Here is a 106,036-nt window from a genome sequence, read left to right as displayed (position 1 = left end):
TAACTTATGTAATGACTCGTGTTCAGTTGTTACTACACTTCTTTGACTCCAAGAGAATGTATGCGAGGCTTCATGTTAAAGCACAGTGGAGGTAATTCTACAGACAGGAGTCTTTCCTCTTCTCTGTCCCCTTGAAGGAATGTCACAGAGGTCTCGGAAACCTTGGCTTTCACTGATTATGCACCTGCATTTATACTTGCCATTGTTACCCGAGGTGCGCCCAAATGTTGGTGTTCACTTGAAGTCCCGCACAGGCTGTGCACAGATGAACTTCATGAGTAGTCTTAGCCATTACCGTGTTTGCCGAAAATAAGACTGGATCTTATATTAAGTTTTGCTCCAAAAGACGCATTAGGGCTTATGTTCAGGGGATGTCCTCCTGAAAAATCATGATAGGGCTTATTTTCCAATTGGGTCTTATTTTGGGGGAAACACGGTAGATGATGTACTAGGCAGAATAATGGTTTTCTCCAAAAGTACACTCTAATCCGTGGAACTCATAATACACAGTCAGTCCTCTATCTGTGGGCTCCAGATCTGTGGCTTTAGCCAACTGTGGCTCAAAAATATTCAGGAAAATAAATGTTACATTGTTACTGACGTGTACTATATAGTTAAGTCTATGATGGTGGTGTCTGTACTGAACAGGTACGGACTTTTTTCTTATCATTATTCCCTAAGCAATACAGTATAACAACTGTTTACATTGTATTAGGTATTGTAAGTAATCTAGAGATGATTTAAAGTAAATGGGAGGATATCTGTATGTTCTATGCAAATACTATGCCATTTTATATAAGGAATTTGCGCATCTGCAGAGTTGGGTAGTAGGGAGGGTCCTGGAAAACAACCCCTTGTGGATCCCGAGGGATGACTGTATAAAGTTTCATGGCATAGGGGAATTAGGTTGCTAATCACCTGACCTTAAGATGGGAAGAATATCCTGAATATCTGGGTGGGCCCAGTATAATAACAGGTTCCTTAAAAGTGGGAGACAGGAGAAGATGTGACGATAGAAGCAAGGCAGGGCGATATGATTGTTGACTTCGAAGATGGAGGAGGGGCCACAAGCCAAGATAGGCCAGAGGCCTCCCAAGATTGAAAAAGGCAAGGACATGGATTCTTCCCCAGAGCCTCAAAAGGAGTGCAGTCCTGCAGACACTCCGATTTTAGGTCACAGAGATCCATTTCAGACTTCCAAACTGTGGAAATGTAAGTTAATAAATTGGTGTTGTAATCAAGCCACTAAATGTGTGAGGATTTGTTCTGGCAGCAGTAAGAAACTAATGTGAACTACAGTGCATTTTTGCTTCACGTGTCTTTAGACTCTAACCCTTCCTAAGATGTCACATCACTGCTCATCTCTTCTCTTCTCCAGAATGTGAACTTCTCAAAAGCACAGCCTTGCATTGCATCTCTCTGCCCACTGCAGTGCCTGGTTCAGAAAAAGTACTCAGATCATGTTTACCAACTGACTGATGCTTTGCAAACTTCCTTGAGCATGTTTTCTCTCTGAGCAATGACAACTTAGCCTCTTGCTTTATTTTAGATGTCCTGGTAGTGCCTAGTTCAGAGCCGAGCAGCCATACATGTTAAGCAGAGGTGAAGAAAAGGGAAGAGTGTGGCTTTTGTCTGGAGCCAGGTGCTTTCGGATCTGTGCTACAGGGGACAGTTTTCACGCCTGCCCGCTCGTGGTATGCCCTCTCAGATGACTCATATCCAATACTGGCATGCTTCCCTTTGAGAATGTCTTTCTAAAGACCCATAGCACTGGGATGGCAGAGAAACGAACTTTCAATAGGGCTGCTGGGCCTTAAATCATGCCCTTGATGGTGAAAAACCTCATATTTGGCTGGAAGCTGAAGCTTCAACTGCTCTTTCCAACCTGTGTATTTTTCCTGTGGTCCATGCCAATGGACGTCATCTACTGCTGAGTTTCTCAATGCTACAGGATGGGCAGGATGCTGCAACTATGACAGCTTCATCCAGTTGTTCTTTCAGTGCCAGCTGCCTGCTCCATCCCAGGGGTCCTCTCTGCACAACCCGGACCATTTCAGCCTTTGCACGAGACTGGTCTGTTTCCTAACTTGGCTACTGTCCATAATGTCTCTCAATAAGCCCAAATGCCTCTGAGTGATTTGGGGCCACATCTGCCACAAGCAGGCAGGCTCCTGCATCTGTGTCTAATGCTCTCAAGCCAACATTCTAAACAACTGCCACCCTGGAATTTGGTGCCAGAGCCCAGAGCAATACAGTGGGAGGTTAGATCCCTCCTCTTCAAATAACTATGGGAGGAATCAATTGAAATGTCCATCTCTTAGTGATGATTTGTTTAAGAAATTATGCCACATCTATGAAGGAGTACTACGTGGCTGTTTTGGATATATTTTTGAGTGAAAGAAGACTAGGACCATGTCATATACGTAAAAATAAAAGAATGTGCATATATATTCCTTTATAATTTAAATATTCCCTTAGCTTGGTATGTTTCTTTAAAAAATTTTGATGGAATACACCAGAAGTTGGCAAACTTTTCCTGTGAAGGGCCAGATAATAAATATTCTAGGCTTTGCAGCCCCTCAGCTGTGCTGTTGGCATGTGAAAGCATCACAGACAATCTGTAAGTGATGAGTGTGACTGTGTGCCAATAAAATGTTATTTACAAAAACAGGTGGTGGGTGGAATTTGTAATAAAAACACTGTTGAGGTTCTGAGAGGAAAATACCCAAGAAATAGCTAAGAAGTGACTCGGGATTGTAAACCATCAGCACTTGACAGGCAGAGAGAACTTACATCACTTGAAGCGAACGAAAATACCTCATCACCAGCCAGCCCAGGGACCAGGACCGTTTGAGTCCTCCCCTTTGACAGGGGTATCAATGTCATCCCAAGAGAAAGTGGCTTTGGCAGAGGAAGGTTGGAGTATCAATTAGGAAGTCTTGGGCTGCAGTAACTCAAGGCAGCCTGAACACTAAGGAACATTTATTGCAACAATTAGTATATAGCAAGAAGTCCCATGGCTGTTTAATCAGTGGCTCAGTCACATATCCAGGACCTGGGTTTCTCCATCCGTCTGTTCTACCTCCCTCTGTGGGTCAACTGCAGCAGTCTTCATCCAGTCTGTCATCACCGCAGTACAGTTGCTGCTGTTCTAGAGGGCATGCAGAGTTAAAAAGACTCAGCAGGAGAAAGAGCCATATCTTCCACACTTTTTTAAAGAGGAGGAAAACCTTTCCCAAAACCTCTGTGTAGATTTCCCTCTGTGTCTCTTTGGCTGGGATTTTGCCACATGGTTGTGTTAAATTAACCATGGGGAAAGGAATGGAATTACTATAACGGGTTCATTTGAGGCAGGATTTACTAATAAGCTGGGGCAGGATCCTAGTCACTGAATCTATAAGAATAGAGGAATGGCAATGGAGGCACACACAGCCGGGTCAGCTAGGGTTGGCAAAGAAATGGGGTGAGTTGACTCTTCTGTCTTGGTGATGCCCAGACAGAGCCAGGGTGAACAGCTGGAGCCATCTGGGTGGTGGGCTATCTTTAAGGAACACTTTAAGTGGGAAGGAGTAGGACCATCCCCCTAAAGATCCTCTGGTCTTTGCTCTTGGCTGACTGGCCATTCTTTTGTGGTCAAACTCCTGACATCTCCCTACTCTTAATTGTCTGTGACCTGGGCTCATGCAAGGCCTCCTGCCCATCTGCCTGTGTTTGCTCCCACCCTGCTCATCTACATGGGACTATGTTCTTAAAGGACATCCTTGTCTTAAGCTGTGCTGCTGAGGCATAAAGACCAACTCCTTGGTATGGCATCTGAGGTCCTCTCTGATTGGCCTCATCTCCTCTTCCATCCTCCTGCACTTCAACCACCCTGCAAATCGGACCACCGCCTGCCCTTTGTCTGCCTCATATGTCCTGGCCTCTGGGCCTTCCTCTCGATGATTTTCTGGCTGCTCATCTCCCCCATTCTGGTGACGCTCAACACTTCCTGTGCACAGGAGCCCCTTCTTCAAATGAAATTGACATTGAATTGCAATATGAAAAACAAAGTGAAAGTGATCTTTTATTAGTAAAATTTTATTTTATAAGTTCAAATTTAAAGCATTTCCTCATTATAAAGTCAATCAGTGAGAACAATGATGCTTTTTTGATGAACACAAACTGAACCAGGGGTGTTTGATAGCTGCAGTCTCTTGTCATCCTCAACATCCAAATCACTTCCCTCTTGTGTTCCATTGCTCAGTGTCAATCCTGAGTGTCAATCCTGTTTCACAAAGAGAAGAAATAGCAAACAGATTGCTCCGTGTGATATTGGGACAGTGATCAATTAAAGTGAAAAAAGGATGAATAGGAAAATGTTGTTTCAAAGCTGAATCTCTAACAATATCTAACAACAGGAGGGCAGAAGTACCTACTTTTGAATTACAAATATGAAAGTCAGACAAGAAGTACCCAAGACGAAAAATAAACACTAAAACAAACCTTTGTTTGTTCCAGCACACCAACTCAAGGAGCTAAGTGACCGGGTCTGGGAAATTAAGAACTATATCAAATCATACGCACATCTTGCCCTAGAATCCCAAGAGATTCCACTCAAGCACTGGGCTGTTCTGGGCACTATGCTTTGGGAAATGCTGAGGACGATGATGATGATGATGATGATGATGATGATGATGATGATGATTACTGTTTTAGTATCTTACAGTCACTTTGCTCAGCATTTTCTCACTCATTCCTCACACCAACTCTACGGAGTATTTTTCTTGCCATGCTATCATTATTTCCCAATCCCTTTCTCTGTCTCTTCTCCTTATGGGATTCCTATGGTGCCATTGTCATTACACCTGATGTTGTTTCAGAAGTCACCAAAACTATCCTCATTTTTAAAAAATTCTTTTTCCTTTTTGCTGTTCCAATTAGGTGTTTTATGCTACCTTGTTTTCCAAATTGCTAATTTGATCCTCTGCTTCATCTAATGTGCTATTTATTCCTTTTACTGCATTCTTCATTTTTGACTGTTTCTTTTTTATGGTTTCTACGTCTTTTTTTATGCTTACTGTCTCTTTGTTGAAGTTCTTACTAAGTTCCTTGAACATCCTTATAACCATTGCTTTGAACTCTGTATCTGGTAGGTTGCTTGCATCCATTTTGTTTAGTTCTTTTTCTGGAGTTTTCTCCTGTTATTTCATTTGGGACATGTTTCTTTGTCTCCTCATTTTGGTTGTGTCTCTGTTTCTATGTATTAGTTAGATCTGCTATGTCTCCCACTATTGGGAAGGTGGCCTTATGTAGTAGGTGTCCTGTGGGGCACAATCTCCCTGGTCACCTGATTCGGGTGTCCCTTGTGTGTATTGTGTGTGCCTTTTTGTTATATAGTTGAGCCTTGACTGCTGTTGGCACATCAGTGATTGGGATTGACCCTCAGGCTGACTGGCTGTGAGGACTGGCCACTACCACAGCAGACGATCTGTGTTGTGCAAGCATTGATCGCACATAGTAGGATTAACCCCAGGGGACTCTGGTGCCTGTCAAGACCACCTTTTCTATGTGCTGCTTGTGTGGCTAATCATGTGGTGCTCTCTTGCGTTCTGAGCTGGCCACCAGGTGTGTTGGTTCTGGGGCCTCTTGGGAGGGGCCACTCTCTGTGACCAGCCCAGGAGCTACAAAGTGATCCACAGTTTGTCACTGCCTGTGCTGGACCTGGAGGCCTGTGGGAGAGGCCATACTGCCATCCAACTGTGGCTGTGACCAGTACCAGGACTGGGGCAGCTTATCAAAAGGCCTAGGGCACCCTGAGGCATGCCACGACCTGCTGGATCCCCATAAGGCTCAGCCAATGAAAGAGTCTTGACTGTATGCAAGTTGGGTGAGGTGGGGTCTCAGAGAGTCACCAGGGTGGGGTGAGTGCTGTTCACCAGGTTAGTGCAGATTCAGATTTGGCATCGGTGCTGAGCCTGGCCACTCAGCAAAAGGCACAGAGCACATCGAGGCCTGCTTCTGTCTGCCGGGGGCCCACAGAACCCTGAGAGGTCTCCAAGAAAGACTGAAGCATGGGCCAAAGCTGGTTGCCTGTTGCCTAAAGAGCCTCCAGTGGTGTGTGAGTTGGGTGGGGCAGGGTCCCAGGGAGTCACCAGGGTGGAGTGAGAAGAATTCACCAAGCCAATGCAGATTTAGATTTGGTGGTGTGGTGGAGGGTTCAACACAGGAAAGATGGCATCCACCTTCCGGCTGCATAGGAGAAGGACTCAACACACGGATAATAGTGACTGTCCCTTCAGACCTCGCTCTGAAGCCACACAACTCAGTCTCTCCCTGTATGTCTCTGGCACCTCCCGAACTGCTGTCCCTCCACTGGAGCCCAGGGTGAGTGCCTGCGAGTGAGTGACTCTGTGTGCGGGCCCTTTAAGTGGATGCCTGGGTTTCTATTAGCCTTCCATCTCACCTGAACAGAGATGTAATCCCTGTTGATTTTTATAGTCAGATGTTGTGGGGGTTCCTCTTCCCAACACTGGTGCTCTGGGCTGGGAAGCCCGCTGTTGGCTGGGATCCCTCACTCCTCAGGGAGGATCTCTGCAGCTGCGATATCCCTCTTAATTCTCAACCACCACATGTGAGTGTGGGGCCAGCCTGTTTTGTATCTCTGCCCCTCCTACCAGTCTCAACATGGCTTCTTCTGTATATCCTTACTTATAGGACTTCTGTTCAGCTAATCTTCAGATGGTTCTCTAGGTTGATTGTTCTATAATTTTGTTGTAATTTTGATGTGGTCCTGGGAGGAAGTGATCATAGCATTTACCTACTCTGCCATTTTGACTGTGACCTCCCTTTATATTTTTTCTCTTTCCATTCTGCATATGAAGAAAATAAGGCTTTAGAAAGGTTATCTTGCCCAAGATCACAGAGCTAGCTAAATGGCAGAGCTGGGACTATAGCCTCGACCTGAAACCCAATGTACCTAGTAATGTGTCATGATATGCCAACAAGGCCTCCTTCATCCAGAGAAAAGTGGAAGCTTCTAGTATGTTCAAGTAGGTGGAGCAAGTGCTTCAAGTAGGTTCTGTTGAGAGGAGGTCAGGAAAACAGATCTGTGGTGGCTCTCCTCAACCACAGCTACTACAACAAGCACAGCCTGCTCAGAGGAACTGCTCTGCCTTTGCAGCAAGAAAAAGAATCCACAGATTAAGACTCTCAACCAGGGAGAAGAATTAACTCTTTTTAATTCAGGTCCCTGGACATGCTTAGAGACCAAGCCCTCAGATTGAGAAATGTTACTCTGTGCTGGCCACCCGAAGATCCATCCATGTGCTAGGTATTGTAGTGGGCATTTGGGTACAACAGCAATGAGATAGATGTTGTCCCTGCCTGGTTAGCCTACTAGGGGACAACCTTCCTTGGGTCTAACAGGACTTCCTTTCAGGGTGGCAGAAGCAGGTTTCCAACTGGCTTATTTCTATGGACCCATCTCTCCTGCTTGGGTTAGCAGTCATCACAGTCACACAAGTCTGCACCAAAGAAGAGCTGTCTCAATCTAGGATTGTCTCTCTTTGGTAAAGTTTTAGGGAATTTACTGACCACTCCTGCTTAAAAGAGAGCCTTGTATAATGTGAAACTCTTGGTAAGTTGTTGAAGAACAGCTATCAAAATGCATTCTTTCAATCCACTGTGCTTCCAGAAGTAGAAATGTTAAGGAAAATAGATGGATTTCCTCAGTGTTTAAATGTCATCCCTAAAATATATTTTGGGAGTGTATGTTTTCTGATAATGCTCAACTGTGTGCTGAAGCAGGGGCTCCATCCTTCCCCTCCAACCTTGGGGAAGATATTGCAAAGGCTGGTTCCAAGAGGGCAGCTGGCCGCCAAAGGGGTGTGCTTCCTGTCTCCTTTACTCCAGACCCTGGTCCTTACCAGGGTTGGGTGGTGCAGGCCATCTGCATTCAACCAGGGCCAGCCTGTAGAAGGCCATTTGTGTGTGGGAGCTGGTCAAGGTCATCTTGGGTAAGTCTAGTCCAGGAAACTCTATACCAGCCCCAAAATGACCACGGCTACAGAACCCTGCATCTCCTTTGCTGACACAGACCCAGTCCAGGGCAAAATTCCTTTGCTCACTGTGGTCGGGCTTGAGTGCCTGGGCTGTTATGAGCTTGTAATCCACAGCTAGCCCCGTTTTGGGCAATGTTGCTGCAGCAGATGAGTATTCTGAATGAGAACAAATAGACTTTATAACACTGAAGCCAGAGCAAAGCATAAAGATAAGTCTTCCTTTAGCACCATTATTTTGAAATAATTCCCCTTTTCAGAGAGTAGGTCCAAAGTCCTCATTTTCCAAGTGCACGTCATTTAGTTACAACCTACTTTTGTAGCCTCTATGGTAAGGCCAATGATGGCCCACCTCTGGTCTTCACTCAGCTGTTTCCATGATCTCACCATCAATTGTACCCATGGGACTGCTTCCTCCTCATTCTGCAAGGCCCTGATAGAAGGCTTGCCTCTTGGCAATGCTGTCCTTGAGTTCCCAGCAATGTGAGGTCCCTCTATCTCCTTCATTCCTGTGGCACTCACCCTGTACCCCCTTGTGCCATCACTACATTTGGCCTTGTTGCGTCTTGTCCACCTTAACTGAGTGGAGGTCCCTGAGGGTGGACTCTGCACATTACCTCTTGCAGCACCCAGCACACACTGCTTTGCACATGGGTAACATTACATATGTATGGGTGACTGACAGATGCCCATGGGGTCTCTTCATTCCTAATGCCTCCTTTACAGATACAGTGGGAGGTCCTACAGCAATGCTGACCTCAGTGCTCCTTGCCTTCTTCCACCAAATCTGAAGGTGGGGGGATGAGGTCTCGGGGATTCATCCTGGCCACTAGGCAGACATCATAGCTGTCATGCATGAGGACATCGATGGCTACAACACTCCACTGGTTTTCCCATGGGTCCAGTTCCAATATTTCTTTGGAGATAACTTCATGGCGATCTGAAAAACAGCAAAGTAGGAAGACAAAATATCATGGGGGTATTAAATTCAGAGGTCATAATCACTATATTAAACAACTTTCTCTAAAAAATATTATGTACCAAAAATTAATTAATGAATAATCACATAAAAATACTTTAAATGGAAGACACAGTGTTCCTGCCATTTAAGAAACTAAGAATGGCAGGTTAAAAGGAGTAAACTGCAGGTATCCTTAACTGTGCTGGCTTTGCTGTTCTCTGAGTGTTCCTGGGAATGGCAAATTCAAATTTTGATAGCAGTGAAAAGGATTACTTTGAGATTGCATTAAGGGAAGAAAGTGTGATTCTCACATTGGTTCCAGTTAGTGAGGAACCTAATGAAGAACATCAAATGGAACCAAGCATTTCTTCAATCTCAGAAGCCAAACTGAAGATTCCTAGGACAGATGATGAAGTTCATCTTTCTCAAACGAGTGAACAGTTCAAAGCTTGTCCAAAACCAATGCTCCCTTTGCCAACCATTTTGCCTTCAATTAATAAAGTGCGTTGGGACACTTTGCGGAACTGATGCCAACAATTTAATTTGAGTACTGATGGCAAGAAAACAGATGTTTATCTGAGGCTCAAGGAACATGCTTACTCTGAAGAAAAACAAAACATTCCTGAAATACTACAGGAGTCAGGTTCAAAGACATGCAAGCTGGTGACCAAGAAAGCAAGGAGTAAGAAAAGTTGTAAGATGAGTGAGAGAGAGCAAATGACCAATAGCGTTGAAGTGACAACTTCAGCTCAGGAAGCCATGTTGGCAGCATGGGCAAGACTTGCTGCAAGAGTCGTTCAACTTAAGGCTATGAATTCATGTCCCATTCCTGCTTCTGCTGAGAACTTTCTGCTGCAAATCTCTGGTGTCAGGTAGTGTGTGGTCCATGGCAGACCTCTCTTGGCAGACAGAGAGGGTTGGGTTCACCTGCAGTTCTATTCAGGTCAGGCGTGGGTGCCTGACCCTCCTAAGAAGATGATCTCTCTCTTCCTGTTACTGGCCTGCACTTTCCCATACCCAGACCTAGAAGATAATATGTTATGCCCTGATTGTGTTAAGAGGAATAAGAGGATGATGGAAAGATTAACTACAATGAAGAAGTAGAAGCAACCTTATTTGAACACAACCACATCATTCCTTTTGGATAGGCCATGTCTTAGTAAAGAATACATGGTAGATAGGTAGCTCACAGAGACATTGATTTGTATCCCAATGATTGCTGTGCTCTGTCCTGGCCATCCTCAGTGTTGCCTGACGCCTTGAGTACAGATGTGAATGTCTGGATTCTATACTTGAGGTGTGCCAAGAAGTGACTGCCACTGCTGCTTCAGGTATTTAGCTATAACATATAGAATGTAAGTTGGTTTTCTTTTAATTAATAGATTTTTTTAAAGCAGTTTTAGATTTTCAGAAAAAATTGAGCAGGAACTAGAGTTCCCAAATACTGTTCCCTGCACTCCCCCATTTTCCCTACTATCAACATCCTGCACCAGAGGGATACATTTATTGAACCTACATTGACACATCATTATCACCGAAAGCTCATAGTTTACATTAGGGTCCACTCTTTATGTTTTACATTCTATGGGTTTTGAGAAATGTATAATGACATATCCGCCATTATAGTGTCATACAAAATAGATTTACTGCCCTAAAAATTATGTGCTCCACCTATTTAACCCCTGACACATTTTCTGTATCCATAGCTTTGCCTTTTCCAGAATGTCATACAGTTGGAATTATACAGTTGCCTTTTCAGATTGACTTCTTTCAGAGCAATGTAAATTTAGGATTCCTTCATATCTTTTCATGGCTCGATAGCCCACTTGTTTTTTTGTTTTTGTTTTAAATTAAAGTTTGTTGGGGTGACAATTGTTGGTGGGGTTGCATGATTTTCAGGTGTATGATTCTGTAGTGCATAATCTATATATCATGTTGTGTGTTCGCCACCCAGGGTCGGTTCTCTTTCCATCACCATGTATTTGATCCCTTAGCCCATTTTTTTTTTTTTTTTAGCAGTGAATACTCCATTGTCTGGATGTACCATAATTTGTTTATCCATTCACATATTGAAGGCCATCTTGGTTGCTTCCAAGTTTTGGCAATTATGAATAAAGCTGCTATAAACAAACAACAAAAAAAGAAACTAAGAATGGCCATATTACAACTCACATTCAAAATTTATTCAAGACACACTGACAAGGCATACTATTGTCTAAAGTTGAAGGAGGTTCCATTGTTATGCTAATGATTTATTGATGATGTGGGCAAGAGATGAAATTGTCCTATTTCTATATCCATGAAAGGAGGTATAGGTGGAGTCACATGATGTGTGCAAGTCATTGACCTCCCTGAGCTTATGTTTTCTTAAATGCAGACAGGTATGCTAATACACAGCCAGGGTCCTTGCAGGAAATAAATGGCACACTCTAATTGGATAATTTGAAGAGAGGTTAGCAAAGGGACTGTTAGAAAAGTGTGGACAGTGTTTAAGAAGACCCACAATGAATGGCACAGCACTGCAGGCTTAAGAATAGCAAGGGCCATTACAACCTGAAAGGTAGCAGGGGAAAAATGCGTACTGGAATTTGGAGAAGGCAGCTGTCTGGAGAGTGCTGTCTGGCAGGAGCAGACTTAGGTAGGGGAAGATGTATGCAACAACCCCTGGTACCCTGCAGAGAGCGGGCAGGGAGAATAAATACACTGACTATACCTTCTTTTCACTGAACAATTTCTGCTCTTGTCTCCAACTGGCTGAACCCAACCAGAAGCCAGACAGAAAAGGAGTCATGAATGCAGCCCCTACAGGTTAGCTTCACAGGACACAGAGCATGATAGATGGGGACATGGTGAGTCTGAAAGGGCAAATGAAAGATTTCCAGCCCAGATATCTATTTCACAATTGTATTATGATTAGAGGAAATAATATATGTAAAAGTATCCAGTATTGGCATATAAAAGTCAATATTTGAAAATGGCCTATGTATGCTTATAAAGGATGTATTTGTCGTAGGTATTGGGTATAGTTTTCCATATATGCTAATTAGGTCATGTTATTCAACTGTTCTGCATATGCACTGATTTTTGTGGCCTGGTTCTGTGAGTTACTAAGAGAGCTGTGTTAAAACATCCCGCTAAGATTATGGATTTGTATTTTTCTCCTTTTGGTTCTGTCAATTTTTAGTGTACACTTTTGAGTCTGTTATTAAATAAATATAAATTTCATCATTTATGAATTTATTATTATGAGTGACCCTTTTCCTCTAGAATAAATTCCATCAAAGTTCTTTTGATTAATGTTATAAACAGTAAAAAGTATGATTTTTAAAAATCATTCTGATAGTTTTTTTCTTTTAACTGGAGAATTTAGTCCATTTAAATTTAACACAATTACCAATATATTTCGGTTTAAATCTACCACCTCATTTTTTTAAATTAAATTTATTGGGTGACAATTGTTAGTAAAATTACATAGATTTCAGGTGTACAATTCTGTATTACATCATCTATAAATCCCATTGTGTGTTCGTCACCCAGAGTCAGTTCTCCTTCCATCACCATATATTTGATCCCCCTTACCTTCATCTCCCACCCCCCACACCCCACTCCCCTTACCCTCTGGTAACCACTAAACTATTGTCTGTGTCTATGAGTTTCTGTTTCTCATTTGTTTGTCTTGTTCTTTTGTTGTTTTTGGTTTATATACCACATATCAGTGAAATCACATGGTTCTCTGCTTTTTCTGTCTGACTTATTTCGCTCAGCATTACACTCTCAAGATCCATCCATGTTGTCACAAATGTTCCTATATCATCTTTTCTTACCGCCGAATAGTATTCCATTGTGTATATATACCACAACATCTTTATCCATTCATCTATCGAAGGACATTTTGATTGTTTCCATGTCTTGGCCACCATAAACAAAGCTGCAATGAACATTGGAGCACACGTGTCTTTATCTATAAATGTTTTCAGATTTTTTGGGTAGATACCCAGGAGAAGGATTGCTGGGTCATATGGTAATTCTATTCGTAATTTTCTGAGGAACCTCCACACTGCCTTCCATAACGGATGCACCAGTCTGCATTCCCACCAACAGTGTATGAGGGTTCCTTTTTCTCCACAGCCTCTCCAACACTTGTTATTATTTGTCTTGTTGATGATAGCCATTCTGACTGGGGTGAGGTGATATCTCATTGTGGTTTTGATTTGCATTTCTCTGATGATTAGTGATGTTGAGCATTTTTTCATACGTCTATTTGCCATTTGTATGTCCTCTTTGGAGAAATGTCTCTTCAAGTCCTCTGCCCATTTTTCAATTGGGTTGTTTGTTTTTTGTTGTTGAGTTGCATGAGTTCCTTGTATATTCTGGATACTAGCCCCTTATCGGAGGCACTGTTTGCAAAAATCTTCTCCCATTCAGTTGGTGGCCTCTTTATTTTGTCAATGGTTTCTTTTGCTGTGCAGAAGCTTTTAAGTTTCATATAGTCCCATTCGTTTATTTTAGCTTTTACTTCCATTGCCTTTGGAGTCAAGTTCATAAAATGCTCTTTGAACCCAAGGTCCATAAGTTTAGTACCTATGTTTTCTTCTATGCAGTTTATTGTGTCAGGTCTTATGCTTAAGTCTTTGATCCATTTTGAATTAACTTTGGTACATGGTGACAAATAGCAGTCCAGTTTCATTCTTTTGCACGTGGCTATCCAATTCTCCCAGCACCATTTATTGAAGAGGCTGTCTTTGCTCCATTGTATGTTTTTAGCTTCTTTGTCAAAAATTATCTGTCCATATTTATGTGGTTTTATTTCTGGGTTCTCAATTCTATTCCATTGGTCTATGTGTCTGTTTTTCTGCCAATACCATGCTGTTTTGATTATTGTAGCCCTGTAGTACAAGCCAAAGTCAGGAAGTGTGATACCTCCATTATTGTCCTTTTTTCTTAAGATTGCTTTGGCTATTCGGGGTCTTTTGTGGTTCCAAAGATATCTGATGATTTTTTGTTCTATTTCTTTAAAATATGCCATTGGGATTTTGATGGGGATTGCATTGAATCTGTATATTGCTTTGGGTAATATGGCCATTTTAACTATGTTGATTCTTCCAATCCATGAGCACGGAATGTCTTTCCATTTCTTTGTGTCTTCTTCAATTTCTTTCAAAAATGTCTTATAGTTTTCAGCATATAGGTCTTTCACATCCTTGGTTAAGTTTATTCCTAGGTATTTTATTCTTTTTGCTGCAATTGCAAAAGGAATTGTTTTTTGTATTACTTTTTCTGAGATTTCATTGTTAGTATACAGGAAGGCAATGGACTTCTGTGCGTTGATTTTGTAGCCAGCAACTTTACTGTATTCGTTGATTGTTTCTAATAGCTTTTTGGTGGAGTCTTTAGGGTTTTCTATATATAGCATCATGTCATCTGCAAAGAGTGATAATTTAACTTCTTCATTCCCAATTTGGATGCCTTTTATTTCTTTCTCTTGCCTGATTGCTCTGGCAAGGACTTCCAACACTATGTTGAAAAGCAGAGGTGATAGGGGACATCCCTGTCGTGTTCCTGAACGTAGAGCAAAGGGGTTCAGTGTTTCTCCATTAATTATGAGATTAGCAGAGGGCTTGTCATATATGGCGTTTATTATGTTAAGGTATTTTCCTTCTATACCCATTTTATTAAGTGTTTTAATCATAAATGGATGTTGTATCTTGTCAAATGCTTGTTCTGCATCAATTGATATAATCATATGATTTTTGTCCTTTATTTTGTTTATGTGATGTATCACATTGATGGATTTGGATGTTGAACCATCCTTGTGCCCCGGGATGAACCCCACTTGGTCGTGATGAATAATCTTTTTAATGCATTGTTGTATTCGATTTGCTAGAATTTTATTTAGGATTTTTGCATCGGTATTCATCAGAGATATTGGTCTGTAGTTTTCTTTTTGTGCTGTCCTTACCAGGTTTTGGTATCAGGGTAATGTTGGCCTCATAAAATGAGTTAGGGAGTACTGTCTCTTCTTCAACTTTTTGGAAGAGTTTGTGCAGAATTGGTATTAGATCCTCTTTGAAGGTTTGGTAGAATTCACTAGTGAAGCCATCTGGTCCCGGACTTTTGCTTTTGGGAAGGTTTTGGATGACTGATTCAATTTCGTTACTGGTGATCGGTCTGTTTAGATTTTCCAGTTCTTCATGGTTCAGCCTTGGAAGGCTATATGTTTCTAAGAACTTGTCCATTTCTTCTAGGTTGTTGAATTTGGTGGCATATAGTCCTTCATAGTATTCTTGGATGATCTTTTGTATTTCTGTGGTGTCCGTGATAACTTCCCCTTTTACGTTTCTGATTTTGTTAATCAGTGTCTTCTCTCTTTTTATCTTAGTAAGTCTAGCCAACGGTTTGTCAATTTTAATCTTTTCAAAGAACCAGCTCTTTGTCACATTAATTTTTTCTATTGTCTTTTTGTTCTCTATTTCATTTAGTTCTGCTCTAATTTTTGTTATTTCCTTTCTTCTGCTGACCTTGGGTTTTACTAGTTCTTCTTTTTCTAGTTCTTTAAGGTGTAACATGAGGTTATTTATTTGGGATTTTTCTTTCTTGAGATTGGCCTGTAATGAGATAAATTTCCATGTTCACTAGAAAAGAATGTATAGTCTGATGTTTTAGGATGAAGTGCTCTATAAATGTCAATTATGTCCATTTCATCTAATGTGTCATTTAGGGCTACTATTTCGTTATTTATTTTCTGTTTGGATGATCTATCCATAGCTGTCAATGATGTATTTAAGTCCCCTAGTATAATTGTGTTTTGGTCAATTTCTCCCTTCAGTTCTGTTAGTAGTTGCTTGGTGTATTTCGGTGCTCCCTGATCGGGGGCATAAATATTGATGACTGTTATGTGTTCTTGTTGTACAGTCCCCTTCACCATTATGAAATGTCCATCTTTGTCTCTTGTTATCTTTTTCACCTTGAAGTCTGTTTCATCTGATATCATTATGGCTACACCTGATTTTCTCTGGGTACCATTTGCTTGGAGTGTCAATTTCCACCCTTTCACTTTCAGTCTATGCTTGTCCTTGTAGCTGAGATGTGTCTCTTGGAGACAGCATATGGTTGGGTTTAGTTTTTTGATCCAATGTGCTACTCTGTGCCTTTTTATTGGTGAGTTCAGTCCATTTCCATTTAGGGTGATTATTGATATGTGAGGATTTCCTGTCATTCTATCTTTAGTTTTCTGGTAAGGCTGTGTCTCCATTGTTTATTTCCCTTTTGTTGTTGTCTATTATTTCTGTGTGGTGGTATTCTATGATGTTTCCCTCTGTTTCTTCTTTTATTTCAGTATATATTTCAATTCTGGATTTATTTTGAGTGGTTACCCTTAAATTTTTGTAAAAGAAAGTTTGATATTTAGAGTATTCCATTTTGTTCAGCACGCTTACTTTCTCCATTCCCATATTCCGGTTCAGGCCTTTACTCTCCCCCTTTTTGAGTTGTGGTTGCCACAAATTGTCCCTGTTGATGGTGGTCGAATAGCCTCCTTTAGTATTTCTTGTAGTGCAGGTCGTGTATTAGAAAATTCCCTCAGCTTCTGTATGTCTGGAAAGGTCTTTATTCCTCCTTCATATCTAAAGGATATCTTTGCTGGATATATTATTCTTGGCTCATGGTTTCTCTCTTTCAATAGTTTGAATATTTGGTTCCACTCCCTCCTGGCTTGTAGAGTTTCTGCTGAAAAATCTGATGATAATCTAATGGGCTTTCCTTTGTAAGTTACCGTCTTCTTTTCCTGGCTGCCTTGAGGATTCTTTCTTTGTCGTTGATTTTAGACAGCTTCAATACAATGTGCCTTGGAGAAGGCCTGTTGGGATTGAGGTAACTAGGTGTTCTATTTGCTTCTTGGATTCGAGGGTCCAGTTCTGTCCACAAATTTGGGAAGTTCTCATCGACAATTTGTTTGAATATATTCTCTGTTCCCTTCTCCTTCTGGTATGCCCATTATTCTTATATTGCTCTTTCTGATGGAGTCAGAAAGTTCTTGTAGAGTTCTTTCATTTCTTTTAAGTCTCAAGTCTCTTTCTTCTTCTATCTGTGTCATTTCCAGGTTTCTATCTTCGATGTCACTGATTCTTTCCTCCATCTGGTCAACTCTACTACCTAAGCTGGTTATTTCATTCTTAATTTCTTCTATTGAGTTCTTAATCTCCAGAAATTCTATTTGGTTCTTTTTAAGATTTCAATCTCTTTCGTAAAATGCTCATGCTGTTCTTTGATTGAGTTTCTGAGTTCCTTTAACTGCCTATCTGTGTTTTCTTGTATCTCGTTGAGTTTTTCAGAACTGCAATCTTGAATTCTCTGTCATTTAAGTCACATATTTCTGTATCTTTAAGTGCCTTCTCTGGAGATTTTTCACTTTCTTTCTGAGCTATCTTGTTGCCTTGGTTATTCATGGCGATTACTGGTTTACTATTTCTCTTCCTAGACATCTACAGGAGTGACTTCTGCAACAGGTTGATAGAAAGCGGTCTTTCTTTTGTTTGCCAGTACTTGTTGGTAGAATGTTTTATTATTTCTCCAACTGCAACTTATTTTTCTTCTCCCACACGGTATTGCTATGTTTTCTCTGCACTATTCCAACTTCTCACACAATGGGGGGATTCCCTGGGAGACGGGCTTCTCCTCTGTTAATAGTTCGTCTAGGTCACAGGGTGCAGTGCCCCGGTGGTATGCGGAGAGCTTTTGATGTTCCAAAGCTCTTCCAGCTCCTGATTCAGAGCCCGTATATTTCAGCAGTTCTGTTTACTCCTGCAGGGATCCGTCCAAATAGGTGTTGTCAGGGGCGGGGTGAGTTGTTAGAGGTGGCCCAGAGCAATGGCGGCGACCACCACCACAGCCGGTTCTGCTTCCACTGCTCCCTCCCCTTTGCTGGAACTAGTTGGGCTGTGAATTTGTGTTTGCGGTCCACAGTTCTCAAAACAGCAAATTTTCTGTTGTTTTGATCTGACACTGCTACTGTTTCGCTTCTAGCACCGGGCAGGTGGGGGCGTGGCGAGCTCTGGGAGGGGAGGGAGGGGGCGGCTAGTCTCAGTGCCTAAGGCTCCGTTCTCTGCTCGGCAGTGAGGGCTTAAACCACCGTTTTCAGCCTTTTTCCCTCAGTCTTTTCTCCAAGGTCTCTGCCGTGAGTGTTGGGTTCAGCCGTGCCATATGCTGTCCCCTCAGCCCTGTGGAGCCCTGGCGCAGCCCTAGCAGTCCGAGTTCTTCCCTCTCCCGCAGCTGCGGTATTTCTGGGAAGCAGCGAGCTCGGCGCACTGAGCTAGGTCTGCGTCCTGCGCCCGCGCGGGTCCGACTCCGTTCACTTCTCCCTTTCCTCCTCCCTCCACTCGCGCGAATCTCCCACCTGTAGGTGATTTCAGTCGGTAGTGGGCCTCTTCGTCTTGCCTGTCTGCTGTGCAGGGAGTCCTTTGTGGAGTTTTTGTTGTTCGATTCTTTGTAAATTCCAGGGGAGCTTTACAGAGGCTCACCTCACGCTGCCATTTTTCCCTATATTAGTTTCAGGTGTACAGCACAGTGGTTAGACGTTTACGTGTATGTAATTTATGAAATGATCCTTCTGATCAGTCTAGTACCCTCTAGCACTATACACAGTTGTTGCAATACTATTGACTATATTCCCTATGCTGTACTTTACATCCCCATGACTATTTTGTAACTTCAAATTTGTACTTCTTAATCCCTTCCCCCTTTTTTATCTTGCCCCCAACCCCAAGCATCATTTTGTTCTCTGTATCTGAGTCTGTTTCTGTTTTGTTAGTTTGTTTATTTTGTACTTTAGATTCCACATATGAAATCATATGGTATTTGTCTTTCTGTATCTGACTTATTTCACTTAGCATGATACCTTCTAGGTCTGTCCGTGTCGTCTCAAGTGGCAAGATTTCATTTTTTTGTATGGCAGAGTAATATTCCACTATATATATATATATATATATATATATATATATATATATACCACCTCTTCTTTATCCAATTGTTTATTGATGGACACTTTTGTTGCTGCCATATCTCGGGTATTGTAAATAACGCTGCAATGAATATAGGGTGCATATATCTTTTTGAATTAGTGTTTTGGATTTCTTTGGCTAAATACCCAGAAGTGGAATTGCTGGGTCATAAAGTAATTATATTTTTAATTTTTTTGAGGAACCTCCATACTGTTTTCCATACTGGCTGCACCAATTTACAATACCACCCACAGAGCACAAGGGTGCCCAGTTTTCTTGTTCAGTATCCTACATTCTGAATGTACCTGTTTATTTCCTTATAGAGTCATTTAACTTGTTCCTCTCCCTTGCATTTGGAAGTCTAGAGGCTTGGTTAGATACAAGTTACTTACGCATTTTGACTGTGAGAGGGGCAAGAATCATTCATATTGTATTACACAGGAAGAAAATACTATAAAATGATCCCATTACTAATGATGATTATTTGGTTAAAATGGCGATCATCCAATTTTGCCATCCTAAAAGTATATGTATTTTCTCATTATAATTAGTGTTAATATTGTGACTAATATTGGGTGATACTTTGGTGCCCTGTGAACATCCTGTTCTTCATGATCTTTCAGCCAGTGCTTTTGGTACCCGTTGATGGTTTTGCCTGAACCAATGACTTTATTAAAGCTTGCAAAACAATTACATCTATCTTTCTATCACTCCTTCTACATCTATTAGCTGGCTTTATATTCAATGTGAGTTTTGGTATTTATAGTCAATTATGATTTTCGATATTTAAATTATTCCAAATTTGGCCAGTGACTGCCCTTTTAGTCTGGCTTTTCTGTCTTTTGTTATGACTCCTTTAAGTCTTTGAAAGCTCGCTTGCTTTCTGATATAACAAGATATCCTAAGCTCACCTTGCAGTTTCTGTTCTCCAAACCTAGAATCAGCTATTTGTCTAAGGAGCACAGCTACATTCTAAGCAGCTGACTAAGACCATTCGTGGGATAACACTAATGTAGCAACTTCCTACTGTGCCCTCACTTAGATCCTTCCGGGCTGGGACTGCATATGTTATATCTGAATCTCTGGGCTTTAACATAGGCTTATTACCTAGAAGGCATTTAATAATATTTGTTGAAGGAATGAACACCAGCAGATATCAGCCAGGGCAGTGGTTCTCAACTCCGACTGCATATTAGAGTAATCTAGAGAGCTTTTAAAAAATAATTATGCCCAGGTCCCATACCGAAATATTCTTATTTATTTTTTCTGACATGGAGAGACAGTTTAGCCTACTGGTTAAAAATATAGACTTTGGGGCCAAACTACCTGAGTTTGAATCCCAGATTCAACATTTACCCTCTGTGTGATCTCTTTAGGTGGCTTAAGTTTCTGCATCTATAAAATAAGGGTAATAATAGTATCTCACAGACTGTTGTGAAAATCAAATAAACGTATGGAAAGTGCTTAGAACAGCCACTAGCAGAGTGAACATGAGCTAACTATTAGCTGTCGATTTTATTCTACATTTGTTAGTGAGATAATTAATTTTTTGAAATATTTCCCAATGTATTTTCCCTTTTTGATAATGCAGGTTTGTTCTCTGCAGCCTTTCCACTGTTAGGACTAGAGCACAGGCTGGACTAGAGAAGACAGCAGGGTGGTTTGAGAGCAGTTCTTGCTGGACAGATAGGGGAGGCGGAGAGTTTCTCCAGTTCTGGATGAAGAAGGGACAGATTCCTAGGTTTCCTAGAAGTTAGCCAAGGAAGATGGTGAAAATTGTCTCATGGATTGAAGCGGACTAAAGCAGAAGGGACTTAGGACTTGACTCTAGGGGAAATCTCTCTGCCCAGAGCCCAGACCCACTTGGGCAGCCAATGTAGAGTTGAAATGGAGATACAGCAGGCGTAGGCCTCCCTGCTCCTCCAGCCTGCTCACGGAGTTCCTATGTTACTTTGGAAGGAAGGGAAGAGTAGCTATAGGTAAGTGTGTCTGCCAACTAGCTGCTGTAGGGGAAGGAGGTTAGGAGATCCTGCACCAGAGAGTTAGGGGGAAACAGACCAAAATCAGAGGCTGGAAAGAAGATGGAGCCGTCTCAAAGAGCCAGTAGCTGGAACCAGAGCCAAAGTGGGGACTTTGTTCTTTGGGAGCTGGCTGAGCCCACTGGAGCAATCCCTCTTGGTGGAATATACAAGAATCCTGGCACACCTGAGCTAGAAAACACAGGAGTCGGTCTTTAGTATTTAGTTCATCACTGTTATCAACAAGATGCCTGCTGTTCAAGCCTGCCTGGTCCCTTGAAAGGTAGGGTTTCTGTGTGCCAAGCATGGGCAAAAGCATCTTTGGTAAAGTTCTAAGGCCACAGTATTGTCGTCTTTTGCAGGCTTTTATGAGCAGGGAATATGTTCCTGCCACTAGGTGTCATCTGCCACCACTGTTTTCTTTGTCTCTGAAAACCTAAATTTCTATGCTGAAAGGTGCCATTTCTGCCTCTTCCACTCAAAGAATCCATCTCCATGCACTCTTCCTATGACAGTTCAGTTTAATTCTCCTCATTAGTGTCAAACACCAACCCTCACTACTTTACAAGGAGAAAGGGGCAGAGTTCTGACTTTTTTTCTTTAACAGAAGCTTATTTGAGATATAATCCACATACCATAAAATTAATCTTTTAAAAGTGTATAATTCAGTGGTTTTTAGTATATTCACAGAGTTGTACAACCATCATCACCATCTAATTTCAGAACATTTTCGTCTCCTAAAAAAACAAACCCTGTACCTATTAGCAGTCACTTCCTGTTCACACTCCCCTAACCTCTGGCAACCTCAAGTCTACTTTTTCTCTCAATGCATTTGCCTTTTCTGGACATTTTATATAAATGGAACCATATGGGGTCTTTTGTGACTGCATTCTTTTATGTATATTGTTTTCAAGGCTCATTTATGTTGTAGTATGTGTTAGTACTTCATTCCTTTTTTTGGCAAATAACATTCGTCTTTTACAAGATTGTTTTGGATATTCTGGGACTCTTGCATTTCCACATAATTTTAGGATCAGCTTGCCAAATTTTGTGTGCAATGTCTTACCATTTATTTAGGTTTTCAATTTCTTTTAATGATGGTTTGCGGTTTTCAGTGTACAAGTCCTGCACATTTTTTGTCAAGTTTATTCCAGCATATTTTATTCTTATTGATACTATTATAAATGGAATTGTTTTCTTAATTACAGTTTCAAATTGCTCATTGCAAGTGTACAAGGAGTGATAAAAAAATACAGTGAATGTTTAAATTAAAACATTTATTATAGTAAAAGACACATTGCCATTAATCCCTCTCAAAATACTCCCCCTGGCTTTGAACACACTTATACAAACATTCTTGCCATTTTCTGAAGCAGTTCTGGAAGTCCTCTTTCGTGAGTGTCTTCAATTGTGCTGTCATGGCTGTCTCGATGTCCTGAACTGATTCAAAACGTTTTCCTTTTATAGTCATTTTGACTTTGGGGAAGAGCCAGAAGTCACACGGTGCCAGATCTGGTGAATAAGGTGGATAAAGACACACCATAATGCTTCTATTTGACAGAATTTGCCACACCAGAAGCGATGTGTGTGACATGGAGCGTTGTCATGATGGAGGATGAAGGAAAGACACTCACGAAAGAGGACTTCCAGAACTGCTTCAGAATGTGGCAAGAACTATGGGATAAGAGTGTTCAAAGCAAGGGGGAGTATTTTGAGAGGGATTAATGGCAATGTGTCTTTTACTAAAATAAATTTTTAAAAATTTAAACATTCATTGTATCTTTTGATCACACCTCATATAGAAAAAAACCTGTTTTTTGTATATGGATCTTGTGTCTTGCAACCTTGCTGAACTCATTAGCTCTAATAGCTTTTTTGTGGATTCCTTAGGATTTTATAAATAAAAGATACCATATGCAATTACTTCTTCCTTTCTAATCTAGATGCCCTTTATTTTTTTTCTTTCTGAATTGTCTGATTAAAACTTCCAGTACAATGTTGAATAGAAGTGGCAAGAGTAGACATTCTTGTCTTGTTCATTATTTTAGGGGGAAAGGTTTTTGTATGACATTAGCTGTGGATTTTTCATACTGTGTTTCCCCGAAAATAAGTCCAGGTCTTATATTAAGTTTTGCTCCAAAAGACTCATTAGGGCTTATGTTCTTCTGAAACATATGCTTTTTCAGAAGGATGTCCTTCTGAAAAATCATGCTAGGGTTTATTTTCCGGTTAGGTCTTATTTTCAGGGAAACACGGTAGAGGCCTTCATCAGGTTAAGTTCTCTTCTATTTCTAGCTTATTGGGTACTTATATAATGGAAGGGTGTTGGATTTTGTCAGATCCTTTTTTTGTATCTATTGAGATAACCAACTTGTTTTTATTGTTTATTCTACTAATATGGTGTATTACATTGATTAATTTTCATATAGTGAACTAACGTTGCATTCCTAGGATAAATCCAGGTCATGTTGCATAATTCTTTTTGTATATTGCTGGATTCAGTTTGGCAGTATTTTGTTGAGATGTTTTGTGTCTATATTCATAAGGGATATTGGCCTGTAGATTTCTTGCAATGTCTTTGTCTAGTTTTGGTATTAGGGAAATACTGTCCACATAAAATGAGTTGGGAAATGTTCCCCCCTCTTCTATATTTTTTAAGTTTGTGAAGGATTGGTGTTATGATCTCTGACCTTTTTGAAACATAATGTTGGTGTCCTCACTCTGTTGGAGGTGGAGAAGACAGATTTTTTTTTTCCTGGTGAGTCCCAGGATTCTCTCAAGAACTATGAAGAGTCTGAGATTTTTACAAGTAAGCTTGCTATATTTCACAGATGACAAGAAACTCCTAGATCAGAGATGAAAGACAGTGTTACTCATTGCAAAAGTAGCAGCCAGTATATCAGCATTTTAAAAATGGCAGTTATTTGAGACTCAGTTCCCAAAGAGCAGCATGAAGAGTGCCAGGTGACACCTGCACAAATCAGTGGCTTGCTTTACAGGAGAGGATCCTTGAGCGTAGAGAACCTGAAGCTTTTATAATGACCAGTAAGCATGCATGCCCTTTGCTACGGAGGGAGATACTAGCTCTACATTTTAAGGCTGTATGCTACACAAACATGTTTAAATATATAGCCAGAACAAAGATAGACAGTGTCTCTGCTCAAAAGAGATGCAGAAATGCATGGGACCCATGAGGAATGATCTTCCAACAGACTTTCCTGTTAATATTTTCCTTAATACAGCCTTCACTATTCCTCTATTATATGTAATATACTTATACATTTAAAGTTTTTGTTTTACCTGTTATACATGCACATAATTTAAAGAGTTAAGCAGCTTTACAAAGCATAAAAACAGTTGTCTCCTACCCTACTCCCAATTTACTGCTTCTTTTACAACTCTGGCTATTCTTCTGGCATTGAGCCCTGTATCTATAAATAATATTTTAAAAATTTTTAACAGTTGACATGCAATATTATGTTAGTTTCAGGTGTACAACATAATGATGAGTCATTTATATAAATTATGCAATGATCACCCAAATAAATCTAGTACCCGTCTGACACCATACATAGTTATTACAATATTATTGACTATGTTCTCTATGGTGTGTACTTTACATCCCCATGACTGTTTTTAAGACTGTCAACTTGTACATTTTAATCCTTTTCACCTCCACCCTCCCTCCCATCTGGCAATCATCAGTTCATTTTCTGTATCTATGAGTTTGTTTATGTTTTGTTTGTTCATTTATTTTTTTATTTTTTTGTTTTTTTATTTTTTAGATTCCACATATAAGTAAAATTATATGGTATATGTCTTTCTCTGTCTGACTTATCTCACTGAGCATAATACCCTCTAGGTCCATCCATATTGTCACAAGAGGCAAGATTTCATTCTTTTTATGGCTGAGTAATATTCCATTATATATATATATATATATATATATATATATATATATATATATATATATACATACATACATACCACATTTTCATTATCCATTCATCTAAAAACTATGAACACTTAGGTGGCTTCCTTATCTTGGCTATTGTAAATAATGCTGCAATGAACACAGGGATACAAAGAGGTCTGACAATTAGGTTCACGAACTTGCCTCTGTGCACTTACATTGGCAGCACTGTACACACAGCTCACTAAGGTTTCATAACTTTGGTATATCATTGTCTCACAGCTGTGTTCGTGTTGACACGTGGTGGTGTCTTGCTGAGTGGTATTCATTATTGTTGTTGCGTGTTTTTTTGTGCCATCATGAGAATGTCTGAGCTTAAATTCGAGCAATGAATGAATATTAAATTTCTTGTTAAACTTGGCAAGAGTGGAAGTGAAATCAGGGACATGTTAGTCCAAGTTTATGGGGATAATGCCATGAAGAAAACGGCAGTGTACAAACGGATTAAATGTTTTTCTGAGGGGAGAGAATGCGTCACTGATGAAGAGAGTTCAGGGTGGCCAGTAACAAGCAGAACTGATGGAAACATTGCAAAAATTCATCGAATTGTGCATCAAAATCACCAGCTGACTGTGAGAAGCATAGCAGACCAAGCAAACATCAGGAGAGAAACAGTTAGGAAAATCTTAACTGAAAATCTTGGCATGAGAAAGGTGTGTGCAAAAACGGTCCTGAAGGAGCTCTTGCATCACGACAATGGACCAGCTCACACGGCACTGTCTGTGAGATAGTTTTTAGCCAGTAAACAAATAACTGTATTGGAACACCCTCCCCAGTCACCTGATCTGGCCTCCAATGACTTCTTTCTTTACCTAAAGATAAAGGAAATATTTGAAAGGAAGGCATTTTGATGACATTCAAGACATCAAGTGTAATACAATGACAGCTCTAATGGCCATTCCAGAAAAAGAGTTCTGAAATTGTTTTGAAGGGTGGAAAGTTCATAGCTTTCCAAGGGGGTACCTTGAAGGTGACCATAGTGATATTCAGCAATGAGGTATGTAGCACTTTTTCTAGGATAAGTTCACAAACTTAATTGTCAGACTTCTTATGGCTTTTTGAATTACTGTTTTGGATTTCTTTGAATAAATACCCAGAAGTGGAGTTGCTGGGTCCTATATATTGGTTTGTTTCTTTGTTTGTTTTTTGATGCTCAACAGGATCTCACGTTTATTCAGAAGTGATTAATGGTAAAAAGAAAGGCAATGCCCTTTCCTCCTTGCCTGAACAAGAAACTGAAGAAACATTCACCACACATTTTACAACATTTTTCTCTTCCAAAATGCATTTCTGTAAAAAAGTTTTTACCACTGTTCTTAGCTGTGAAATCAAATTAATCCTGACTTAATCAGTATAATGTACAAGAACAGAACACCAGCAAAAGCAGTTTTATGAGGGAAATTTATATCATTACAGGCCTATCCCAAGAAACAAGAAAAATCCCAAATAACCTCACATTACACTTAAAGAACTAGAAAAAGAAGAACAAATGAAACCCAAGGTCGGCAGAAGAAAGGAAATAACAAAAATCTGAGCTGAACTCAATGAAATAGAGAACAAAAAGACACTAGAAAAAACTACTGTGACAAAAGCCTGGTTCTTCGAAAAGATTAACAAAATTGACAAATCCTTGGCTAGATTCACTAAGATAAAAAGAGAAAAGACACTAATAAACAAAATCAGAAACAAAAGAGGGGAAGTTATCACGGACACCACAGAAATACAAAGGATCATCCAAGAATACTATGAAGGACTATATGCCACCAAACTCAATAACCTAGAAGAAGTGGACAATTTCTTAGAAACATATAGCCTTTCTAGGCTGAACCATGAAGAATTGTAAAATACAAACAGACCGATCACCAGTAACGAAATTGAATCAGTCATCCAAAACCTTCCCAAAAGCAAAAGTCCAGGACCAGATAGCTTCACTAGTGAATTCTACCAAACCTTCAGAGGATCTAACACCTGTCCTGCTCAAACACTTCCAAAAAATTGAAGAAGAGACAGTACTCCCTAACTCATTTTATGAGGCCAACATTACCCTGATACCAAAACCTGGTAAGGACAACACAAAAAAAGAAAACTGCAGACCAATATCTCTGATGAATACAGATGCAAAAATCCTAAACAAAATTCTAGCACATCTAATGCAACAATGCATTAAAAAGATTATTCATCGTGACCAAGTGGGGTTTATCCCAGGAGCACAAGGATGGCTCAACATCCGCAAATCCATTAATGTGATACATCTCATAAACAAAATAAAGGACAAAAATCATATGATTATATCAATTGATGCAGAAAAAGCATTTGACAAGATACAACATCCATTTATGATTAAAACACTTAATCAAATAGGTATAGAAGGAAAATACCTTAACATAATAAAGGCCATATATGACAAACCCTCAGCTAGTATCATAATTCACGGTGAAAAACTGAAGCCCTTTGCTCTACGTTCAGGAACATGACAGGGCTGTTCCCTATCACTTGGGCTTTTCAACATAGTGTTGGAAGTTCGCCAGAGCAATCAGGCAAGAGAAAGAAATAAAAGGCATCCAAATTGAGAATGAAGAATCCAAATTGTCCCTCTTGCAGGTGACATGATGCTATATATAGAAAACCCTAAAGACTCAACCAAAAAGCTATTAGAAACAATCAACGAATACAGTAAAGATGCCGGCTACAAAATCAATGTACGAAAGTCCATTGCATTCCTATATACTAACAATGAAATCTCAGAAAAAGAAATAAAAACAACAATTCCTTTTGCAAAATAATAAAATACCTAGGTATAAACTTAACAACGGATGTGATAGACCTATATGCTGAAAAGTGTAAGACATTTTTGAAAGAAATTGAAGAAGACACAAAGAAATGGAAAGACATTCCGCGCTCATGGATTGGAAGAATCAACATAGTTAAAATGGCCATATTACCCAAAGCAATATACAGATTTAATGCAATCCCCATCAATATCCCAATGGCACTTTTTAAAGAAATAGAATGAAAAAATCATCAGATTTGTTTAGAACCACAAAAGACCCCAAATAGCCAAACCAATCTTAACAAAAGAGAACAATGCTGGAGGTATCATACTCCCTGACTTTAGCTTGTACTACAGGGCTACAATAATCAAAACAGCATGGTATTGGCAGAAAAACAGACACATAGACCAATGGAATAGAATTGACAATCCAGAAATAAAACCACATAAATATGGACAGATAATTTTTGGCAAAGAAGCAAAAAACATACAATGGAGAAAAGGCAGCCTCTTCAAAAAATGATGAAGGCAGAATTGGAATGTCACGTTCAAACGAATGAAACTGGACTGCTCTCTGTTACCATGTACCAAAATTAAGTCAAAATGGATCAAAGACTTAAGCATGAGACCTGAAACAATAAACTGCATAGAAGAAAACATAGGTACGAAACTTATGGACCTTAAGTTCAAAGAGCATTTTATGAATTTGACTCCAAAGGCAAGGGAAATAAAAGGTAAAATAAATGAATGGGACTATATCAAACTTCAAAACTTCTGCACAGCAAAAGAAACCATCGAGAAAATAAAGAGGAAACCAACTGAATGGGAGAAGATTTTTGCAAACAGTGCCTCCGATAAGGGGCTCATGCAACTCAACAACAAAAACACAAACAACCCAATTGAAAAATGGTCAGAGGATCTGAAGAGACGTTTCTCCAAGGAGGACATACAAATGGCAAATAGACATATGAAAAATGCTCAACATCACTAATCATCAGAGAAATGCAAATCAAAACCACAATGAGATATCACCTCACCCCAGTCAGAATGGCTATCATCAACAAGACAAATAGTAACAAATGTTGGAGAGGCTGTGGAGAAAAAGGAACCCTCATACACTGTTGGTGGGAATGCAGACTGGTGCAGCTGTTATGGAAGGCCGTGTGGAGCTTCCTCAAAAAATTACGAATAGAATTACCATATGACCCAGCAATCCCTCTCCTGGGTATCTACCCCAAAAATCTGAAAACATTTATCCATAAAGACAAGTGTGCTCCAATGTTCATTGCAGCTTTATTTACGGAGGCCAAGACATGGAAACAACCAAAATGTCCTTCGATAGATGAATGGATAAAGAAGTTGTGGTATATATACACAATGGAATACTGTTCAGCGGTAAGAAAAGATGAAATAGGACCATTTGTGACAACATGGATGAATCTTGAGATTATAATACTAAGCGAAATAAGTCAGACAGAAAAAGCAGAGAACCATGTGATTTCACTGATATGTGGTATACAACCCCAAAACAACAAAAGAACAAGACAAACAAATGAGAAACAAAAACTCATAGACACAGACAATAGTCTAGTGGTCACCAGAGGGTAAGGGGAGGGGGGTGGGAGATGAGGGTAAAGGGGATCAAATATATGGTGATGGAAGGAGAACTGACTGTGGGTGGTGAACACTCAATGGGATTTATAGATGATGTAATACACAATTGTACACCTGAATCTATGTAATTTTACTAACAATTGTCACCCCAATAAACTTTAATAAAAAAATGTTTGTTGGAGTAGATTAAAGCAAATTATAGATAGCATATCATATTCATTGATAAATACTTCTAAACAATCTCTACTTGTTAAGAATGCTTCTCCTTTTCCGTTTTCCTTTATATAAAACTACAATGCCAATATTATTGTAACCTAACAAAATGAACAATTTCTTTATATCATCTAATACTCCAGTCCATATTCAAATTTCCTAGATTATCAGAAAAATATCTTATTACTGAAGGTTTGTTTGAATCGAGCCAAATAAGGCCCACTCATTGTATTTAGTCATATATTTTCTAAGTCTCTTATTTTTTACTTACATATTTTTTACATACATAAACTTTAATTTTTACTTACATACAATTGTGTGCTGTAAAAATGAAGGTAGGCTTATAAATGGCTTTGCTTTGCTGCAGTGTCACAGCTTTATTTTAATATGGTACATTTCCAAAATTTTAAGTGCTTAAGGCATGTTTTTCATGGACATGTATTGGCCTAGTGCTTCTATTTGTGAGGTTAGAATTAAACAGTTAGTAATTTTGAATATAACTTCATTCTGCATTATTTACTGATGCAACTAATCAAACTTTGGAGACAGTTGCTAATTACATTTGTGTATATTTTAAAATGTCCCTGTAACTTTAAAAATTATAAATCCATACTATAGATTTCAATGATGCTACAATTATGTATATGGAAACTAAGTTTGGTGTTAAGTATATGTGTTAGGTATTATTTTAGAAATGCTTTTAAGCAATTTATTTCAAGTGATAGTAGTGGAGTAGGAATAAGAGAATCTTCTGAGGGCAGGATATCTTGACCAATAGACAGTGATAAAACCCAACACTTCTGGTCATTCTTCTACTTCCACCTGTTCTTCATGTTTTTAAATTTATCCTTTGTCCTACAATCCCTCTCCCATTTATCTTCATATTCACATTATAAACTAGATCTCATTTCATTCTTACAATAGTCCTTATAGGTAGTAGCTCCATTTTGTAGATGTGGAAACTCAAGTTCAAAAGCTCAGTGAGACTTCCGGAAAAATGGCAGAGTGAGGTGAGCCTCTGTAAAGCTCCCCTGGAATTTACAAAGAATCGAACAACAAAAACTCCACAAAGGACTCCCTGCACAGCAGACAGGCAAGACGAAGAGGCCCACTACCGACTGAAATCACCTACAGGTGGGAGATTCGCGCGAGTGGAGGGAGGAGGAAAGGGAGAAGCGCGCGGAGACGGAGCTGCGCGGGCGCAGGACGCAGACCTGGCTCAGTGCGCCGAGCTCGCTGCTTCCCGGAACTACCGCAGCTGTGGGAGATCAGACTGCTAGGGCTCCGCCAGGGCTCCACAGGGCTGAGGGGACAGCATATGGCACGGCTGAACCCAACACTCACGGCAGAGACCTTGGAGAAAAGACTGAGGGAAAAAGGCTGAAAATGGTGGTTTAAGCCCGCACTGCCGAGCAGAGAACGGAGCCTTAGGCACTGAGACTAGCCGTCCCCTCCCTCCCCTCCCAGAGCTCGCCCCGCCCCCACCTGCCCGGTGCTAGAAGAGAAACAGTAGCAGTGTCAGATCAAAACAACAGAAAATTTGCTGTTTTGAGAATTGTGGACCGCAAACACAAATTCACAGCCCAACTAGTTCCAGCAAAGGGGAGAGAGCTGTGGAAGCAGGACCGGCTGTGGTGGTGGTCGCCGCCATTGCTCTGGGCCACCTCTCACAACTCACCCCGCCCCTGACCCCACCTATCTGGGCAAATCCCTGCAGGAGTAAACAGAACTGCTGAAATATACGGACTCTGAATCAGGAGCTGGAAGAGCTTTGGAACATCAAAGGCTCTCCGCATACCCACCGGGACACTGCACCCTGTGACCTAGACGAACTATTAACAGAGGAGAAGCCCATCTCCCAGGGAATCCCCCCATTGTGTGAGAAGTTGGAATAGTGCAGAGAAAACATAGCACTACTGTGTGGGAGAAGAAAAATAAGTTGCAGTTGGAGAAATAATAAAACATTCTACCAACAAGTACTGGCAAACAAAAGAAAGACCGCTTTCTATCAACCTGTTGCAGAAGTCACTCCTGTAGATGTCTAGGAAGAGAAATAGTAAACCAGTAATCGCCATGAATAACCAAGGCAACAAGATAGCTCAGAAAGAAAGTGAAAAATCTCCAGAGAAGGCACTTAAAGATACAGAAATATGTGACTTAAATGACAGAGAATTCAAGATTGCAGTTCTGAAAAAACTCAACGAGATACAAGAAAACACAGATAGGCAGTTAAAGGAACTCAGAAACTCAATCAAAGAACAGCATGAGCATTTTACGAAAGAGATTGAAATCTTAAAAAAGAACCAAATAGAATTTCTGGAGATTAAGAACTCAATAGAAGAAATTAAGAATGAAATAACCAGCTTAGGTAGTAGAGTTGACCAGATGGAGCAAAGAATCAGTGACATCGAAGATAGAAACCTGGAAATGACACAGATAGAAGAAGAAAGAGACTTGAGACTTAAAAGAAATGAAAGAACTCTACAAGAACTTTCTGACTCCATCAGAAAGAGCAATATAAGAATAATGGGCATACCAGAAGGAGAAGAAAGAGAGAAGGGACAGAGAATATATTCAAATAAATCGTCGATGAGAACTTCCCAAATTTATGGACAGAACTGGACCCTCGAATCCAAGAAGCAAATAGAACACCTAGTTACCTCAATCCCAACAGACCTTCTCCAAGGCACATTGTATTGAAGCTGTCTAAAATCAACGACAAAGAAAGAATCCTCAAGGCAGCCAGGGAAAAGAAGGCGGTAACTTACAAAGGAAAGCCCATTAGATTATCATCAGATTTTTCAGCAGAAACTCTACAAGCCAGGAGGAGTGGAACCAAATATTCAAACTATTGAAAGAGAGAAACCATGAGCCAAGAATAATATATCCAGCAAAGATATCCTTTAGATATGAAGGAGGAATAAAGACCTTTCCAGACATACAGAAGCTGAGGAATTTTCTAATACACGACCTGCACTACAAGAAATACTAAAGGAGGCTATTCGACCACCATCAACAGGGACAATTTGTGGCAACCAAAACTCAAAAAGGGGAGAGTAAAGGCCTGAACCGAATATGGGAATGGAGAAAGTAAGCGTGCTGAAGAAAATGGAATACTCTAAATATCAAACTTTCTTTTACATAAACTTAAGGGTAACCACTCAAAATAAATCCAGAATTGAAATATATACTGAAATAAAAGAAGAAACAGAGGAAACATCATAGAATACCACCACACAGAAATAATAGACAACAAAAAGGCAAAGAAACAATGGAGACACAGCCTTACCAGAAAACTAAAGATAGAATGACAGGAAATCCTCACATATCAATAATCACCCTAAATGTAAATGGACTGAACTCACCAATAAAAAGGCACAGAGTAGCAGCTTGGATCAAAAAACTAAATCCAACCATATGCTGTCTCCAAGAGACACATCTCAGCTACAAGGACAAGCATAGACTCAAAGTGAAAGGGTGGAAATTGACACTCCAAGCAAATGGTACCCAGAGAAAATCAGGTGTAGCCATAATGATATCAGATGAAACAGACTTCAAGGTGAAAAACATAACAAGAGACAAAGATGGACATTTCATAATGGTGAAGGGGACTGTACAACAAGAAGACATAACAGTCATCAATATTTATGCCCCCATCAGGGAGCACCGAAATACACCAAGCAACTACTAACAGAACTAAAGGGAGAAATTGACCAAAACACAATTATACTAGGGGACTTAAATACATCATTGACAGCTATGGATAGATCATCCAAACAGAAAATAAATAACGAAATAGTAGCCCTAAATGACACATTAGATGAAATGGACATAATTGACATTTATAGAGCACTTCATCCTAAAACATCAGACTATACATTCTTTTCTAGTGTACATGGAACATTCTCAAGGATAGACCATATATTGGGACATAAAATCAGTCTCAACAAATTTAAGAAGATTGAAATCATACCATGCATATTCTCTGATCACAAGGCTTTGAAATTGGATATCAACTGTAAAAAAAAAAGCGGGGAAAAACACAAATACATGGAGATTAAATAACATACTTTTAAAGAAGGACTGGGTCAAAGAAGAAATTAGAGGAGAGATCAAAAGATACATAGAAACAAATGACAATGAAAATACATCCTACCAAAATTTTTGGGATGCAGCGAAAGCAGTTTTAAGAGGGAAATTTATCTCATTACAGGCCTATCTCAAGAAACAAGAAAACTCCCAAATAAATAACCTCATGTTACACCTTAAAGAACTAGAAAAAGAAGAACAAGTAAAACCCAAGGTCAGCAGAAGAAAGGAAATAACAAAAATTAGAGCAGAACTAAATGAAATAGAGAACAAAAAGACAATAGAAAAAATTAATATGACAAAGAGCTGGTTCTTTGAAAAGATTAACAAAATTGACAAACCCTTGGCTAGACTTACTAAGATAAAAGAGAAGACACTGATTAACAAAATCAGAAACGTAAAAGGGGAAGTTATCACGGACACCACAGAAATACAAAGGATCATCCAAGAATACTATGAAGGACTATATGCCACCAAATTCAACAACCTAGAAGAAATGGACAAGTTCTTAGAAACATATAGCCTTCAAGGCTGAACCATGAAGAACTGGAAAATCTAAACAGACCGATCACCAGTAACGAAATTGAATCAGTCATCCAAAACCTTCCCAAAAGCAAAAGTCCGGGACCAGATGGCTTCACTAGTGAATTCTACCAAACCTTCAAAGAGGATCTAATACCAATTCTGCACAAACTCTTCCAAAAAATTGAAGAAGAGACAGTACTCCCTAACTCATTTTATGAGACCAACATTACCCTGATACCAAAACCTGGTAAGGACAGCACAAAAAAAGAAAACTACAGACCAATATCTCTGATGAATACCGATGCAAAAATCCTAAATAAAATTCTAGCAAATCGAATACAACAATGCATTAAAAAGATTATTCATCACGACCAAGTGGGGTTCATCCCGGGGCACAAGGATCGTTCAATATACGCAAATCCATCAATGTGATACATCACATAAACAAAATAAAGGACAAAAATCATATGATTATATCAATTGATGCAGAAAAAGCATTTGACAAGATACAACATCCATTTATGATTAAAACACTTAATAAAATGGGTATAGAAGGAAAATACCTTAACATAATAAAGGCCATATATGAGAAGCCCTCTGCTAATCTCATAATTAATGGAGAAAAACTGAAGCCCTTTGCTCTACGTTCAGGAACACGACAGGGATGTCCCCTATCACCTCTGCTTTTCAACATAGTGTTGGAAGTCCTTGCCAGAGCAATCAGGCAAGAGAAAGAAATAAAAGGCATCCAAATTGGGAATGAAGAAGTTAAATTATCACTCTTTGCAGATGACATGATGCTATATATAGAAAACCCTAAAGACTCCACCAAAAAGCTATTAGAAACAATCAACGAATACAGTAAAATTGCCGGCTACAAAATCAACGCACAAAAGTCCATTGCCTTCCTATATACTAACAATGAAATCTCAGAAAAAGAAATCCATAAAACAATTCCTTTTGCAATTGCAGCAAAAAGAATAAAATACCTAGGAATAAACTTAACCAAGGATGTGAAAGACCTATATGCTGAAAACTATAAGACATTTTTGAAAGAAATTGAAGAAGACACAAAGAAATGGAAAGACATTCCGTGCTCATGGATTGGAAGAATCAACATAGTTAAAATGGCCATATTACCCAAAGCAATATACAGATTCAATGCAATCCCCATCAAAATCCCAATGGCATATTTTAAAGAAATAGAACAAAAAATCATCAGATTTGTTTGGAACCACAAAAGACCCCGAATAGCCAAAGCAATCTTAAGAAAAAGAACAATAATGGAGGTATCACACTTCCTGACTTTGGCTTGTACTACAGGGCTACAATAATCAAAACAGCATGGTATTGGCAGAAAAACAGACACATAGACCAATGGAATAGAATTGAGAACCCAGAAATAAAACCACATAAATATGGACAGATAATTTTTGACAAAGAAGCTAAAAACATACAATGGAGCAAAGACAGCCTCTTCAATAAATGGTGCTGGGAGAATTGGATAGCCACGTGCAAAAGAATGAAACTGGACTGCTATTTGTCACCATGTACCAAAGTTAATTCAAAATGGATCAAAGACTTAAGCATAAGACCTGACACAATAAACTGCATAGAAGAAAACATAGGTACTAAACTTATGGACCTTGGGTTCAAAGAGCATTTTATGAACTTGACTCCAAAGGCAATGGAAGTAAAAGCTAAAATAAACGAATGGGACTATATGAAACTTAAAAGCTTCTGCACAGCAAAAGAAACCATTGACAAAATAAAGAGGCCACCAACTGAATGGGAGAAGATTTTTGCAAACAGTGCCTCCGATAAGGGGCTAGTATCCAGAATATACAAGGAACTCATGCAACTCAACAACAAAAAAACAAACAACCCAATTGAAAAATGGGCAGAGGACTTGAAGAGACATTTCTCCAAAGAGGACATACAAATGGCAAATAGACATATGAAAAAATGCTCAACATCACTAATCATCAGAGAAATGCAAATCAAAACCACAATGAGATATCACCTCACCCCAGTCAGAATGGTTATCATCAACAAGACAAATAGTAACAAGTGTTGGAGAGGCTTTGGAGAAAAAGGAACACGCATACACTGTTGGTGGGAATGCAGACTGGTGCAGCCGTTATGGAAGGCAGTGTGGAGGTTCCTCAAAGAATTACGAATAGAATTGCCATATGACCCAGCAATCCCTCTCCTGGGTATCTACCCAAAAAAATCTGAAAACATTTAGAGATAAAGACACGTGTGCTCCAATGTTCATTGCAGCTTTGTTTACGGTGGCCAAGACATGGAAACAACCAAAATGTCCTTCGATAGATGAATGGATAAAGAAGTTGTGGTATATATACACAATGGAATACTATTCGGCAGTAAGAAAAGATGATATAGGAACATTTGTGACAACATGGATGGATCTTGAGAGAGTAATGCTGAGCGAAACAAGTCAGACAGAAAAAGCAGAGAACCATGTGATTTCACTGATATGTGGTATATAAACCAAAAACAACAAAAGAACAAGACAAACAAATGAGAAACAGAAACTCATAGACACAGACAATAGTTTAGTGGTTGCCAGAGGGTAAGGGGGTGGGGGGTGGTGGGTGGGAGATGAGGGTAAGGGAGATCGAATATATGGTGATGGAAGGAGAACTGACTCTGGGTGATGAACACACAATGGGATTTATAGATGATGGAATACAGAATTGTACACCTGAAATCTATGTAATTTTACTAACAAGTGTCACCGCAATAAATTTAATTAAAAAAAAAAAAAAAAGCTCAGTCAGTGGCTCAAGATCGTTGAACTCTAAAAACCCATGCTTGGGCCGATGGGTGGCTCAGTTGGTTAGAGACGAGCTCTGGGCAACGGGGCTGCTGGTTCGATTCCAACATAGGCCAGCGAACTGCACCCTCCGCAACTAGAATGAAATCTGAGCTGCTGCTGAGCTCCTGGGTAGCCAGATGGCTCAGTTATTTGGAGCGCGGGCTCGGACCTGGAGTTGATCTGCGCCCTCCACAGCTAAGATGAAAGGACAACAACTTGACTTGGAAAAGCCCTGGAAGTACACAATGTTCCCCAATAAAGTCCTGTTCCCCTTCCCCAATAAAATATTTTTTTTTTAAAAAAAGAAATCCATGCTTTTGCCAGTGCTCACACTGCTCTCAGGATTATTCTTTGTTGACTGGATCAGTTAAGGGTCAGATCAACACCAAAGGAGGTTACCAAACATTTGAAACTGGATCAATACCTGCTCCACGGAATCCTCCGCAGACATATAGCTTCCCATCCACTGCTCCTGCACTGGTAGAATTGGTTCGAAGAGAGAGCAGGGGACTTGGCATAGGTGGGCCCTCTCTCCAAAAGTCCCCGTCAGGATTATAGATTTCCACCACATCAAGGCATTTTCGAACCTGGCCCTTGTCTCGACCCATGCAGCCAATTCCACCTGTAGAGAATGGTACACAGAATGATACACAGAGTGATACACAAATAACTGAAACTTCATTGTGGCTAGCACCCACTTCCTGCTATTGTTTGTGGGCCTTTGACTTTTCTTTTTCTGGCCTGGTGCTACTTCTAAGATAATTTCTAAGCAATAATGATCTACTACACACTCTAGAGCCAAATTTAATGTCATTTTTATTCATAGTGTTTCATCTGTTTGTTCTTATGCATGAAGCTGATCCCACTGCAGGCTTTATGTTCTACAACATCCAACACTGGTTGACACAATGAGCACCCCCTTTGGAATGAGAACTCCGGGTTTTAATGTGAGGGTAACTTGACTCAGACATCTGCCTTCTCAGTGATCGTTAGCAATGATCTCACTGACCTGGCGAGCTAGGGATGTGTCCTTTCCCTTCCTCATCACTGCAATCCTGTCCTTCCCTCTCTTCTTAAGTTGCATGAATTCCTTCCCCATTAATGAAGGGCCATTATTTGGTAAATTTCAGGTTTGGGGGTCAAAGGAAGGCCCCAAATACAAATGCCCAGTGCACTTCCACTTTTGGATGATACAGTTCATTCAACAGATATTCACTGACTGCCTAATGTATGCAAGGCAACGTGCTAAGCGATAAGGAGTTTTGAAAGATGAATAATGCACATTTCTTGCAATTAAAAAATTAATGGGGTGGAAAGAGCTGTGTATGTAAATAAATAGATAAAGGAGATCATGACAGGTACCTTAAAAGAGCTATAAATTAGACTTAGAAGTACAGAGAATGTAAGAAGTAACAGAGATATCATTTACATAATTATGATGTTAAGTATAAACCTCCATGGGAAAAGTAATTGTGTAAGAATTTGCAACACACTGTAATAAGAAACACAAGTTTATAGGTGACCTTTTTTATTCTCTCCTTTGAAGTCCCACAATGAAAGTTCTTAAACACCATGGCCATATTTCCTGACCTGAAGTCTCCTGAGACTGAAGTGAATTCCCTGAAAGGAGAGACACTCTTGTACTTGCAGACACTCCTCTCCTCAGAGATCGAATTCCATGCAGACCCAGTCTGATGACCCTGATCTGCATGACCATTCAAAAAGACTTTAAAGTGCTGGCCTCAGACTAAACCAGCTCTCTTACCTGTAGAAAGGGTCCTAGAAGAGTCATTGTATTTGTGGTGTATAGACTGGTGCTTGGCTATGTTGTTTATAGCAGTATTAAAACCAAAACTAAGAACAGCTCAGATCTCATGGCATTTGCTGAATGTATCACTTGCTGAGAAATCAGTCACATATCTTCTCATGGCATTTCTTCTTTCACTGTTACTTAACACCTTTTACCCATCATTGCACTAGTCAGATGGTATTTTCATTATCACCTGCTTTTCAATCTTTCTTCGGTAATGCATCCTCAGTACCTAGCACAGTGCCGACACATGTGCATCTGTAATGAATGAATGAGAAATTTAACTTTTCCTATGCTTTCCTGGTCTGTCCAAGTGGACGTACGGTAAAGCTCACTGAGGTGAAAGGCCACTTTTTACACATCTTAGATTTCACAGTGCCTGACACATAGTACTCAGTGAATCCAAGAAGTCTGATGGGAATAGCTTATTTTCACCATGGTTGGGACTTAGGCTAGGCATAAGATGTGATGAAAGAGGAATTTGGAAGAAGTCTTTTTTCTCTTTGCTGATGGAGCCTGGTCTGTTTCCTGTCTCAGCATGAATCAAGGGATGGAGGCTATAAACTCAGGAAGCTCTTAGTTGCTTTCTCTCTTATCCTGCTGGGTAAATAATTTAGCTCATTACAGTGCCAAATCTGAGCTGCAACATTTGTTTCCAAGGAGGGGACACACTGGCCTTGGTTAACTGCACAACTCTGTTATTCATGGGCCCTTTTTCAAAGTAGTACTGTGGTCGCTAGATGTTCCTTAGTCCAACAAAAAGTGGAATTTCCTATTTGTAGGGCAAGATGGCCTTAAAGAAGAAGATTTATCTGTAGCAGTTAAACCTGGCAACCACCTATCAGGTGAGAACAAGATGATTTAGTTACCTGTGCTACAAGACCCAAGAGAGATATTATTAGACTGGTTTATATTACAACCACTTCAGAAGTAGAAGCCAACAGGTTAAATGAAAGTTACTGGGAGTCAGGCAGGGGAACACAGAGCAATCAACATCCTGAATGCAATTCAGAAGTTTCATATAAAAAGCCCATTAGAAAAGCTTCCCCAACATAATGCACATAAAGAATGGGTATTTTTTTTTTTTTTCTATTTTTTTTTTTTTTTTTTAAGAATGGGTATTAATCTCTTGGTTTTGGAATAATTAGAATGCTTATCATTTTTATTTCTCTGTTACTAAGTATATTTAATTATAATATCAGCCCTTACTCTACAAAGCCAACCTTTTAAATGTGTTCTTTCTATTTGGTTGGCAGACGGTTCACATTCCCCACTCAAGGGCAACATGGGCTTATAGGGCACTCTGTCTTTGTTTCTGACCATTAACGCCTGAACACATTCTCTGTCTTACTTGGGTATAATTCCACAAGCAAGTACACTTTTATCAAGACGATTAACAGCATACTTAATAAGCTTAAACTGAAGGTGAACCCTGATTAGATAAATAATCAGATAAATAATCAAATAAAAGCATGATCCTTATTAATAAGTCAGCACCAGCACCACAAGAGAACTATTTTTTTTTCTGTTTTTTTTTTAATTTATTTTTTAAATTTATTGGGGTGACAATTGTTAGTAAAATTACATAGATTTCAGGTGTACAATTCTGTATTACATCATCTATAAATCCCATTGTGTAAGAGAACTCTTTTGATGAGATGAATCCTAGGGTAGGATCAGCACATCTTTAGAATTTCAATGAGATACTTCCATATCTTTAATTTACATGCTACCAGAACCTCTGAGCCTGATTTTCTTTATTCAAAACCAAACAAATGAAATTATCTTTTTGAGTCATATCCAAACGGACTTCAAAATGCAAAAGATATACCTTTGTGGTTTTTTTGGTGTGTGTGGGGAGGGATGATAGAAGAGAACAATGTTTCTCTCTCCTCGTTTTTATTTCTACATAGATGAAGACCTACTCTTCTTGTGTTTGGCTATTATAGATTGTTTCCTTTTAGTGGGTACAGGAGGAAACCTTTCCCTGTGCAAAGCCCGGTGGGAGCTGGATGAGGGCAGAGGAGGAATGGTACTTCTCTGACATTCTCCAAAGATTTGCCATCTACGGTGCCTTGAATACAATGGTGCTGGCTCCCATGCCCTTGTGCCTGCAGGGCTGCCTTCAGGTGGCAGATTTACTCTTACTCTATTCTCCCCTAGGCTGGATCCAAAAGAGGAGGATTCTGTAGTCTTTCTGACAAGCTGCCAAAGTTGCCTGCATTGCTAAACAAGCTTTAGCAAATATATTTACTCAGGTGTAGGCTCCCAGGTGTCACAGATAATGCACATAGGCCTTTGGAAAAAGACAGACTCTGATTCGTGTGCCTGTGTCACCACTTACTAGCTGGACAACTCTGGTCAATGTAATTTCTCTAAGTCTCAATGTTCTCATCTGTAAGTTAAGAAATAATAATAATATCAATGTCATAAATTGTTGCGAAGATTAAATTATTAGATAATTATATAAAGGTGGAGAAGGTTAAGGAGGAGCTCACATTTGCTGTATACCTATTCACAAGTATTGCTACAGGAATTTTCTTTTCTTTATTCTCATGTACTGCTTGTAAATAAAATGGCTAGCATGTAGTAGGTACTCAATAATGTTCATTCTTTCTCCTTCGTATTCTAGAATGTTGCATAAGTAAACCAGTGTTTACTGCAGTTGCTGAAATCCTACATTTGCTGAAATCCTACATTTGCTTACTCTCAATTTATTATTTTCTATGTTTTTGATTGATGACTTACTGACCATATGGTCAAATCGCTCTTAAAAGTTTCTTTCAAGGTTGAATAGAGACAATCAGAAGGTCAAAGGGCTGAAAAATAAGCTGAGCCTTCCTTTTAGCCTTCAGGTGGGGAGAAAAGCTCCCTGATGAGATTTAGAGGAACTCATCTGGTCATAAACATTTGAGAGAGGTAGGAACTGTCAGGTGACATCATACAAGCTAGAAAAGGATTTTGCATTCCATCAGCTGCCAGGAGTGAAGCTGGCCCACAAATCTGAGTGGCCGGGCTACTTTCTGACCTGCATGTCAAATACAATCTATTCACTGCTAACATAATGCTTGTGACAATTTCATTCTTACTCCAGTTGTCTGCTCTCTAGTTTTTGCAACTCTCATTTTACAGTTCTAGATTTGGAGCCTAAGACCCTAGAAGACACGAACCTAGTTTCTTGTCCTTTTTTTAGTTTAACAAAGGTGTCTCTGGTATTTTCAGAAAACAGTCCTTCAGGACAGGGTTGAAAGCAGACTTACTGCCTACTTTTTACAAAATTCTGGATTATACCAAGCAATGCTGATCATATATAGTGCGTTTTGGGCCTACAGAACATTGGTCCTTAGCCATCACTTCTATTGAGGCCATTCCCTTCACCTGTTAACCCGTGGCTGTCTTTTGCTAGTTTTTTCTTGCCAGGCTAAGAAAACTGTTGTATGTCTGCCTTTTGTTTGCTCCTCAAAACAGATTATCATGAAAATTAAATAAAAGAGCCGTAAAGGAAGACCAAGTTCCATTTGTTAGAGCTCGACTCTGCTTGATTTTGGAGGGAAAATCAAGTACTTAAAGTGTCTATATTTCCATTGGAATTGGAAATACATTTCAAGTGGAAATGTAGACAGTTGAATAAAAACTTCTGGTGGTAGGCCCTGGGTACCAAATAAGCTGCAATTACAAAATTGCTGCCCCATCTGGTTCTGAATAACCCCTGCACTTTACTTGTATGTCTTGACCCAGTACTGGGCCTCAGTGTGTTTCAATGTGCCAGTCAAGTCTGGGCCTTACCCTGTCAGGTCTTCCAGATCCTAGGCTCATCTTTTGTTTGTTTCTTCCCTATCCCTCTTCAACAGCTTGTCCTGCAGGTCCCAGCAGTTCTGAAGGCTGAGCCAGTAAGGAAGGGAGAGCCTGGGAATAGTGGGCAGGAGCAAGTTCACTAGATGACCTATAGATGTCATAACAGGTCAGAGGTGACAGGACTCAGCCTCAGATGAATACTACCACTATTCTCCTGGATTCAGCACCTCTGTATCTCATCATTCACCAAATTTTGTTGATTGTCCCTCGTCAATTCTCATATCTATCCCTTCTACAGGTATACCTTCTAAAGGTGTACAGAACTTTGGTAATCCAGCCACTGCCTAATTCTTCACACTCCTTGCTCTTCCTTTCTCCCTCTTGCGTTCCCCCTAACTGGAAGCTCAGGGCACACTCAGCCTCTTGCAGATCCCCAAACAGGTGAAATTATTTTTCTCTAGGCCTTTGCTTAGTCTGATCTCTGCCTAGAATGGACTCTCCTCCTCCTCCTCCTCAACATGACAAATTCCTACTCCTCTTTCAAGGCTCAGTTCAATAGTTACCTTCTCCAGAAATCTTTAATGTTTTTCTGTAAAGAATTAGCCATTCCTTCCTTTGGGCTTCCACTGTCCTCCAAACAGAAATCAAGGTTCCTATAAAGTACATTGCTCTCATTTATCTTTATGTATGTCTCCCCATCACATCAGATGGTAAGTCACTTGACGGCAGAATAATGTGTAATCATATTGTATCCCCAACACTTTTTACACAATACAGATAGTTAAGAAATAAAAATTTAACTGAATGCATGAATAGATTAGCTCCTCATCCTGATCTCTGGTGTCTTTTTCTTATACTTTTTATGTCAAAACAAAAATTGATGACTGGCTTTCCAGAATGTGGCAAGCCCTGAGTCCAAAGAGCTGAAAACTCACTTCCTATCAGATTATAAACATCATCTTAAAGATATAGGAATCTCAGCCCAGACATTGAGAGAAATTGTTGGTATGAGTCTGTCATTGGGCTCATCTTTTCTCCCAGGTCTGCCTGCTTAAAGTATCATTAACTTCTCTTAACTTGGGTTAGACCTAACCTAACAGAACATACCCCAAGTTTCTACTAATACTCCTCTGAAGTGGTCCTGTAAGAACTATTAGTCAAATGTATTCCACAGCTTATAAATGGAGACACACAAGATATAAGTCCTTGAAGGCAAGGTATGAGTCATTATATTCCTTGAGGTGCCAAGCATAGTGTCTGTCTTCTAAAATATCTTGACAATATTTGCTTAAATAACTATTAAATAAAAAGATCATATAAGTCTTTGGCATATTTATCTTGGGTGTAATTAAGGTGATTTGTTTAAAGTGATAATTTGTGCTCATTTTCATATTTACCCAAGAACTGGTGGAGAAAGAGAATGATTAAAAAGATGATCACATATATGAATTAAGATAAGCTAATTGAAGATAACGATACATTTTATTCAGAATGACAATTTTAAATTATTGATATTTTCCTCTTTAAAGCATCAACATTTTTGTTTCAACTATTTTATGATGTTTTAAACATATATTGTTCTCTGCCTTAGCGAACTGAAGATACCAAATATAATTTAACATTTTCTTAAGTATTCAGGAATAACAACATGATCTGTTTTCCTAATATACCATAGATATATAGATGGTTCTACACAGTAGGCTTCATGAAGACATGCTGAAGATTTGCTTTCTTGAACAAATGCTTACTGTTGGTGTGGCGTTTAGCAATTTACCTCTTTTTCATAAAAGCAAATATAGAATGTGTAGTTGCATAACCCTTTGGCTGTGTAACATTTTGCTTTTCTGCAAATATACACAACGAAATCAGAGGCTGAGACAACATTCTCCTAAAATATTCTCATCTATTCTCAGTAATATTATCATCACTGTTCATCAGGGGCTTTCACGTTGGAGAAACTTCCAAACATTGAATAAAAATCACTTAAACTTCTGGTTAATTTTAACTAATCTATATGTTGGATATCCACTCATGATTGTACTAGGTGTCAGAGAATAACAAATTTAAGAGTCTTTTTTTGTCCATAGACACAGTCTCTTGCAAATCAAAGGCAAATACAAAACTATATGTAATAAAACATTATAATTATAACTATACACTGATTGAAAAAAGTACAATTTCTAACTGTCGTGCAGGGAGTCCGGCGGGGTCTCTGCTCCCGCTCCCCACACAAGAACGCAGGACATGGTGAGGCCAAAAAGGAACACCCACGGAGCCATAGACGGGGGAGTCACACCACTATATTCCCGCTGGCGGCACTATAGTCTCACTGGAGGCTGAATCCACACTGTCCGCAACCCACCATCCTAACTCTAATCCGCGTTTGCCAGCCCAGCCGCCATCTTCTTGCTAGTCCCCATTTTATTGCTAGCGAGACCACAGCAGTTATATTAGTGGCCAGTGGCTCACTGGTTACAGCTGACGGCCAACTAGCCACAGCTGATGGCCATCCAATCACAGTTGATGGCCATTTACTACCTGAGCCAACACCTTTCTATGTGAGGCTGAGAGCCTGGAAACTGCTTTCTGGGGTTCTGTCCCCACACTAACTAATTGTCACAATTTCATTGCCAATTTTCTGTGAACTTTTAGGATATCAATGATAAAAATTACTATAGCTAAGTTGCAATTTGGGAGACATAGGTCTCCCAAACTTTGGTTTCTTAGAGTACTTATTTCTGGGTTCCTCGTTGAGGGTGACAGATAATCAAGGTTAAAATCCTTCACATGATTAACTAGAAATACATGTCATGGATACTTAAACAGCAAAAACATGGTGAGACATTCACTTAAGTTCAAAGCCACTTCAGCTGTTGACTCTCTAAATCCAAGTCTTTTCTCAGAGAAAGGAGGCACTCAGAGTACCGACTGACTTTTTTGGCCATTATAAAAGCATATTTCTTTCCTTGTTCACCATGAGCTTAAGAAATGTATACTTAAGCCCAGAACACTCCTGGAATTAGATCTGAACATACCTAGCAGTCTGCTGTGGAGCTTAGGAATGTCAGGATACTTTGATCAAATAACCATTCCCCTCTTCCTAGAATACTCAGATACACAATGCTGTCCAGGGGGAGAGACATGGTCTCATTCATCTCTGTGTCTCTTCTAAAAGCCATCCCAGGGCCTGGCTCATGTAACATATACTTAGTCAATATTTTGGGCATATGATAACATATTATCTCTTTGCATTCCTCATAGTATCAGTATTTCTCTAAGTGTGGTCCTATGATTATTCACACTGGAAATACCTGGATGCTTCCTACAATTCAGATTCCTAGGTCCCAATTCATACCAACAATCCACAATTTGCCAAGGGTGAGGGCCAAGAATCTGCCACTTTAATAAACATCCTAGGGGCCAGCCCGGTGGCTCAGGCGGTTGGAGCTCCGTGCTCCTAATGCCAAAGGCTGCCGGTACGATTCCCACATGGGCCAGTGGGCTTTCAACCACAAGGTTGCTGGTTCAACTCCCACAAGGGATGGTGGGCTCTGCCCCCTGCAACTAACAATGACAACTGGACCTGGAGCTGAACTGCACCCTCCACTACTACGATTGAAAGGACAACAAGTACACACTGTTCCCCCAATAAAGTCCTGTTCCCCTTCCCCCACCCCCAAAAAACAACCTCAGTAATTTGAGAAACACTTTGTGGGGGGCAGAGCCCCAGAAAGTAGTTTCCAGGCTCTCGACCTCACATAGACAGGTGCTGGCTCAGGTAGTAAATGGCCATCAATGTGATTGGATGGCCATCAGCTGTGGCTAGTTGGTCATCAGCTGTAACCAGTGAGCCACTGGTCACTAATATAACTGCTGTGGCTATGCTAGCAGAGAGAAGAGAGAAAGAATGGGGCTAGCAAGAAGATGGCGGCTGGGCTGGCAAGTGTGGATGGCGGTTTGCGGACAGTGTGGATCCAGCCTCCAGTGAGAGTATAGTGCCGCCAGAGAGAATATAGTGATATGACTCCCCTACCTATGGCTCCGTGGGTGTTCCTTTTTGGCCTCACCATATCCTGCGTTCTTGTATGGGGAGTGGGAGCAGAGACCTCGCAGGCCGCCCTGCAAGACACATGGTGCAGCGAGCAGGGTCCCTGGCACGACAAATGGCGCAGCGAGCAGGGTCTCCCGCACGACAAATGGCGCAGCGAGCAGGGTCTCCCGCATGACAAATGGCGCAGCGAGCAGGGTATGGTGCTGGCCAAAGCTCCCCGAAGGACGGTGGAGCAGTTTGTGTATATGAACACTCAGTCTCAGGAAGACCAGAAGGAGCAGCTGCCGGAGAGCTGGACCCCCGTGGAGGGGTGGGAGGATGTGGACGGTTCTCCCACCAGCACAGGAAAAGCCATGCAGCTGCTGCAGAGATGGAGCCCCGTGGAGAGGTGGAAAGATGTGGACGGTTCCCCAACCAGCACAGGCCAGAGAAAGCAAAGGTCGTTGCGGCCCTGTGGGCCGGGAGGTTCCTGCTCGGGCAGCCCAGATGCAGGACTTATAGTCCCAGGAGGTAACGCTTGCTGAGTCCTCCGTGGGAGATGAGGGTGAGGTCAAGGTCGTTCCTCACCCCCAGGACAGCCCTGGCGAATGACTATGGACTATGGGGAATTGCCTTCCATCCCTAATTTAATGGACCGCTTGACTATTTGTTTGGGAACTGTTGTTAGTGGAACTGGGGGATATTTGCTTTTGTCTCTTGACTGGCCGCCATTGAGAATATGTAAGCACCTTGATTGTGAGTTGCTGTTGTTCCAGCAGGGTACCCTGAGAGGCACAGAGAGAGTGGCAGTGCCCTGAGAGCCCTGGCTGAGTCCAGGAAGTCTGGCTGAGCCCTGAAGATACCCTGGCTGTGCCCAGGAAGTCGGGCTGTATCCCAGAGAGAGTGGCAGTGCCCTGAGAGCCCTGGCTGAGTCCAGGAAGTCTGGCTGCGCCCTGAAGATGCCCTGGCTGTGCCCAGGAAGTCGGGCTGTTCCCAGAGAGAGTGGCAGTGCCCTGAGAAATCCTAGCTGTGCCCGGGGAAACTAGTGGTACCCTAAGAAGTCCAGGAAGTCTGGCCGTGCCCAGAAGTACTGGTGGTGCCCTGAGAAACCCTGGCTGTGTCCGGGAAGACAGGTGGTACCCTAAGAAGTCCAGGAAGTCTGGCCGTGCCCAGAAGCACTGGTGGTGCCCTGAGAAACCCTGGCTGTGCCCAGAGAGCCTGGCTATGTCCAGGATATTGCATTCACCCCCAGGCTCCTCGCACAGGTCCCCTTGCGGAAGACGCTTGTCGCGTAGATTGTGAGGCGAGAGCCTGTAGGGGTGGAGTGTGGGGGGCAGAGCCCCAGAAAGTAGTTTCCAGGCTCTTGACCTCACATAGACAGGTGCTGGCTCAGGTAGTAAATGGCCATCAATGTGATTGGATGGCCATCAGCTGTGGCTAGTTGGTCGTCAGCTGTAACCAGTGAGCCATTGGCCACTAATATAACTGCTGTGGCTATGCTAGCAGAGAGAAGAGAGAAAGAATGGGGCTAGCAAGAAGATGGCGGCTGGGCTGGCAAGTGTGGATGGCGGTTTGCGGACAGTGTGGATCCAGCCTCCAGTGAGACTATAGTGCCGCCAGAGAGAATATAGTGGTATGACTCCCCTCTCTATGGCTCCGTGGGTGTTCCTTTTTGGCCTCACCATATCCTGCGTTCTTGTATGGGGAGCGGGAGCAGAGACCTCGCAGGCTGCCCTGCAAGACACATGGCGCAGCGAGCAGGGTCCCCCGCACGACAAATGGCGCAGCGAGCAGGGTCTCCCGCATGACACACTTACAGTTTTTAAAAAATTGCTTAGGATTTTATCAAAAGAAAGAAAAAGGCAAAATCTTAGCACAATGAAACTTGGTCCTCTCATCACATAAAATAATTCACTTTTAAAGTGATATTTGAAATGCATTTACTATAGTAAGTGGAACCTTCTGTGTAACTTTCCCTTCATCACTCTTAATGTCATTCCAGCTGAGAGTGAGACTTACAGAGTGCTACTGACTCAGTAGCACAAAGTGGTCTCCTGGAGAAAACAATGCCCATAGTTTGGGACATTAGCTGTATGGGAAATTTATTATTAGCAGATCCCCAGACAGGGAAATGAAAAGTCTCTACTTTAAGAAAACTCTCCACATGACCTATAACTTGGATTATTTTTGTGGCTTTTTACATGACAGAAGAATAGGACAGGCTATAAAGATGAGAAAAGTCAATTCAGTAAACCGATACTTACAAAGCATCTGTCACATAATCCAGGCCCTGGGCTGGCTTTTAGAAGAGACAGACATGAATAAAGCCAGGTCTCTTCCCCAAGACAGTCTAAATATAGTGTGACAAGGGCAATGACAGAGGTAGAGTGGCATGCTGCATAGAACCAATGCTATTAATTCTGACAAGGGGTCACATGAACCACCAAGAGGTGATGGCATTTTTGCCAGATCTTGAAGGATGTGTCGGAGCTAAACCGAGAAGGAGGCATTAACCACAGAGGGAGGACAGAAAACAAAGGCACAGAGGAAGGTATGTTCAGGAAATGATCCTCAGTTCCTGGGCTAGAGTTTGGGTTTTGCGGGGTTGGAAGGGAAGTGGCTGGAGGATATGAGGCTGTAAAGGCAGGCTGGGGCCAGTTTGTGAAAGGTCTAAATATTTCCAAAAATAAATTCTGGTGCTCACTTTCTATATTTGACTTTTCCTGACCCATCAAGCTGCAGCAACTTCTGAATACAATTTGATTTTAAAAAAACACTTGATGAATATACTCTGTCATTTCAGAAGCAAGCATAATTTATTCAAAAGAATAACTAATAATATGAGATCTAAAATGCTTGTCAGTTTATTTCACAAAAACTTTTTTCAAAGAGAGAACCCCTGGTACCATATTTAAATCAATATTTTATAATGTAGTCACTCAACAACAGCTAACGACTAGGGTTTTTTTTCTCCTTTTTTATTCTTAGTTTCAGGTGTACAAAATAATGTAATAGTCAGACATTTATACCCCTCACAAAGTGATAACCCCATTCCCCCAATCAATGACCCCTCTGACATCACACAGTCATTACATTTCCACTATCTCTATTCCTTATGCTGTACTCCACTTCCTGTGACTATATATACATACATACATATATATATGTATGTATGTATATATAACTATATAACTATAACTATAACTATAACTATAACTATAACTATAACTATAACTATAACTATAACTATATATATATATATATATATATATATATATATATATATATATATATAAACTTATAGTTGACATTCATTATTATTCAGCTTCAGCTTCAGGTGTACACTGCAGCGGTCAGGCACCTACACTATCCATGAAGTGGTCTCCCTAATAAGAGATAAGTGTCCATCGGATACCCTACAAATTCTTTACATTATTGATTATATTCCCCAAATTGACTTTCGTATCCCCATGGCAATCTTGTGGTTACCGATTGTGCTTTTTAATCCCTTCACCTTCTGCCTCATCCCCACCCCCCGCCCCCATCTAGCAACCCTCAGGTTTTTCTCTATATCTCTGAGACTGTTTCTGATTAGTTTGTTCATTTATTCTATTCTTTAGATTCCACATATAAGTGAGATCATATGGTATTTGTCTTTCTCTGTCTGACTTATTTCACTTAGCATAATGTTCTCTAGGTCCACCCATTTTGTTGCAAATGGTAAGATTTCATTCTTCCTTATGGCTGCGTAATACTCCGTTGTACAAATGTACCACAGTTTCTTAATCCAGTCATCTGTCGATGGGCATTTCGGTTGTTTCCATGTCTTGGCTATTGTGAATAGTGCTGCAATAGACATAGGGGTGCATAAATTTTTTTTCAAATTAGAGTTTTGCATTTCTCTGGATAGATAACTAGGAGTGGAATTGCTGGGTCATAAGGTAGTTCCATTTCCAGTTTTTGAGATATCTCCATACTGATTTCCATAGTGGCTGCACCAATCTGCATTCCCACCAGCAGTGCATGAGGGATCCATTTTCTCCACATCCTTGCTAGCACTTGTTGTCTGTTGATTTATTGATGATAGCCATTTTGACTGGGGTGAGGTGGTATCTCATTGTGGTTTTTATTTGCATTTCCCTAATGATTAGTGAAGTTGAGCATTTTTTCATATGTCTGTTTGCCATCTGTATGTCCTCTTTAAAAAAATATCTCTTCATATACTCTGCCCATTTTTTAATTGGGTTGTTTGTTTGTTTTTGGCATTGAGTTGAATGAATTTTATATAAATTTTGGATATTAACCCCTTATCAGACATATCATTGACAAATATCTTCTCCTATTCGGTAGGATGCCTTTTTGTTTTATTCATGGTTTCCTTTGCTGTGAAAACCCTTTTTAGTTTGACTTAATCCCGTACGTTTATTTTTTCTCTTACTTCCCTTGCCCGAGGGGATATATCAGTAAAAATATTACTAAGGCTAATGTCTGCAAACTTTCTTCCTATATTTTCTTCTAGGAGTTTTATGGTTTCAGATCTTACATTTAAGTCTTTAAGCCATTTTGAATTTATTTTTGTATATGGTATAAGGAGGTGGTCCAGCTTCATTTTTTTGCATGTGTCTGTCCAGGTTTCCCAGCACCACTTATTTAATAGACTGTCTTTACCCCACCATACATTTTTGCTTCCATCTTTTATAGATTAAATGACCATATAGGCATGGATTTATATCTGGCTCTCTATTCTGTTCCATTGAGCTATGTGTCTGTTTTTATGCCAGTACCATGCTGTTTTGATTACTATAGTCTTGTAATATGATTTGATGTCAGGTATCATGATACCTCTCACTTTGTTCTTATTACTCAAGATTGCTGAGGCTATCTGGGGTCTTTTATGGTTCCATATAAATTTTAGGATTGTATGTTTTATTTCTGTGAAAAATGTCCTTGGTATTTTGATAGGAATTGCATTGAATCTGTATATTGCCTTAGGCAGTATGGACATTTTAACGATATTAATTCTTCCTATCCATGAGCATGGTATGTTTTTCCATCTATTTGTATCTTCTTTAATTTCTCTCTTCAATGTCTTATAATTTTGTGAGTACAGGTCTTTTACTTCTCTGGTGAAATTTATTCCTACGTGTTTTATACTCTTTGAAGCAATTGTCAATGGGACTGTTTTCTTAATTTCTCCTTCTGATAGTTTGTTATTGGTATATACAAATGTGACTGATTTCTGAATATTAATTTTGTATCCTGCTACTTTACTAAATTCATTTATCAGTTCTAATAATTTTTTGGTGGAGTCTTTGGGCTTCTCTATATATAGTATCATGTCATCTGCATATAATGACAATTTTACTACCTCCTTAACAATTTGGATGACTTTTATTTTTTTCTCTTGTCTGATTGCTGTGGCTAGAAATACAGCACTATGTTGAATAGAAGTGGAGAAAGTGGGCAACCTTGCCGTGTTCCTGATCTTAAGGGGAATAGTTTTAACTTTTCCCCATCAAGTATGATGTTAGCTGTGGTTTATCGTATATGGCCTCTATTATGTTGAGATATGGTTCCTCTATTCCCACTTTCTTAAGAGTTTTTATCATAAATGGCTGCTGGATTTTGTCAAATGCTTTTTCTGCATCTATTGATATGCTCATATGATTTTTATTTTTCATTTTGTTAATGTGGTATATGATATTAATTGATTTGTGGATATTGAACCAACTTTGCATACCAGGAATGAATCCCAGTTGATCATGGTTAATGATCTTTTTAATGTATTGCTGAATTCTGTTTGCTAATATTTCATTGAGGATTTTTGCATCTATGTTCATTAGGGATATCAGCCTGTAATTTTCTTTTTTTTTGTAATGTCTTTGTCTGATTTTGGGATCAGGGTGATAGTGGCCTCATAAAAAGAGTTTGGGAGACTTCCCTCCTGGATTTTTTGGAATGGTTTGAGGAGAATAGGTGATATTTCTGTTTCGAATGTTTTGTAAAAGTCACCTGTAAAGCCATCTGGTCCATGGCTTTTTTTGTTGTTGTTAGGAGACTGTTGATTACTGATTCAATTTCCCTGGTGGTAATCAGTCTATTCAGGGTTTCTGTTTCTTCTTGAGTTAGTCTCGGAAGGTTGTATGCTTCTAGAAAATTATCCATTTCTTTCAGATTGTCTAATTTGTTGTCATATACTTTCTTATAATTGATTTTTAATTTCATAGCACTATGATCAGAGAGGACACTTGATATGATTTCAATTTTCTTAAATTTATTGAGACTTGATTTGTGGCCTAACATATGATCTATCTTGGAAAATGTTCCATGTGCACTAGAGAAGAATGTGTATTCTGCAGCTTTGGGGTGAGATGCTTTAAAAATATCGATTAAATCCAACTGGTCCAATGTGTCATGTAAGGCCACCGTTTCCATATTGATTTTCCATCTGAAGGACCTGTCCCTTGTTGTGTAATGTGTTGAAGTCCCCTACTATGATAGTGTTACTGTTGATCTTTGTCTTTACGTCAGTCAATATCAGTTTTATATATTTAGGTGCTACTATGTTGGGTGCATAGATGTTTACTAGGGTTATGTTCTCTTGTTGGATCGATCCCTTTATTATTATATAGTGCCCATCTTTGTCTTTTAAGATGTTCTTCATTTTAAAGTCTATTTTGTCAGAGATAAGTATTGCTACTTCAGGTTTTTTCTCATTTCCATTTGCATGAAATATCTTACTCCAACCCCTCACTGTCAGCCTGTGTGTGTCTTTTGATCTTAGTTGAGTCTCTTGTATACAGCATATACAAGGGTCTTGTTTTCTTATCCACTCAGCCACCCTATGTTTTGATTGGAGCATTTAAGCCATTTACATTTAAAGTGATTATTGATAGGTTCATAGTTATTGCCATTTTTTAATTTGTATTTCTGGTCCTCATCAGTTAGATTGCTTTCATCTTTCTTCTGCTTACAGAAGTCCTTTTAACATTTCCTGCGTTGCTGGCTTGGTGGTAATGAATTCCTTTAGCTTATTCTTTTCTGGGAAGCTCTTTATCTCTCCTTCAATTTTAAATGATAGCCTTGCTGGATAAAGCAATCTACTTTGTAGGCCTTTGTCTTTGAATACCTCCTGCCACTCCCTCATGGCCTGCAAAGTTTCTGTAGAAAAGTCATTTGATAGTCTTATAGGAGTTCCCTCGTATGTAATCTGCTGTCTTTCTCTTGCTGGTTTTAGGATTCTCTCTTTGTCTTTAACCTTTGCCATTTTAACTATAATGTGTCTTGGTGTGGAACTGTTTGGGTTTATCCTGGTTGGAACTCTCTGCACTTCCTGGGCTTGTATGTCAATTTCCTTCACCAGGTTAGGGAAGTTTTCAGTCATTATTACTTCAAATATGTTCTCAATCCCTTGTTCCCTCTCTTCACCTTCTGGTTTTCCTATGATGCGCATGTTGTTTTGCTTGATGTTATCCCAGAGGTCTCTTAAACCATTCTCATTGTTTATTCTTTTTGTTGTTCTGCTGGGTGATCTCTGCTAACTTGTCTTCTAAATTTCTGATTCAATCCTCTACCTCATCTAACCTGCTGGTAATTCCTTCAAGTGTGGTCTTTATTTCAGTTATTGTATTCTTTAGGTATAACTGGTAGTTCTTTATGATTTCTCTATCCTTCTTTATATCATCACTAAGCTCCTTAAACATTTTATCATCAGTGTTCTAAACTCTGTCTCTAATAGGTTTGTTACCTCTATTTCATTTAGTTCCAATTCTGGAGATTTCTTCTGTTCTTTTATTTGGGATGTTTCTTTGTTTCCCCCATTATGGCTGACTCTCTGTGTTTGCTTCAATGTATTAGGCAGATGCCCTAGTGTTCTCAGTCTTTGCTCAGTGGTCTTATGTAGTATGTGTCCTTTATATTTGAATTGCGCCGTTTCTGTTTTCTCCTGTGCGTGTGCTCCAGAGGTGACCCTGTGTTGTGTGTAATCTGTTAGAGTTGAGCTTTAATTGCTTTTTGCTTATCAGTAGGTGGGATTGACTCCTAGGCTGACTACCATGATTCCCTGAAAATAAGAGCTAGCTGGACAATCAGCTCCAATGCGTCTTTTGGAGCAAAAATTAATTTCAGACCTGGTCTTATTTTACTATAATATATAGTATAAGACCAGATCTTATACTATACTATAATATAAGACCAGGTCTTAAACTAATTTATGCTCCAAAAGACACATTGGAGCTGATTGTCCAGCTAGCTCTTATTTTCAGGGAAACACGGTAGTTGTGAGAATTGTCTATGCCTACATTGGATGAGCTGCTGTGTGAGGATTGACCCCTCAGATGAGGCTTGCCCCTTATGGGCTCTTGTCCTGTAGAGAATTCCCTCTGTGTGTGTCACTTGTAGGTTAAACCCAGTAATACTCTGGTTTGGTCTGGAATTGGCCTCTGGGTGTGTTGAATCTTGTGTCTCTTGGGCTGGGCCCTTCAAATAATTCTCGTGCGAGTCTCTTAGCTGTTTTGCGTGATGGGCAGAGAGTCCTTTGATGGGTTATAGATGTTCAATTTGTGGTAAAGTTCCAGAGGAGAACTCAAGAAGCCCACCTCACTGCCACCATTCCTATGACATCACTCATGACTAGTTTTTAATGAAGTTGTACCCAGAATGGTCTGTCTTTCTCAAAACCTTACTAATAGCAGTCTGTGTTTAATTCATTTTCTACTTTATTATTTATAAAAATAGGATTGAAAACCTTGAAAACAAGGAGTTAACATTTTTTTCATAGTAATAAGATATACTAACAATTATGTCTGTGAACTCATCCTAGAAAAAGTGCTACATACCTCATTGCTGAATATTACTATGGTCACCTTCAAAGTACTCCCCTTGGGAAGCTATGCACCAATGTCAGTGCCTAGTCTACCCTTCAAAGACAAACATTTCCACAAAAATTTAGCACAGATTTTAACTGAGGCCAATATTTTAAAATCTGTACAACGCATATCAAACCTCCAGGGTCAGAGTTAGCCATAATATCCAGTAGTTGTATGTTTTAATCTTTAGTTCCTATGGGAAAAATACATTCTGGACAGTATTTTCAAAGAGTCTCTCAAATGAAAATGTGTACCTGCTCTATACAGAGAAGCAGGCCGTGTGAATTTGCAGTATGTCATTGGTGCATATTTATAATGGGAGAAAATGAAAAAAGTAGAAAGAAACAGTCCTCTGACCCTTAAAGTATAAGGGCAGAATAAGCCCAGCACACAGATGGCTCCATAGTTGGGCCATGCTGCCAGTACAAAGATCTGTCGTGGAGAAGCTGGAATACTCCAGGCTACTAAAGTTAAGGAAAGGATTGAGATGAGCATTATTAGGGCACTTACAAAGCATAATTGGGCTCTTTGACACTTACTATAAATGACAATAATAATAATAATATCATTTATTGAGCACTTATATATATGCCAGATACAGTATTCATTATTTGGCGTAATACTCTTTCTTAAACTTCACAACTGCACGAGATGATAATGAAATTATTACCATCCTCATTTTATGACTGAAGAAAACAGACTCGGAGAAGTTAAGCAACTTACTCAAAATGACATGGTGTTAATAAGATGCAGACACAGGGTTTGTCTGCACAAGGACCTTTCTTTTATATGACTTATTGAGGTAAAGAAGATGCTTGGGAAATCTTTATACAAAGGGCACAAACTCAGAAGATTTATAAAAATATAATAAGATAAAGGCAAGGGCCAGTAATCAAATCAGCCAATTATCCCTCATGCCTACATCTCTCCCTATGGTAGTTAGATGCTTAGGGCTTTCAGGCCCCTGGGGCTCCATTATCCTGTTATAGTAACCCCTCATTTAACAGGATGCCAGACGTCAAGCCACTGCTCAGAACAAAAATGCAAACCCTGAACAAAGTAACAAAAAAAAGTGAGTAGCAGTGCTATGACAGAGACCTTGAATTTTATTCTAAAAAAACCGGAGACACTTTAATGGCCTGTAGTTATAATCTGCATATATGTACAGTTGTCTGCATGTACAGTGATCTTGTATGTACAATATGGCGATGACAATGAGAAGTAAAGAAATGGTAACTGAGATACTTCCGGAAAAATGGCGGAGTGAGGTGAGCCTCTGTAAAGCTCCCCTGGAATTTACAAAGAATCGAACAACAAAAACTCCACAAAGGACTCCCTGCACAGCAGACAGGCAAGACGAAGAGGCCCACTACCGACTGAAATCACCTACAGGTGGGAGATTCGCGCGAGTGGAGGGAGGAGGAAAGGGAGAAGAGCGCGGAGACGGACCCGCGCGGGCGCAGGACGCAGACCTGGCTCAGTGCGCCGAGCTCGCTGCTTCCCAGAACTACTGCAGCTGTGGGAGATCGGACTACTAGGGCTCCACCAGGGCCCCACAGGGCTGAGGGGACAGCATATAACACGGCTGAACCCAACGCTCACGGCAGAGACCTCAGAGAAAAGACTGAGGGAAAAAGGCTGAAAACGGTGGTTTAAGCCCGCACTGCCGAGCAGAGAACGGAGCCTTAGGCACTGAGACTAGCCGCCCCCTCCCTCCCCTCCCAGAGCTCGCCCCGCCCCCACCTGCCCGGTGCTAGAAGCGAAACAGTAGCAGTGTCAGATCAAAGCAACAGAAAATTTGCTATTTTGAGAACTGTGGACCGCAGACACAAATTCACAGCCCAACTAGTTCCGGCAAAGGGGAGAGAGCTGTGGAAGCAGGACTGGCTGTGGTGGTGGTCACTGCCATTGCTCTGGGCCACCTCTCACAACTCACCCTGCCCCTGACCCCACCTATCTGGGCGGATCCCTGCAGGAGTAAACAGAACTGCTGAAATATACGGGCTCTGAATCAGCAGCTGGAAGAGCTTTCAAACATCAAAAGCTCTCCGCATACCCACCGGGACACTGCGCCCTGTGACCTAGACGAACTATTAACAGAGGAGAAGCCCGTCTCCCAGGGAATCCCCCCATTGCGTGAGAAGTTGGAATAGTGCAGAGAAAACATAGCACTACTGTGTGGGAGAAGAAAAATAAGTTGCAGTTGGAGAAATAATAAAACATTCTACCAACAAGTACTGGCAAACAAAAGAAAGACCGCTTTCTATCAACCTGTTGCAGAAGTCACTCCTGTAGATGTCTAGGAAGAGAAATAGTAAACCAGTAATCGCCATGAATAACCAAGGCAACAAGATAGCTCAGAAAGAAAGTGAAAAATCTCCAGAGAAGGCACTTAAAGATACAGAAATATGTGACTTAAATGACAGAGAATTCAAGATTGCAGTTCTGAAAAAACTCAACGAGATACAAGAAAACACAGATAGGCAGTTAAAGGAACTCAGAAACTCAATCAAAGAACAGCATGAGCATTTTACGAAAGAGATTGAAATTTTAAAAAAGAACCAAATAGAATTTCTGGAGATTAAGAACTCAATAGAAGAAATTAAGAATGAAATAACCAGCTTAGGTAGTAGAGTTGACCAGATGGAGCAAAGAATCAGTGACATCGAAGATAGAAACCTGGAAATGACACAGATAGAAGAAGAAAGAGACTTGAGACTTAAAAGAAATGAAAGAACTCTACAAGAACTTTCTGACTCCATCAGAAAGAGCAATATAAGAATAATGGGCATACCAGAAGGAGAAGAAAGAGAGAAGGAACAGAGAATATATTCAAACAAATTGTCGATGAGAACTTCCCAAATTTGTGGACAGAACTGGACCCTCGAATCCAAGAAGCAAATAGAACACCTAGTTACCTCAATCCCAACAGGCCTTCTCCAAGGCACATTGTATTGAAGCTGTCTAAAATCAACGACAAAGAAAGAATCCTCAAGGCAGCCAGGGAAAAGAAGACGGTAACTTACAAAGGAAAGCCCATTAGATTATCATCAGATTTTTCAGCAGAAACTCTACAAGCCAGGAGGGAGTGGAACCAAATATTCAAACTATTGAAAGAGAGAAATCATGAGCCAAGAATAATATATCCAGCAAAGATATCCTTTAGATATGAAGGAGGAATAAAGACCTTTCCAGACATACAGAAGCTGAGGGAATTTTCTAATACACGACCTGCACTACAAGAAATACTAAAGGAGGCTATTCGACCACCATCAAAAGGGACAATTTGTGGCAACCACAACTCAAAAAGGGAAAGAGTAAAGGCCTGAACCGGAATATGGGAATGGAGAAAGTAAGCGTGCTGAAGAAAATGGAATACTCTAAACATCAAACTTACTTTTACACAAACTTAAGGGTAACCACTCAAAAAAAATCCAGAACTGAAATATATACTGAAATAAAAGAAGAAACAGAGGGAAACATCATAGAATACCACCACACAGAAATAATAGACAACAACAAAAAGGCAAAGAAACAATGGAGACACAGCCTTACCAGAAAACTAAAGATAGAATGACAGGAAATCCTCACATATCAATAATCACCCTAAATGTAAATGGACTGAACTCACCAATAAAAAGGCACAGAGTAGCAGATTGGATCAAAAACTAAACCCAACCATATGCTGTCTCCAAGAGACACATCTCAGCTACAAGGACAAGCATAGACTCAAAGTGAAAGGGTGGAAATTGACACTCCAAGCAAATGGTACCCAGAGAAAATCAGGTGTAGCCATAATGATATCAGATGAAACAGACTTCAAGGTGAAAAAGATAACAAGAGACAAAGATGGACATTTCATAATGGTGAAGGGACTGTACAACAAGAAGACATAACAGTCATCAATATTTATGCCCCCAATCAGGGAGCACCGAAATACACCAAGCAACTACTAACAGAACTAAAGGGAGAAATTGACCAAAACACAATTATACTAGGGGACTTAAATACATCATTGACAGCTATGGATAGATCATCCAAACAGAAAATAAATAACGAAATAGTAGCCCTAAATGACACATTAGATGAAATGGACATAATTGACATTTATAGAGCACTTCATCCTAAAACATCAGACTATACATTCTTTTCTAGTGTACATGGAACATTCTCAAGGATAGACCATATATTGGGACATAAAATCAGTCTCAACAAATTTAAGAAGATTGGAATCATACCATGCATATTCTCTGATCACAAGGCTTTGAAATTGGATATCAACTGTAAAAAGAAAGCGGGAAAAAACTCAAACACATGGAGATTAAACAACATACTTTTAAAGAAGGACTGGGTCCAAGAACAAATTAGAGGAGAGATCAAAAGATACATAGAAACAAATGATAATGAAAATACATCCTACCAAAATTTTTGGGATGCAGCGAAAGCAGTTTTAAGAGGGAAATTTATCTCATTACAGGCCTATCTCAAGAAACAAGAAAACTCCCAAATAGATAACCTCATGTTACACCTTAAAGAACTAGAAAAAGAAGAACAAGTAAAAACCAAGGTCAGCAGAAGAAAGGAAATAACAAAAATTAGAGCAGAACTAAATGAAATAGAGAACAAAAAAAATAGAAAAAATTAATGTGACAAAGAGCTGGTTCTTTGAAAAGATTAACAAAATTGACAAACCCTTGGCTAGACTTACTAAGATAAAAAGAGAGAAGACACTGATTAACAAAATCAGAAACGTAAAAGGGGAAGTTATCACGGACACCACAGAAATACAAAGGATCATCCAAGAATACTACGAAGGACTATATGCCACCAAATTCAACAACCTGCAAGAAATGGAAAAATTCTTAGAAACATATAGCCTTCCAAGGCTGAACCATGAAGAACTGGAAAATCTAAACAGACCGATCACCAGCAACGAAATTGAATCAGACATCCAAAACCTTCCCAAAAGCAAAAGTCCGGGACCAGATGGCTTCACTAGTGAATTCTACCAAACCTTCAAAGAGGATCTAATACCAATTCTGCACAAACTCTTCCAAAAATTGAAGAAGAGACAGTACTCCCTAACTCATTTTATGAGGCCAACATTACCCTGATACCAAAACCTGGTAAGGACAGCACAAAAAAAAAACTACAGACCAATATCTCTAATGAATACCGATGCAAAAATCCTAAATAAAATTCTAGCAAATCGAATACAACAATGCATTAAAAGATTATTCATCACGACCAAGTGGGGTTCATCCCGGGGCACAAGGATGGTTCAACATACAAATCCATCAATGTGATACATCACATAAACAAAATAAAGGACAAAAATCATATGATTATATCAATTGATGCAGAAAAAGCATTTGACAAGATACAACATCCATTTATGATTAAAACACTTAATAAAATGGGTATAGAAGGAAAATACCTTAACATAATAAAGGCCATATATGACAAGCCCTCTGCTAATCTCATAATTAATGGAGAAAAACTGAAGCCCTTTGCTCTACGTTCAGGAACACGACAGGGATGTCCCCTATCACCTCTGCTTTTCAACATAGTGTTGGAAGTCCTTGCCAGAGCAATCAGGCAAGAGAAAGAAATAAAAGGCATCCAAATTGGGAATGAAGAAGTTAAATTATCACTCTTTGCAGATGACATGATGCTATATATAGAAAACCCTAAAGACTCCACCAAAAAGCTATTAGAAACAATCAACGAATACAGTAAAGTTAGCGGCTACAAAATCAACGCACAAAAGTCCATTGCCTTCCTATATACTAACAATGAAATCTCAGAAAAAGAAATACAACAAACAATTCCTTTTGCAATTGCAGCTAAAAGAATAAAATACCTAGGAATAAACTTAACCAAGGATGTGAAAGACCTATATGCTGAAAACTATAAGACATTTTTGAAAGAAATTGAAGAAGACACAAAGAAATGGAAAGACATTCCGTGCTCATGGATTGGAAGAATCAACATAGTTAAAATGGCCATATTACCCAAAGCAATATACAGATTCAATGCAATCCCCATCAAAATCCCAATGGCATATTTTAAAGAAATAGAACAAAAAAATCATCAGATTTGTTTGGAACCACAAAAGATCCTGAATAGCCAAAGCAATCTTAAGGAAAAAGAACAATAATGGAGGTATCACACTTCCTGACTTTGGCTTGTACTACAGGGCTACAATAATCAAAACAGCATGGTATTGGCAGAAAAACAGACACATAGACCAATGGAATAGAATTGAGAACCCAGAAATAAAACCACATAAATATGGACAGATAATTTTTGACAAAGAAGCTAAAAACATACAATGGAGCAAAGACAGCCTCTTCAATAAATGGTGCTGGGTGAATTGGATAGCCACGTGCAAAAGAATGAAACTGGACTGCTATTTGTCACCATGTACCAAAGTTAATTCAAAATGGATCAAAGACTTAAGCATAAGACCTGACACAATAAACTGCATAGAAGAAAACATAGGTACTAAACTTATGGACCTTGGGTTCAAAGAGCATTTTATGAACTTGACTCCAAAGGCAATGGAAGTAAAAGCTAAAATAAATGAATGGGACTATATGAAACTTAAAAGCTTCTGCACAGCAAAAGAAACCATTGACAAAATAAAGAGGCCACCAACTGAATGGGAGAAGATTTTTGCAAACAGTGCCTCCGATAAGGGGCTAGTATCCAGAATATACAAGGAACTCATGCAACTCAACAACAAAAAAACAAACAACCCAATTGAAAAATGGGCAGAGGACTTGAAGAGACATTTCTCCAAAGAGGACATACAAATGGCAAATAGACATATGAAAAAATGCTCAACATCACTAATCATCAGAGAAATGCAAAGAAAAACCACAATGAGATATCACCTCACCCCAGTCAGAATGGCTATCATCAACAAGACAAATAGTAACAAATGTTGGAGAGGCTGTGGAGAAAAAGGAACCCTCATACACTGTTGGTGGGAATGCAGACTGGTGCAGCCGTTATGGAAGGCAGTGTGGAGGTTCCTCAAAAAATTACGAATAGAATTGCCATATGACCCAGCAATCCCTCTCCTGGGTATCTACCCAAAAAATCTGAAAACATTTAGAGATAAAGACATATGTGCTCCAATGTTCATTGCAGCTTTGTTTACGCTGGCCAACACATGGAAACAACCAAAATGCCCTTCGATAGATGAATGGATAAAGAAGTTGTAGTCTATATACACAATGGAATACTATTTGTTGGTAAGAAAAGATGATATAGGAACATTTGTGACAATGTGGATGGATCTTGAGAGTGTAATGCTGAGCGAAATAAATCAGACAGAAAAAGCAGAGAACCATGTGATTTCACTGATATGTGGTATATAAACCAAAAACAACAAAAGAACAAGACAAACAAATGAGAAACAGAAACTCATAGACACAGACAATAGTTTAGTGGTTGCCAGAGGGTAAGGAGGGGCGGGGTTTGGGGGGTGGGAGATGAGGGTAAGGGGGATCGATTATATGGTGATGGAAGGAGAACTGACTCTGGGTGATGAACACATAATGGGATTTATAGATGATGTAATACAGAATTGAACACCTGAAATCTATGTAATTTTACTAACAATTGTCACCCCAATAAATTTAATAAAATAAAATTAAAAAAAAAATAAACCATGAAAAAAGTAGAAAATAAAAAAAACACTAACCAAACAAACAAACAAACAAACAAAAAGAAAACCCAAGGTCAGCAGAAGAAAGGAAATAATAAAAATCAGAGCAAAACTAAATAAAATAGAGACAAAAAGACAATAAAGAAAATGTGACAAAGATGTGGTTCTTTGAAAAGATTAACAAAATTGACAAACCCTTGGCTAGACTCACTAAGATAAAGAGAAAAGACACTAATAAAATCATAAATGAAAGAGGGGAAGTTATCACAGATGCCACAGAAATACAAAGGATCATCTAAGAATAGTATAAAGGACTATATGCCACAAAACTCAATAACGTAGAAGAAATGGACAAATTCTTAGAAACATATAGCCTTCCTATGCTGAATCACAAAGTGGAAAATCTCAATAGACTGATCACCAGTAAGGAAATCGAATCAGTCATCCGAAACCTTCCCAAGCGCAAAAGTCCAGGACCAGATGGCTTCACTAGTGAATTCAACCAAACCTTCAAAGAGGATCTAATACCTGTCCTATTCAAACTCTTCCAAAAGAATTGAAGAAGAGACAATACTGCCTAACTCATTTTATGAGGCCAACAGTGCCCTGATAACAAAACCTGGTGAGGATAACACAAAAAAGAAATCTAAAGGGGCCGGCCCAGTGGCTCAGGTGATTAGAGCTCCATGCTCCTAACTCTGAAGGTTGCCTGTTCGAATTCCATATGGGCCAGTGGGCTCTCAACCACAAGGTTGCCAGTTCGATTCCTCGACTCCCGCAAGGGATGGTGGGCAGCGCCCCCTGCAACTAAAATTGAACATGGTACCTTGAGCTGAGCTCCCGCTGAGCTCTCAGATGGCTCAGTTGGTTGGAGCGTGTCCTCTCAACCACAAGGTTGCCAGTTCGACTCCCGCAAGGGATGGTGGGCTGCACCCCCTGCACCTAGCAATGGCAACTGGACCTGGAGCTGAGCTGCGCCCTCCACAACTAAGACTGAAAGGACAACTTGAAACTGAACGGCACCCTTTACAACTAAGATTGAAGGACAACAACTTGACTTGGAAAAAAGTCCTGGAAGTACACACCGTTCCCCAATAAAGTCCTGTTCCTCTTCCCCAATAAAATCTTAAAAAAAGGAAAAGAAAACTACAGACCAATATCTCTGATGAATAGAGATGCAAAAATCCTAAACAAAATTCTAGCAAATCGAATGCAACAATGCATTAAAAAGATTACTCGTCACGACCAATTGGGGTTCATCCCACGGGCACAAGGATGGTTCAACATATGCAAATCCATTAATGTGATACATCACATAAACAAAATAAAGGACAGAAATCATGATTTTATCAATTGATGCAGAAAAAGCATTTGGCGAGATACAACATCCATTATTAACGCACTTAATAAAATATTTATAGAAGAAAAATACTTTAACATAATAAAGGCCATATATGACAAACCCTGGCTAATCTCATAATTAACAGTGAAAAACTGAAGCCCTTTTCCTCTACGTTGAGGAACACAACAGGGCTGTCCTCTGTCACCTCTGCTTTTCAACATAGTGTTGGAAGTCCTCGCCAGAGCAATCAGGCAAAAGAAAGAAATATAAGGCATCCAAATTGGGAATGAAGAAGTCAAATGTCACTCTTTGCACATGACATGATGCTATTTATAGAAAACCCTAAAGACTCCACCAAAAAGCTATTAGAAACAGTCAAAGAATACAGTAAAGTTGCAAGCACAAAATCAACGTATAGAAGTCCATTACGTTCCTATATACTAACAATGAAATCTCAGAAAAAGAAATAAAAGAAACAATTCCTTTCACAATTTCAGCAAAAAGAATGAAACACCTAGGAATAAACTTAACCAAGGATGTGAAAGCCCTATATGCTGAAAACTATAAGGCATTTTAAAAAGAAACTGAAGAAGGCACAAAGAAATGGAAAGACATTCCGTGCTCATGGTTTGGAAGAATCAACGTAGTAAAAATGGCCATATTACCCAAGGCAATATACAGATTTAATGCAATTCCCATCAAAATCCCAATGGCATTTTTAACAAAATAGAACAAAAAAACATCAGATTTGTATGGAACCACAAAAGATCCTGAATAGCAAAAGCAATCCTAAGAAAAAAGAACAATGCTGGAGGTATCACACTCCCTGACTTTAGTTTGTACTACAGGGCAATAATATTCAAAACAGCATGGTTTTGTCAGAAAAACAGACAGACAGACCAATGGAATAGAATTGAGAACCCAGAAATAAACCCACATAAATATGGACAGATAATCTTTGACAAAGAAGCCCAAAACATTTATGATTAAAACACTTAATAAAATATGTATAGATGGAAAATAGGTATGCAATGGAGAAAAGACAGCCTCTTCAATAAATGGTGCTGGGAGAATTGGAAAGCCACGTGCAAAAGAATGAAACTGAACTGCTATCTGTCACCATGTACCAAAATTAATTCAAAATGGATCAAAGACTTAAGCATAAGACCCGAAACAATAAACTGCATAGAAGAAAACATAGGTAGTAAACTTATGGACCTTGGGTTCAAAGAGCATTTTATGAATTTGACTCCAAAGGCAAAGGAAATAAAAGCTAAAATAAATGAACGGGACTATATCGAAGCCAAAAACTTCTGCACAGCAAAAGAAACCATCGACAAAATAAAGAGGCCACCAGCAGAATGGGAGAAGAAATTTTGCAAACATCACCTCTGATAATGGGCTAATATCCAAAATATCCAAGGAATTCATACAACTCAACAACAAAAAACAAACAACCCAATTGAAAAATGGGCAGAGGACCTGAACAGACATTTCTCCAAAGAGGACATACAAATGGCAAATAGACTTATGAAAAAGTGCTCAACATTACTAATCATCAGAGAAATGCAAATCAAAACCACAATGAGATATCACCTCACCCCAGTTAGAATGGTTATCATCAACAAGACAAATAGTAACAAGTGTTGGAGAGGCTGTGGCGAAAAAGGAACCCTCATACACTGTTGGTGGGAATGCAGACTGGTGCAGCCTCTATGGAAGGCAGTATGGAGGTTCCTCAAAAATTAAGAACAGAATTACCATATGACCCAGCAATACCTCTCCTGAGTACATACTCAAAAAATCTGAAAACATTTATCCATAAAGACATGTGTGCTCCAATGTTCATAGCAGCTTTATTTACGGTAGCCAACACATGGAAACAACCAAAATGTCCTTCAATAGATGAATGGATAAAGAAGTTGTGGCATATATTCACAATGGAATACTCTTTGGTGGTAAGAAAAGATGAAATAGTACCATTTGTGATAACATGGATGGATCTTCATGTTATAATGTTAAGCAAAATAAATCGGACAGAAAAAGTAGAGAACCATATGATTTCACTGATATGTGGTATATAACACTGAAAACAACAAAAGTACAAGACAAACAAATGAAGGAACAAAATCTCATAGACACAGACAATAGTTAGAGGTTATCAGAAGGTTAGTGGGGAGAGGGGCTTAGAAGAGGGTAATAAACTTTAGTTTTAAAAAACTAAATAAAATTTAGTTTTAAACAAATCGAAGCCTTTTTTGATTAAAAAAATCAAATTTTCAATTAAAAAGTCTATTGAGACTTGTTTTATGGCCTGGCATATAATTTAGCTTGGCGGATGTTCCATGTGCACTTGAAAAAGAATGTATTTTGGTATTGTTATATATGCATAATATGATTGTAAGGTAGGTAAAGTTGGTTGAAAGTGCTGTCCAACTCTTCTATGACTTTGCTGATTTTCTGTGTGATTTTTCTATCAATCAATGATAATGGGCTAGAACTCTCCAATGGTGTCTATTTTTCATTTCAGTTTTTACCTCATGTATTTAGGGCTCTGTTGTTCGGTGTGATGGATTTATAATTGATACATATTCTTGATATATTGACCATTTTGTTATGAAATTTCTTTTTCTATAGTAACAGTACTTGTCTTAAAGTGTATTTTGTCTGAAAATGATATAGCACCTTCAACTCTCTTAAAGTTACTGTTTTCATGGCCTGTCTATTTCTATAAAATGATAGTAAAACTTTCAACCTATTTGTGTATTTGAATATAAAGCATGTCTCTTATAGACAGCATATACTTGCTCTTATTTTTTTATTCAATCTGAAAATCTCTGCTTTTTGATAGAAGTGTTTGGTTAATTCCCATTTAATGTGTATTTTTATATGGTTGAATTTACATCTGCCATGTTGGTATTTGTTTTCTGTGTCTCACGTTTTCTTTGTTCCTCTATTCCTCCTTTACTGTCCTTTTTTATTGTTTAATATTTTTAAGTGTACCATTTTAATTCTTTTGATTTTTAAACTACTTAGAAATTTTCTTGGGGCAGCCAGTTGGCTCAGTTGGTTAGAGAGCAGTGCTCCTAACTCCCGCTCCTAACTGCACCCTCCACAACTAGATTGAAAACAATGACTTGGGGGTGGCCAGACGGCTCAGTTGGCTAGAGTGTGAGCTCTTAGCAAGAGGATTGACAGTTCAATTCCCACATGGGATGGTGGGCTGCGCCCCCTGCAACTAGATTGAAAACGGTGACTGGACTTGGAGCTGAGGTGCGCCCTCCACAACAAGATTGAAGGACAACGACTTGACTTGGAGCTGAATGGGTCCTGGAAAAGCACACTTTTCCCCAAGATTCTCCAACAAAAATTTGAAAAAAATTTTTTTCTTAGCAATTGCTCTAGAAATTCCAATATGTATATTACTTTATTACAATCTACTTCATGTTAATACTGGCTTGATTTCATTAAAGTAAAGCCACTTCATTTCAATTTATCTCCATTTCCTCCCCCTCTAGTTTCTGATTATGTTATATATACTATGTAATTAACTCAACAATATAGTTCAATAATTATTGCTTTATATGCTGTTACATCATGTAAAGAAATTAAGAGAAGAAAAAAGAAAAACATATTTATATAGTCTTTTATATTTACCTACATGTTTACCACTTCCAGTGCTTCTTATTTCTTCCTGTGGATTCAAGTTACTGCCTGATATCATTTCCTTCAATTTGAAGGATTTTTGTATTTTTAGAATTCCTTTAGTATTTCTTGTAAGTCTGCTAGCCACAAATTTATCTGGGAATGTTTTGTTTTATCTTCAGTTTTGAAGGATAGTTTCACTGGACATAGAATTCTTGATTTTTTTTCTTGCTGCACTTTGAATATATCATTCCAGTGTCGCTTGCCTCCTTGTTTCTGATGCTAAGTCACCTGTTGAGTATATTGGTGTTGCCCTCTATACAATGTGTTATTTTTTTTCTTGTTGTTTTAAGAATTTTCTTTGAGTAGTTTGTCTATGATGTGTTTAGGCGAGGATCTCTGTGAATTTTTCTTACTTGGAGTTTGATGAGTTCCTCGGATCTGTAGATTAATGTTTTTCCATTAAGTTTGAGAAGTTCTGCCTGATATCATTTCCTTCAATTTGAAGGATTTTTGTATTTTTAGAATTCCTTTAGTATTTCTTGTAAGTCTGCAAGTAATTTCTTGTAAGTTTTGATCATTATTTAACTGAAAAAAATTTTCCTGCCACTTTCTCTCTTCTCTTTTTGGGATCCCCATTATACCTGTCTTGGTAGGCTAAATGTCATTCCATGTGTCCCTGAGGCTCTGCTAATTTTTCTTCAATTTATTTTCTCTTCTTCAGATTATATTATTTCTATTCCTTATTTCAAGTTCTTCTGTTATCTCATATCTGTTCTTGAGCCGATTTAGTATATTTTTCATCTGGGTTATTATACAAGTTTATAATTTCATTTGCTTGTTTTAGATAATTTATATTTCTTTATTGCCATTGTGGAGTCTCTATCATGTTTTCCTTTAATTCTTTAAAAATAGCTTTTGTTAATTCTTTGAACATATATTTGATAGCTACTTTGAAGTCTATGCCTGCTAAATTCAACATATGGGCCCACTCAGAGACAACTTTTATTGAATGCTCTGCTCTCTCCCTACACCCGAGTATGGGTTACACTTTCCTGATTCTTTTCTTTTTGCATGTGTTGTAAATTTGTGTTGATAACCAACCGGACATGTAAAATTATATGTTGTAGAAACTTTTGATTCTGATTTTCCACCTCAACTTTTTGTTTGTTTACTGCTGCTTTTTGTGTTGTTGCTATTTGTCTTTAAGTAATTTGACTGGATTTAATCTGCCTCCCCCATAGTTTGCTGCTGTCTCTGCTCCATTTTCTTTTAAATTCTCATTTTTATTTTTTAGCCTAGGGGTTACTCGTATTCTTCATAGCTTAGTGACATGTCATGGTAGTCTGTATGTGGGTTGGAGAGTGCATTCAAAGTTCAGGTAGTTTTCAAATTTACCATGACTTTTACTTTCCATCTGGCCTTCTCAGTTCTCCTCTGTACATGTACTCAGCCTCTCAGTCAGCCAGGAACGTGTGAAGAGCTTGAATTCTGTTGGGGGCTGCATGTTTGTGCAGCTTTCCTAGTCTCCAGGGATGTGTGGATAATTTATAAACCCCCTCTATGACTCTTATTTCCAACACTTCCCTGGAATACCCCTGTTAAATTTCTGGCTAGTTCTCTCGGCTGCTGCAGTCCCAACCAGGACTTAAAGCTCAAGCTAGGAGAGCTGCAGGTTTTTCCATTTGCCACTGTGAGTGTGAGTTTCCCATCTTCCACTCCCAAACATGTCAGCCCCTTCTGGCAAACAAAGCTGCTAGTTTTCATAGCTAGCTCCACTCTGCTAGAACTACCATACTGAAAGAACTGGGGTGTAGAATAAGGGCAGTCTCAGGCAAGAATGCCATAGACTGCCTAAAGATTTACTGCAAGTTCAGCAGTTTTGAGAAGATAAGATCTTCTCTATTTGTTGTCTTTGGTTGATTTCTAGAGATCTCAAATGATTGTTCTAGACAAATTTAGTTTTATAGCTGCCTTTTGGGAACAAGATGTGGATCTTTTCACTTCTCCATAGCTGGAAGTCTTCTGCTTTCACTTTAGCTTTTGGCCTGCAAAATTCTTACTGCCATAACAGATCTTAGAAGCTTTTCAGAAGATTTGAAAAATATATTTTAACCCAAATTTTGGGGGAGGTATTTTCAGTGGGAGGATCAGTCCAGATATCTAGTCAGCTCTACAGAAGACAGTTAATACTTTCTCAGTTTTTTTTTTTAATAACCATTAAATGAAATTCTTTAAGCAAAGAATTCAGCAAAGTGTCTGTAAAGGGAGTCAATAAACAGTAGTTATAACAACATCTGAACATTTATGGGAATTTTATATACATTATTTTATTTAATCTTAACTCTCAGAGGTAGGTATTCCAATTTTAATATTAGCTACAAAAAGATATACTAGACCAAGGACACACAAGTAGCAAATGGTGGAGCCAGGCTATCAAACCTACTCAACTCCAAAACTGGTACCTTCCTCACTTTGCCATACTGCTTCCATTGTGGAGGACATTTTAGTGGCTGCCCTTTTGGGGTAGCCTATACACTATCTAGGAGGTAGTAAGGAATTAAATCCATTATAGGTATTAGGGATAGGGCTTATTATAGTAATTGGCAACGACCCTAATCACAGTGGGGCATAGATTCCCAAAATCAGACAGGGCTTTTGCTAAGACAATTAACAAATGACTGCAAGGTACCTGTGTATCATTTAAACTGATAAGGTTTTAGGGTCCTATATGAAATTGGCCGAAATTCCAATTGCCCAAATTGTACATACAATGAACAATTAAATCTGAACTAAGACTACCACAAAAATATCTAAACAACCGAACTTCGTTCCATTTCAAAGCCTATAAATATATTTGGGAATTAAATAGCAAATATTGGGGGAAGTTGACTCTTGGATTGGTAAATTTTATTTGAGTGATTATGAATCTGGTCCTCATTTCTCTATATCCAGAAACTATAACCTAAGCTACTGCAAAAGGCTTTCTACATGGACCTCCACTTTCAGTTCCTCTCACCTTTTTTTCCCTTGATTAAAATACTGCCATTTACTAAGGCGCCAACTTCCACACTAGCAAACCAAATCTCTTCTTGACCAGTTACTACAGTTATAGTCACTAGAATTCTTCTCACCTTTGATCTGTTCTTTATATCCTCACATCACCAATCTTCCTAAGACATTTTTTAATCACATTGCTTCTGTGCAGTTTCTCATTGCTTAGTATTATCCTCTCAATTATTCATCCTTAAGCCTTTATAACCGGGTTCCCCACTTACTAGTACAACTCTCTGTCTCTCACAACTCCCTGCCCCTGGTGGGCTCATTTACTTACTTTTTTTTTTTTTTCATTCTTTACTCTTACCACCTTCATTCTCACCTCCAAAACTCTGCTTATGCCATTCTCCCTACTTATTCTTCCTTGCCTTTCGCCACTGCCTCCTTTCTTGGAGCATACTCTTTTCTCCATTTCATTTACCCAAAACTTACAGGTTCTTTAAAATCTACCTCCTTTCATTCATTCAGTGGACATTTGTTCATGCCATGGAGTGTAAGCTTCAAAGGGTGTTTTTCCTCAAATAATTTACCAAAAATGACATTATCATTTTTATTCCACATCTAGCCTAGTTGCGGTTCCACAGTAGGGGAAACTCTCACTTTAGTTCAATTGATATATCACTTTTATCCTACTTTTGACTCCCGCTAACTTTAATATAATTAGTAGATGAGTCTTGAGTTATACATCTATCCTTGGCAATCTGTCCTAGTTTGGATATTGTCTCTTCTGGGACTATGACACAGCATATGGTTATAACAATGTAACAAGTATATATCAAAGAAAAAATAATTATAAGTGAGTCTCATAACTGAGATAGTCATAATTATGTTGCACGATATTCTCATTCTTAAAATCACAAAACTATTAATATTTGAGTACATTAATTATTTTGCTTCATGCTGTGCAGGCAGCCAAGAGATAATAGCTTCCCTTCAGTAAAACAAACAAACAAAACTATTCAAATACTTGGTTTGTTTTTAACCCATATTTCATGTTTCTTCTTTGTCATCTTTTTGCTACCCATTCTCTTACTCATGTTTTAGCCAGTTAGCCATCGGTGCAGATAGAATGAAATAAAGAATTGGCATAGTTATTTTACCCGTCCAATCAGCCTACTTATCTCAGTCTAATTCTTTCCTATACTTATGGGGTGAGTGAGGGAAGGTGATACAAGATGATGTTAGGGAAATGAAATGTGTCCAAAAGAGCAAAGGACTTAATAATAAAAGAGGGAAAAAACTAGGATTGAAGAAGGATAGGGGAAATACATTGATGTTCTAGAATTGTTTTTACTCACTTTAGTGGAAATGAACAAGTCTGTCACCAACCCCTACTGGCTAGTATAAGACCACACATATTCAAGTGATTAAGAAAAAAATGCATTCAGATAAAAATTGTTTGATAATATCTTCCCAGAAATTACGTGGGTAAATTATGTGGGTGAGGCAAAATGAAGAGGATTGGCATGATCTATGTCTTATCTATGGCGGCTTTCTCTTCTGTTAGCACAGATCAGCACAGTTGGTTGCAAAAGCCCACATTTCATTGACTAAAGGTGGCCAAAGGCTTATTACCATTTCAAAATATTTTACTAGGTAGTACATATAAGGATATATCACTACTGTTCTTGCATTCCAAGATACTTTAAAATTCCATAAAAATAATTTTGCTTTCAAAAAGTCAATGGACTTTAATTTAATTTTATCTGCCTGTGCTCTAGAAAACAAGAAACAAAAGAAAATGTTGGGCTAGTTATGTATGTATTGGAACTGGAATGCAAGAGGAAGGGAGAATATTTCATTTTTACTTAGGCAAACTGCTGAAAAAAAACACACAGTTATACTCTTTTAGCAATCTGCTTCTTACCCAAAACATAAATTTCACTGTTGACTACAGCTGTACTGAATCGGTACTTAGAGTACTTCATGGGCGCCCGCTCTGTCCATTGATCTTGGCTGGGGTCATACTGCAACAGTTTGTTGCTTAAACGATCTGGTTCTTCATCAGGGAGCTCCATCTGTATGAAATATGACAGCCAATATAATAACATACCATTTAAAGATCTCTGTGAGTACATGAATGCAATTAATCAAAGCAGATGGCCAAGGAGATAGAGGTTAACTGTAGTGACTCAAACTCACAAACACACAAATCTCATGACTTGGGGTTACAAGTACACTGTCAATATCAGAAGCATTTACATTTTATAATAATGGGGCTAAAGTGTTGGGTTACAGCACACAATCTGTGAGCTTAGTAGTAAGACAATACAGCATTTTTTAAAAACTGAAGCAACTGCAAAGCCTTAAGAATGAAACCAAGCTTTCTATAACAGTATAATTTTATTTTGCCAAACTTCATAGTGGTGGATTTCAATATTTGTGAGAAACTACTTTAATAATGTATAAGGCATTTTTCTTTATATTTTTATAATCCAAATGGAACAAAATTACAAAAACATTTCAGTGTCCTGGTAATTATTTTTATGCCATAATTATGTCCTATATAAGAATGGTATGACAGCCTTACCAGAAAACTAAAGATAGAATGACAGGAAATCCTCACATATCAATAATCACCCTAAATGTAAAAGGACTGAACTCACCAATAAAAAGGCACAGAGTAGCAGATTGGATCCAAAAACTAAACCCAACCATATGCTGTCTCCAAGAACACATTTCAGCTACAAGGACAAGCATAGACTGAAAGTGAAAGGGTGGAAATTGACACTCCAAGCAAATGGTACCCAGAGAAAATCAGGTGTAGCCATAATGATATCAGATGAAACAGACTTCAAGGTGAAAAAGATAACAAGAGACAAAGATGGACATTTCATAATGGTGAAGGGACTGTACAACAAGAAGACATAACAGTCATCAATATTTATGCCCCCAATCAGGGAGCACCGAAATACACCAAGCAACTACTAACAGAACTAAAGGGAGAAATTGACCAAAACACAATTATACTAGGGGACTTAAATACATCATTGACAGCTATGGATAGATCATCCAAACAGAAAATAAATAACGAAATAGTAGCCCTAAATGACACATTAGATGAAATGGACATAATTGACATTTATAGAGCACTTCATCCTAAAACATCAGACTATACATTCTTTTCTAGTGTACATGGAACATTCTCAAGGATAGACCATATATTGGGACATAAAATCAGTCTCAACAAATTTAAGAAGATTGAAATCATACCATGCATATTCTCTGATCACAAGGCTTTGAAATTGGATATCAACTGCAAAAAGAAAGTGGAAAAAACACAAATACATGGAGATTAAACAACATACTTTTAAAGAAGGACTGGGTCAAAGAAGAAATTAGAGGAGAGATCAAAAGATACATAGAAACAAATGACAATGAAAATACATCCTACCAAAATTTTTGGGATGCAGCGAAAGCAGTTTTAAGAGGGAAATTTATCTCATTACAGGCCTATCTCAAGAAACAAGAAAACTCCCAAATAAATAACCTCATGTTACACCTTAAAGAACTAGAAAAAGAAGAACAAGTAAAACCCAAGGTCAGCAGAAGAAAGGAAATAACAAAAATTAGAGCAGAACTAAATGAAATAGAGAACAAAAAGACAATAGAAAAAATTAATGTGACAAAGAGCTGGTTCTTTGAAAAGATTAACAAAATTGACAAACCCTTGGCTAGACTCACTAAGATAAAAAGAGAGAAGACACTAATTAACAAAATCAGAAAGGAAAGAGGGGAAGTTATCACGGACACCACAGAAATACAAAGGATCATCCAAGAATACTATGAAGGACTATATGCCACCAAATTCAACAACCTAGAAGAAATGGACAAGTTCTTAGAAACATATAGCCTTCCAAGGCTGAACCATAAAGAACTGGAAAATCTAAACAGACCGATCACCAGTAACGAAATTGAATCAGTCATCCAAAACCTTCCCAAAAGCAAAAGTCCGGGACCAGATGGCTTCACTAGTGAATTCTACCAAATCTTCAAAGATGATCTAATACCGATCCTGCTCAAACTTTTCCAAAAAATTGAAGAAGAGACAGTACTCCCTAACTCATTTTATGAGACCAACATTAACCTGATACCAAAATCTGTTAAGGACAGCACAAAAAAAAAAAAAAAAAGGAAAGAAAACTACAGACCAATATCCCTGATGAATACGGAAGCAAAAATACTATATAAAATTCTAGCAAATCGAATACAACACTGCATTTAAAAGATCATTCATCACGACCAAGTGGGGTTCATCCCCGGGGCACAAGGATGGTTCTACAAACGCAAATCCATCAATGTGATACGTCACATAAACAAAATAAAGGACAAAAATCATATGATTATATCAATTGATTGAGAAAAAACATTTGACAAGATACAACATCCATTTATGATTAAAACACTTAATCAAATAGGTATAGAAGGAAAATACCTTAACATAATAAAGGCCATATATGACAAGCCCTCAGCTAGTATCATAATTCACGGTGAAAAACTGAAGCCCTTTGCTCTACGTTCAGGAACACGACAGGGATATCCCCTATCACCTCTGCTTTTCAACATAGTGTTGAAAGTCCTTGCCAGAGCAATCAGGCACGAGAAAGAAATAAAAGGCATCCAAATTGGGAATGAAGAAGTTAAATTATCACTCTTTGCAGGTGACATGATACTATATATAGAAAACCCTAAAGACTCCACCAAAAAGCTATTAGAAACAATCAACGAATACAGTAAACTTGCTCTCTACAAAATCAACGTACAAAAGTACATTGCTTTCCTATATACTAACAATGAAATCTCAGAAAAAGTAATACAAAAAACAATTCCTTTTGCAATTGCAGCAAAAAGAATAAAATACCTAGGAATAAACCTAACCAAGGATGTGAAAGACCTATATACTGAAAACTATAAGATATTTTTGAAAGAAATTGAAGAAGACACAAAGAAATGGAAAGACATTCCATACTCATGGATTGGAAGAATCAACATAGTTAAAATGGCCATACTACCCAAAGCAATATACAGATTCAATGCAATCCCCATCAAAATCCCAATGGCATATTTTAAAGAAATAGAACGAAAAATCATCAGATTTGTTTGGAACCACAAAAGACCCCGAATAGCCAAAGCAATCTTAAGAAAAAAGAACAATAATGGAGGTATCACACTTCCTGACTTTGGCTTGTACTACAGGGCTACAATAATCAAAACAGCATGGTATTGGCAGAAAAACAGACACATAGACCAATGGAATAGAATTGAGAACCCAGAAATAAAACCACATAAATATGGACAGATAATTTTTGACAAAGAAGCTAAAAACATACAATGGAGAAAAGACAGCCTCTTCAATAAATGGTGCTGGGAGAATTGGATAGCCACGTGCAAAAGAATGAAACTGGACTGCTATTTGTCACCATGTACCAAAGTTAATTCAAAATGGATCAAAGACTTAAGCATAAGACCTGACACAATAAACTGCATAGAAGAAAACATAGGTTCTAAACTTATGGACCTTGGGTTCTAAGAGCATTTTATGAATTTGACTCCAAAGGCAATGGAAGTAAAAGCTAAAATAAACGAATGGGACTATATGAAACTTAAAAGCTTCTGCACAGCAAAAGAAACCATTGACAAAATAAAGAGGCCACCAACTGAATGGGAGAAGATTTTTGCAAACAGTGCCTCCGATAAGGGGCTAATATCCAGAATATACAAGGAACTCATGCAACTCAACAACAAAAAAACAAACAACCCAATTGAAAAATGGGCAGAGGACTTGAAGAGACATTTCTCCAAAGAGGACATACAAATGGCAAATAGATATATGAAACAATGCTCAACATCACTAATCATCAGAGAAATGCAAATCAAAACCACAATGAGATATCACCTCACCCCAGTCAGAATGGCTATCATCAACAAGACAAATAGTAACAAATGTTGGAGAGGCTGTGGAGAAAAAGGAACCCTCATACACTGTTGGTGGGAATGCAGACTGGTGCAGCCGTTATGGAAGGCAGTGTGGAGGTTCCTCAAAAAATTACGAATAGAATTGCCATATGACCCAGCAATCCCTCTCCTGGGTATCTACCCAAGAAATCTGAAAACATTTATACATAAAGACACATGTGCTCCAATGTTCATTGCAGCTTTGTTTACGGTGGCCAAGACATGGAAACAACCAAAATGTCCTTTGATAGATGAATGGATAAAGAAGTTGTGGTATATATACACCATGGAATACTATTCGGTGGTAAGAAAAGATGATATAGGAACATTTGTGACAACATGGATGGATCTTGAGAGTGTAATGCTGAGCGAAATAAGTCAGACAGAAAAAGCAGAGAACCATGTGATTTCACTGATATGTGGTATATAAACCAAAAGCAACAAAAGAACAAGACAAACAAATGAGAAACAGAAACTCATAGACACAGACAATAGTTTAGTGGTTACCAGAGGGTAAGGAGTTTGGGGGTGGGAGATGAGGGTAAGGGGGATCAAATATATGGTGATGGAAGGAGAACTGACTCTGGGTGGTGAACACACAATGGGATTTATAGATGATGTAATACAGAATTGTACACCTGAAATCTATGTAATTTTACTAACAATTGTCACCCCAATAAATTTAAAAAATAAATAAAAAAAGAATTTTCAAGATATATGGATTAATATAAATTATTTGCAGTTATTTTATGTATTTATTTTATAAATAAAAAATATATATGTATATATATTTTAATGACTAGAAGCAGTGTAAATTGAATAACTGTTTATTCTCAAGGAGATGTATGTGGCTTCTCCTACTCATAAACTTCAGGTTAAGTAATTTTGCTTTCTACAATGTTTCAGGAACTGTTATGACTTTAGGCTAAGGATGATTAAGTGTCTTTTATTTATTTTTTGTTTTGGATGCAAGTGTTCCACACAGAAAGAATTGCCATACTTATGAAAATTGTGTGCAATTAATTTTAGTTAATTACTTTAAATGAATCAAGAATTATGATAGTTATGGTTGCAATGACAAGCCCATGTTACCTTGCAATTTAATGTATTATATTATGTACAGAGTAGCAAAAGCTTTTGTTAAGCAATAAATATTCACATGTCATCTGTTCAAAGACATTATAAACAAATACTGACTTTATTGTTTTAATTTTCCTTCTAAGGTTAATATTTCTTTCTAATGCAAGTATTTAATCTCCATTTTAGTGGAAGAAAAGTAAAAAGCTTCTAAGATGTCTTTGGAGCTTATTCATGAAAAATGAACTATGTAGTGGATAGTTCTGAAAAAGTTTAATTACAAATAATTTGTCAGATATCAGCTAACATCTGTGATTAAATCTGTACTTTTTGATACATAGCACAAAATTTTAAATGTATTAAAGGTAAAGTTTAAGTTTTTAAAACAGGTATAATATGCTATAACTGGCAAAGTCCAAGCTTATGAAATGAATACAAAAGCATCAGTTTTATCATGAAGCAAATATGAAGAAACAAGAAATGATATAGACAAAAATAAACTTACTTTATGTGAGTGAACAAGGAGCTAGTTACATTAATTTCTATTAAAAAACACTGGTTGGCCCGGGCAAAAGGCAGCTCAAGTGATACTACTGTGAGAGCTCAAGGCACTAGGAGGGACTCCCACGAGAAAGTACAGGACTTCTGTGCTCACACTCCACTGACTTTTCAGTTTTGGCTTGCCATCACTTTGCTGGGCTTCAATACAAACAGTATTCTGTTTCTCTATCTGCTGATGCCCAGCAAAGGCATAAAGTGTTTAAAATCACAATATACTTTTGTGGAAACAATTGTGCCAACACTGAATGAGTATTCTGGTTTTCTACTTAGAGTAAGAATATTAAATGTGGAAAAGACATTAAGAGTTACTTGTCTCATATCACACAGCTATTAACCAGACAGCACTGAGGTGAAGACCCAGCTTCTCCGCCTTCTCCTTAGGTGCTCCCTACAGATAATCTCTCAGCATAAGTATCTTTCATAATTAGGAAAATGGAAAGAATTATGAAGAACACAGCATGAATAGCAAACAAAGTGTGCTATGAATAACACACTTTAAAATGTATTCTCCTAAACTGATTTAACACTTTAAAATCTTAAGTTTAATGTTCTATAAAATAAAAAGTATTTTAGGGTGGCTGGATGGCTCTGTTGGTTAGAGTACGAGCTCTGAACAGGGTTGCCAGTTCGATTCCCACATGGGCCAGTGAGCTGTGCCCTCCACAACTAGATTGAAGACAACAAACTGCTGCTGAGCTGCCACTGAGCTGCCAGAGGGGTGGCCAGATGGCTCAGTTGGTTCTACTGAGCTGCCAGAGGGGTGGCCAGATGGCTCAGTTGATTAGAGCGCGAGCTCTTAACAACAAGTTTGCCGGTTCAATCCTGGCATGGGATGGTGGGGTGCGCCCCCTGCAACTAAGATTGAAAATGGTGACTGAACTTGGAGCTGAGCTGTGCCCTCCACAACCAGATTGAAGGACAACGACTTGGAGCTGATGGGCACTGAAGAAACACAATATTCCCCAGTTAAAAAAAAAAAAAAAGCACTTTACCAAAATGTAAGTTAGACTCTTTTAGTATTCAACAACAACAACATTTTTCAACATAGCAGCCAGACTCAGCATAACCATGCCAATTAGGTACATAGGAAATTTCTTAACCTGAGGGGTCCAGCCTCCAATCACATAAAGTTTATTATTCACTGTTACTACAGCATGACATGCCAATTGTAGTGGGAGGGGAGACACCCTTTTCCAATTGTCCCGTTCTACAGAATACTTATCAACACAGTTTGTAATAAGATACTGGTTTTTAATTTTCATCTGTCCTCCTATAACATAGAGGTCATTATGAACACTGCCCAGAGCATAGAGCTCTCGAAATTCAGTTGTGCATAACTTTTCCCAAGATTGGTTTCCTCTATCATGATACCTGTAAATTAACAGAGAGAGAACACAGGATTAGAGTTAACATGAAAACAACTTATCCAAGAAACACACTTAAATTTCTTTTCCAACTAAAAATGACATGATTTTGTTCTTCTAATTAGAGAGGAAAAAACATCAATATAAGACAGTGACACAGGTTTATGATTTTTTTTTGCAAGGACTGATGAGGAAAATATAATGTGCATAGAAACAATTAACCACACCTACCTGCAGAATTTTAGGAAAAATAATCAATTGAAAAAATATAGATTATCCATGACTAGCCTTCATTTCCTAATTCTTGGAAATAATATCAAGAACAAATAGGAAAGTCTTACAGCAAATCATTTGTAATTTTACCATAAGAGAATAAGTAAAAATAAAGAAGAAAAAGTCTCATTCTGTAGACTTAGAAGTTTCACTTTAATACTACATTGAAGAAATCAGTTTTAGAGCAGAAATTCTGAAAATATCTCAATTCAGAGACTTCTGATGGGATGATGTAGGATGTGTAGAATTTCAAGGATTATTCTTTGAGTTCTAACTGGCTTAGAACAGCATTAAGAGCACCTGTAGGTGTATAAAAACCCATCTTCAGGTGTCTGCTGGGCATTTAACACCTCTATTAATACCCTAAGTATGTCAGTTTCAGTAATTTCTTCCATGAATAATTATGTCAGCCTGAGAAAAATCTTGGGAGGTAGGGACACTAGGATATATGGCTCTCCGTACCTCCAGGAGCACAACACATGAACTGATCACCTGCGTGTGCGTGTGCATGTGCATGGCATTATACAGTCACTAAGTATATGAGTCTGTGGCTGCCCTTTGTCTTGCCTCTTCATAGTGCTAAGTCTATTTTCTCCAATCACGATTTTGGACACATAGTCTATGAAGGACAAAAGTACTTATGGAAACAGTGGGGTAAAATATGTGATATTAGATCTGTTCTAGAAAATCAGAAAGTATACCTGGACTTCAAAACTAAAACAAAACAAAAACAGGAAAATATGGAAAATAAAAGTTCTGTTTGGAAACAAATGAAGAAATTATATGGGTGTGCTCTATACAGAGTATAATTTTAAAGTATAGACTACTTTTTTGAATCAAACATTTGATATTTGATCATATTTATAGGAGTTTTTTCCAGTTATCATAGGTCAACTCTTACATTCTTCTCCAGAAATAACCTTTTATTTTAAGCTTGACTGGAAAGTTAGATTATGCTCCTTTCCTAGTGGGCATGCCTGTCTTGTCACAAACTGAATGCAGAAATTTATCAAGTTTCACGATAGCTGTCTTATATGTAATTCTAGGTAAGAAACCAAAGTTCTTAGAACACAGGTATAATAGTATTTTCACTACTATTTTAAATTGTACTGGATTTTAGAAGAGAAAGGAGGATTAGGAATCCATAGGTGGGGACTACTGAAGCAAAGCCAATGAATGAATATATACATAGAACTAAAAAAATGGGGTTTTGTTTTCTGAGGCATGATTCAAGAAACGGGCCAAGAACAAAACACATCCCATGATGGTTGGGATGTACAAGTTTCCTGGGCAACTTGATAGTCTGAGTTTGTTTTAACATTTTGAACTGAAAACGGGGAGAGAAAATGCCCAGATAAAACTATAAAATTTATTATTAAGAAAAATGGGTATGACATAAAAAAGAAAATAATAGTGACAAAAGCATTCAACGTTCTCTGAGGTTGATCATTTAAAAACAACATATATCCTTAGCTGTTTGTATATCAAAGTATGAAAGATAAGTAAAGGAGATGGAAAGGTATACCTTTTTGAAAAGAAATGACCAACCAGAGTACTAGTTTACTTCTTTTTTTAAGTCCAAAAGAAATATGTCTGCATGAAAATCTATGAACTATAAAGTAGGAGCACATTGAAGAGCATCTGGGCAAAAATAAAAGGGATAAGAAACAGAAACACCATAGGAAGAATACCACAAGATGATGATTTCTCACACATATCACAAACTGGCACTAAAGTTATCTTCAGCAGTGCTATAAGACTTTAAATATGCCGACATCTGCTGGAAGTCTCATTTAAGTCCAAGGCAATGCTCCTGATAATTTCATTATTTGCCTTGCTGACAGTTTCATTATTGGAGGGAATGAGGAGGGCAACTGATACTTTTACCCTAATTCTGACCAATGTGGAAGAGCTGGTTGGTGATGGGAACCTGGTTGAATTCAAGAGAGGTAAGTAGGGTATATAGTCAGACATATGCTGTAAAAAAGGGAAACAGACTTTCAAAAGAAGAGGAAAGATGTTTGAGGATCAAAACAGAAAGACACATTGACAGGATTGGATGTTTACTGAAAATAAATTCTCATGGCGGTTTTGTGGCCTGTCTTGATGAGAAAGAGTTATTTAAAGAACCTGAGGTACTTGTAACAAGAGGCTCTCAGATGGAAAGAAGGGCATCTAACCAAGAGCAAATAAAACCAAGAGCAAATAAGACAAGTGGCACAGACCTATAAGAACCATGTGGGGAAAGCCAAAGCTTCCTCCTCCTGTAAGGATTGATACCCTGGCTCTGTGTTCTATACCTGATAATTCTGAAGAAGGCTGCTCATGCTGCTCAGTGACATGCTCTGCCACGATGGGGATAGGTCCAGGTCACTCATCCAGGACTCTGCATTCCTTCCCTTCTCACTACTAGAAGAGATGAGACGCATCTCCAAAATATGAATGTGAAAAAGGGACAGGCTGATAACTTAAAACAGATAATGGAATTCTACGAGTTGACAGAAAAATAGCAGACCTCTTAATTTTTTCTTTGTCCCAACTTTACTGTAAAGAATTACTTTCTGTCTGAAGTCTTAACAAACCCTGGTAAGAGGGAACTGAGAGGAAAATAATAGTGAAGGAGAGCTTTACTCTAGTATGTATTCTGTGTGCATATTTATTATTTACCCAATTAGATTGAAGAGCTGAATACTAAATACTTGCTGAATAAATAATAAACAACTGTATGTGTCCTCACATACAAAACCTAGATGATATGCTACTTCTTAGCAGACACCTTTGTTCCTCTTACAATTCTAGGATTGAAGCATTCTTACTGAGGCTACAAATATTTTACACTATTGGAGGTTTAGGAAATATCCACAAATTAAGGATAGAGAATGAAAACTGACAGATAATTAATTTTTATTTGAGAAAAAATTACTTATTACTCTGAAGTAGGAACTAAAAAAACTCAATTCAAAGGACTCAGTGGTAATAAACTTCTTCTGGTTAAAAGTTATATCAAGCTCTTCAAAAACAAAGCAAGGCATTCTATCCTATCATACTGATAAATAAGGAAGAATGAAAATATACAATGGAATCACAACATACATACATTTAATTTATACAAATTCAACTACATGTTCTTAAAAAAGGGACATAAAAATAATTTTTAAATGTGGGTGATTTCATCATGAATTTTACAGATATACGTAAAATGTGTAGTTACAGGATAATTTGACTACATGTCATTTAAGATGTCATCACTCTTTCAGCGGTACTTTATCCTGTTGCTAATGTCAAAGCAAGATAATGAAAATAAATTTATAAATATAGTGCTAGATACAAACCTATAGATTTCAACATTCTTGTTCTTTTGTCTAGAGAGTTTAGAAGCACTTGCTTCTCCAGCCACAATTATAGCATTGTTTTCCATGACAACACCAGTACACACGGTTCCTAAACCCTCCCCATACTTGGGAGATGAGACAAAGTAGGTCTTCTGTGATGCAGGATCATAACAAAAACTGGCATCCCCATAGTTCCTATGTCTTGACCTGATTCCTGAAGTATTGGTGCCAATGCAAAGCAAAAGACTAGTAGTCTCCATGCCATAACGAAGATTTAGAGGGTGTTGTTGGGGTGTCTTGAAGGCTTTGAATGTGTTTTGAATTATGTCAATGCAATTTGCATCACATAGAAGCATTGTGTTCCTTTTTAGGGCTTGTCTTAAAAAAGAAGGATTTATAAGTTCCAATCTGACTTGTTTCAAAAGCTCAGCAAGATGCTCTTTGCGGAATTCTTGGTTATGATTTACCCATCTCAGAACTAAGTCCAGAATGCTCTCCTCTCTGGATATGTTAAGGTCATCAGATTTAATAAGCGTTAGAAATTGGTGCACTTCAATTTCTAGTATTTCTTCATGTAAGCTCACCTCAGCAAAGTGCTGATATAAATATTTCTTTGATTGATCAGATAAATCTTCAGCTCCAATCTGCTGTGCAAAATAATAGATACCTATACAGTTGGAGGCATCCATGTGGTCCATCATATATTTTTGACACACACTAAAGACTTCTTCTATCTGCATAAAGTAGGCAGCCATAGTTACAGTCTGTACATTGGCATTATTGATCTCCAAAGCTGCATTATACATGTAATTTAATATAACTGACACACCTTCTGCTGTGATGTCATAAAGTATGACTTCCCTTTGAGTACATTCAAGTAGTCCACAAGTAAACATAGCTTTGAAATAAGGACTAAAAGCAGCCAGGACCAGTCTGTGGCAAGGAAATTTCTCTCCTTCTGCTATGAGTACTACATCAATCATTTCTGCTAATTCTTTCATGTTCTTAACTTTATTCAGTAAATTCAAGCTGTGTTGGTATTTTTCTTTTCCCTCAATCTTGCACTCCATGATTCACCATCCAATGTTTCTAAGTAAGTCTTCTTTAAATTTAGCTTGATTCTTGAGGGGCTATTTGCATTTCTGATTACTCACAAAGCAACATAGATGTCTTAGAACATTCCTGAGGGAAAGAAAAGAAGCAGTTTTCTTCCAAGAAAAAATTCTCCATAATTTAAAATGCAGCATTAGTTCTAAAAAATAATTATAAATAAATATTACTCATTCCAAACTGAGTAGTTTAAGATAACTACTTTTTTCCTATTTAAAAATAATGTCAATTGTATAAACAGTAAATTTTTAACCACTAACAATATTTTCTTAATCAGCAATAGAGATTTTTCTGGGAGGGCTGGAAAGTCCTCCCTCTTGTGGTCAATGAAGAGAGAAGTGATAAGATGAGCACATTTTGCAATTCCACTTCCAGTTACCAATTACAGCTGCCCTGCAGGCAAAGGGTACAGAGATTTAATGTTCTCTCTGAGGAGATGCAACATCATCTAAAAGGTTACGTTCACCTCCCCCCAAAATGCACCCAAATGTTAAAATGGCCAATTCGCAAAATCAAAACAGGGGCTATGTAGGATGGCTGGAAAAAGAGAATACTTAAAATTCTCAAACTTTGCTCTGGGGCAAGTAATTCAAAACAAATGCTGTGGAAAACACAACCAAATGTCAGCTGATCTGAGACTTCACAGTACTTAAAACTTACAACTAAATCATCCTAAACTTAGAAATATGCACAAAAGTCATCCCGTTTCTCTCTCCTCTCTCCTTACTCAGTTCCTCTTTGTTTCCTATTTCATGGTGGCAGAGACTGTATCACTTCTTCACTTAAAAAGCACTAGTTTAGTTAAGAGTCTCTTTAAGTCATCGTCACCTTCCCCAGAGGAATGGAAATGGGATGTTTACAGGAAGTTAATTAGCTGTTTTGATTGGATGAATGATATTTCTAGAGTCAGAAACCTTAATGTGAGGAGCAGATCTCAAGTATCTGTCACCCTTTGGAGTTCTTACTTGGCTATAGTTGCATACAGTAAGAATAAATGTTGATGGCAGAAAAGTCATTACTAGGAGTTAAGAAACAAGAGGAGGTGATAATTTGAACAATGCGAAAACAAAATTTGTCAGCTGTAAAGGTTATATATTTTCTAAATCTCTGTGACCCTATAAAATTAGAAATTTCATGTGTCTCAATGAGACATGACACTTTTTTCAAGTGCTGAATTAAAGTTCTTTTCAGGAAACAAGTGTTAAACATGACAGGAATGTTTAACTATATAATGGCTATTAGAAAACCTATGAAAAGGAATTATAACAGCTAGCCAATCTGAGAATCTGTATACTTGAAATAGGAATAAAACCTTCCTTGCCATATTTTCTGGCATTAATAGCTTAGTTCTATTTCCATGAAAGCTTAAGGCTTTCTTTGTAAGGGTTTGCAGGTTAAAAATGGTGTTTATTTGTTTATTTAGTGTTTATTTGTTTTAGATTTTTACAAAGAGAATCCAATTATGGGCTAAAAGGTCATTATATTACTGAAGTCTCCCACAACACACTAGGACTAGCCCAGATCATGTTACGTAGGCTACCTTATACATAAACACTTCAATCAATTTTACAGATAACAGTTGTCACTTTAAGTTGAAAAGCATAAAAGCTTTCTTATAATGAAATAAATATTTAAACATTTCTAGTATCACACTGATGTGCAAGAATCTCTCAAAGGACAGCAATACTACCCAATGCTGGAAGGCAAAGTGCAACTCCCAGATAGGATCATTGGATCCAGCAGCTGCAGGAAGTTCAGGCTCATTGGTCCCTAAAGTGTTGATTGTGATGTTGCTGGGACAGAAATGAGGTGCTGAGAACCCAGATGCTGTGACCACAACCCCAGGATTTTGTATCTTTAAGGCAGGAGCCAAACCATCCTTGTTGAACTTTTTGGAATAAGGCTATTGTAATAAAAACATAGGTAGCATTAGTTTCAAAAAGAGAGGTTAAGAATGGGGTAAATAATCAGTACAGTGTGTGCTTGCTTTCTTTATAAATACATTATACATAATATCTCAAAAACAACTTTATAGTGGACAATATTGGGTTTTCCCCAGCATCCAACCTGTCTTCACTTGGTAAAATAGGGGTGGAATTGATTCCCATATCCCTCACCACTGTGACTGGTTTGGGATGGGTATGAGATATGACATTGGCATAATCAGAGCGCAGCTCAGCTCTCTGGTTCAATGGTTGTGGGTATCCATGTGTTATACAGATGAGAGGACTGGAACTGCCATAGCCATGTCGCCATAAGCTAGTATGAGGACAATATAGGGAAGGTGTAGACAATCCAGAGCAATGGAGTTTGAAAGATGCCTTACATCTGTATTTTTCAGTTTTGAGAGACAAACCACTCCCTTTATTGTTTAAGCTAGTTTGAATCGAGACTGCTGTTATTGGCACTCAGGAGTCCTTACCACTATATGTGGCATATGCAAAAATATTGAGAAAACATTGTCTATAATTGCAACTATATATTCTACAAAATTTCACTTTTGTCATATTATTGTGTTTTCTATTATTATACTGTCAAGTAAAAGAACCATAGAAACCTCTAACTTATCCTTATTTCTCCTTGATAGAAGGCAACACTAAGTCACTCTTCTGAGTTTACCTCTTCTCATTAAACGGCCACAACATTTCACAGATGCAGAAACTGAGTCTTCTACCCAGTTCCATCTGATTTCAAACTCTGTATTCTTAACTATTCCTTCTAGTGCAAATGTCAGCAAACTAGGGCTTTGTAGGCCAAGCTGTCTCTGTAGTAACAACACAACTTTGCCATTATAATGCAAAAGCAGCCATAAACAGTAAATAAACAAATTTGCATGGCTGTATGCCAAGGAAATATTTTATGGATATTGAAAACTTGAATGTCATATATTTTCAAATGTCCTGAATGATTCTTCTTCTTTTCATTTTGAAAAGCTATTTAAAATGATAAAATTAATTGCTAGCTCATGGCCTATACACAATAACAGGCAGCTGGTCAACAACTCCTGCTCTGTTATAAATAAATCCATTTTCTAGATATGTCTGGGTACCTAATCTCCACTTCTCTGCTTAAATCCAGAGAAGGGGAATGGTCAGATTACTATTCTTAAAAGATCATCTGGTTGTCTCCAAGGTTCCCAAATATAAATCAATTTCTTGAATAAATGCTTTATTTGGATGAAGCTTCTCTGCCCCAAACACTGGCTCCAAAACAACAAAACAACATTTAAAAAAAAAGAAATAACTGTTTCAAACATTCTGAGGAACATTTATGAATTTTTTAGATGAGTATATATATATCTGTTAAGTATCTCTTCCTTCCAATTGCCTTTTTTACAACTCCTGAAAGCTACCCTAATTGCTATGGATTTATAGACCAAAAGTATTCACTAATGGAAATCCTAAAAAATACACTTCAAAAACATTCTCAGCATTGTTTCTTGTACATATAAGGTGCGTAAAAGATATTGGCATTGTAGGTAGGTTTGGATGTGAGGTAGTCCTAGGTTTGAATCTCAGTTTAGTCACATGCTGTAATCCTAAAATTATTTAACCTTTCTAAACCTTGGTTTCTTCATCTGTAAAATGGGGATAATGTATATAAATAAAATAGACTGAGCATGCAACAGAAATTATTGTTAGTTTACAGTGGTGTAGATCAGAGATTAGAAACATGGGCTTTGCCTTGGGTTAGAGGCCTGGGTTGAATCTTTGCTCTACTATCTAGTAACACAATCAAGTTTCTTAGCCTCTTTCAGCTTTCTCACCTAAGATTAGTTTTGAGAATTATATAAGAATAGTTTGGAGAAGTAAACAAGGCCATGCACGTACAACATGTAATTTGCTTGGTAAAATTTGCATAGTAAAGCTGAGGCAGGATACCTGAACAAATAATTTTTCAATAATAAATATGTTTGGTTCTTCCATCACCATATATTCGATCCCCCTTACCCTCACCTCCCCCCCCACCCCCCTTACCCTCTGGCAACCACTAAACTATTGTCCGTGTCTATGAGTTTCTGTTTCTCATTTGTTTGTCTTGTTCTTTTGTTGTTTTTGGTTTATATACCACATATCAGTGAAATCACATGGTTCTCTGCTTTTTCTGTCTGACTTGTTTCGCTCAGCATTACTCTCTCAAGATCCATCCATGTTGTCACAAATGTTCCTATATCATCTTTTCTCACTGCCGAATAGTATTCCATTGTGTATATGTACCACAACTTCTTTATCCATTCATCTATCGAAGGACATTCTGGCTCTGGGTGATGAACATACAATGGGATTTATAGATGATGTAATACAGAATTGTACACCTGAAATCTATGTAATTTTACTAACAATTGTCACCCCAATAAATTTAATTAAAAAAAAATATGTTTGGGTCCATATACAAACTGCTTGTGGGTACAGACACAGCTCATAAATAAAAGACAGCTGACAGCAACTTTTTCTTTAATGAGGGCATTCTCCTTTCATCAGCAAAACAAAATTATATCAATGTTCTCAATGATACCAATGGGAGGTTATTCTCTGCTCCAATTTAGAGAAGACTGAACTGGTGCATTCATATTAATAATACCCATAATAATGGAGAAAAATGAGTAGGAAAGATAAATATAAATCACAAGAATAAAGCCTAATTACTTTGCAAATCCAAAATGCACTTATACTCATGTCCAGTATATTTCGTTGTAAGAAATGGACTGCTACAAATTTTAATGTGGCATAAAACTGTTAACCTAAACTGTCAATGTTTAGCTTTTACAATGTTTAATTTTATCATCTTTACATTATCTTTAAATTTGCTACTTTTTAAAAATAACAATTGATATATGACAATGCCTCCATGTTTTGCTAAAGTTAAAAGTAGTTTAAATTCATAGCAGCACTGTTTGAAAAAAAAATTGGGGGATAACCTAAATATACATTAGTAGAACGGATAGACTATAGTACCATGTTTTCCCGAAAATAAGACCTTGCTGGACAATCAGCTCTAATGTGTCTTTTGGAGCAAAAATTAATACAAGACCCAGCATTCCATTCCATTCCATTCCAAAATATGACCCGGTCTTATATTATAGTAAAATAAGACCGGGTTTCATATTAATTCTTGTGCGCATGCACACATCAGGTCAGACAATTAAGTTCATGAACTCATCCTAGAAAAAGTGCTACATACCTTATTGCTGAATATCACTAAGGTCACCTTCGAAGGATTCCCTTCGGGGAGCTATGCACCAACACTAGCACCCAGTCCACCCTTCAAAGCAATTTTGGAACTTTTTCTGGAATGGCCATCAGAGCTGCTATCATATTACCCTTGATGCACTGAATGTCATCAAAATGTCTTCCTTTCAATATTTCCTTTATCTTTGGGTAAAGAAAAAAGTCATTGGGGGCCAGATCAGATAAGTAGGGAGGGTGTTCAGTTACAGTTATTTGTTTACTGGCTGAAAACTCCCTCACAGACAGTGCCGTGTGAGCTGGTACATTGTCATGATGCAAGAGCCATGAATTGTTGGTGAAAAGTTCGTTTTCGTCTTTTTCACACAACCTTTTGAGCACTTCCAAATAGTAAATTTGGTTAACTGTCCAGTTGGGACAAATTCATAATGAAAAATCCTTCTGATATCAAAAAAGGTTAGCAACATTGTTGCAACAAGTTTGTGAACTTAATTGTCAGACCTGGTGTGCATATACATACACAGAGGGTGCCAAAAATATGTATACACATTTTAAGAAAGGAAAACTGGATTAAAATTGTAACAATATATACCGATAGCAAAAGATGAATACAAGTCACGTTTGACTTCTGCAATTACAAGAGGTGCTCAAAGTGGTCCAGACACTTCTGATTATGGTGAACTACTGCTTGAGCAACATTGACCAAAGTGTCCACTTGTGTACATTTTTTGGCATCCCCTGGTGTATGTGTATATATATATATATATATATATATATATATATATATATATATAGAGAGAGAGAGAGAGAGAGAGAGAGAGAGAGAGAGAGAAGGAGGAAGAGGAGGGGGAAGAAGACAATTTTCTTTTTAACCTGTCAACGTGCAGGCAGCCCAACTAATGTGACCGGAAAACACAAAAACTTACAACCTACTTATCCAGTTTCAATGAGAACTGCTTCGGGGGAAAGACGGAAACAATTCCTTTCTACTCCTGCTTTGATGGGAAAAGAAGTTACTGAATTCCTGAATCAGAGTGTACTTTTTCCCCCATAAATGTTCAGTATGGTGAGTAGGTCATAACAAGAAATGACAGAGTTGATAAACAGCAAAGCCTTGAATTTTTATCGATGAAAAAAACCAAAGACCTAGAAATGACTTGGACAGGGTTCTGAATTCCAGTGTGTCTAAAAATCCCCTCAACAGACTGGTCGGCAAGCTGAGGGATGTCAACATGATATAAGAAAATGATGTCCCAGTTCCAATGTTAAAAACAAAATCCTTCTGGAAGTTGGTGACTATCATGTATAAAATCACTACCCCATATTTAAAGAAATTATCCCGAGCCTATTTTCACCAACACTACCCCTCATTCAGGCATTATGAGACCCTTCACAATCTGGCACCTCTTAACCTTTCTTGCCTCATTTCTTGCCTCTGACTTTTCTTCAATACATTTTTCAAACGTTTAGTAGTACTGAACCACTAACAATGCATACATCCTTTTATACCTGAAAAAATATAACTGGCTTTTCAAAATTCAGTTCAGACATCACTTCCTCAGTGAGGCCTTCTTTGCCCCTGCTTGTTTATACCTTGAACACAGTGATTGCACTGTTGCTGCAATTTATTTATGTATATGTCTGCCTCTCCTTTCAATGATGAGCACACTGGGGGTAGAGGGGGCTCATGTCTTAATCATTTCTGTATTAACACCTGTCTATGATGATGCCTGGCAGATTAGAGTTGCTCAATGAGGTGTCTGCAATTAAATGAACGCTTTGCTTAGTCTTAAATTACAAGTTCATGATAAACTTTTATACATGTTAATAAACCAGTATCTTGAAAAAAAAATTTTCTACATATAAAAGTTATGGTTGATTTTTCAAGTTGCTTTCCTTTTGTTCAAGTTAAACAAATCACCCAGAATCAGAATCATTCACTTAATCTCCCTGCCTATACTTTGTGACACCCATTTCTCACTCCATGTGCTCTCAGGAATTTGGTCCCCATCTCAGAGACCAGCTGAAGCCAGAGATCACAAATTGGCTGCTCACAGACATTTCTTTTTCTATTTCCTTTTTTGTAAATTAGTTGTCAACAAAGTTGAAACATTCTAGCATCTATTGAAAATAATGGAAGATGTGGCATCAGTGGGTCCTTAATTCCCATGGCAACAACAGTGTGAAGGACCTGAGTAATTAGTTGCCAGCTCTCAGATGGCACATCTACTCTCCCATTCCCTAGCCCACATTATCGACTGTTGATACCTGAGTATCAGTTATCATTTATAATTCTTTTTCTGCTGTTGCTTTTCTACCCCTGTCCTTTTAGTTATCCTACAGCCATTTAAGTTTGTGAACCCTGGTTTTTACCATTACATCCCCATACCCTAATTTGTTGCATCACCATCTTGCGCAGAAAATAGCTTAGAACACCTGTGCCACCGTAAATGCACTCTGAGTCTCCCACTAGTATGGACAAATGCCTGATTCATTTAATAGTAATAATCATGCACTAGGCATTTCATAACAGGCTACGGATATAGATGATAAATTTAAATAAGATAGGCTTCTTTTTTCCTTCCTTCGAGGAGTTCACAATGCTTTGCATTTTCACCATGCTTTATTCTTTTCAAAGAACCTTAATATGCATTAGTTCTGCTTAAGAACCATGTGGGGGTCGGAGCGGTGGATCCAAGGTAATTATATTGCGGGCTTTAACGTTAAGTGTTGCCGGGAGATACATTTGATGTTAACTGAAGTTTTTTTTTTTTTTTAAGTGCCAGGCACTATTCAGGATTCTAAGAGACAACCAGGAATAGAAAGAGTGTTCTACATTTCTGGAGCTTACAGTCTAGCGAGGGAGGCAAATGATCGAGTACTACTTAGTTTAGAGAATAACACCACGAAGGCTATGAAACTGAATAATGGGACAGAAAGCGGGGAAGACAGCCTTGGCTGGGCAGAGATCGTGTGTAGGAGGAGGCGACTTACTAAACAGAGCCCTGCTGGCAGGGTCTGGCCCCAGGACAACCTGAGGGAAGCTCAGAGGGACCTGCAAGGCTACCCCTAATTCCGGGCCGCGATCTTTCTCCCTCGGACTGTCCCTACAGCTAATAAAAGGCTTTCGACGCCCGCGTTTCCCCGTCACTCTGTTACACTCTGTTACTTACCGAGTGCTGCCCCCCCCCGCCTTGAGCAAGGCCCTGCTCGCTCCGCAGGGGCCACCGGCGACCGGGCCTGGTGGCCCTTCCGGCGCTCCAGTGTCAGGAGGGCGCAGGGTCCGCGGGACGCGGGGGATATGGGGGTGGGGCTGACTGACCAGCATTGCCTAATACGGGGCTGGGCTGCCCAGCGGTACATAAATAGACGGCTCAAGAGAGGGCGCTGGCAGCAACTCCGAGGTGACAGGTGCTTGCTCTTGGCACCCCAGGCGGGGGTGCGGATTGGGGAACCTTGTAGCACAAGCTCCGGGAACCGCTCTGGGCCTTGGGAGGGCCTTCCGGTGCTGGTTCCAGACTGAGACTCTCCAGCTCCGAAGGCGTTCTGCGCCTGTAGGAGTCTTCCGGTGCTGCCCTCCCCGGGCCACCATCAATGAATGTCGGCCGGGAGGGAGCGAGGATACTTTTTTTTTTTTTAATCTGGAAATTGGATTTTTAAAAATGACAAATCTATCCATTTAATCCTTTTTAAAAATGCAAAACGACCCAAAACCCCTATGTGTGGTGTCATTGAACGTGGCCCTGTAATAGGGTTGCCAGATAAAATACTAATAGGCAGTTAAATGTAAATTTTGGTAAACACTGTCATGCGGGGACTCTGGTCCTGCTCCCCACACCAGAACGCAGGATATGGTGAGGACAAAAAGGAACACCAACAGGGCCATAGATAAGGGAGTCATACCACTATATTCTCACTGGTGGCTGGGTTGGAGACACAGGAAGCAGTAGCCACACAATCTGCAGTCCGCCAGCTGCTTTTCTGCCACCCAACCAACTCCCTTGCTAGCTGCAATCTGCACTTGCTAGCTCAGCCTTGGGAGTTATATTAGTGGCCAGAGGCTAACTGTTACAGCTGATGGCCAACTAGTCACAACTGATGGCCATCTACTATCCCAGGCAGCACCCCTCAACGAGAGGCCGAGAACCTGGAAACTGCTATCTAGGACTCTGTCCCCACAAAAAACAATAATTATTTTTTAGTATGTGTCCCAAATATTTCACGGTTGTGAGGACAGAGCCAGGAGTGCAGTTTCCAGGCGCTCGGCCTCACGTGGAAAGGTGGAAAGGTCCTGGCTCAGGTAGTAAATAGCCATCAACTGTGATTGGATGGCCATCAGCTGTGGCTAGTTGGCCGTCAGCTGTAACCAGTGAGCCATTGGCCACTAATATAACTGCCGTGGCTATGCTAGCAGAAATGGGGACTAGCAAGGTGATGGTGGCTGAGCTAGCAAGAGCGGATTGCAGTTAGCACGGAGGATTGCAGCTAGCAAGTGAGGTTGGATGTCAGAGAGAAGTGGACGGCAGGTTGCAGATAGTGTGGCTCCTGCTTCCTGTGTCTCCAACCCAGCTGCCAGCGAGAATATAGTGGTATGACACCCCTATCTATGGCGCCGTGGGTGTTTCTTTTTGGCCTCACCATGTGTGGGGACAGAGCCCCAGAAAGTAGTTTACAGGCTCTCGGCCTCACATGGAAAGGTGCTGGCTCGGGTGGTAGATGGCCGTCGGCTGTGGCCGGTTAGCCGATTGGCCGCTGGTATAACTGCTGCGGCTACGGAGAACCAAAGACTGCCGAGGATTGCCGAGGAGAGCCGAGGAGAGCCGAGGAGAGCCAAGGAGAGCGGAAGAGAGTAGAGGAACAGAGTCGAGGAGAGTCGGTCGGTCGGTTGGCGGAAAGGCGGACGGCAGGTCGCGCGTCCGGTGGGCCCAGCCTCCAGTGAGACCATAGTGGTATGACTCCCCTACCTATGGCTCCGTGGGTATTCCTTTCTGGCCTCACCATATCCTGCGTTCTTGTGTGGGGAGCGGGAGCAGAGACCCCGCAGGCCGCCCCGCCTGAAAAATGGCGCAGTGAGCAGGGTATGGTGTCCGCTGAAACTCTCCGGAATATACTGGAGCAGTTTACACGTATAAAAGCTCAGCTTCATAAGCAGAGTACGGTGCCGGCCAACACCTACCGAAGCATGGTGGAGCAGTTTGTGCGTGTGAGAGCCCAGGTTCGGAACGCCCATGAGGAGCGACACCGGGAACGGGAGGCACAGTCTGCCCGGGAGACTCAAGCTGGCACATCACCCTCTTGGCCATGGACGGCATTGCCTTCATTTTGGTGATCTGCTGCGGCCTTAAGCTCCGAGGGTGGTGGACATCTTACACCGAGGCCTCCACCCACTCAGACACCTGGCGTGGCGAGCAAGGTTCCGACCAGGTAGGAATGGAGTCTGACTCTGGGCAGGAGGACGTGTGGCCCACACACAGTGTATGGTGTCCGGTGGCCACTGTTCTCAGGAGTTGGACCCCCAAGGAGGGGTGGGAGGACATGGACGGCTCTCCGGCCAGCGTGGAGAGGGCCCTGCGGGCTCTGGCTGAGCAGTTGCCGGAGGAGGAGAAGGCTACAGCCAGCCGCATGGGCTGGATGTTCCTCACGGCCTTGAGTCTCAACACGGAAAATGGGCTTAATGAAGGGGCCCGGGTGCCGGACCAGGTGTCCCGGTTGGAAGCGCTGGAAGCCTGGGTCTGTCTGTTAGAACAGGGGCCCCAAGGTGGAGACTCTGAGGCAGAGGCGGAGGAAGCAAGTGGAGACAATGTAGCTCCCAACCCCCAAGCCCGGCCAATCTTTAAGCAAAGGGTAAAACGTGAGCAACCTTTGGGTCCCGGGGGCGTTGCTGCCGGCAACCCAGCTGTGACTGAGTTCACAACCTACACCCCATACACTCCCACTGAGTTGCAGGAGCTGGGGAGACGGTATAGACAGCGCCCTGGAGAGCCAGTCTCGGCTTGGCTATTACGTTTATGGGACGAGGGAGCAGACAGCATTCTCTGCTCCCCAGGCGAGATGGAAAAGCTAGCCTTCGTGACAGTGCATCCATCCCTGCGACAAAGGTTACAAAACTGCCATAGGTTGGCCAACAACCAGGGCAACCATTCTCTAATGCAGTGGCTCACTGCTGCGGTACGCACCATATGGGAACAGGCTGGCGAGGTGCCAGATACTGTGAGTCAATGGCAGTCATATACAGAACTTACGCAAATAATCCGTGAAATGGGTACGAGACATGCTATTTTTAACCTCAACATGCAGGGCCCAGATGACGAGCTTTTTACTGCCAGCATGAGAGATCTGGTTTTGGATACTGCACCTGCGAGTGGTTTTGGATCCTTGGTTGCTAGTCTTACACCGTATGTAGGGCGACAGATCCATGAAGTTACAACTGCCATGGCCACCCTAGGGGATGTTGAAAGCCGGAGGTGAAGGAAGTTAAGACAGGAGGTCTGCACAGTTGAGACCTGGAAACCCAAACCAAAGGTAAAGGGGCGAGGTCGCGGGCCTCAGAGAGTAACACGCGCACAGATGTGGCGTGATCTCGTGGCAGCAGGGGTTGATAGGAAGAAAATAGACCGACAACCCAATGCACTCCTGCTGGAACTTTGGAAACAGTTGCGTCCGGAACAACAATTCCGGAGAAGCATAAAGGAGGAGTCTGGGAAAGCGCGACCCGTGTCCCTCTAGGACTTCATGCAGCCGCTTGAGGCCGACTCCTTTCAGCTTGATTAGGAGTGGGGCCAAGGTACCTGGTCAGAGGGGACGAGCAGGGACCGGAGGCCCCACATGGAACTGTCCATACATTGGTCCCCTTCGAATGTACAGAGGGTTTTGGCTCTCGTTGCTACTGGCGCTGACTGCAGTCTCGTTTATGGGAACCCAGAACTGTTCTCTGGACCAGCAATCTGTATTGATGGCTACGGGAGAAAGACTGTGACTGGGAAAGCTGTTTCCTTACCACTGGGTATAGGAAGGCTTCCTCCTCGTACCTACAAGGTTTATGTCTCCCCCGTTCCGGAGTATATTCTAGGGGTGGACGTGCTACATGGCCTCAGCTTACAGACGTCGGTAGGAGAGTTCCGTCTCCGGATCCAGGTGGTGAAAGCGGTGACACGCGGGCATGCTCACCACCCTCCTCAAGTGTTGCCACAGCCCTGGCACGTGGTTACAGTGCGACAGTACCGCCTGCCAGGAGGGCAGGAGAAGATTGGTCGTACAATATTGGAATTGAAAAAGGCACATATTGTGAGGCCAACGTACAGTCCCTTTAACTCCCTAGTATGGCCTGTCAAGAAACCAGATGGGACCTGGCGAATGACTGTAGACTATAGGGAGTTAAATAAGGTGACGCCACCCTTGCACGCTGCATTGCCTTCAATTCATGATTTAATGGATTGTCTGACTGTCCGCCTGGGGACATATCACTATGTAGTGCACTTGGCCCTGGCAGGTCAAAAGCCCCCACTGTTGGTGGTTGGGCCTGATAGCCCCATGGGGGGCCGGTTTGACTCATGATTTGCAAGTGACACCAGGGGTGGTGGCTGAATGGCCACCGCAAGTGACTGTAGTATACAGAGGTCCTGATACCGGGATGATTTTGCGAGGAAACTATGTGCTCTCACTATGGCCTATTATGGGGTCCCTGTTCTGTTACATGTTGAAACTATGCAAGGGACCCCAAGCACTGCCATAAAGGTCTGGTACCACAAACCGGGAAAGGTGCCAGTGGCAGCAACCCTCCTTTCCCAGGACAAGAAGCTGGCATGTATCCTCCCAGATGGAAGGGATTTGCCATTGTTGGTTCCTAAGACTACCGTTTCTTTTCATCCGTAGGTGTCAGTAGGCTAATATGGCACAGGGACCCTCGCGGAAGACGTTTGTCACGTAGATTGTGAGGTGAGACCCTGTAAGGGTGGAGTGTGGGGACAGAGCCCCAGAAAGTAGTTTACAGGCTCTCGGCCTCACGTGGAAAGGTGCTGGCTTGGGTGGTGGATGGCCATCGGCTGTGGCTGATTGGCCGTCGACTGTGGCCAGTTAGCCGATTGGCCGCTGATATAACTGCTGTGGCTACGGAGGAGATCCGAGGACTGCCGAGGATGCCGAGGAGAGCTGAGGAGAGCTGAGGAGAGCGGAAGAGAGTAGAGGAACAGAGTCGAGGAGAGTGGAGGAGAGTCGGTCGGTCGGTTGGCGGAAAGGCGGACAGCAGGTTGCGCGTCCGGTGGGTCCAGCCTCTAGTGAGACCATAGTGGTATGACTCCCCTACCTATGGCTCCGTGGGTGTTCCTTTTTGGCCTCACCATATCCTGCGTTCTTGTGTGGGGAGCGGGAGCAGAGACCCCGCAGGCCGCCCCGCCTGAAAAATGGCACAGCGAGCAGGGTCTCCCGCACGACACCATGTCCTGCATTCTTATGTGGGGAGCAGGACCAGAGACCCTGCATGACACCCTGCATGACAATGGTCAATTCATATTTAACTGGTTGTGGGTCTTTTGTTTGTTTGGGGTTCTGTATTTTCATTTGTCACATCTGGCAATTCTACTTAGGAGCAATCAGTTCCATGACCTTTGCCCTCAAGTAGGAGGTTTCCTGGAAGCCTGAGAAAGGACTGGTTAGCTATGCTAAGGTTTGGTGTGGTGCAGGGAAGGGGATCGATGGTTTTCCTGAGGGAAGTGTCACAGACTATCTAGTGTTGACTTTAAATAGACAACCAGCTATTTCTCCAGCAATATGGGTTTATTCAGGAACAACAAACAAATTGCAATTTGTTGACACTTAATCTAATGGCAAACAATTTGCAAGTCCAACGGAGAGGACCATTCTTTTTTTTTGGGGGGGGGGGGCGGGGGCAGTTCAGAAGGGCTGTTGTAAACAGAGTCCATTGCAGGAAATTGAGAGTTGGAAGTGTAGTGGATTTTCATTGGCTGAATTGTCAGTCTCTCGTTGACTGAATTGTTGCATGGTGAAGGTAAGATCCTCCTTCTTCCTTCCTGCTGGAGTAGTAGAGTAGAAAAACATCTTCCTGTTGGAGATGGAAAGTATTATCTTCCTGTTTGGGGTAATTGAGGATGAGCAGCAGGGCATGAGAGCTCCCCCTGCTGGCCTTCCCAACTCCAATTTAAATGAGGTTTCTGTTTACTAATCTTCATGCTACTATGTGGATAAGATAGTAGTATTAGGTCAGCTAATTTAAAACAAAATAAAATTTGTGTCTGGCAGTGGTAACACAATTAAAAAAAAAAAAAAAACCTTACACAAATTTCTTACAGTTCTGGAAGGCAGAAGTCTAAAATGGATCTCGCTGGGCTAAAGTCAAGATGTCCCAGGGCTACATTCATTTCTGGAGACTCTAGGGGAGAATCTGTTTCCTTGCCCTTTCTAGCTTCTATTAACTGTCATTATTCTCTAACTCATGGCCCCCTCCTCCATCTTTAAAGCCAGAAAGAGTTTTTCTTACATTCCATCACATTGACACTAAGTCTTCTTTTGCTTCCCTCTTCCATGTCTTTTTTTTTTATTGTAGTAAAATATATATAACATAAAATTTACCACTTATACATTTATATATATGTAACATTTATATATATGTAACATTTATATATATGTAACATTTATATATAAACGTATTATATATATATATATATATATATATATATATATATATATATGTAACACTTAAAACAAAATGCATTTCATATTGTTAAGTAAAGTTCCTTAAAACATTTTAGATGCTCTACATATCAATCTTTGCATGGATTTGTATTTACATGTACATATTACAGTTATTTGGGAAAACTCCTCTCTCCCTTTCCCACAAACATCTCTTTGATCTGTTAACCCCATTTAGCTCCTTGTACAATGGTTTCTATTCCTGCTTCTGGTTTTGTTTACCAGATGTTTGTGTGAAGCTAATGAATCTTTCTCAGTCAGCTTGCTTTGAAGGCCCTGTTTGATTTCCTGTTTGGCTACTTTACTTCACCTCTTTCATTTGTTTCTGGAGAAAGTGGGGCATGATGTGAAGAGCTAGGGCTTGGGATCCAGAGGCTATGTTAATTAGAATGCGGGCTCTCACTCAGGGCTCTCATTCTGAGCTCTCACTCAGAGTCAATTCTCAAAATATCCATTTGCCAAATGATTAATGAAGGATTAATGTTATCAAATATACTGATTTACTAAAAACTTGTTTTAAGGAATATGCTTCTTGAATATATTATATATGAATACATTCTTTACTCGCATGATTTACTGTTCCTTTTCTACTGCTACTCCTTCTTGCTTCTTCACTCTCTCTTTCATGTTTTCCCTTTTTCTGCACAAGCTTCATTTTCAGCCTTCACTTTCTTAAAATGTTGAGTTGTTTTTCTGTATTCCTTTAGGCATATTTTTCCATTTTGGTTTGATTTATTCCTTTATTCTGGCCCCTTGAAGCTGTGTCTGGCTCCCTTTTATTGTGATTTACCTCTGGACAGCTTTTCCTTGACACAGAAGTCACTTTTCTCCCCACACATCCACTCCCACCCCATATCGTTTCCATCTCTTAAAGAAAAGTACACACATTAGAAATACTATTCCTCCACAACACATTTTGGTTCTTATCTTGAGCTGTATCTATAACTTGGCTTGAGCAGTCTGTTGATTAGAAAAAAAATCAGGCTTCTGGATGAAAAAAACAAGCAACTAACCTGATTATCTCAAACTTCATTCAATTCCCAAAACAGCCAGCCACGGAATGACAAATGAATACACACCAGTGGTATTAGCTTTCTTTTCCTTTCCATGTCTTCATTCTTACTATCCTATTGCAGTTCTTCTGCTGTATCTAATTGTCTGTAGAGTGATTTCCCCCCCAAATATTAGCTGTTAATTCCCACCCTCCTTCTTTCATCAGTTATTTCCTTATGATGCTTTCCTCCTCTATGCCATTTCTTTTTGTTTAATTTATTGGGGTGACAATTGTTAGTAAAATTACATAGATTTCAGGTGTACAATTCTGTATTGCATCATCTATAAATCCCATTGTGTGTTCACCACCCAGAGTCAGTTCTCCTTCCATCCCCATATATTTGATCCCCCTTACCCTCATCTCCCAAACCCAACCCCCTTACATTCTGGTAACCACTAAACTATTGTCTGTGTCTATGAGTTTTTGTTTCCCATTTGTTTGTCTTCTTCTTTTGTTGTTTTTGGTTTATATACCACATATCAGTGAAATCACGTGGTTCTCTGCTTTTTCTGTCTGACTTATTTCGCTTAGCATCATACTCCCAAGATCCATCCATGTTGTCACAAATGTTCCTATATCATCTTTTCTTACCGCCGAATAGTATTCCATTGTGTATATATACCACAACTTCTTTATCCATTCATCTATAGAAGGACATTTTGGTTGTTTCCATGTCTTGGCCACTGTAAACAAAGCTGCAATGAACATTGGCGCACACGTGTCTTTATGTATAAATGTTTTCAGATCTATTGGGTAGATACCCAGGAGAGGGATTGCTGGGTCATATGGTAATTCTATTCGTAATTTTTTGAGGAAGCTCCACACTGCCTTCCATAACGGCTGCACCAGTCTGCATTCCCACCAACAGTGTATGAGGGTTCCTTTTTCTCCACAGCCTCTCCAACACTTGTTACTATTTGTCTTGTTGATGATAGCCATTCTGACTGGGGTGAGGTGATATCTCATTGTGGTTTTGATTTGCATTTCTCTGATGATTAGTGATGTTGAGCATTTTTTCATATGTCTATTTGCCATTTGTATGTCCTCTTTGGAGAAATGTCTCTTCAGGTCCTCTGCCCATTTTTCAATTGGGTTGTTTGTTTTTTTGTTGTTGAGTTGCATGAGTTCCTTGTATATTCTGGATATTAGCCCCTTATCGGAGGCACTGTTTGCAAAAATCTTCTCCCATTCAGTTGGTTGCCTCTTTATTTTGTCGATGGTTTCTTTTGCTGTGCAGAAGCTTTTAAGTTTCATATAGTCCCATTCGTTTATTTTAGCTTTTACTTCCATTGCCTTTGGAGTCAAATTCATAAAATGCTCTTTGAACCCAAGGTCCATAAGTTTAGTACCTATGTTTTCTTCTATGCAGTTTATTGTGTCAGGTCTTATGCTTAAGTCTTTGATCCATTTTGAATTAACTTTGGTACATGGTGACAAATAGCAGTCCAGTTTCATTCTTTTGCACGTGGCTATCCAATTCTCCCAGCACCATTTATTGAAGAGGCTGTCTTTGCTCCATTGTATGTTTTTAGCTTCTTTGTCAAAAATTATCTGTCCATATTTATGTGGTTTTATTTCTGGGTTCTCAATTCTATTGCACTGGTCTATGTGTCTGTTTTTCTGCCAACACCATGCTGTTTTGATTATTGTGGCCCTGTAGTACAAGGCAAAGTCAGGAAGTGTGATACCTCCGTTATTGTTCTTTTTTCTTAAGATTGCTTTGGCTATTCGGGGTCTTTTGTGGTTCCAAACAAATCTGATGATTTTTGTGTTCTATTTTTTTAAAATATGCCATTGGGATTTTGATGGGATTGCATTGAATCTGTATATTGCTTTGGGTAATATGGCCATTTTAACTATGTTGATTCCTCCAATCCATGAGCACGAATGTCTTTCCATTTCTTTGTGTCTTCTTCAATTTCTTTCTAAAATGTCTTATAGTTTTCAGCATATAGGTCTTTCACATCCTTGGTTAAGTTTATTCCTAGGTATTTTATTCTTTTTGCTGCGATTGCAAAAGGAATTGATTTTTGTATTTCTTTTTCTGAGATTTCATTGTTAGTATATAGGAAGACAATGGACTTTTGTACGTTGATTTTGTAGCCAGCAACTATACTGTATTCATTGATTGTTTCTAATAGCTTTTTGGTGGAGTCTTTAGGGTTTTCTATATATAGCATCATGTCATCTGCAAAGAGTGATAATTTAACTTCTTCATTCCCAATTTGGATGCCTTTTATTTCTTTCTCTTGCCTGATTGCTCTGGCAAGGACTTCCAACACTATGTTGAAAAGCAGAGGTGATAGGGGACAGCCCTGTCGTGTTCCTGAACGTAGAGCAAAGGGCTTCAGTTTTTCACCATTAATTATGAGATTAGCAGAGGGCTTGTCATATATGGCCTTTATTATGTTAAGGTATTTTCCTTCTATACCTATTTTATTAAGTGTTTTAATCATAAATGGATGTTGTATCTTGTCAAATGCTTTTTCTGCATCAATTGATATAATCATATGATTTTTGTCCTTTATTTTGTTTATGTGATGTATCACATTGATGGATTTGCATATGTTGCACCATCCTTGTGCCCCGGGGATGAACCCCACTGGTCGTGTTGAATAATCTTTTTAATGCATTGTTGTATTCGATTTGCTAGAATTTTATTTAGCATTTTTGCATTGGTATTCATCAGAGATATTGGTCTGTAGTTTTCTTTTATTGTGCTGTCCTTACCAGGTTTGGGTATCAGGGTAATGTTGGCCTCATAAAATGAGTTAGGGAGTACTGTCTCTTCTTCAATTTTTTGGAAGAGTTTGAGCAGGATCGGTATTAGGTCCTCTTTGAAGGTTTGGTATAATTCACTAGTGAAGCCATCTGGTCCCAGACTTTTGCTTTTGGGAAGGTTTTGGATGACTGATTCAATTTCGTTACTGGTGATCGGTCTGTTTAGATTTTCCAGTTCTTCATGGTTCAGCCTAGGAGGCTGTATGTTTCTAAGAACTTGTCCATTTCTTCTAGGTTATTGAATTTGGTGGCATATAATCCTTCATATTATTCTTGGATGATCCTTTGTATTTCTGTGGTGTCCGTGATAACTTCCCCTTTTTCGTTTCTGATTTTGTTAATTAGTGTCTTCTCTCTTTTCATCTTAGTGAGTCTAGCCAAGGGTTTGTCAATTTTGTTAAACTTTTCAAAGAACCAGCACTTTGTCACATTAATTTTTTCCATTGATATTTTTTGTTCTCTATTTCATTTAGTTCTGCTCTAATTTTTGTTATTTCCTTTCTTCTGCTGACCTTGGGTTTTACTTGTTCTTCTTTTTCTAGTTCTTTAAGGTGTAACATGAGGTTATTTATTTGGGAGTTTTCTTGTTTCTTGAGATAGGCCTGTAATGAGATAAATTTCCCTCTTAAAACTGCTTTCGCTGCATCCCAAAAATTTTGGTAGGATGTATTTTCATTGTCATTTGTTTCTATGTATCTTTTGATCTCTCCTCTAACTTCTTCTTTGACCCAGTCGTTCTTTAAAAGTATGTTGTTTAATCTCCATGTATTTGTGTTTTTTCCCACTTTCTTTTTGCAGTTGATATCCAATTTCAAAGCCTTGTGATCAGAGAATATGCTTGGTATGATTTCAATCTTCTTAAATTTGCTGAGACTGATTTTATGTCCCAATATATGGTCTATCCTTGAGAATGTTCCGTGTACACTAGAAAAGAATGTATAGTCTGATGTTTTAGGATGAAGTGCTCTATAAATGTCAATTATGTCCATTTCATCTAATGTGTCATTTAGGGCTGCTATTTCGTTATTTATTTTCTGTTTGGATGATCTATCCATAGCTGTCAATGATGTATTTAAGTCCCCTAGTATAATTGTGTTTTGGTCAATTTCTCCCTTTAGTTCTGTTAGTAGTTGCTTGGTGTATTTCGGAGCTCCCTGATTGGGGGCATAAATATTGATGACTGTTATGTCTTCTTGTTGTACAGTCCCCTTCACCATTATGAAATGTCCATCTTTGTCTCTTGTTATCTTTTTCACCTTGAAGTCTGTTTCATCTGATATCATTATGGCTACACCTGATTTTCTCTGGGTACCATTTGCTTGGAGTGTCAATTTCCACCCTTTCACTTTGAGTCTATGCTTGTCCTTGTAGCTGAGATGTGTCTCTTGGAGACAGCACATGGTTGGGTTTAGTTTTTGATCCAATCTGCTACTCTGTGCCTTTTTATTGGTGAGTTCAGTCCATTTACATTTAGGGTGATTATTGATATGTGAGGATTTCCTGTCATTCTATCTTTAGTTTTCTGGTAAGGCTGTGTCTCCATTGTTTCTTTGCCTTTTGTTGTTGTCTATTATTTCTGTGTGGTGGTATTCTATGATGTTTCCCTCTGTTTCTTCTTTTATTTCAGTATATATTTCAGTTCTGGATTTTTTTGAGTGGTTACCCTTAAGTTTATGTAAAAGAAAGTTTGATATTTAGAGTATTCCATTTTCTTCAGCACGCTTACTTTCTCCATTCCCATATTCGGTTCAGGCCTTTACTCTTTCCCTTTTTGAGTTGTGGTTGCCACAAATTGTCCCTGTTGATGGTGGTCGAATAGCCTCCTTTAGTATTTCTTGTAGTGCAGGTCGTGTATTAGAAAATTCCCTCAGCTTCTGTATGTCTGGAAAGGTCTTTATTCCTCCTTCATATCTAAAGGATATCTTTGCTGGATATATTATTCTTGGCTCATGATTTCTCTCTTTCAATAGTTTGAATATTTGGTTCCACTCCCTCCTGGCTTGTAGAGTTTCTGCTGAAAAATCTGATGATAATCTAATGGGCTTTCCTTTGTAGGTTCCCGTCTTCTTTTCCCTGGCTGCCTTAGGATTCTTTCTTTGTCATTGATTTTAGACAGCTTCAATACAATGTGCCTTGGAGAAGGCCTGTTGGGATTGAGGTAACCAGGTGTTCTATTTGCTTCTTGGATTCGAGGACCTAGTTTTGTCCACAAGTTTGGGGCGTTCTCATCAACAATTCGTTTGAATATATTCTCTGTTCCCTTGTCTCTTCTCCTTTTGGTATGCCCATTATTCTTATATTGCTCTTTCTGATGGAGTCAGAAAGTTCTTGTAGAGTTCTTTCTTTCATTTCTTTTAAGTCTCAAGTCTCTTTCTTCT

At 39.3% G+C, this 106,036-nt stretch overlaps 2 protein-coding genes across 6 annotated transcripts; one reads left to right on the top strand and one right to left on the bottom strand.

Annotated features, from left to right (window-relative positions):
• Window positions 1–4,038: 4,038 nt before the first annotated feature.
• KBTBD12 (kelch repeat and BTB domain containing 12) lies at window positions 4,039–93,454 on the bottom strand. 5 transcript variants are annotated; one of them, XM_019718681.2, is made up of 7 exons: window positions 93,292–93,454; window positions 83,823–85,004; window positions 79,954–80,224; window positions 73,128–73,278; window positions 37,461–37,658; window positions 8,794–8,976; window positions 4,039–4,264 (listed from the first exon to the last, which is right to left on the bottom strand). In XM_019718681.2, the coding sequence occupies exons 2-6, from the start codon at window positions 84,890–84,892 to the stop codon at window positions 8,795–8,797; spliced, it is 1,872 nt and encodes a 623-aa protein (XP_019574240.1). In that variant the 5' UTR covers window positions 84,893–85,004; window positions 93,292–93,454; the 3' UTR covers window positions 4,039–4,264; window position 8,794. The 5 variants fall into 5 exon arrangements, with proteins under 5 accessions (XP_019574240.1, XP_074196579.1, XP_074196576.1 ...); XM_074340478.1 differs by lacking the exon at window positions 37,461–37,658; XM_074340475.1 differs by lacking the exons at window positions 4,039–4,264; window positions 8,794–8,976 and adding an exon at window positions 20,997–21,202.
• On the top strand, window positions 9,196–10,135 carry LOC109438676 (developmental pluripotency-associated protein 2). Its single transcript, XM_019718683.2, is given in 1 exon segment — window positions 9,196–10,135. A coding segment is annotated over 1 exon segment (870 nt). The 5' UTR covers window positions 9,196–9,231; the 3' UTR covers window positions 10,102–10,135.
• Window positions 93,455–106,036: the final 12,582 nt, after the last annotated feature.

The sequence above is a fragment of the Rhinolophus sinicus genome, linkage group LG09 (assembly GCF_036562045.2).
Source record: "Rhinolophus sinicus isolate RSC01 linkage group LG09, ASM3656204v1, whole genome shotgun sequence".
NCBI classification, from domain to species: Eukaryota; Metazoa; Chordata; class Mammalia; order Chiroptera; family Rhinolophidae; genus Rhinolophus; species Rhinolophus sinicus.
This window is presented reverse-complemented; position numbering and strand designations above follow the sequence as displayed.

Excerpts from the sequence above, each read along its gene's own strand:
- KBTBD12 (XM_074340475.1), bottom strand. The coding sequence starts at position 84,892 with ATGGAGTGCAAGATTGAGGGAAAAGAAAAATACCAACACAGCTTGAAT. Across the intron at positions 73,279-79,953 it reads TTGGAGGCTGGACCCCTCAG|ATGGAGCTCCCTGATGAAGA; the intron begins GTTAAGAAATTT and ends TATTTCATACAG. Across the intron at positions 21,203-37,460 it reads CGGAGGATTCCGTGGAGCAG|CTCAGGTGTGCCAGGATTCT; the intron begins GTATTGATCCAG and ends TGTGTTTTCTAG.